The sequence below is a fragment of the Giraffa tippelskirchi genome, chromosome 4 (assembly GCF_054371585.1).
Source record: "Giraffa tippelskirchi isolate mGirTip1 chromosome 4, T2T-mGirTip1v1.2.pri, whole genome shotgun sequence".
NCBI classification, from domain to species: domain Eukaryota; kingdom Metazoa; phylum Chordata; class Mammalia; order Artiodactyla; family Giraffidae; genus Giraffa; species Giraffa tippelskirchi.
This window is the reverse complement of record NC_137278.1, coordinates 156758539-156895121: the sequence shown is the minus strand read 5'-3', so window position 1 is coordinate 156895121 and position 136583 is coordinate 156758539. Positions and strand designations below refer to the sequence as shown.

At 47.6% G+C, this 136583-nt stretch overlaps 11 protein-coding genes and 1 long non-coding RNA gene across 49 annotated transcripts in view; 7 read left to right on the top strand and 5 right to left on the bottom strand.

Moving 5' to 3' along the window:
- TMT1B (thiol methyltransferase 1B) overlaps positions 1-1504 on the top strand; it is a 7089-nt gene extending 5585 nt beyond the window's left edge. The window contains exon 2 of the mRNA XM_081595277.1: positions 1-1504. This exon is cut by the window's left edge and continues 3461 nt beyond it. The gene's annotated coding sequence lies outside the window, so the exon portion shown is untranslated.
- ITGA7 (integrin subunit alpha 7) overlaps positions 1-20201 on the bottom strand; it is a 22931-nt gene extending 2730 nt beyond the window's left edge. For 2 of the 14 annotated variants that reach the window (XM_081595263.1, XM_081595261.1), the window contains exons 1-25: positions 19660-20201; positions 15035-15162; positions 14855-14934; positions 13530-13785; positions 12896-13027; positions 12507-12626; positions 11467-11674; positions 11173-11366; positions 10713-10801; positions 10465-10592; positions 10237-10332; positions 10035-10096; positions 9739-9908; positions 9160-9309; positions 8387-8502; positions 7088-7280; positions 6388-6468; positions 6202-6281; positions 5988-6062; positions 5734-5836; positions 3350-3526; positions 2994-3125; positions 516-629; positions 207-305; positions 1-108 (exon numbers count right to left, since the gene is read on the bottom strand). The exon at positions 1-108 is cut by the window's left edge and continues 18 nt beyond it. In XM_081595263.1, the coding sequence (XP_081451389.1) occupies positions 1-108; positions 207-305; positions 516-629; positions 2994-3125; positions 3350-3526; positions 5734-5836; positions 5988-6062; positions 6202-6281; positions 6388-6468; positions 7088-7280; positions 8387-8502; positions 9160-9309; positions 9739-9908; positions 10035-10096; positions 10237-10332; positions 10465-10592; positions 10713-10801; positions 11173-11366; positions 11467-11674; positions 12507-12626; positions 12896-13027; positions 13530-13785; positions 14855-14934; positions 15035-15162; positions 19660-19865 (3297 nt within the window). In that variant the 5' untranslated portion in view covers positions 19866-20201. Of the gene's footprint in view, positions 109-206; positions 306-515; positions 630-2993; positions 3126-3349; positions 3527-5733; positions 5837-5987; positions 6063-6201; positions 6282-6387; positions 6469-7087; positions 7281-8386; positions 8503-9159; positions 9310-9738; positions 9909-10034; positions 10097-10236; positions 10333-10464; positions 10593-10712; positions 10802-11172; positions 11367-11466; positions 11675-12506; positions 12627-12895; positions 13028-13203; positions 13786-14854; positions 14935-15034; positions 15163-19659 lie in introns of all 14 variants that reach the window. The other 12 variants (XM_081595269.1, XM_081595266.1, XM_081595264.1 and 9 more) reach the window with 11 other exon arrangements.
- A 6371-nt stretch (positions 20202-26572) lies between these two features.
- BLOC1S1 (biogenesis of lysosomal organelles complex 1 subunit 1) lies at positions 26573-30204 on the top strand. Its single transcript, XM_081595260.1, has 4 exons — positions 26573-26711; positions 27431-27503; positions 29589-29721; positions 30003-30204. Exons 1-4 carry the CDS (start codon positions 26651-26653, stop codon positions 30111-30113), a joined length of 378 nt encoding a protein of 125 aa, XP_081451386.1. The 5' UTR covers positions 26573-26650; the 3' UTR covers positions 30114-30204.
- A 113-nt stretch (positions 30205-30317) lies between these two features.
- Positions 30318-34406, top strand: RDH5 (retinol dehydrogenase 5). 2 transcript variants are annotated; one of them, XM_081595259.1, is made up of 6 exons: positions 30318-30393; positions 30823-31031; positions 31572-31918; positions 32089-32347; positions 33625-33788; positions 34053-34406. In XM_081595259.1, exons 3-6 carry the CDS (start codon positions 31609-31611, stop codon positions 34274-34276), a joined length of 957 nt encoding a protein of 318 aa, XP_081451385.1. In that variant the 5' UTR covers positions 30318-30393; positions 30823-31031; positions 31572-31608; the 3' UTR covers positions 34277-34406. The 2 variants fall into 2 exon arrangements, with proteins under 2 accessions (XP_081451385.1, XP_081451384.1); XM_081595258.1 differs by lacking the exon at positions 30318-30393 and having other exon boundaries at positions 31591-31918.
- A 912-nt stretch (positions 34407-35318) lies between these two features.
- CD63 (CD63 molecule) lies at positions 35319-48324 on the bottom strand. Of its 3 annotated transcripts, none has more exons than XM_081595257.1 (9): positions 48143-48324; positions 45266-46121; positions 37830-37906; positions 36658-36846; positions 36419-36493; positions 36221-36316; positions 35971-36108; positions 35639-35722; positions 35319-35475 (listed from the first exon to the last, which is right to left on the bottom strand). In XM_081595257.1, the coding sequence occupies exons 3-9, from the start codon at positions 37893-37895 to the stop codon at positions 35410-35412; spliced, it is 714 nt and encodes a 237-aa protein (XP_081451383.1). In that variant the 5' UTR covers positions 37896-37906; positions 45266-46121; positions 48143-48324; the 3' UTR covers positions 35319-35409. The 3 variants fall into 3 exon arrangements, with proteins under 3 accessions (XP_081451383.1, XP_081451382.1, XP_081451381.1); XM_081595256.1 differs by having other exon boundaries at positions 48219-48324; XM_081595255.1 differs by lacking the exons at positions 45266-46121; positions 48143-48324 and adding an exon at positions 38501-38587.
- A 4263-nt stretch (positions 48325-52587) lies between these two features.
- On the top strand, positions 52588-74479 carry GDF11 (growth differentiation factor 11). 2 transcript variants are annotated; one of them, XM_081595232.1, is made up of 4 exons: positions 52588-53032; positions 58134-58531; positions 59059-59440; positions 73863-74479. In XM_081595232.1, the coding sequence occupies exons 1-3, from the start codon at positions 52588-52590 to the stop codon at positions 59437-59439; spliced, it is 1224 nt and encodes a 407-aa protein (XP_081451358.1). In that variant the 3' UTR covers position 59440; positions 73863-74479. The 2 variants fall into 2 exon arrangements, with proteins under 2 accessions (XP_081451358.1, XP_081451359.1); XM_081595233.1 differs by lacking the exon at positions 73863-74479 and adding an exon at positions 60834-60854.
- SARNP (SAP domain containing ribonucleoprotein) lies at positions 66757-114388 on the bottom strand. Of its 3 annotated transcripts, XM_081595251.1 has the most exons (12): positions 114338-114388; positions 112582-112634; positions 106063-106206; positions 104450-104496; positions 104156-104223; positions 98134-98185; positions 97224-97297; positions 96750-96778; positions 94170-94195; positions 92962-93030; positions 70411-70500; positions 66757-66944 (listed from the first exon to the last, which is right to left on the bottom strand). In XM_081595251.1, exons 2-12 carry the CDS (start codon positions 112586-112588, stop codon positions 66903-66905), a joined length of 648 nt encoding a protein of 215 aa, XP_081451377.1. In that variant the 5' UTR covers positions 112589-112634; positions 114338-114388; the 3' UTR covers positions 66757-66902. The 3 variants fall into 3 exon arrangements, 2 of the variants coding, with proteins under 2 accessions (XP_081451377.1, XP_081451378.1); XM_081595252.1 differs by lacking the exon at positions 112582-112634 and having other exon boundaries at positions 106063-106162; XR_014083395.1 differs by lacking the exons at positions 66757-66944; positions 112582-112634 and adding an exon at positions 92676-92780 and having other exon boundaries at positions 70475-70500; positions 106063-106162.
- On the top strand, positions 82001-86222 carry LOC145546923 (uncharacterized). Its single transcript, XR_014083396.1, has 2 exons — positions 82001-82137; positions 83151-86222. It is a non-coding gene; the product is annotated as an uncharacterized LOC145546923 (long non-coding RNA).
- A 360-nt stretch (positions 114389-114748) lies between the features above and the next one.
- On the top strand, positions 114749-117401 carry ORMDL2 (ORMDL sphingolipid biosynthesis regulator 2). The gene is made up of 4 exons (XM_081595253.1): positions 114749-114798; positions 115888-116062; positions 116210-116361; positions 116953-117401. Exons 2-4 carry the CDS (start codon positions 115889-115891, stop codon positions 117086-117088), a joined length of 462 nt encoding a protein of 153 aa, XP_081451379.1. The 5' UTR covers positions 114749-114798; position 115888; the 3' UTR covers positions 117089-117401.
- A 239-nt stretch (positions 117402-117640) lies between these two features.
- Positions 117641-124162, bottom strand: DNAJC14 (DnaJ heat shock protein family (Hsp40) member C14). Of its 2 annotated transcripts, none has more exons than XM_081595231.1 (7): positions 123878-124162; positions 122158-123623; positions 119860-119966; positions 119551-119658; positions 118986-119146; positions 118800-118902; positions 117641-118588 (listed from the first exon to the last, which is right to left on the bottom strand). In XM_081595231.1, the coding sequence occupies exons 2-7, from the start codon at positions 123565-123567 to the stop codon at positions 118378-118380; spliced, it is 2100 nt and encodes a 699-aa protein (XP_081451357.1). In that variant the 5' UTR covers positions 123568-123623; positions 123878-124162; the 3' UTR covers positions 117641-118377. The 2 variants fall into 2 exon arrangements, with proteins under 2 accessions (XP_081451357.1, XP_081451356.1); XM_081595230.1 differs by having other exon boundaries at positions 124070-124162.
- Positions 124163-124193: 31 nt separating this feature from the next.
- Positions 124194-129826, top strand: LOC145546920 (transmembrane protein 198-like). 15 transcript variants are annotated; one of them, XM_081595240.1, is made up of 5 exons: positions 124194-124613; positions 126583-126842; positions 127406-127987; positions 128428-128585; positions 128707-129826. In XM_081595240.1, exons 2-5 carry the CDS (start codon positions 126668-126670, stop codon positions 128863-128865), a joined length of 1074 nt encoding a protein of 357 aa, XP_081451366.1. In that variant the 5' UTR covers positions 124194-124613; positions 126583-126667; the 3' UTR covers positions 128866-129826. The 15 variants fall into 15 exon arrangements, with proteins under 15 accessions (XP_081451366.1, XP_081451367.1, XP_081451363.1 ...); XM_081595241.1 differs by having other exon boundaries at positions 124232-125248; positions 125677-126842; XM_081595237.1 differs by having other exon boundaries at positions 124232-125248; positions 125677-126842; positions 128425-128585.
- A 383-nt stretch (positions 129827-130209) lies between these two features.
- On the bottom strand, positions 130210-136073 carry MMP19 (matrix metallopeptidase 19). 4 transcript variants are annotated; one of them, XM_081595226.1, is made up of 9 exons: positions 135865-136073; positions 135484-135569; positions 134474-134604; positions 134017-134232; positions 133294-133539; positions 132594-132722; positions 131645-131809; positions 131358-131485; positions 130210-131165 (listed from the first exon to the last, which is right to left on the bottom strand). In XM_081595226.1, the coding sequence occupies exons 1-9, from the start codon at positions 135952-135954 to the stop codon at positions 130860-130862; spliced, it is 1497 nt and encodes a 498-aa protein (XP_081451352.1). In that variant the 5' UTR covers positions 135955-136073; the 3' UTR covers positions 130210-130859. The 4 variants fall into 4 exon arrangements, with proteins under 4 accessions (XP_081451352.1, XP_081451353.1, XP_081451354.1 ...); XM_081595227.1 differs by having other exon boundaries at positions 135868-136073; XM_081595228.1 differs by lacking the exon at positions 135484-135569.
- Positions 136074-136583: the final 510 nt, after the last annotated feature.

The following is a 136583-nucleotide window of genomic DNA, read 5'->3' as shown; positions in this document are numbered from 1 at the left end:
CAGCAGCGCCAATACCAGCAGCCCGGCTAGTACAGCCAAGAGGATGACCCACCAGGGGACTCCTTCTGCCACCACAGCCGCGGGGTCCAGGTATACCATCACCGGGATCTGGGGAGTGAGGGGCGAAGGGCACAAGGGCTGGAGCAACTGGAGAGACGAGCTACCCCGGCCGCACCTCCCCATGAGCCTTGAGCCAGGCAGCTCACCACCGTGGAAGCATCTCTGAGCAGCAAGTTCTTGATGGAGGACTTCACGGTGATGTTGGCTCGAACAATCACTTCCAGAGACTTCACCGCTGAGTACTCCTAAGGGAGCAGGGAAGGAGAACCTCCTAAATGCCCCATGCCTCCACCTCCCCCCAGCTCCTGAAGTTATAAATGGAATGGCACCCAACACAGAGGGTGTTTCTGCCTGTCTCGGGTTGAGAGCATGCTGCCTTTGGACCGGGAGGAAGGAGAAGGAAAAGTGGGTCCCAGAGGGGCTACTGGGGAAGAGAACCCCAGCTGTGCTCTCACCTCCAGGAAGGTGCTGTTCCAGAGGCGGCCCCAGACGTGCAGCACAGCTGCGCGGTCAAAGCTGTAGAGAGGGCAGCTGAACACCACACAGTTGGCCGTGCCCCGGGCGCAGTCCTGGGGACCAGGACAGGCAGGGCTCTGAGCTGCTTGGCCCCGCCCCGTCAAGCTGCCCAGGGCCCAGCAACCCTCACAAATGTGGTCACACAGACACACAGTCTGCTCAGAGCCTCCCCTCCATCCCTCTAGGAGCCCCCTTTTTCTCCAGCTCTTCAGTATCTCTCCTGTTTTCCTTTTCTGACTTTAAACTCTCCTCCTCCAAGAAATCTTCCCAAACTAACCCTGTGGTCTAGAATAGCAGCCTACCCCAAATCTGGGCTATTTGGCTTTGAAATGCATGGAGATCAGGGAAGAAATCTCTTGACAGCAGCAGGCAGGCAGAGTAGCTTCCTCAGTAGATGCATATGTCACCTAATAATGATCTCATTTATTGAGCACCTACTATCTGCAAGGTACTTATCTCATTTAAATTCACAACTGTCCTGCAAGGTGCAGATTATTATCATCCCTATTTTTCAAACTAGGAAATTAAAGTTTAAAGAATCCAGTGACCAGTCTCAGGTCACACAGCTAGCAAAGCTGGTGGATCAGATACTTGAACCCAGGTCCAGGGTGGGCAAAGTTGCACTCCTCTGCAAAGCCCAAACTCACTGAAGGAAGATGTGGCTGCCCCAGGAGCTGCTGGGGGGACAGGGGACTGAGACTCTGCTCCTTCCAGGTCTGACCTAAACCATTTGGTCCAATCTCACCTAATGGACCATCTGCCTAAAAACTAATGTTCTATTCATCACACTTCCCGTACAGAAGAATGGCTTTGAGAGTGTTTGAATTCTCTGTGTCATCCCTTATTTTGCCACTGTAGAGTAATTCAAGAATCCTTTGTCAATTTGTCTAAAAGTCATTTTAAGTAAACGAATCCATTTCAAAATGTTTTTAAGATTTTTTTTTTGATGTGGACCACTTTTGAAGTCTTCACTGAATTTGTTACAATATTGTTTCTGCTTTATATTTCGGTTTTTTGGCCAAGAGGCATGTGGGATCTTAGCTCCTCCACCAGTGATTGAACCTGCACCTCCTGCATTGGAAGGCAAAGAACCCCTGGACTGCCAGGGAAGTCCTCCATTTCAAAGTACTTATCAAGAAGGGTGGCCTTGGGACTTCCCTGGTGGTCCAGTGGTTAAGACTCCATGCTTCCAATGCAGGGGAAGTGGGTTCGATTCCTGGTTGGGAAACTAACATCTCACATGCCACAGGGCACAACCAGAAAAAAGATAAAAGGTGGCCTTTCAGTAGAAATCAGTCACCTGGAGAAAGCAGGACTATCCATGTAACAAGGAAATAGCAATTACACGAGCTCATACTACCCCTGGGGGCTTCCTTGGTGGCTCAGACAATAAAGAATCCGCTTGCACTGCAGGAGACTAGAGTTCGAGTTCGATCACTGAGTCTGGAAGATCCCTTGGAGAAGAGAATGGCAGCCCACTCCAGTATTCTTGCCTGGAGAATCCCTTGGACAGAGGAGTCTGGCGGGCTATCATCCATGTGATCGCAAAGAGTCAGACATGACTGAATGACTAAGCACACTCATACTACCCTTGTGAAGCTTCCTGCCGTGCTTTCAAGGGCTCCAGGGAAACTAAGGGCGCCCAGGAAGGATGGGCTGTGGCAGGGGAACTTTCTCCCAGACAGATACCACCAGAGTTGCCCAACTGCTCCCCTTCCCCTGCAAACGTCTCTTTGCCTGTTTTTGCCTCTATTGCCCATCCTTCCATATACAGGAGTCACCTTTTTGCCACCAAGCCAAGCACCGCCCTGATCTGTCCCCCGCCCCCCCGCAACTCTCACTGCCAGTGCCATCCTAGAACAGACAGCAGTGAGTCCATTTGGTAACATAACTATGTGAAACAAGTAGGAAAAGGGGAGGCCAATCTCCTCGAAAAGGAAAAACTTAATGAATCACATAAATATACTATCAAGTTAATTATTAGAACTTTTAAAAACCTGTTTGACATGGTGCTTTTAACATGGTGAAAACCATGTCAAATTTCCTTATGCAAACTGACTTTTTGTCCTAAAAGAATTCAAAAGAATAACAAAGAGACCTCAGAGGTGGCTAAAACCATCCCATCCCCTCTAAAATGTGACAGGAAGGCAGGGAGAATCGACTGCACAGGGAACTAGCTGTAGCTAAGTGCCCTGGTCTGGAGTGAACCCTGGCGGGCGTTGGGGAAGCTGGGGTGGCAGCAGCTGCCCCCCAGGTGTGACGTGTCCACTCAACTTGTCCCAGGCACCTGATCATCACACCTCACCACAGGCCACCTGCCCCCGGAAGCTCCACGCCCTCCGCCTTGCCCCCACCCTCTGTCATACCACCTCCCCTCGCCCACCATCCTAGGTGTACCACGTTTGCCCTGTCCTCACCAGGGTGATGTTTTTCTTCTTCTCAGCAGAGGACACTGGCCACCAGGACGTGCTGGGCTCCGGCTGCTCTCGAGGTTCCTGCGACTCTGGCGGCCCCAGCTCCCGCCTCCTCCTGTCCCTGCTGTCCACATCCTGAGGCAGGGGAGGGGGCCCAGTGAGGGTCCCTCCAAATGCAGCAAGGAGACATGGCACCTCTTCCCCAGCAGCTTCCTCCACAGGCCCCCAGCCCCACGGCAGCCTTTGCAAAGTCTGAACCCCACACCCCCTGCCTCCACATTCCCACCTTGCTTCAGCACCCTGCTTCAATACCCCCGCACCCTGCTTCAGTGGCCCCACCCACCTCGCCTGAGCCTCACCAGTTGGAGGATGTTGGGCCTGGGGGAACAGAGCCCCCTCTGCCCGGGCCCCTGCCCGCCCTCCAGCTCTACCCGCATGGGGTACAGCAACCACTTCCCGTTGGCAATCTCATGGGGCCACATGATGTTGAGGAAGGCCGAGCCCAGGGTGTTGAGCGACTGGCCTTGGTTGGAGACCTGTGGGCACAAGAGAGGGTGAAGTAGTAGTGTTAGTCACTCAGTCATGTCCGACTCTTTGTGACCCCACGGACTGCACCCTGCCAGGCTCCTCTGTCCATGGGATTCTCCAGACAAGAATCCTGGAGTGGATTGCCATTTCCTTCTCCAGAAGATCTTCCTGACCCAGGGATTGAATTCAGGTCTCCTGTATTGCAGGCAGATTCTTTACTCTCTGAGCCACAGGGAAGTCCCTTGATACTGTAGAAAATGCAATACATTTTATATCGTTTTGTGATGACATAGCCTTACAATTTTCATGCACCTCTAAGAATATCTAAGACTAAAATCCCATTATAAGCCAATTGGATTACCAAGTGAGGAAGAATATTGTTTGTTTACTGCTACACTGACTTCACTTGTGTGATTGTGAAGACTGAAAGTGATACAGATGTGACTATTCAACCTTTCCCTGAAGATTTCAGGTTGGTAATCTGGAGAGCAAGGGCATCCAGAGCATTGTGTAACTTTATTTGATCTGTGATTCTTACTGTGAACTGCAACCCACTAGCAGTTTATTATTTAGCAGAATCAATTTAATGGGTTGCAATCAGCATTTGAAAAAAAGTTAATAGAATAAAATAAAATAAAAAAACACCTGGTTGTATCACATGCAATAAGGAAGGAGTGTTCTATAAGATTTTTATTTATGTTAGATATATACATGTTTGGGCTTCCCTGATGGTTCAGATGGTAAAGAATCCACCTGCAATGCAGGAGACGTGGGTTCAATCCCTGGGTTGGGAAGATCCCCTGGAGGAGGGCATGGCAACCCACTCCTATATTCTTGCCTGGAGAATCCCCATGGACAGAGGAGCCTGGAGGGCTACAGTCCGTGGGGTCACAAAGAGTTGGACTGAGCAACTAAACATATATACATATTTACTAGAAAATGATATAAAATGTAGAATACTCTAAAAATGCTTGAAAATAGCTGCCTTATAAAACAATATATAGAAAAAATCGTGAATAAATCAATTAGGACACTCTCATATAATATGATTCTTTAATAACATGAGTTCACAGATCACTAGAGACTTGCAATGCTCTTGAAGTGCTTAAATGTGAAGTCTCCTAGAAAACCCTGTGAAAAAACTGTGAAAATCACAGTTTTTATGTGAAAGTGAAAGTTGCTCAGTCGTGTCTGACTCTTTGAGACTCCATGGACTATACAGTCCATGGAATTCTCTACGCCAGAATACTGGAGTGGGTAGCCTTTCCCTTCTCCAGGGGATCTTCCCAACCCAGGGATCGAACTCAGGTCTCCCTCATTGCAGGAGGATTCTTTACCAGCTGAGCCACTAAGGAAACCCAGTTTTTATATACTTTCCCCTAAAAATTTCCATACCCACAAACCCAAAATGTTTTATACATGATTTAGTGGATTCATAGACATGGTAAATTCAATCTAGAATTGTTTAGAACTCCTGCTTTAAATATTTTAAGCTCCTAAAATTTCCGTAGAAAGTAGTAGAATCTTCCTGAACTTACGGGGAAGCAAAACTCTAGATCTAAAGATTCTGAATGTACTATGTAAGTAAATGCAAATTTTTATTCTAATCTAATATTTTGCTAAATTCTAGACAGGTATACAGAACAGTTCGAAGGACAGAATGACATAATCCTAATACACAGAACTTTGAATTTTAATGGACAGGCAAGGAGAGAATCATGGAGGGCCCACTGGGAGCTGGTACTTTTTGACATCAAGAGAATCAAAGGGTGGGTTCTAAACCCATGAGATGGAGGGGACAAGGCTGCAGGGAAGGCTCAGGAAGCATAACTTCCACAAAGACTCAGGATCCTGGATAACGCATCATTCCCTGCCCACCCCAAATCTGGGAAAACCTGGAAATGTCCCTGGGAGGTGTGGAGAGGCCCCGGGCAAGCAGGGGAGGGTTCTTGGAAGAGGCACTAGCCCTCCCCCCATTCCCCAGCAGATGGCCCTGTGCTCTCACAATGAGATGAGACATTCAGTCAGGAATGAGCAGGAAATGGTCACCTGAGGCTGAAACACAAATACCTGCCCACAGCCAAGGCCCAGGAGCTAGGGGAGGCCTCAGGCTTGCTGGACCACCATGCGCCAGACGGGAGAAGAGCCACAGCCCCTGGAACACGTCTCAGCATCTCTTCTGTGAAGAAGGGAGAGACCTCACCGGGACACTCACCGTGACCTCGTACTTGACCTTGCTGCCCACATCCCGTTCAGACCGCATTGCGCTCTCACCCCGCACCACACCGGAGAAGAAGAGCTGCTGGGGAATGGCCACCCTGGCGAGGAGGGGTCAAAACAAGGGCTGAGGAGGGCTGGGGTTTGATGGAGGGTCAGGAAGGTCGGGCCAGTGAGGCAGAGCCCAGGCCTGGGTCTGGAAGTGGCAGTGCCCACCCCTCCAGTGGAGGTGCCCACCCAGGCAGGGCTTACCCCGTGATGGACAGTGGCAGCTCAATGAAGACACGGGCACGGGCCAAGACTGGATGCAGCTCCTGCTCACTGATGCTGTTGAGTGGTGGGGGCAGGTGTGGGCAGCGAGCCCAGGAACCACCCCAAGGGGTCACAGGCAGACAGCAGAGCCCCTTCTAGGTGGACTTCTAGCCAACAGCCCCCATCCTCACCCATCCTGGCCCCCTAGCCTTACGTGGCCAACAGCAGCTCCACCTCCAGCTCTGTGGTTTCAATGGTGATCCCCGAGGTGCTAAGGATAAGGTAGAAGGTGACCTAGACCAAGAGGGGAGCAAGATGAGAGTCTGGAAGGGTGAGGGACTTGAAGCGGGGGCAGGGGTTAGAGAGCCACTTGGACAGGGATAAGGGCAGCTGTGGCAACCTGGGCGCCTCTCTTCATGGGGTTCCCCAGCTCACACTCGACATGGGAAGCATTCTCATCAGACAGGCACAGTGGCTTCTCCTGGAGTGGAGAGAAAAGGAGAGGTCAGCTGGGGTTACCAAAGCCCCCAAGACCCCCCTTCTGAGAGAGTTAATTCTTAGGTAGGTTGATAAGGAGTGAGGGGCCCTAGAGGAAGAGAAAGAGACAAACATTTTTTTCTACGTTGCTTTGTCTTAGTCACATAAGACTTAAACTCTGAGTTGTTATGACAACAATCTTTAAGACTAACTTTCCTTAAGCCCAGAGCTAATGATTACACAACAAAACAATGCATCTTGTTCAAGGGTCTGTTTTTCCTTAAGCTCTGTACTAATGATTATATAACAACAATTTATAAGGACATTTTCTTCCTTTTTAACAAGAACCTTCTGACTAATCTTATTAATTTAAGATATATGTTGTGGGAATGGGTCCGGTAAAAGCCTTGATTAGACCAGGGAGGGGGCTAGTCTATCCCATCTTCCTCTGATGTCTATGTCAAAAGCTTTCTCTGTCCTTTCTCACTGTAATAAAACTTCTGCCACACAAAAGCTCTGAGTGATCAAGCCTGATCTCTGGTCTCAAAGCTAAATCTTCAGAGATCATGAATCTGACATCGTTCACTGTAAGCTATTATTGCCACCCTGCCCCAGGTCCTCACCACAGGGTCCAGGCCCCGGACTCCCGAGTAGTGCAGAGCGGCAGGGAGGGTGACCAGGAGCTGGGCTTCATGAGCATCATCCCCATCAGCCTGGGGCTGGGCTGGGTCCGAGGGTAGATTGGTGACCTTCAGCTCCAGGCCGATGACTGGCTGCCCACTCAGAGCAAACAAGGCTGTCATCCCATCTGCATCCCTGCAGGACCAGATCCCAGTTGCTCTAAGACCTGCTCTAACACCTGCCCAGCCTCTCCCTCCCGCTCCCTCCCCCAATGCATGGGATTTGCATCCACCCTCTGAAGCTCTCCCTCCACCTGGGCCTACCTAATCTACACACACACGGGTTCCAGCCTCAGACTCAAGAAGGAGTCGAGTCTGGAGTCAGGGTCTTCCCTCGTGGTCCAGTGGCTAAGACTCCAAGCTCCTAATGCAGGGGGCCTGAGTTTAATCCCTGGTCAGAGAACTAGATCCCACTTGCTGCAACTGAGATCCAGCACAGCCAAATAAATAAAAATTTAGGGAGCTTCCCTGGTGACTCAGTGGTAAAGAATCCACCCACCAATGCAGGAGACATGGGTTCAATCCCTGATCTGGGAAGATCCCACATGCTGCAAAGTACCTAAGCCAGTGGGCCACAACTATTGAGCCTGTGCTCTAGAGCCCAGAAGCCTCAACTACTGAAGCCTGCATGCCCTAGAGCCCATGACCTGCAACAAGAGAAGCCACCACGATGAGAAGCCTGCGCACCACAACTAGAGAGCTGCCCCCGGCTCACCCCAACTAGAAACAATCTATGTGCAGCAATGACAACCCAGCACAGCCAAAAATAAATAATAAGATTTAAAGAAAAAAAAGCACTGAGTGGTTAGCACTTCAGTATATAAAATAAAAATAAAAATTTTTAAATACACTTAAAAAAAGAAAGACTGGGAGTCAGGGAACCACCCTCCTGGTCCCTGGTCCACCACTTACTGACCTTGGGCAGGTAATTAAACCTCTCTAGGCTTCCAAGTGGAACTGATAGTAATTCCTACCTCATGGGGTTGTGAAGACTGAACAGTGAGGTGTATGTGAACTATATAATTTCAAAAATATGATGAAGGATTGTTCTTCCCTGCCAGGTGAGCTGCTATGGGCCCGTCACCACCCTCATCCTGCAAACTTCCGAGCTGTCTGCAGGCCCTCCCCACCTTCCACCATCCCCTCTGCAGGTTCAGGCCCCTCCAAGCCCTCCCCAGGGGACTTCCTTGCATAATTGAACTTTTGCCTTCCCACCCCACCTGCTCCCTTGCTCCCCCTCACATGGGCAGAGGCTGAAACTCCGTGTCACTGACGCGGGCACAGAACCGGGCGTGGACCAGCTGCAGATTGCTCTGGCAGATCTTGTCTTCACCACAGCCTTGCTTCAGGAAGTGGATCTGGGGAGATATTTGAAGAGGGGTCCTTCTCAGGGAATGAATGTTGTCGTCAAGGCACGTGGTGGGGTAGGGGACCAGAGGAGTAAACAACCTGGATTCAACTTGCAGATCTGCTGCTTGCTAGCTGTGTGATATTGAGCTGGTCTCTTAACCACTCTGAGCTGTGTCCTCATCAGTAAAATGATGGAAGTGATTACCAGGCCATGGGAGAGGCCAGCAGGCTAGTCCACAGCAAGGCCACATTTCCTCAGCCTTTCTTGTGTGTAACCAAGTCCCAGACTTAGAACATGAAGAGAAGGGAAGAGCATCACTTATGGACTGGCCATAAGAACCATGCACAGAGCTCCCCTGTCCTCCTCCAGCAGACCAGGATAGAGAATAGAGATGACCTAAGGACCTTAGAGGCCACATTTGAACACAGCAGACCCCCAGCACCCTGGGCATCTGAAAGACTGCCTGACCCCCCTGACTAGGAACACATGATCATCTAGACCATTTTACATCTGGGGTCCACCTGTTATAGCATCTTGAGGTATGAGGAATGACTAGGGTAACATGGGAAAGAATTCTGCAGGCTATGAATGAGTGTCACCGGCAAGGGACCATGATATCTATTCCTCCTATCTTTTCCTAGGCTCAACCAGAGCACATGCTCACCTCTGTCCGCTGGGTGCTGGGCTGGTGGGCATTGAGAATGGGGGCCACCGGAGGCAGCCCCTGACCAGGAGCTTGTCGTCGGAGCCGAGGGGTCTGGAGACCATAGGACAGGGTCACGACGATGGCCCGAAGCTTGTCTTTGACATTCTCCTGGGGAGGGAAAAGACAGACGTGGATGCAAGAACCATCCCCCAGGCCCCAGGACCCAGGCCCCAGGACCCAGCCCCGCCCAAAGACCCAGCCAGACTTAGGACAGATCCTGAAGCCTGGAAAGATGCTCTGGGAGATGAAGGAGAGAGGTGGAGAACTAAACTAGAGAAGGGAGAAGAGCCAGGACTCAGGGCTTTGAGGACCATGCAAGAAGATGGACTTGCCATCACCATCTCCAGGGAGAAGAGAACTTGACAGGAGACGCAAGAAGGCAGCAGGTAAGGGAGAGGTCAGCACAAAAGGGAACCATCCCAAAAGTTGAGATTTTAGACTGAGGTGTGAGTGTGTTAGGGAAGAAGCTGAGAGGAATCCAGAAAAAGAGATGATGCGATGACAATGACCCTCAGAGGCCAAGGGGTCAGCATCCACCTGAAGCTGGAGCATGGTGTCTCCGCAGACTCTGTCATGCTGGTGTTTCAGCCACACGGTGCCTGAGGACTGGTGCTTGGGGTCATCGGGGCCACGGCTCAGGAAGGTCACACGGGGCACCTGGCCCCGGAGCCTCCGGTCTGTGTCCCCATCTAACATGTAATCCAGGGCTGTGGCAGGTGGGAGAGGAGGAGCCAGTGAGCTGGGGTGGGAGCAGCTCCAATGGGCCCTTCTCTGCACCCCGGAGTGACCCACCCTGAAACCCAATGCAGTGGGCGTGGAGGGGCCTTACTCACCCACAGTAGGGCTATAGCTGCTGGGCGATGCGATATAGCTGAAACAGACCCTTAGGTCCATGCTGTGGGGACAAAGGTAAGGTTGATAGGCCAAGGCCTCTCCCCCACCCTGCCCACTCCTGCCCCAGCCCCAGATTGGGCAGACAGGGGAGAACTAGGCCCTGGAGGTTCCCCTCCGCCCTCCCCTCGGATCCCACCTCACCAGACCAAGTGGCCATTGGCACAGTTGGGCTGTTCTAGGTCGATGGCTCGTGGAAGAATAGAGACCTCATGGGAGACATGGAGGACAGGCCTGGCCCTGGAGAATGGGGAGTCCAGGGCACAGAAGACATGAGGACATCAGGCTGGGAAAGGAGGAAGGCCGAAGATCTGGCTCTACAGAGGGGCTCCGGCCCCGGGAGTGCGCAGGCAACGGGGAGGGAGGACTCACCTGAAGAGCACAGCAGTGTCGTCCAGGGAACCCACCAGCAGGTCTGGGTAGTGGTTCCCATCCACATCCAGGCCGCCCGACAGGGAGTAGCCAAAGCTCTTTATGCCCACGGCCTCACCTTCCAGCACCTGCGGGACCAGACCATCAGCCCCCCACCCATCATCCCCAGCCTCTGCCTCCCCACGCTCTGCTGCCGGGCCCCCTCAGTGCACCCACACCCATTCCCTCACCCCAACCCCTCCCCTCACCTGAGAAGGCTTGGTGACAACCCCCAGACTGCTCCCATGGTAGATAAAGACCTTCCCGTCCCCATCGAAGGGAGCCCCCACGGCAAGGTCTGCAGGCATGGGAGAAAAGCAATCAGACCTGAGGGTTGGGGTGGGGAGACACGAGGTCCAGGCCCCAACTGTCCTTCAGTCACTCAGCTCCAAACCCTGTTTTCTATTTTATTGAGAGGCTACTAAGTCCTGGACACCTTGCATGTGTCATCATTAATCTCTCAACTACTCTCGACAGGTATTACTAGCTCAGAAAGGGTACTTGCCAGGACCACAAAGCTGGTAAATAGGAAAGCTCAGACACGAGCCCAGGTTGCTCCTCTCCCTGAGTCCTCAGAGGACCTTGCCCTTGACCTCAGAGGCCTTTCCCCGCCTACCTCCCCACCCCCTCTCTTCTCGCCCCCCCAGCCTTTCCCATTCCCAGTCACACCTGGGAAGCCGTCTTGATTGAGGTCCCCCAGGACTGCCAGGCTGATCCCGAACATGGAGTCAGGGGAGCCGCAGAGCCGGAGAGGGGCAACCCCAGCCCAGTGACCCCCCTCGTTCATATACACATACACAGCACCCCCTAGTTCTTCTTGGCGCTCAAAGAAGTAGGGGGCACCCACTACCAGGTCTGTCCAGCTATGGAGACAGGGAGGCAGGAGGGGGAGTCAGAAGGAGAGGCCAGAGACCCCTCCCAGCCCCAGCCTCCCCCAGCTGCACTCGCCTCCTTCACTCTCACCCATCATTGTTGAGATCAGCCACAGCTAGCGAGTAGCCAAAGCCGGAGGTCAGGCGCTCCCCAGACAGCGTCACTTCAGGCACCAGGCGACTGGCACTGTCTTTGCGTAGAATGACCACAGCACCCTTGTGGTTGGCACGGGGGGCCCCTGCCACAAAGCTCAGCTCCTCAGCTCGCACCAGTCCCCTCCCCGAGTCAATGGAGAAACCTGGATGGGGGCGACTCACCGGTGAGTTCTCACCCGCCAGACTCCCAGCCAGAGTGGGTCTAAGTTCCCCCACCCTACCCCACCCTGCAGGTTAGAGCCTAAAGGTGGAGGTGCCCCTCGAGGTATCACCATCACAGCTGGACCACTCCTCTGCCCCTCCAGACACCTGGTGGTCCTCCCCATCCAGAGACTGGAGCTGGGCATGAGAAGTGGGATGGGGTAGCCTTGGGGACTGGGGAGGAAGGAGAAAGGCAATGGCTGGGAGGCCCAGGCGGCTGGGCAGCAGCAGGAGCTGGGCCAAGGTGCCCCCCATATGACTCCCCAAAACTGCTCTCCCCTTGGCATGCCCAGGAGCCCCCCATCCCTTCAATGCATGCCACTCCTGGCACGGAGAGGAAGTCTCCATGTGGACAGGAGCGGGGGAGACAAGGGGGAAATGGGGAAGAGCTGGAGTCACCAAACATCCCCCAGGCCTGGTTTCCTCCCCTTTGAAAGAACAATGCGGATGAGACAAGAGAGGAACTTACCAACACAGCTCGACCTTTCTCTGCACACGCCCGCCATCCACCCCCCAGAGGTCCAGCCTCCTTCCTTCCCACTACAGCCTCAGCCCACCTGGATCTTCCTCCATGGAGACCCCTGTTCATAGCCCTCTAGGCTATCACCCCTGAGGCCTCTTCACCATAGGCCTGGCCACCAGGCTCAGCTCTTCTCTGCAATTTGGGCCCAATGGGTGTTTCTCTGGGTAGGTGTTGGGGGGCAGGGCAGGAGAGGCGGGGAGGCCAGGCCAAGCCCCCAGGGCCCAGGGGGACGTGGAGGGGAGCTTACAAACCTAAGTAGCTATTCAGGGCCAAGTCGCCGGCCAGTCCTGGGAGCCGGTCAGCAGGGTCCAAAGTTTTATACACCAGCTGGTCAGGGTCTGAGCTATCAATGTTGGTCACAAAGAGCAACCCTGCGGGGGCGGGGCAGGGGAGACACCAGGGCAGGGACATCCAGAGGACAGGCCACAAAGTACGGAGACAGAGGCAGACAGAGCGGCAGGAAGGCAGAAGAGGGAGAGGTGGAGAAAGAGGATGAGAGAGACAAAGAGAGAGGAGAGACGGAGAGACAAAAGACAGAGTGAGGGACAGAGACAGAGACAGAAGGATGGGAGTGTGGAGGGGGGGACAAGAGAGAGGAGCAGAGGGTTAGAGTGGCTCCGGGCCGGGGAGGGGTCCCTACCAAAGTAGCTGTTGGCAGGGACCGGGATGAGGCGGGGGTCCTGCTCCTTCTCACCCCCCGCCTCGTAGGGCCCGTCGTCCAGGTGTGCCAGGTCCGCTGAGCCCTGCACACAGAGCTCCACCCTGGCCGTGCCTGCAAGGACAGACCCGTTAGTGCCCAGGGTGGGGAGTGAAGACCACCCACAGGCCTGGGTGCTCATTAGGCACCCAGGGAAGCCCCTCCTTTCCTCTCCAGCCCCATCTCCACCCCCTTCCCAGTCCAAGCTGCCTGGGGTCTCTCTCTACCCCTGGACTTGGCATCACACTCACCACGTGTCAGCCCGGCCAGCGGCAGCGTGCGGAGATGGGAATGGGAGTGATGAGGTGTGGGCTGGTGTGTTGGAGCATGCGGGCCCCGGCTGGGTATGTGGGGGCTCATGCCAGCATGTTGCAGAACTCTCGGCCATGCGGAGGACAGGAGACGGATGGCCCCAGTTGTGTGCGTGCCGGCTAGACGCGGTGGGAGGCGTTTCGGGGCCCCAGGGCTCGGTGGTGGTGAACACGCAGGCATGCTTGGCCACATGCTGCCCCCAAACCCCTCTCTGAGGTACTGGGACATTTTGGTTCCCTTCTCCCCTCTCCAGGGAGTGACTCACCCTTCCAGTTATAGGTTCCTGGGGCCCCAAAGAGGAGATAGTGGCTGTCGGGGGAGAAGGCAGCCGCCGTGCCCTGCTGGCAGAAGCCAAACTGTTCATGGCCCTGGGGGCGTCCCTCACAGAACTTCCACTCCCCACCATCCAGCTCGTCTCGGATGGCCAGGTCCTGGCTTAGCACAAAGCAGCGGCCGATCACATCCCTCGTCTCCAGGATCTGGTCTACACGCTGCCGTGCCTCGTATCGGTGTGCACAGGTCTGTGGGAGGAAAGCAGAAGGGATCACTCCACCATGAGGGCCAGGACCCTGCTTGAGCCACACTGCCCATGCACAGGAATTTGGCAGATGCTGCTTTGAGTGCATATGCACACACACATGCATGCACGTGCACACACACACATGCCTCTACCAGCATCACTTGAGCGCAACCTCCCAGCCTAGCATTAGGCAGGTATATAGAATACATAACCCCTATCCCTGTCTTCTCTGCACCCACTTCTTCACCCTGGCAACAAGAAGTCCTTGCTCCACATTCTCCCCTGGCACCCACAGCATGACTCGGCCTCAGAACTCATGCCTCCTTGATCCTGCCAGATGGGACTGTCCACAGTATGCCACACAGTATGCCCAGCTTGGTCCTGTTCCTGAACCTGAGAGCCACCACCTCATCTGCAAACAATTCCCTCTCTCTCTACTCTCCAAGTATTGCTTATTCTGGAAATCCAGACTCAAACCACCCCCACCTGCAGTAGTCTTCGCTCTCCACTCCTCCCTTGAACTGGTATAGACTGGGGACCACGCCACTCACCTAGCCTTAACCATATTCTGCCCCAAAGTGACTTGCATTATTGTGTTTGTGCGTGTCAGTGATGAGAATCTCCGTAACTATGCAGGAGGCTCTCTGAGGCATGGACCAGGCTTTTCCCTGTGTTTACATGTCCTCTCTCAGCTCAATGCCTGATACTTAAAATGTTCTTAGTAAGTTTAACATGTGGATGGGTGGATGAACTGTTAGATATTTTTAAATTTATAAGGATGGGACCATGCCTCACACCTATTTACATCTCTCAGAAGTCCTCAGAAGCAGACAATCATAGCATACTGCCAACCTGAGTTCTGTAAGCATGTCTGTGTATACGCACACACCATACATACACACAAACACACACTCAACACCCCTGCAAAGCGTCACAAGGAGTGGTGCCCATCATCATGATTACTGTTACAGAGTCGAACTGTTTTTCCCTCTTTTTAAAAACAAAATTTCATGCTCTTTTTCTATAAAAATGGTAAATATCAAAAGTCAAAAAAATGATATGGTACTCACAACAATCTTGCCCCCAGGGCCCTGGCTCCGAACACTGACTCCCAACCACTGGTTCTCCTTACTCTCCTTCTGCACATCAGCTGGTGGCAGGACACTGGGAATTAGGGGAGGAAAGAGGAGGCCAAGTCCTCCCCTCCCCTCCTCACATGTGCCCCCATCCCAGCCCCACAGAGCCCTCACCTCCCTGGTCGATGTCCACTCTGTAGCAGTCAGTCTCTTCCAGGCTCAGGGGGCAAGCGAAGAGACCTCCAGTGCGATTTGCCTGCTGCCCTGGCAGGGCCAGAGCCTGGGGAGCGCCCACCAGCAGCCTGCACGATGGAGGAGGGGCAGGAACTAGTGGCCAGCGCCCTCCACCTCCCAGAGCCACCCAGGCCCAGCTCCGCAGTACCAGGCAGAGTGTTGAAGGACTAAGGCAAAGGGCCAAAAGTCAGCTTTCCCACGTCCTGGTACGGGCAAATTCATACACTTGGCCACGCAATCATCACATTACGTATGCGCATACTGTCTGGATGAGGGACCGCATAATAGTAGATAAACACACACACACATTGGCAACCCAAGCAGCCAGGCCCATACTGCTGATTTGAAAGAACCGCCTGTTCCCAGCACCTGTTCCTGACCAAGCCTTCCTGCCCCCCCACCCCCACTCCCTGGCCCCATCTCTGAGCTCTGCCCTCCTCCCCAACCCCAGTTCAGTTGAAACCTTCCCAGAAATGCCAGGAATGCTGGGAGCAAAAGTAACAGCACCATGAGGTGGCCCAGAGACCAGCTTCCGGGGCCAAGCGAGAGACTAGATGTGGGTCCCACTCCCTCACTCCCAATAGGGGATCCATCAAAAACTCACCACCCAGCAACCCTGCCAGCCCAAGATTCTGTCAGTCACTTGAACTGGCATACAGGTGGAAGCCAGTTTCTCATTCTGTCTCCAATCCCAGTCCCGTTCACCCCCTACATCCTGAATCCCCTTTCATCCTTGCGGCTCCCCATGTCCATGATTTTCCCCATTCCTCCCCACCCCACTCCCGCCCAGCCTTCTCTCCCACCTCCCCCTCAGACTCTTTCCCAGCTACAACGTTCTTGGCAGGACAATTTTCCATGATCACAGCCAAGGCTTCTTCCCCAGGGAGGACTGTGCTGGGAATGGAGGCTGCCTGGGTCCCCTGGGGGGCAGACCCTCAGGCCAGGAGTGAAGGGGAGGGCAAGGCAAGGTGATGGGCACTCGGCTGGCTACAAGGATCCTCTCTTCACAGAAGGAGACTCAAAAGTGTCAGCAAGACGAACCTCAAGGCCTCTCTCCCCAACTCGTTTCCTCCATCTCCCCCACTGGGGCACGGGGAGATATGGCAGACAGGCATCTGTGGGGCATTGTGCCAGTTTGATGGGCACAGAGCCACTCTCCCTTCCCACAACTCCTCCTCATCTCCGAGCAGCTGTCATCCTGCATCAGAGCCAATGTCACGAGAGGGGGGTGGGGAGTAGAAGGGGAGACAGCATACACCAGGCATATGTTAACAACTATTGAGAATCTATCATCTGAAAGAGGAGGGCATGGCAACTCACTCCAGTATTCTTGCCTGGAGAATCCCATGGACAGAGGAGCCTGACGGGCTACAGTCCATGGGGTCGCAAGAGTCGGACACGAACGAAGTGACTTAGCACAGCACACACATCATCTGCCAAGCCCTGTGTCAGGCACTGGTGAGACAAGGAAGTAATATTTATTCATCACCTACTATGAATCAGATCCTAAGCTAAATGCCAGGGATGTGAGGAACTAAGATTTATGACTCTACTAGGTGCCAGGCACCAGGCTAGGCATGTTACCTGCATTATCTCATTTAAGCTTCATGACAGTCCGATGTAAGGATTCTTTGCTTGTCTTTCAGATGAGGAAACTCTCTCAGAGACATTGGTAGCACAGTGGAATTCAAACCCACATCTGCTTAATTCCAATATCCATGCCTTTCCCACCCAATGACTATGACTGGCAACCTTCAGAAAAGGAAGAGGGAGATGGGCAGGTACCCCGAGCAGGAAAAGAAACTAGGTGGCCTGGCTAACCTCCAGACAAGTCTTTGGTGCCCCCACCTGTTAAACACAGAGATGGTGAGCCCTTGGAGGACCCAGGCTGCTTCATTCATCTTTGCATTTGCCCCATAGGAGGCGTCAAGATGTGTTTGCTGGACCCACATGTCATGCAGACTCACAGAGACACACAGTGTCTCAGTTGATCGGTGCAGAACTAAGTACCAAGAGAGGCTAACAGTCCATGTTCAACGCTCACATCTCCCCTGGAGGTCACAAGTAGGGAGTTGAAAGAAGGGGAGGGATCCATACGGAGGAAAGAAGCTGAGTGCATAGCTATGCCCAGCCCCTCTCGATGGAGAACAGACCAGACCATCCCGCCTGGAACAAGATTTTCCACACACAGCCTCTCCATTCCCTCCACCTCCACCCCAGCCACACACTCTTTCTTGGCTTCATCCCACGATCCCCAGCCACCCCAGATGGACAAACAGTAGCCACAGATGCAGCCACTGTAGACAGAAAGGCAGCTAGGAGCAAGGGACTGTCTGGGAGGCTGGCTAAGTGGAAGCGAAGGAGTAGCCCACTACCTCTGCACCTCTTAATCTCCCATTCACTCCAGGCTCTGACCCAAGCCCAGCCCTCTCTGACTCTCTCAATCTGGGTGGCCCTCTGGGGAGGGTGCTTGGCCTGGAAGGTTGGCTAAGCCCTGGGGGTGCTCCGGCCAAGCCTTTGGATCTAGGCTCGCTGTAAGGCACTAAAGCTATGCTCCAGCTCTTTGGATCACCATATAAGAAAAAAGGTACCAACACTTTCATACCACCCACACTGGGCCTTGTGCTATGCTCAGAATTCTACATATGTTAACAAACCTTTCAATATCCACAATTACTCTATTTGGTGGCTTCCCAGATGGCGTTAGTGATAAAGAATCCATCTGCCAACGCAGGAGATGCAAGAGACACGGGTTCAATGCCTGGTTCGGGAAGATCCCCTGGAGGAGGAAATAGCAACCCACTCCAGTATCCTTGCCTGGGAAATCTCATGGACAGAGAAGCTGGTGAGCTACAGTCCACGGGGCCGCAAAGAGTCAGACATGACTGAGCGACTGAGCACACACACACATACTCTATTTGGTAGTACCATTGATGGTATTACAGTTAATGGAAACAAATGAAGCTGAAACCACAGAAGGTTGAACTTCAAAGTCTCATCCCTTGGCCAGACTGAAAGACATCCAAACCGGTGAGGTTTTTCGATCAGAGAATGGTGGGGACAACAACCTGCAACCCCAAAGCCAGGGACTTAGCCAGGGTATCCCACCCCTCACGTGCCACCAGACAGCAGAGTGCCCCTGCTGGAGCAAGAGCAGGGTGAGGGGGTGAGCAGGCCCCTCTGGGAATGCCCCCAGCTTGGCTCTGGGAGACAGAATCAGGGGCCACCTTCAGAGACAAGGGGGAAATGACAAGAGACCAAGCCATTAAAAATAACCTAGAATTTGCCTGGAAATAGCTCAGAGACTTCAGCATGTCCTAAAAAGGCCTCCAGTCCTGGAACTCTAGCAGATGGGGGGAGGGGGGGAGGAAGGGAGACAGAAATGAGGGAGGAAGAGGATAGTAGACTGAAGAATAGGTGAAGTCAGTAGCTTTCCATTGCTCCCAAAGTGTGGGGGATCTCTGACCCTGCTCCCTGATGACAGAGATAATGGAAAAAGAAAATCAGAGCTAGCCCCTAGTCCCTGAGCCGGGGAAGAGAAATGAGCTCTCGTCCCTTCCCTCTGCCCCTGGGCCAATAGCAAAGGGGAGGAGATGGTCCCAGTGGACAGCACTGATCCCAGTAATGGACACTGACTGTGGCTTAGGCACTAGCCGAGGAGAGAAAAGTCCCCTGGCAGGAAGGGGTAGGCCGCTTTCTTCCCTTTCCTGCCTGTCTTTTTAAAATCGTACACAGAGATGGGGCCAATAGTACTGGAATCGTGACAGTCACAGTCCCCACACATGAGTCTATCTTTCTCCCACGGGTCCTGAACTGATTAGGAAAAAAACAGAATTGTCCTCTGCCCCTCACCCCTCCCTGTCTCCCCCTACTGCTGAGATTCTTGGAGCTGGAAATTTCCTGAGGAGGAGGAAGGGGAACAGCCTGGCCAGCATCCCCTCTAGATCTCACACTACTGCTGCTGCTGTTACAACTCTGGGGGGCTCTGATTTCTGTCACCCTCTATCTTCAAACTACCTAATGCAGAGTGCCAAACCCTCCCAGATTCCCTCCCAGCCTCCCTGTAGTCTTGAGCCACAGAAGCTCAGGTCTCTCCTGGCCTCCCTGAGTCCTGCTGCTCTCATCCCCTCCCATGGCAATGCCCTGGCAGGATGTTATTTCTGGAGTCTACCCTCTATCCCTCACATGGTACCCTCGGTCACTCTGTCCTCTCCTTCTTCTCCTGTCCTAAGCAGAAGTGAATTGCTCCCTCCCTGAGGGAGTTCAGTCTCCTAAAGAAGGAGGAGAGCCACAGACCCTGGGACTGGAACAAGGATGCAAGTTAGGGTGAAAAGCGAAAGGGGATAGCTCCCAGCCAAGACAAGACCCTTGCTCTCCAACTCATCCCCAAAGCGAGATCGCCTGGGTCTCAGATCCAAGGCAGAGAAGGCTTCAGGCTGGGGCGTTGGGATATCTGGGGGCAGCGTGAGTCTTGATAAGGTTGGAAGACTGAGAGATGGGGCGGAAGAGCGGGGTGGGCATCTGTGGCTCGGGCGCTGGGATTCTGGGCGGGTGCGGTGACTCACCAGCTCTGGGGTCGGGGCTGCAACTGCCGGTGCAGAGCCACCGAGAAGCCAAAGAGGCTCCCCGGCTCGCCCTCCTTGCGGAGGGCGCCCATCACGTCCAGATTGAAGGCGGCAGCCCCTGGGAAGAGCAGTCCGGCGAGCAGGGAGCCAAAAAGGTAACAAATCCCAGGGGTCCCCCAAGGATCGCGGCCCGGAGTTCCCGCCATGGGGCAACCCCTTGCTCGCGCTCCCGGCGAGCGCAAGGAAATACGCTGGCGCCCCGAATCTCAGATCTCCCGAGGAGGGTCTCTGATCCCTGAGTCTCGCTGGTCCTTCAGGGGGTCCTCCCAGTCTTCCACCTCGCTGCCCCTCTCCCCTCTCTCGCCACCCCAGCACCGGCCAGGACGACTGCAGCGGCCACAGCCCCTAGTACCCCCCGAGTCCCGCCTCCGCTCCCACGGGAGCCGCCCCGGCCCCGCCCTAGGCCCGCCCCCTGGCCCGCGGCAGGTGGAGGCCGCCGGGAGTCGCGGAAGGATGCCCAGGAGGGCGGCTCCTGGTAGGAACAGGCCTTGCTCCCCACGTACCCCCAGCCCCACCCCAGCGCCGGCGGCGCCCCGGCCAGCGCTCTCCCCTTCCCCCCTAACCCCTGCCCTAGCCAACGAGTGATGGAGGCGGCGCCTGGGAATAGGGTAGGAGAATTACGGATAGAAAGGGGTCGAAAAGAGAAGGGGCGAGGGAGGTGAGCCAGAGATGAGAAGTGGATGAGGCTAAAAGACAGCCTGGAAAGAGAGAGACACAGAGAGAAAGAAATGCAGATGAGTCTGGTGTGGTCCCTTAATGCTCCCTTCTTTCCCCAAGGACACAGAACACCTTTCCTGCTGTCTGAATCAAACCAATTCCCACCACATCCCATCCCATCCCATCCCATCCCTCCGAGCCCGAGCCCGGCAGTGGCAAAGGCTCTGCTGCTAGACACATACATCGTCGGCGTTCGGGGAAATAGGGAACGACAGGCAAGAAGAAAGAAAAACTCAGCAGGCCGGGGCGGGGGGGTGCAAAGGAGGCAGGTAGAAAGAAAACAGAGCTGGAGAAAGAAGGGTAAGAGTTTGATCAACAAAGAAGGAATGGAGAAAACAGGGGGAAAACAGGGTGGCAGAAGAAGAAGAAAGTGAGCCGGGGGAAAGGATTGGCTGTCAGAGAAGGGCAAGATGAGAGAGATTGGACCCAAGAGGCAAAGGGATGGGAATGATGTCTCCATCTTCCAGATCCTTCCCAGAACCGTACATTTCCTACCCTCCAAAGAGGAAGGGAATGGAGGGGGCAGAGTCCTGGACTCGCCCTCACAGGATCTAGGTGGGCCTTCCCAGGGATGTCCACAAGGACTCACAAGCTGTGCCTCTGCCTCTCCCTTCCCCCCAGGCTGAGACAAAGGCAAAGGGGGAGGACATTTGCCAACTCTGCTATTTATAACTCCAATCCAGAAATGGGGCCAAGAAGAGAGATAGGAAATAATTCGGCACAACTGGAACGTCACTTGCTCCCACCTCCCCTTCCTAGGTCTCTCTTACTGGGTGTTGGTCTTGGGTATATCCATGTGTCCCTCTTTCCCTTCTCTCTCTCTCACTCTCTGGTTTTGTCTCATCCGAAACTCTATCTTTACCCTTCTTGTCTCCGTCCATTGGAATCCTACTAGATTATTTCTCAGTGTCTCTAATGTTTCCTTTGCCCCCTCAAACACTGTCATATTCTTAAGATTCTCTCTTCTCCCTCTTTGTCTTAAAAGCTCCAATACATGTTCTCCCTAATTCCTCTTCCCAAGTGTCCATTTTCTCTCTTACTTCTTTTTCCGGGATTATACTTTTAAAAAATTAATTTTTAATAGGCTCTCACTCTGCTGCCCAGTGGGACAATCCTTGCCCTGGGTGAGTTACTATACATTTGAAAGTTTGTGCCTCCATTTTGGCAACACTACACTTGTGTCCATCCCCTCCAGGGGAGTAGCATATATCTAAACAGGTGCTCTCCAGGTAACACAGCAGGCTGGCCCTGAGATCCTACTTTTATCATCCCCTAGACACGCCCTCTGCATCCCTTTTCTATCTCAGAGCCCTGACATTGGAGAAGAGCTGATACGAGAATGCAAAGGAGTAAAATCAGGATGGAACCCAGACTCCTGACTCAGCCCAAATATCATCCAACTGGGGTCAAAATGTCTTTAGAGGGGCGGGGGTGGTAGGAAGGAGAGGGTGGGATATATAAAGAGAGCAACATGGAAACTTACATTACCATATGCAAAATAGATAGCCAATGGGAGTTTGTTGTATGACTCAGGGAACTCAAAACCAGGGCTCTGTAACAACCTAGAGGGGTGGGATGGGGAGGGAGGTGGGAGGGAGGTTCAGAGGAAAGGGACATAGGTATACCTATGGCTGATTCATGTTGATGTTTGGCAGAAACCGACACAATTCTGTAAAGCATTTATCTCTCAATTAAAAAATAAATTGATTAGGAAGGAGAACACATGTACACCCATGGTGGATTCATGTCAAAGTATAGCAAAACAAATACAATATTGTAAAGTTAAAAAATAGATAAATAAACTAATTTAAAAAATAAAATTAAATTAAAATTAAAAAATAAATAAATTGATTAAAAATAAATAGAAGTTTTTTAAAAAAGACTTTAGAGCCCCAAATGCCTCCCTCTCTCCACCTGCAGCTCCTGCCTCCCTCCATCTCTACTCCACTGATTCCTGCTAAATCCGAGGTTGAGATCAGATGCCAAGAATCTGCTTCTGACCTCCTCTGCCCAAATATTTGAGAAGTCACCTCACCCGCCACAGGAGGAAGGAGAAGGAAAGAAAAGAGAGAGAGAGGCCACCCAAAATTAGCCTGGCTATAAATAGTGGGGCAAGGGAGGGCGGGGAACACACAAGAGTCCCAGACCAGCCTAGTAAATTTAGACGTGTAGATTTTCCCTAAAGGAGAAATGAGGCCAGATTTGGAGTGGAGAGCAGCACCGCAGATTGAGGAGGGAATGAAGAAGCCGGAGGAATCCAGAGAACAGAAGAAGCTTAATATTCAAATAAATAATCTGCCAGGGAACCTTTGTATTTGAATTCAGAGTTCAGGAACTCATTAAATTAAAATTAATGCTGATGCTGTATGATTCCACTCACATGACATTCTCAAAACGAAAGACTATAGAGATGAAGAAGAGACTAGTGATTGCCAGGAGACAGGGATGGGGAAGTGGAAGTGTGAATATAAAAGGGTAGTACAGAAAGTTCCTTCATGGTGATGGAGAGTTTTGTAACTTAATTTTGGTGGTGGCTGTTGAATCCATCTGTGGGATAAAATTACATAGAATTATAAATGAATGCATGTAGAAAAAAATACTGGGGAAAACTGAACAGGCTTATAGCCTAGTTAACTGTATAATATCTATGTCAGAGTCCTGGTTTGGATATTGTGCTACTGTTATGTAAGGTGTCACCTCTGATGGAAGCTGGGTGAAGGATACACAGGATTTCACGTACTATTTTTTGCAGTTTCCTCTGAGTCTACAACTTTTTCAAAATAATTTCAAAACATTTTTAAAAATTTATAAATGTCCAGACCCAGAAAAGACTCTTGCCCTTTTCTGCCAGCCCCTCCCCCCTCTAAGAGCCCTCTTCCCCTCCATCTGGGCTTCCCTATTTTTCAGCTCCCCTGGACCACACACTGCCCAGCTGCTGTCTCTAGATGAGCAGCAGAACACACGCTGCAGGGTTAACATCTTCCTCCACCTCATCTGGCAACAGAGCCTTGGAGCGTACGTCCCAGGGTCAGCCTCTTCCTCCACAGCATAGACAACATGAGGACTTTCTCACCCCACCCACCTCTCCAGCACTGGAATCCTTCTGCTGGCCTCTGAATTTCGCCTGTAGCCAAAGTTTGAACTATGGGAGTGGCTGGGAGGGAAAGGCTGTACATGTGATTGAGGGCAGTCAGTGGGGAAATGACCGCTCTGGTCTTTGAGGGTCCCAGGGAAACCCCTTGTGTCTTGGGGAGAAGGACTGGGAGATCACTTCCCACAGTGAGCCATTTAGACTGGGCCCCTTTTCTCTGAGCACTGGCCCCAGGCCAACATTTGGAACTCGGCCACACCACCAACGGCCCCCTCTTGAAGCCCAGCCAGATTTCCCAGTGTGAGAAGCCTTCTCCACTCACACCATGTCCTGCCTCAGTCCTCACCCAATCCCTAACAACTCAGCAGCTTCCGGCCCTAAGGCTTCGCCCAGCCAGTCAGCCTGAAGCTTGCTAATTAAAGCAAACTCTGAAAGAGAGGCCTCAGAAGAACAGAGAAATGAGTGGACAAAAGGAGTATGGGGGCACATTCACTGATTTTAAGAGGAAAAATAATCTGGGTGAGCAAGTGTAAGCAGAGGTGGTCAGAAAGAGATTTCAGATTTCAAGAGTCATTTTCCTACTATGCATGCAGCCTGTGTCCCTCTCTACCAAAGGCAGGTGGAGCTGAGTTTCACAACAGTAGACACTAAGGTTAGACAGTGAGCCACAGAGGCCCAGAAAAAGAGTAGGTGGAGGAAGACCCTGGAGAGATCAGCTGGAGTCCCCAGATACAGGTACCCATGTCCTCTGCTCAGCTGTAGGGCAAAGGAACAGCCAGTGTGTGGGAAAGGAGGGTGGGGCTGATGTCCGCAGAGCCCTGGCAGTCTCTATACCGATTGTGAAAATGTCAGGTGGTTGTGCCAAGGGGGTGAGGGTAACACAGAATGGCCCTGGCACTCACCATAAGTCATCCTAATCTTAAATTACAGACTCACTGCTGAAACCCCCAACGCCAACCCCCCTCATTAGCCCCTGCCCTCTGTTTCACGGGTGTGCTTGTCACCATTCTTTGCCATCCCTTCCAACCTCTGCTTTTCTCTCCCAGCTTTGAGAGTGAGGCACCGGGCATCTTCCATTCTGCCTCCAATCTGCTTGCTCACTGCAGTTGGAAACAAAGGCCAGAAGGGGGGAGGACTGGCAAGGCTGCCCTGCAGTGCTCTCATTCTTCCCGCTTCTATTGATCAGCTCCTCTCTGGAGCGGAGCCTCTTCCCAAACATTCCTCCCCTGCTGGTATTCCCTTCAACTGATGCTCCACAGGCATAGAGAGGCATAGTGAAAAGAGACAGGGAGCTGTCCCCCAAAGTGCTCTGGGCCTCCTCCTGCTGGGGTCTCTCCCATGGTTTCTGCAGTATAGTACAGTGGTTACACTCAAGCTCTCGCGTCAGATAATCCGGCTCTGTATCCTAGCTCGACCGCTTATGAGCTCTATCACTGCAGTGCTCTGTACGACAGATTGTTCATCTGCACATTATTATACTTCACATGACTCTTCTCAGAATTAAATGAAATAATACATGTAGAGTGATTCACACATGGTATTAAGTACTCAGGAGATGTTGTTAAAGAAGTACCCATATAATAAGCATAGACACACAAACACAATATCCAACACTTCTTTTTTAATACTTATTTATTTGGCTGCATCGGGTCTCAGTTGTGGCATGCGGGATCTAGTTCCCCAACCAGGGATTGAACCCGGGGCCCCCTGCATTGGGAGCGTGGAGTCTTAGCCACTGAACCACCAGGGAAGTCCCAGTACCCAACACTTTTTATTCAGTTTTTATTTTGGCACTTAATGTTCTGCTTTCTGCTGCCACTTAACCATTTCACTCACTAATCCTTTGACAGCTGGGCAGCTCCCTGGGATTTAAGATGCTGTTCTGCAAAGAGTTGAATGAACTGATCAGTAATCTTCAACTCTGACTCAGAAATTCAAGAATGTTCTATTCTAAATCAATCAGCATACGTTTCTCCTCCCCCTGCAAGTACATATAATGAAGTCAATTTTCAACCATGTAACTGAAGTGAGAGAACACTAAAGTTTTTAAAACAGCTTTAGGTATGGTTTAGTGCAGTGGTTCTCAACCTCGGGGGCACATTAGAATCACCTGAACAACTTTTTAAAAAATACTTGTACCAGGCCTCCACCCTCAGAGATTGGTCACGGACCAAGGCATATTTTTTAAAACTTCCCCAACTGAGTCTAATGTTTAGCTAAGGCTGAGAATCGCTGATTTAATCCAATCTTCTAATTTTACTAAGGAGAAAACCAACATCCAGAGTGGATACGCAACTTGCCCAAAGCCACCCGGCATGTCGGTGCACAGTGCACCAAGAGAGAATGTTGTAAGAGCAAGCACATGTTGGTGATGTTTATAATTTTTTCTTGTTGGGGTTAATCCCAGAAACACTTCTTTAGTTCAGAGAGGTGTTATATAATTTACCTTCTACTTTTGCGGCAGCACTTGTTCTGCTGGTAAGACTGAAATAAATGGGTTCGCATTCCCTGACCACAAAAGGACAGAGATGGAATGGCACAATTCACCACACATAGCCAGCCAAATTAGCAAAGCTCCCTAGGAGGCCGCTGGAAATGCCTAAAACGCTGAGGGACTCTGGCGGGGTGGGGAGAAGAGACAGGGCTTGAAGAGAGAGGACAGCATTCCCCCTCTAGAGGGAGGAGCAGAGGATTCAGAGAACCGGCCAGAGCTGCCAGGAGGAAAAGGCCAGGGAAGGAAAAGAATTTCAATGAGTCCTGGGAACCTCTGCTCCCGCAAAAACCGAACCATGATAGACAGCCTGGCAACAACAACCCTCCTAGCATCCTGGGATCCAGAGATTAAAAACTGTTCTGAAATCTGAGTACTAAAGAAAACGTCTTCCCACACTTACCAAAGTGAGTTCCCAATAAAGATAAGAGCTCACCTGCCCCTACGATCCCCTCCCTTCCCAGCCATGATCCTCACTACCTACCCACCCCAGGTCTCAAGAGGAGGGCGGTTCCGGGCCTCACGTGACATTGCGGCCACGTGACCCCGGCCCCGCGGGAGCCGAGCAGCAAGTTCCAGTTCCGCGAGGCGGAGGGGGGCCGGGCACGCCCTGCCCCCAGCCCGCCGCGACCATGCTGTCCCGGCTGCTGAAAGAACACCAGGCCAAGCAGAATGAACGCAAAGAGTTGCAGGGTAAGCCGAATATCCAGCCCGCCGTTTTCTCTCCCTCTGCGGCCTAGCCTCAGCCCGGAGCCTGGATCTCGAGTAACGGCCCAGATCCGGGAAAGGGAGCGGGCTTGGGGGAGAGGAAATTACAGGAGCTTTGGTCGGGGGGGAGTTCCGTTCCCCTGCCAATGGCCCTGGTCCCTTTAGCAGCATTAGTGTCCCCATAGGCAACGCCCCCAGCGCTGTGTCCGCGGTGTCCTAGCCCCGCCCCCTGCTGACGGAACGCTGTACCGATTGGTCCAGGGAGCCGCTCGTCCTGGAAGTGGGACGGAAACCTCCCGAAGAGAGGAGGGTGTTGAGGACCCCACAGGACTGGGATTCTTGGAGGCCTGAAACTGCCGAAATGGGGATGGGGCCCTTCTATCCTGAATCCAGGCTGGGAACCCCAGAGTTACCAATCTTTAGGCCAAACCAGTGGGGAAAATGTGCCTCAGAGTCTGGAGTCCTGGTCGCTGCCAAGGACTCGTTAGCGTCCCTGGGCGAATCGCTTCCTTTCTCAGGCTACCAGTTTCCTCAGCTCGAAAATGAAAGTTTTGCAAGGCCCTTTCAGCTCTGGCACTCTGGACTTGAGGTGACCTGAGGTGTTCCCATAGCTAGCAGAATAGTAATGAATGGGTGGGGAACTTTAAGTATCACTCCTCAAAAAACCAAGTCTCCTGTCTAATCCCTTTTCCCCCTCCACCCAGAGAAGAGAAGGCGAGAGGCCATCACTGCAGCGACCTGCCTGACAGAAGCTTTGGTGGATCACCTCAATGTGGGGTATGAACCTCTTCCCATCAACACGAACACCCCTCCACCCAAGTTTAGGCACTGGCCTAGCCCTCAGGCTGCTCCTGAGGGGATGAGCTGTTCCGGTCATTCCCCTACCCTCCCCCACCCAGCTTAACTTTTATGGAGGGAGTCCTGAGTCAGCTCTCACCGCTAACATTGGGCAGGGGGAGCAGCTGCGGCCGGTGGAAAAGCAGCCAGATTTCCCCTTCTCAACAATAACCTCTTTGGTGCTCACGACTTGATGCCATCTGGCCACGTCCCTTCACCCCTCCAAGTACAGCTGTCACTTCCAGCGGGAAGGAGAGCACCGTCCTTCCCCACAGCTTCCCACCCTCTCTTTCTGCACCTCCCACCCTCTGGCAAGTCTGGAGAGCAACTGGCAGGAAAGAGATGACACAGCTGGTGAGGGTGAGGGCAGAACCTATGCCAGGAGCCACCGCAGAGCCAGGCTGACACTCCCCTATCCTTCCGGGTCTCCAGAAACCACCCCTTGCTCCCGTCCTAAGTAAGGATTCCAGTAATGACTAGATACATGGGAAGGAGTAGAGAACATTGTCTCTTGACCCCAAGTGACTCAGAAAAGTGCAGAGATGATGATTTGATAGCCAGGCCATCTGTTGGGAGAAAGGAGGCAGTGTGATGCCTTCTACCCAGGGCAAGTGGAATAGCTTGGTTGTGAATTTAGAGACTGAGTCACCCAAGTGAGCCAGGCAGGGACTGTCATCTTCATTGCTCATCTCGGGAAGATTAGGGGAAGAGAAGGCTGTGGTTGGGACCTCTGAGCCCCACTCCAGTTCTCCCCCTTCACTCAGTGTGAATGAGAGAAAACAGGAGGTCAATGGGGAAAATGGGGATTTCAGGAGCTCCCAGGGAAAACTTGAAGCATTGGGAGCCCCCTGCGATTACTGTTTCAGCTCCTATAACACCCCGCACTGTGACCCAGCTATCTCCCAAAGAGAAGGGACAGGGTCGACGCCTTCCCTCCCTCACACGTCGGCACCTCCTGTGCTCTGCTGTGAGGTTGGCCCAGGCTTCTCCCGCTTCTCTTTCTTTGCTTGGGTTCACCCTATGTCCAGCTTAGAGGGCAGCTAAGCCAAAGCCAGATTAGAAAGCCTTTTGTGTTGCTGCCCACAGCTCCTCTCATTCCCAGGAAAGGAAAACAAAGGCTCAGTCTATCTCAGCCCCTGTCAGGTGTCCTTCCCACTCTCTGGAACCCCCCCCATAACCCCCTTCCTCCCCTCCAGCCCCCACAGATTCCAGTGGGTGGGGGCACCGGATGTGGAGTCTCCCAGCTGACCTAGAGCTTTGGAGTAGAGAATGAAAGATTCATCAACCAATTAGGGAGAACAATTGTTGCACAATTATTGTGGGGGTGGGGGTGAGTGGGCAGAGGACTGAGGATACCAACCTCGTGGCAGTAATGGAACTGCAGCGAACCGTGATTGAGGAGAAAAGAAAGACTATTGCCTAGAGCAGAAGGAAGAGAGAGAGAGAGTGCGTGTATGTGTTCCGTTCATCTGTGTGGGCGAAAGGAGGACTGGGAGAGAGAGCCAGGAAGCAGCCCTTGGGATGTCTTCTCTTGACCCTGAGTTCCTGGGGAGGGGGTTGCTCTCCCATCCCACCCCGGATTCAGGGAGGGGCCTGATCTCCCTTCCCAACTTCTTGCACCGATCCCTGGCCTCCCAATCATTGCCAGATGTGTCCCTGCTGCTGGATTTTCCCAGCCTCCCCACGGCCCCTTTTCCCTCCCAGCTTCTTCCCCAGTGGTACCCCCTCCACCCCCGCCGACCAAGTGCACCCTCCCTTCTCTCCCCCAGCTTTGGGAGCTCCTTTCAGGGCAGGAAATGGTCTGTATCTAGTTAGCTCTCCTGGGAATCCTGGGAGTGGAAGGAAGGGACCGGGCTCACTTGCATGCACTCTAGTCACTTGCCTTACATCCAGGAATGGCCGAAATCCCAAGGCTTCTCCAGCGTGACTCCTGAGCAGCCTCCTACTGCAGCCCTGGGGTGTTAGTTCTGGAGACCACTCCCCACCAGCTGGGTGAGATGGCCTCCCTCCTTCTCCAACCTCTAGTGTGGCCCAGGCCTACATGAACCAGAGGAAGCTTGACCATGAGGTGAAGACCCTGCAGGTCCAGGCAGCCCAGTTTGCCAAGCAGACAGGCCAGTGGATCGGGATGGTGGAGAACTTCAACCAGGCACTCAAGGTAAGCCACACTGCCTACCTCACCATCCTCATCCTATGACCCCATTGACTGCACCCTCAGGGGCTCCCCTCTGGCCTGGGGTTAAGAAGGAAGTGGGGATAGTCCCAGAAAGCCCAGAAATCTATGGCCCCAGTGCCACAGAAGTTAGAGGAAGAGGTAAAAGCAGCTGGTGGGTCCAAGCAAAGCCCTTTCTAGGGGATGGATGGAATGTGCCCCCATCCAGCCCCTGGAGCCACACCCCACCTACCCTGACGCCTGGGCTCCTGCCCCCTCCCTTCCAGGAAATTGGGGATGTGGAGAACTGGGCTCGGAGCATCGAGCTGGACATGCGCACCATTGCCACTGCGCTGGAGTACGTCTACAAAGGGCAGCTGCAGTCAGCCCCTTCCTAGTCCCACCTGCCCTCCCTTCCCCCACTCCTCCTACCTGCCCCAGGCGGGCAGGAGGGAGGCTGACAGCCCATGAATAAAACACAAGCTTCCATTTCTCTGTGTTTGTCTCAAGGAACTACTAGCTTAGTGTGGGGGGCAGGGATGGAAGATTCAAAGTCTCTTCCTCTTAAGAGATGCTACCTTTTGGGTGTCTCTTTTGGGTAGGGACTGGAACTAGCTTCCTCTTACAGTCTCAAGTCTCTTCTCCTCAGGCCTGGTACCTGTTGCAGGTATTTTCTGGGTAAGCAGAAGGTGGGAGTTCCCCACCCCTTTCCAGAGAAGGGCAGTGGGCCCCATCCCAAGCCTCCCAACCCAGGACTCCCATTTCCGGCAGAGGATAAACGAGACAGGGAGCAGGCCTGGTCCAGCTCTGGCTCTCTGCCTCTCCATGTGCTCACGGCCTCTCCCAGCCTGGTGCTAAGCAGTGTCATGAGTCTGGACCAGGTGGGAGATTAACTCTTGGGTGTGGGAGCACTTCAGGTCAGGGAGGGGGATGAATGACAGGTCCAAGGTTACCAATCGAGGGGGGCAGCTGCCATCCTGGACAGATACCCTCATGTTAAGAATCCGTGACAGAGGGAGCCAGGAAGTCCCACTAGAAAAGACCAAGCCAAGGGGGGAGCCGGGCGCTCCTGGCCAGTGCCAGCCAAGCCCTGGCTTCAACCCGCAGGCCCAGCTTCCCTGGCTCCTCCTCCCCCACCCTCCGCCGGCCCCACATGCACTTAATACTTCTGGCACCCAGTCCACCCGCCACGGACTTTGGCCTTAGCTGTAGCTAGTGTGGGAGCCTGGGAAGACCTGGACCACAAGTTTCTCAAGCAAAACAAAAGGAGCAGCTTCAGGTGCTATAGTACCTGCCAACAGCTTTCCCCTGAGGAGGTAAGCAGGGTACTGGGGGGAGGGGTGGGGCAGTGGCTATGAGAAGACTGGTGATATTGATAACTCAAAGGCTCAAGCTTTTCATGTGTCCCCTCACACTTTATCCCCTTTGATCCTCCACAGCTCCCAGGTGGGCATGCTGGGTGTTAGCCCTACTTGGTAGATGAGAAAACAAGTTCAGAGACACAGGGCAGTGCTCAGCCTCACACAGTAAGTTTGGAGCCACCAGGACTAGAATGCAGGGGTCCCTTATGTGTTTCCAAAAACAGGGCTCAGCTGGTTTAGTAGGAGCTAAGAGGTGACAACAAACAAGATCCCTCTGCTCCCATGCAGCCGGTCTCATCTCCTTTCAATTAAGTTACCCACGGATACAGGGTCTGCCCAGATCTTCACTTTACTTAGATGAACCAGTTTGTCTGCCAGTTATCTGCCAAGCAGGTAATTTGTCAATCCGCTCAAACCAGAGACTTCCAGCTAGGCAAGGATCTGAGGGGTGAGGGCTGGCGGGCCAGCGTCAACTAGACACGTCCCCCTGCCCAGCCTCGGCTGCCACTTGCAGGTCACCTGGGCTCCGGCCATGTGGCTGCCTCTGCTGCTGGGGGTCTTGCTCTGGGCAGCGCTGTGGTTGCTCAGGGACCGGCAGTGCCTGCCGGCCAGCGATGTTTTCATCTTCATCACCGGCTGTGACTCAGGCTTCGGGCGGCTCCTTGCCCTGAGGCTGGACCAGAGAGGCTTCCGAGTCCTGGCCAGCTGCCTGACACCCTCGGGGGCGGAGGACCTCCAGCGGGTCGCCTCCTCCCGCCTCCACACCACTCTGCTGGATGTCACAGATCCCCAGAGCGTCCGGCAGGCAGCCAAGTGGGTGGAAACGCACGTTGGGGAAGCAGGTGAGTGTGGCAGGGGCCAGAGGGCTAGGCATGTGAGGTGTGCACACACAAGGGCTGTGGGAAGCCAGAGAGACTGGGGTGGGGGGGGGGTAGCAGGGCTCAGATCCTCCCGGGAAGGAGAGGGGCCATGGGAATGCCTCCCCTACCCCACGCCTCTCATCCCCCCACAGGGCTTTTTGGTCTGGTGAATAATGCTGGTGTGGCTGGCATCATTGGGCCCACCCCATGGCAGACGCGGGAGGACTTCCAGCGGGTGCTAAATGTGAACACGCTGGGTCCCATCGGGGTCACCCTTGCCCTGCTGCCCCTGCTGCTGCAGGCCCGGGGCCGAGTGATCAACATCACCAGTGTCCTGGGCCGCCTGGCAGCCAATGGAGGGGGCTACTGTGTCTCCAAGTTTGGTCTGGAGGCCTTCTCTGACAGCCTGAGGTGAGAGGGGCGGGGACTCCGCTCCCAACCCAGGGGGAGCCTGCTCAACCAACAAATTAGCAGCTGCCCACCACATGGCATGGTAGAGTTTAGGGCTTATGAGACAGTTTAGGGCTCGACTTCCTGGGTTCAGATCCCAGCTTCCACTCATGTGAGCTTGGTAACCTTAGTCAGTTACTGCTTTTTTCCCAGTTTGTTCCTCCTGTTAAATCACAATGAGGCCTGCTTCATGGGTGAATAAAATGAGGGTACATGTGAGGCCCCAGCAGAGCCTGGTACATAGAAAATGCCCCCAAAATCCCACTCTCATTAGTGTTATTGTTACTAATGATAACCTTTACTTACCATGAGTACCTTTAACACTTTCTCATTCAATTCTCCCTAAAATCCTGTAAGGGTAGGTGTTAACACCCTTAGGGGATGGGCTTCCCTGGTGTCTCAGACAGTAAAGAATCTGCCTGCAATGCAGGAGACCCAGGTTCAATCCCTGGGTTGGGAAGATCCCCTGGAGAAGGGAATGGCTATCCACTCCAGTATTTTTGCCTGGAGAATTCCATGGACAGAGAAGCCTGGTGGGCCACAGTCTGTGGGGTCGCAGAGTCAGACACGACTGAGGGTCTAACACACACCACACAAACATACCCAACTCACCCAAGACCACACAATGGTGGGAGCACTGGCACGTATACCTATAAAGCCTGGTCCTCATGTCCTCCTGCCCCTTATCTTTAGACAATAACGTTCAAAGTCCCATGAGAGCACAAGGGAGACTTGACAACCATAGGAACAGGGCCTGAACTTGGAACAGACCTTTGATTCCCTCAAGCTGAGCCCGCCTTCTGAAGGAAGCCTTCCTCTGTCATCATCACTCAGCAAATAGCATCAATATCCACTTTTGTCCCTATGCCTCAGTTATTTAATCTTCCAATCAGCATCACAGAAATATACTTTCAACTTGGACTTGGGTAGTCTGTTCTGGGTACTCCCTGGTGGTCCAGTGGTTAAGACCCTACGCTTTGACTGCAGGGGGCCCAGGTTTGAGCCCTGGTTGGGGAACTAATATCCTGCATGACACAAAGTGGCCAAAAACAAATGAAATTCCGCCTTCCCTCTGGCCCGCTTGCCCCTCATCCCGTGGCAGTGGGGATGTCTCTTCCTGTCAGAAATCCTGACCCTTTTCCCATCTCAGCCTCCCTATGCCTGTCCCTGAAGGTCCTCTCCCTATAACAACAAGAACCCAGAAACCTCCCTCTGCCCTCCCTCTGCCCTCACTCCAGGCGAGACGTGGCTCCTTTTGGGGTACGGGTCTCTATCGTGGAACCTGGCTTCTTCCGAACTCCTGTGACAAACCTGGCAACTTTGGAGGACACCCTGCAGGCCTGCTGGGCACGGCTACCGCCAGCCACACAGGCCCTCTATGGGGAGGCCTTCCTCACCAAATGTGAGTAGCTGGGCCCACAAAGGGCCATATGAAGGGAAACAAGGGTGCCGGAAGGCCAGTCCTGCATCAGCCTGCTGGGAGGAGACATGCAGGGCAGTCAGGGAGGGGGTGAGGGAGAACAGGGTGCCATAGGAGAACACCCCAGCCATAGGCAACCTGCCCACACCCCACACTGGGGAGGGGACTGAGAACCCCAGGAGACACGGCCTGGGGTGGGCTGGAGCAGGACAGGGACACTGATTACAACCGTCCACTGGGCTGCAGACCTGAGAGTGCAGCAGCATATCATGAACATGATCTGTGACCCGGACCTGGCCAAGGTGAGCAGGTGCCTGGAGCATGCCCTAACTGCCCGTCACCCCAGAACCCGCTACAGCCCAGGCTGGGATGCCAAGCTGCTCTGGTTGCCAGCCTCCTACTTGCCAGCCAGCCTGGTGGATGCTGTGCTCACTTGGGTCCTTCCCAAGCCTGCCCAGACGGTCTACTAAATCCAGCCCTCCAGCAAGAGATGGTTGTTCAAGGCAAGGACTCTGATTTATTCTGTCCCCCACCCTGGTACTGCCTGGTGCCTGGCATAAAATAGTCACTCAATAAATGTGTATTATTCAAAACAAAAAACACTGTGGGTGGGCAGAAATGAAGGTGCACAGTGGGAGACTGACCCCATTTAACTCCTAACCTAGGCTGGGGCTTCCCTAGTGGCTCAGTGGTAAAGGATACACCTGCCAATGCAGGAGACACAGGAGATATGGGTTCAACCACCACCACCACCTAAGGTGACATCCTCCAGGGTCTCGGGCGTGTTTAGTACCTGCAAAACATCTAGTACCCACAAGGGGGCGCAAGGGGAGTCTTGCGTGTTTGAAGCTGCACCTAGAGACGTGGCCACCAGAGGGCACTGTTGGACGTCGCCTTTCTGCGTGAAATAAGATTGAAGTCGAGTGTTAAAAGAGTGGGAATAGGGGCGTGGGGAGGTGGTGAAGAGGAGTCAAGGCCAAGCTGGGTGGCTTCCATGGAAAAACGAGCACCCACCTCTTAAATTCTATTATATTTCTATTATCTAAAGTAAGTCAAGAAGGACATAAACTGGCCGCACAGGTATAAAAGTGACTTGTCACCACCCTGAAAGAAGCCAGGCCCCCTTGCGGATTAGTGGAGGAGGGAGTTGCTGGGACCTCAGAGGTGGGCAGAAGGCCAGGGGGAAGATGTCGAAGGTGGATGTAGGCTGGCCTCTCCCAGGTAGGACCTTTGTAGCGAATCCCATTGACTTGGGAGATGGTTTCATGAACCCTTCAGCACTGAGCCTGGCAACACAGGGAGGGCAGTGGGCCTCAACCTGCTCTGGATCCCCACATCCACTGCCAGACCAAAGAAAGCCTTGAGCAAAAGCCTCCTTTTGCCCCACCCCCGCCAAACAGGCCAGCCTTTCCCAGAGATGCAAATAGAACAGGGTCCCAGAGGATGGGAACATGGATAAAGAGGGAGAAGGGATAAAGTATCACTTTTTAAGACAAACTGAGACTCTTTCTCTTTGGGGTCTGAAAAAATAATCCGTTTAATTGAAAAACCTGGAGTATATTACCCCACTCTCCTGGATGAGGGGGCTGAAGAGACAGACCCCCTACATCACCTCATAGCCACTTCGGATGCTCTTCACAAGGCAGCATGCTAAGACAATACCCAGGATCTAGAAGGACAGAGAGAGATGGGGGTGAAGAGGAGTCAGGGAGGCAAGATAGAGACCCACCCAAGAGACCCAGAGACAACCAGGGCTCCCCTCCACAGACCAATCCCCTGCTCAGCACCCTCCCACTGCCCCTAGTTCCCAGATGCCCAAGGGTGCCTCTCACCTCCACAAAGGCAATGCCCAGGGCTGCTGCAGCCACCACCAGCACATTCTTCCTCAGCCAGACCGCAATCTTCTCCACACAGCCCTGGCGGGTGGCAGGCACACAAGATAAGACCCCATCAGAAATTTCCCATACCCCCCCTCCCTGCCCACCTGGCTCCCCCACACTCTGTCCCTTTCACCCCATCCCCAGCATTACCAGACTCCCTCCCGATCCCTGACGCCCAATTTCCCAGAGCCCCAACCTTCTTCACCTCCACCCCTGGTCCCTCTCACCTCCTGAAACATTTCCCAGCTTCCCCAAGTCCCCTACTATCTCAGCCCCCTTCCTACCTCAGTATGGATGTCCCTCACGATGAAATTAAACCCACAGTTATTAGTGACATTTATGCAGCAGGAGTCAGGGACTCGATTGATCATGGTCGGGATCTTCTCCCAGTCTGTGTAGTTAGCCGCCCCGCAGCACTTAAACTGGGGGAGAGCAGAGATATGGGGGGAAAGGCTGTTAAGTGACCCTCCATCTTCAACATGGTGGTAAGAATCTCCTTCTCCTACTACCCCTGCTCCCAGCAATCCCACTCACATCTTTCTGCATCTCGTCCAGAATCGATGCCGTCTGGTTGTCTTTTGGATAATTCTGCATCTGCTGCCGGAAGTCCTTATTAAATTCTGATCTCACCTGGGAGTAGGGAGAAGCACCGTGGAGATCAGAACTCAGGGCACCTGGGTCCCAGAGCAGCCAGGCCTCTGAGGCAAGGACTTCCCCTTCTTCTCTGCTTACCTTGTCTCTAAACAGATAGCCAGCAATGGCTGCAGCCACTTCCACTAGCATGATAAGGGACAAGAAGATGGCAAACTGCAGGTGCAAAGGACAGGAGTCAGGTTTGGAGTCTGGGTGGGAGGGCCCTGCCGGTCTCAGGAACATTCAAGGTTTCCCTCACCCACCCACCCCCCAAACCCTGCCCAGAGAAATGCCCTTTCGGCAGCCCCAGGCACCCGCGCTGGCCCACACCCACTCACCGTGAGCATAAGACAGTAGTTCTCCTTGCAGGCTCCACAGCAGCCCACAAAGGCCACCAGGAAGAGGAAGGCACCCACTGCGATAATGACCACGGGCAACAGGAAACCAGGGGTGGCCCCGTGGGTGATGGTCTGATTCAGGACAAGGTGGGTTCCTACGCCCACAGCAATCAGTCCCACTGCACAGGCCTGTGAGGAGGAGGGCAGGTCAGGGCTCAGAAGACCCTCCACCCACCAGCCCCCCATGGTGGAAGGCGGCGGGTGACCCAGGACACAGACGGAAGCCCACTCCAGAGAGACTGATTCTCACATTTCCAGGAAACTTTTGACATTGGGGGAGGAGGCTGACCTATCCTTGCCCCACGGTGAGGGCTAGGCAAACTGTTCAAGGCTCTCTGGGAGAAAGCCGTCAGGAGGAACTGCACCTTCCTTCAAGCAACTCCTCACCAAATGCAATAGAGAGAAGTTTCCAGTAAGCCTTGATCCCAGGACACACATGCCTCACACAGAGCAGTGCTTCCTTTGAGCCTCTTCCTATGGGCCTCCAGGGCTCCCAGAATTGCCCTCTCACTATCCTCATCAGTGACCACATCCTCATCAGCTGTGAGGACGGCACCTCAGGCCTACTGGGCTGGGAGAAGGGAGGGGGTTAAAGGGGTCAGAGTGGCAGGTCCCTCCCTGGACAAACAGTAGCGCCTCAAGCCAGGAGCCCAGGACTGGAGCAATAGAGATGGGCAGAGCCCTTACCCACCCCGAGCGGCCGGGAAGGGAGATGAGGGAATGAAGAGGGATAAAGGGGTGGAGGGAAAGAATAGAGAAGCGGGGAGCGGAGGCACACCCGAGGCGAGGCGTGGGGCGGCGATAGCAACAGAACAGGCGGTTGGCTGGTTGCCCCACTGTCCCATATCACAAGAGGCTGGGTCACCAGACAGGAAGGGCCCGGAGGGCTTGCGGAGAAGGAGACCGGCCATTGTCGGCCCAAGCCAGCCTCAGAGGTTCCCGAAAGCTAGAGGAGGGGACGGCCGCGCTGGCTTCGGCTGTTGCCCGGGCTTTTTCTTCCCACATCTGGTCTCCAGCTGCCTTCGTTGTTGGCCCCTCAGCCCTCAGCCCTCCGGAGCCAGGTCGCCCCGCACCCTGCCAGCGCGCCCCCGCCGGCCCCGCTCCCCACTCACGCAGAAGGCCAGCAGGAGAACGTAGAGCAGGAACTTGACACATTTCATTCCTCCTTCCACCGCCATGGCTGCCTGGCCTGGGGCAGAGGGAGGGGCAGGGGGATCAGAACCGGTCGAGGGGGGATCTCGTTTTCCGAGCTCCCCGCCGGCCCTCGAGACCTCCCCTGCGCGGCCCCCATTCCCGGTCCCTCCCTCCCGGAAGCCCGCGGTCAGATCCACGTCTTCCAGCCCCCTCTTCTACCCGCAGGAGAGGGTGGGGGCGCCCGCCACCCAGCCCGGACGCCACCCCGCCGCCTCCCGGGGCCCGGGACCCACCCGAGGGCGCCGGCAGCGGCCAGGACCTAACGCCCACCCTCGGCCCTCCAGCCCCCAGATGTTAAACACCCCTCTCCACTCAACCAGTCACGGATAACTCTCCTCAACCCCAGCCCGACCCCCGGGCCCTTTCCCCTGGGTTCTGATCACCGATGAACAGAAGTGCGGCCGGCGCCCCCGCACCCCAGCCCGTCCCGGGCCTCCGGAACTTCACCAAGTTGCAAAGTTGCGAAGGCCTCGGGAGCGGCGGGGAGCGCGGCGGATCTTCGGAGGCCTGGGGCGAGCCCCCGAGCTGGGGGCGACCGATGATCCCCTCCCCCCTCCCCGCCGCAGCTTCGCGGGTCTCACGGCCTCACCTGGGCTCCCGGAGGTCTTGTGCTGCTCTCCCGCCGCCGCTCAGGGGCTCTCTAGCTGCGCCCCCCGGCTCCGGCCCCGCCCGGAGCGCGGCCCCGCCCCGGCTCCAGCCACAGCCCCCTCCCCCGCCGAGTGGCCTCCAGCCTCCCTCATGTGACGCGGGAACAGCTGCGGCCTGAGTCACTGGGCTCACACGGGGAAGGCCAAGCCCCCCGCCCGGTCGAGGCCAAGTGGCCCCCGCCCGGAAAACAGTGCCCACCTCCACCAAGCGAGGGCACCCAGGGCAGGACCTCGGGGTGCCTGAGGCCCTTCTGGCGCCCCCAGAAAGGGGCCACCTCGGGGTAGGAGAGCGGGACTCGGCACCGCCTGGATCTCTCTGGCTCAGGGAAAGGGAGGAGACATGTGAAAGCCAAAGGAGGGAGGAGCCGCCCGGAGTTACTCTCTGAGCGCCGGGTCGGGCTACAAAGCTGAGGCGAGATGACTAGATGGTCTTCAGAAGGCCTCCTCATCCTCCACCCAGAACCCACCCTCTTCTCGTTCCAACTCCTTTCCAGCCCCCCACCCCTGCCCCAGAGTCAACAGAGCAAGCTGCTGACTCTCTGGGATCTGGTGGGGCCAGAATAAACTTGAAGAAAGGCCCCAGCCTCACAGCCTCCAGCGTTCTAGAGTGGGTGTTCCTGTACCCCTCTCTTAACCCCTCCTCTGTTTTCTGGGGCTCCAGAGTAGTGAGCCGAGAAGTGGAGGAAGCCCTTCTCAGCACCCTGTCACCCAGCCAATCAGGACACGTCAGAGTCAGGCTCCTCCCTCTGTGGGAGGGTAGCATAGGTGGGCTCCCACCCCTCCGGGATCTCCCTGTTGCGATGGAGGTTTGGGGGCGACCCTCACGCGGGCATGGCATATATCCCCTGGATTGCCCCATCCCATCCTGACAGCCCAGAGGGCAAGGCCAAGAGAGGACTGGAAGGTGAGGGGGTGGTCTCAAGCTCCCTCCCTCCCTGTAAGCCATGGTGGTCCCCAGGAGCTATGTGAACAATTCAAGGCCATAACCAGCCACTACAACCTGCCCGCCCCGCCTGGGCTCCGCCCCTTAGATTCTTCTCATCCAGCCTGAAGAACCATTTCCTGAGCCTCAGTATCCGTCAAGGAAGGAAAGAAACTAAGAGCAAAAGGAAAGCGATCTGGGCTGGGCTGAGAACCAGCTTCCAGAATCACAATCTTTCAGTAAGACACACCGAAGCCCTTCTGGACCGTGCGTGCTAAGTCGCTTCAGTCCTGTCCAACCCTGTGCAACCCCATGGACTGCAGTCCACCAGGCTCCTCTGTCCATGGCACTCTCCAAGCAAGAACACTGGAGTGGATCGCCATGTCCTTCTCCACTTCTGGACTTTGTTTCCCAGTTATCACCGCAGGTGGGCTGTGCAGGAGGAGCCAAGATGCTGAAGAAAGGAGTATTCATCTGTTTCTGCCAGCCATGTGCTGGGCACAGGGCCAGTGAGGCAAGAGAATTGGTGGCCCCGTCCTGTGCCAGCAGGCAGAAGCAAGCTCACACTGTGAACAGAGGAAGAAACCCCTGGTGGCAGCTGGATGAGTTCAGAGGGAGGAACAGGTGGTGCCTCTGCCCCAGAGAAAAAAAAGAGTGAATTTCACCAAGGAGGTTGGTGCTCTCTGAGGTGTGTGTGTTAGTCACTCAGTCGTATCCAACTCTTTGTGACCCTATAGACTGTAGCCCACCAGGCTGCTCTGTCCATGAGATTCTCCAGGCAAGAGTACTGGAGTGGACTGCCATACCTTCCTCCAGGGGATCTTCCTAACCCAGGGATCGAAACTGCGCCTCTTATGTCTCCTGCAATGGCAGTCGAGTTCTTTACCACTAGTGCCACTTGGGAAGCCCCACTCTCTGAGGTGACCTTAGACAATAAAAGTGCAGTCACTCAGTTCCAGGGACAAGGAAAGGGCCAAGTGTAAAAAGGATTAGTTTTAAAAGTCCATAGCAGGAACTTTCCTGGTGGTCCAGTGGTTAAGAATCTGCCTTGCAATGCAGGAGACACTGGTTCGATCTCTGGTCCAAGAAGATCCCACATGCCACGGGGCAGCTAAGCCTGTGCACCACAACTACTGAAGCCTGCACTCCCTAGAGCCTGTGTTCTGCAACAAGAGAAGCCACTTTGATGAGAAGCCCACACACCACAAGTGGAGAAAGCCCACATGCCCACATGCAATGAAGACCCAGCGCAGCCAAAAATAAATCAGTTAAAAAAAACAAAGCCCTTACAATGCAGGGGCATGGGAACTAAGATCCTGCATGGCATACTGGGGTTGGCTAGCTCACAGGGCTGGGGAAGGATGTGGTGACAGATGGTGGGCAGGGAGGTGGTCGGCAGTCAAGATTGAGAAACTTTAGCTACCAAAACACCAAGCATAATGCTTGGTCTTTGATTGAATCTTCGCCTGAACAAACCGACTGTGAAAGACATTTTAGGAAGAACTCGTCATTCAGTTGCTAAGTCATGTCTGACTCTTTGCGACCCCAAGGACTGCAGTCTGCCAGGCTTCCCTGTCCTTCTCCATCTCCCGGAGCTTGCTCAAACTCATGTCCACTGAGTCAATGATCCCATCCAACCATCTCATCCTTTGTCACCCCCTTCTCCTCCTGCCCTCAATCTTTCCCAGCATCAGGGTCTTTTCCAGTGAATCAGCTCTTCTCCATAGGTGGCCAAAGTATTGGAACAACTAGGCAAATCTGAATATAACTGAAGATTAGACATGAGAAAATAATGTTATTAATGCTAGTATGATTATATAGGAAATTTTCTCTATTTTTTAAAGATGGATACTAAAATATTTCAGGGTGAAATGTCACACCTGTAATTGACTTTGGAATACTTCAAAAAACAATAGATGAAGTGAAAAGAAGACAGTCTGATGTGTACACCCATGGCTGATTCATGTCAATGTATGGCAAAAACCACTACAATATTGTAAAGTAATTAGCCTCCAATTAAAATAAAAAAAAGACAGACTGGCTGACACGACTGTTAAGAACCTAGTGGCTGTGTAGGGTGTGTTCTCAAGGCAAAGGGGAGGGTGGGAAATTACCAAGAGGGTGAACGCCGACCTCCTGCTGAAAGGAGGAGGAATGAATGCTCTGAGGGTAGCTGGCACATCTTGGTCCAAGGGAGAGCTGATGAAAGCCAGAACCAGGGAAAGGAGGGGAAATCCTTGGAAAGGCCCTTCAGAGAGAAAATCAAAGAACGGGGTGACTGCCTACCTGTGGGAGCAGAAGAGGAAGTGGGAAGAGTCTGAGGTAACTCAGAGTTTCCAGACCCGGGAGCCCAAGGGAGAGGTGGTGGTCACCGAAGTCGGGAGGCACATAAGGTGCAGCCGCGTAGAGATGTCCCACCTACAATTAGGAATGTGAGACTCAGGAGAGAGGAGTAGTCAGACTAGAAAGAGAAAGTGATATCGAAATTCACAGACAGGGCGTCCCTGGTGACTCAGGGGTAAAGAATCTGCCTGCCAATGCAGGCGACATGGGTTCGATCCCTAGGTCAAGAAGATCCCCTGGAGAAGGGAATGGTTACCCACTTCAGTATTCTTGCCTGGAAAATTCCATGGACAGAGGAGCCTGGTGGGCTATAGTCCATGGGGTCGCAAAGAGTCAGACACGACTGAGCGACTAAACAACAACAAATGCACAGATGGGTGAAGGCCAGGGCAAGAGAACACTGAGACAGGATTTCATAAAACTCTTGCATTTAAGGAAAATGGGGGAGGGGTTAGTAGCAGTAAATGATCCCAAAGGGAAAGGAAGTTGCAGAGCTCGACTCCCTCACTCTGCCAGGCCCAGTGCTGGGCGCTTAGAGCCATGAGTTCTCTTAATCCTAATGACAACCCAGTGAGGGCTGTGTGATTTGTCCTGTTTTGAAAGTGAAAGTGTTAGTCACTCAGTCATGTCTGACTCTGAAACCTCATGGCTCAGAGACAGGGAGTGACATGCCCTGAGTCCAAGCTAGTAAAGGGCATTGTTAGGATTTGAACCCAGATCTCTGGGTTCAAATCCTCTGCTTTTTCCTCTGTCTCGCCCTCTCAGAGGCCAAGAGAAAAGAGAACTTCAGAGCAGGAGGAGAGGACAGTGGCCAGAAGCGCCGAATAGTAAAGAAAAGTGAGAAGCAAGAGAAGGCCATTGGGTGGGGTGGCATTTTCCAGAGCAGAGCCAAGGCAGGATCGTGAGCACCCCCTGGGTGAGTGTGGAGGCCTCCAGACAGGCAGGGGCGGAGCTGGGAGGAGGGTCAGGAGGATGGGACCCTCCTAGAGGAACACCAGGGGGAAGGCTGGAAACACACTGTGGCCAGGGTGGAGTGCTGGCAGCAGCTTGGAGAGAAAAAATGGGGCCAAGGAAGATAGGAAAGGATGGGGCCAAGGAGACCCAGGGGGACAGATCTGTGTGGAACTGGAAGGGGGACGGCAAGAAAAATCCATTCCTAGTCACATTCCTAGTCATGTTCATAGAGACAGTTATTGTTATTGTTCCACTGGGTATATAGCTTCTGATTCAGAAGATGAAAAAAATCCGGAGATGGACGGTGGTGACAGGTGCACAACATATGAATGTATTTAGAGCCACTGAACACTTTAAAAACAGTTAAAATGGTAAATTTTGTGTTATGTATATTTTAACACAAAATTTTGCATTGAAGTTTAGTTGACTTACAGTGTTAGGTTAACTGCTGCTGTCCAGCAAAGTGATTCGGTTATACATATATATATTCTTTCTTATATTCTTTTCCATTATGGTTTATCCCAGGACACTGAACATGGTTCCCTGTGCCATACAGTAGGACCTTGTTTATCCATTCTATATATAAAAGCTCGGGGAGTTCCCTGGCAGTCCAGTGGTTAGGACTTCGTTCTTCTACTCCAGAGGGCACAGGTTTAAGATGGCATCACCGATGCAATGCACATGAACTTGGGCAGACTTCGGGAGATGGTGAGGGACAGGGAGGCCTGGTGCGCTACAGTCCATGGGGTCACAAAGAGTCGGATACAACTGAGCGACTGAACAACAACTGGGAACTAAGATCCGACATGACTCAACACAGCCAAAAGAATAGATAAAAAGTGGGGGTAAAAAAGCTTACATCTGCTAACCCCAACCTCCCACTCCATCCCTCCCCTAACCCTCTCCCCGTTAGCAACCACCAGTCTGTTCTCTATGTCACTGACACTATTTTTTTTAAAAAGAATGGCCTACCCTGATAGCTGGGAAAGTTGGCATAGACCCCTGGGTACCTCTGAGTGGGGAGGCAGCTGACCTCAGACCTGGCTCTTCATATCACATCTTTCAAAGCCTCCAGCACCAACTCCAAGGGCTAGTGTCCAGAAATGTCACCTGATTAGCTGTACTTCCCAGGGTAAAGAACCCGCCTGCCAGTGCAGGAGACACAAGAGACACAGGTCAGGAAAATCCCCTGGAGGAGGAAATGGCAACCCACTCCAGGATTCTTGCCTGGAAAATTCCATGGGCAGAGGAGTCTGGCAGGCTACAGTCCAAGAGGCCACAAAGAGTAGGAGGTGACTAAGCAACTGAGCACATACATATATACATACACTTGATTAGCTCAGGCTTCTGTCCCTTGGGTGCCTGGCACCTGTCGGTGGTGGGTGAGCTGGGGTGGGCTTCTCCCCTCCCCCTCCCCACACAGCAGAACCAAGCTGCTCTCTAGCTCTCCAACCAGAGCCAGCAGCAGGGCATGGGGGCCACAGGTGTCCCAAGCAAGGGTGGTGCCATCTGAGAGCACATAGGCATCGCCAGACCCAGTACAACGCACAGCAGCTTGCAGCCAGTGCCCAGGGCCTCCCACAGCCCAGACCTGCAACAGACCTCTTCTCCCCTCCACTCAGCAGGCCCCTGGCCTGAGCCCCATGAGGAGGGGCTGTACTGGAGGTAAGGCTGCCAGGCTGGGTCCTTAGCTCTCTGCCCCCATTCTTACCCGCCCCTGTCCCAGGTGCTCTGGTGGGAAAGGGAGGCCCCAGTGAACTAGGAACTCCTGCCTGTGGAGGCCCTTGGGGCTAAGGGAGCATGGGAGAGGAGCCAGGAGGCATGAGGAAGGGGAGGAGGGAAGAGAAGGGAAGAATTGAGGAGGGTGGGAGAGGAGTGTGGAGATACAGGAGCAAATAGAGAAGGTGGAAGACAAGGGAGAAGTTGGGGGAGAGGGCAGGGGAAACAGAGGGGAAGGATGAGGTACAGGGTGGGGAGAAGGAAGCAGGAGGAGACAGGGATGGGAGAGAGAAAGAAAAAGGATGCCCTCTTCACTGGGAGGACAGGAGGGGTGATGTGGAAACTTAAGGTCCAGAGGTCGGGTCTGAACTGGGGACCTGAGATTTCAATCCAGAAGCCCTAGCTTTGGATAGGAGGGAGGCAGGGGTGCTTGAGAGCAGCTCTCAGATCTCAGGGTTAGATCAAAACAAGGGCAAGGCTGGAGATGTTGATTGCCCGAGTCTGGGGGCACAAAGAGGAGACTCCAGTCACTGTGGGGCCAACACCAACTCTGGTGCCATGCACCATGTTCGCCACCAGCAAGCAACACCCTGAGGTCAGAAGCCTTGGTGAGAGACAGCTCTGCCCCACATGAGGTGACTTTGGCTAAACTCTCGCCCTCCCTGAACCACAGCTTTCTCCCACTTAGGCAGGAGGAAGACCACTCCCTTCCTCACAGCACAGGACAGTTGTGAGCATCAGAGGAGAATGAAAGGGCTAGTTTTGTTACCTTAAGTATTGTTGCTGTTGTTCAGTCTCTAAATCGTGTCCGACTCTTTGTGACCCCATGCACGCCAGACTCCTCTGTCCTCCACTATCTCCCAGCGTTTGCTCAAATTCATGTCTAATGAGTCGGTGATCTAACCATCTCATCCTCTGCCCCCTCTTCTCCTTTTCCCATCAGTCTTTCCCAGCATCAGGGTCTTTTCCAATGAGTCAGGTCTTCACATCACGTGATCAAAGTATTGGAGCTTCAGCTTCAGCATCAGTCCTTCCAATGAATATTCAGGGTTGATTTCCTTTAAGACTGATTGGTTTAATCTCCTTGCAGTCCAAGGAACTCTCAAGAGTCTTCTTCAGCACCACAATTCAAAAGCATCAACTCTTTGGTGCTGTCTTCTTTATGGTCCAACTCTCAAATCCGTATATGACTACTGGAAAAACCCTAGCTTTGACTATATGGATCTTTGTCTACAAAGTGATGTTTCTGCTTTTTAATATGGTGTCCAAGTTTGTCATAGCTTTTCTTCCTAGGAGCAAGCGTCTTTTAATTTCATGGCAGCATTCACCATCTGCAGTGATTTTGGAGCCCAAGAAAAGAAAATGTATCACTGCTTCCACTTTTTCTCCTTCTGTGTGCCACAAAGTGACAGCACTGGATGCCATGATCTTCATTTTTTGAATGTTTAGTTTTAAGCCAGCTTTTTCACTCTCTTCTTTCACCCTCATCAAGAAGCTACTTAGTTCCTCTTCACTTTCTGCCATTAGAGTGGTATCATCTGCATATCTGAGACTGTTGATATTTCTCCTGGCAATCTTGATTCCAGTTTGTGATTCATTCAGCCTGGCATTTCACATGATGTACTCTGCATGTAAGTGAAATGAGCAGGATGACAATATAGCTTAAAAATGATGTCTTAAATGAAATTACAAAACAGAAACAGACTTCAAGAATGAGCTTACAGTTGCCGGGGGCGGGGGGGGAGGATGAGAGGAAGGGATAGTTAGGGAGTTTGGGATGAACATGTACACACTGCTATATTTAAAATGTATAGCCAACAAGGACCTACTGTATAGCACATGAAACTCTGCTCAATGTGTGGCAGCCTGAGTGGGAGGGGAGTTTAGGGGAGAATGGATACAAGTATATGTATGGTTGAGTCCCTTCGCTGTTCACCTAAAACTGTCATAACATTGTTAATTGGCTATACCTCAAAACAAAATAAAAACTTTTTAAAAAAAGAATGATAACTCTTAATCATACCCTGTTTTTAGACTCATGGGAGTTCAAATGATTTTGCTTTGAGTAATACCTGGATGCCACCTCACTTTAGATGGCTAAGGAAAGGGTTGGAAGGGACAAGCCAATCTCTTTGGACACCTCCTACACACCTTGGCCTTGGCCCAGGGTTCCAGTCTCAGCTCCACCTCACCCCAGCCCCGACTGCCAGGCTGGATCCTCAGCACTCTGCTCTCTTTTTACCTGTTCCTTTCCCTACTCCTGGGGCCCCCAGCGCCTGACCTCTGGCCCCTCATTCTCTCTTGCCGGACTCCTGTCCCAACCTCCTCCCAGCCCATGTCACTGTTACCAAAGGGGTCAATCAGATGCCTGCCAGTGACTGGGCAGGTTGGGCAGCTCCAGCCTAAGACCTCTTTATGCACCCCCTGGGGCAGGAGCTCCCTGATGTGTGGCTCCGGCTCCAGGACCTGCCCAGGGGGCAGAGGTCTCCACTTGAGAGTTGACAAAACTATGGTTTCTTCTGGGAGGGAGCAGATCAGAATCTGGGAGAAAGGAGAAAGAAGCAATGTGGGCCAACTGGTTAGCTCGAATTTCTGTTCCTTGGGGCTGGGTCAGCTCATCCACCAGGGCTTAGTCCCCAAAGAAGCAGACTCTGTGCTCACACCCCTCCTTTTCTCGGGCCTGCAACTGGAATAGTGGTGCCTCCTGCCAGCATGGTTGGGCCACAGGACCAGCCTGGGCCTACCGCCCCCAGCAGGACCCCACCACTTGGGCCTGGAAAAGCAGAAATAGGAAAGAAAGACAGGAAAAGTGGGCAGGCCCAGAGAGACCAAGAGTGAAAGTGGAAAGAGGGTGCACCCCAGGACAGGGAGGGCTCGGCCTGCCCTGAGAGGTAGTGGGGAGCGGAGAGAGGAAGGGGCACAGGAGGAACATGTGACTCCAAGTGATCTCAGGGTTCCCCACTTGTATCCCACCCTCCTCCACCCTCAACCCTCCAAAAGCGAATTTTGGGTCCCTCCTCCCAACCTCCTACTTCTCTCAGAGTGCCTTGGGGTCAAAGAGGTTAACACAGCTGATCCAGGGAGGATAATGATAGTTTAGAATGTGGTAAGGGAGAGGATGGTAATTACACAGTGAGCTTCTCCCTGAGGGCTTCAGGGTATGTGGGCAGGGACCTGGGAGGATCCATTCTACCAGCAGACTCTCCCCAGCCCAGAATAGCCTCCACACACTACATCCCCAGAGGCTCCTGCTGGGAAGACCAGGAGGGGAAGTCCCTCCCCACTAGGGAATCCCCCTCCCCAGCTGCTTCTCTATGGCCTAGCCCTCCCCCTCCTTGGAAAGACCTGCAGTGCCAGGGAATGAGTCCACCGACCCTAGAATTAGGGCCTTTAGGAGGAAGAAGCAAGAAGAAGGGGGGGGGTCAGGGGTCATGAGTTATTGCCCACTAAACCCAGCTCTGATGGACAAGGCAGTTTGGGTGTGGGGTGGCCTGCACGGTAGCTGTGCCCCTTTACCCTTAGAGTGGCTCCCCCCACGTCCCCCCACCCCGCTTCCACCTCCTCCCCCCCACCCCGCCCCCACCCCGTGCTGGAGTCTGCAACTCTGAGAGTGGGCCAGGTGCCTCTGGCCTAGAGCCCTGCTGACCTGGCTCCCAGGATTTACAGCTCCTTTTCCTGAGGATGCAACATAAGGGCGCCGCTACACAAGGCTACACAATCACCTCTTTCCTCCAGCACCTCCTGAAACCTCATCTCTGCTTCTCTCTCGGCAGTTCACAGCCTTCAAAGCTCAATGCCTCCCGCTGGGCTCCAACCCACGTTTGCTATGAACCAGTCAGGACCTTAAAGGGACTGAAGGTTGCCTGGGTAACACCCGGAGGGGGCACCCTTGGCGGGAAGACAGTTGCCTGGGAGACCAGGGCAGTGGGCGGGACCACAAACCCTGGTTAGCTAGTGTTGTGGTGAGGAAAGAGCTAAATGTCCACATCTCTCCTAACTCCTTTGCCGTAAAGCCAGTAGCGTTCCTTCCTCGGGACTGGGTCTAGAACAGCCGGAAATCTGAAGTTCCTGAAAGAGAACTCCCGGGGGTTACCTGCAACCCAAGGGAACCCAACCCAACATTCCCAAGCTTGAGGGAACTCAAGGAAAGAGGCAAGATATAGGAGAGGGTGGAGAGAGGAGCAAGCCTTAATACATTATGATATAGGACTTCTCAGACTAGAAATCTGAAGTGAAAAATACGCCAAGTATGGGGGAAGCAAAAAGGTCCGTTTTAGTCCCACTTCCAAGAAGCAGAAATTCCAGATTCCACCACCAGATGGCAGTCTTGCCCACTCATTGGATTAAATGAATCCGCGGGAGGAAGCCAGGAAGCAGAAATCCTTTCTGTGTCACAAATTCTCAACTCTTGCTCTCTAGTATTTGGCAGATACTCATAACTCCTTCTGACCATACACATACAGTTTTCTTTCCCTAACGAGACTCTGACCAGAGCCAGCGAGCAGAATTCATTCATTCTTTATTCAAAGTCACTAAAGAATTCTTTGAAAAAAGTTCTGGCTTTCTTGGATCTCACAGTGTGAGACTGATAAGTTGGGTAATAGTAATGACTAATTATCTCATTTAGAACTGAGTGTCAGGCAGTTAATCTTCATAACCTTATAAAATAGGTCCAGTATTGTCATCTCCACCTTACAGATAAGGAATCTGAGGCATCGAGTCAAGTTCACACAGCCAGAAAAGCGGGAGAGCTGCGTCTTAAACCCATGCAGCCTCAGTTTGAGTCTAGAAGCTATGTGAGTAAGCCCCACGACACACAAGACACAGATATAGCTAGGAGAAGCATCTACTGTACACTTGGGAGTCAGGAGCAGACTCCTGAAAGACATATCCAAAATCTCATCTATACTGAGACCTGAAGAAAGAGTAAATTGAGGGGAGGGAGGGAGGGAATGGAGGTAGGAGGGGGAAGTTGTTCCAAGAAGAGGAAACACTTGTGCCAAGATACTGTGGAGATGATCAAGAGATAGAGGGCAAAGGCTACATCCAGGTTTCTGACCTAGATGATTGTCATTCACTAAAATGAAATAGCAGAATGGGAGCACAATTCAGGGGAGAGATGTTCTTTGTTTACCATATTTCATCCATGATTGAGGGTGTTTCTAAATGGCAATATCAAGGAGGCATCTGGTCTGGAGTTTTGGCCAAGATTGTTTACCTAGTGTCCTATCTACTCTATATGCTCCCTGAAAAGGAAGGCTAAGTTTTTCTATTGTTGTTTGGTTGGGTTTTCTTTTTGTTGCTGTTCTTTTTTTTTTGGCTGTACTGGGTCTTTGTTGCTGCACCGTACCAGGCTTTCTCAAGTCACAGAGAGCAGGATGAAGCTACTCTCTAGCTGTGGTGCAAGAGCTGAGCTTCTCATTGCGGTTGCTTATCTTGTTGCCTAGCACAGGCTCAGTAGTTGTGGCGCAAGGGCTTAGTTGCTCAGCAGGGTGTGGGATCTTCCTGGCCCAGGGATGAACTCATGTCCCTTGCATTTGTAGGTGGATTATTAACCACTGGACCACCAGGGAAACCCTGGAGTAAGTCTTCTTTTTCTTTGCATCTCCTAGACCTGCCACTAGTTACATGTTCAGTAGGAAAGTAAAAACTGGGCCACTTCCTCTGAGGAAGAGAGGTGACACCACCTCTGCTCTCAAGAAGTTTTGAATTTTGCTGAGGAAATGACATCAGAAAAACGTTTTGGAGAACAGGATAGGCTAAAGTATGGGATGAAGGTAATCACCGCTCTGGAAAATCAGAAAGTAGAGCAAAGAACCGTGAAGAAGGAGCCTGCGAAAGCCCTTACTGATTGACTGCTGTGTAATCCTCACAACCAGTGAGGGTAGGCAAGGCGATCCTATTTTATAGAGGAAGAAACGATGAAAGGTTGAGATGCTCATGTCTTGGAAGGAACCAGCTGTCTAAGGTTTTTGTTTTGTTTGTTTGTTTTCCACTCTGCTGCAGTCTTAGTTCCTGTTCTCCACAGAAGAGATCATCTCTTCAAAGCTCCCTACCTTGGTCCTCCTCATCCCTACCCAACCTCCTCTCTTTATACCTGCGCCCTCAGTTTCCCCCTGCCTCATTCCACCCCAGTTCCCAAGCCCAACTCTGTCCTTACACCCAGGGCTCCATCTAGTCCAAAGAGGAAACCAGTGTCCCTCTGTTCTGCCTGAGAAGCCCAATAATATCCACCCACTTATTAAATAAATATTATGTGTGCCAGGAAACCAGAGCTGATTTGATCCCCTCAAATATTTTCAGTCTATTGGTTGTCTATTGACCTCTAGGGCTTCATTAATGTTTTTTTTGTACAAAGTTTATTATTGCAGACATACTACAAGTGGGAGAGCACACAGAGAAACAATTTGTTTAGTTAAGAGAGAAGCAAGGCAGAGAGAAAGGATGTGGGCATCCTCCCTAGTGAGGAGGACCCGACCTCTAGGGCTTTAGACTCAATAAATCATCCTGGAGAAACTGAGAGTCTGGGAAGAGGTATCCAAAACCGGAAAAAATTAAGCACTTTGGGAGCACTGTAGTAGCTTGGCGATCTTCTACTCTGCCCTCTGGCTGTATCCAGGGTTACACCTGAAGCCTAGGGCTGGTCCTACATCTGGATTTCTCCCCTGGGGACTTCACTTTCTCCAACTGAGGCCTCTGAAGCCAGATCTCTCTCTCATCCTCGCGCCTACAACTACAAGCCCCTTCTCAGACTTCTGAGCCCTGCCAGACCCAAAACTACACCGGGAATCCAGAGATCCAGATTGCTCTGCCAGCACAGTGGTCTCTGGCCCTGCTTCCTCTCACTCCTCCCCCAGTGGTCGCCAGTCCCTGCCTTTTTCAGCCTACTGACTCCTTTATCCCTGAATCAAGCCTCAATTTCACATTCACATTCTTCCTGGCTCCAAGTCTTCCTCTGGTCTCAGGACTTCCCACCACCTCTCCACCTTCTCAGGTTGGCCCTAGTCTCTTTTCCTCCTAGCCTCCCTTCCTAACCTCCATGTCCAGTTCTCCCATCTCTTGATCCCCCTGCGGAGACCAGCCTGAAGCCTCTCTTCAGGCTCCCTTCTGGTCTTGGGGTCCTTCTCATAGCTGGGGCTCCTCTGGACTCAAATTCTCCACCACCTCCCCCTGAACTCTGAGTGCTCCCACCAGCGCTGACTCTCTTTGCTGGGCTGTCTGTCTTCCCATCTCTGCTTTCCCCTGATCCTCTGTGTCTGCCTTCTCTGTGGGGCTCTCTTGGTATCTCCCAGTCTCTGCCCCTGCCTTCCTCCTCCAGATTTCATTCCCTCTCTCATTCCGGGGCTTCTGGTCCTGCTCCCATGTCTGTGCACCCCTGAATTCCTGTGGTCTGGATCTGCCCCCTGTCTAGCCATACCCCGTCTCCTCTCTGGTGTCTCTCTCCCCTGTCTTCTCTGACTCCCCTCACTCTAAGTCCTCCACTCGTTTTGCCTGTCACTTTCCTTCTCCATCTCTGTCTCTCTAGTTGCTAAAGGCTCCCTCCTAGTGTCTTCCCGCCCCCGCCACCCTCTTACCCCTACCTTTGTCTCTCTCATCTCTTCCTCCTGCTCTTTCTATCTCTGTGCCCCTGATCGGTGTCTACTCCCCCTTTATCTCTCGGGATCCCCTCGGTCTCTCTGACTCTTTCTCTCCCTTCCTCTCCCTCACCCTAGGATCTCTGTCTCTGCCTCTCCCTGAGTCCTCGCTCCCTCCCTCTCTTTTCCTCGGCTCTCTCCGGCTCCCTCTCTCGCCTCGGATGACAGCGCTGCCTCTTTTGTTGGCTCCGCAGCCAATCGCGGCCGCTGACGACACGGGGGCCGGGGCTATAAAGGGCCTGGCCCGGGCTCGGGCCCCCCCAGCCGCCCGCCCCGGCCGCCCGCCCGCCCCGCCCGCGCGCCCGCCGCCCCCGGCCCCTCGGCCCCCCCTCGGCCGGGCAGCCCCCAATCCCCGCGCCGCCCGGACCCCCTCCTCCTCCCTCCCTCCTCCCTCCGCCCCCTCCCCGCGGGACTCCGGCGTCCCCGCCCCCCAGTCCTCCCTCCCCTCCCCTCCAGCATGGTGCTCGCGGCCCCGCTGCTGCTGGGCTTCCTGCTCCTCGCCCTGGAGCTGCGGCCCCGGGGGGAGGCGGCCGAGGGCCCCGCGGCGGCGGCGGCGGCGGCGGCGGCGGCGGCGGCGGCGGGGGCCGGGGGGGAGCGCTCGAGCCGGCCAGCCCCGTCCGTGGCGCCCGAGCCCGACGGCTGCCCCGTGTGCGTGTGGCGGCAGCACAGCCGAGAGCTGCGCCTGGAGAGCATCAAGTCGCAGATCTTGAGCAAACTGCGGCTCAAGGAGGCGCCCAACATCAGCCGCGAGGTGGTGAAGCAGCTGCTGCCCAAGGCGCCGCCGCTGCAGCAGATCCTGGACCTGCACGACTTCCAGGGCGACGCGCTGCAGCCCGAGGACTTCCTGGAGGAGGACGAGTACCACGCCACCACCGAGACTGTCATTAGCATGGCCCAGGAGAGTAAGTGGGCGGCGGGGTAGGAGCGGTGGGGTGCTGGCTCCCGCTCCGGCTCCGAGAAAGTGAGCGCCTCCGGCTCCGAAGCGGGGCGCCCCTGGTTGCTCCGGCCGGAAAGCCTTTTCTGCGAAAACTTGATGGATTGGGGGGCGGGGGCTGCTCCACAAGTTTTCCGAGCTGTGGAGATGGGCTGCGGAATTGTGTGCCCGCCCCGCTCCCGGAGGTGAGGGGGGCAAACGGAAAGGGTTGTGAGATACCGTCTCCCACCCGTGTTGTGGGGATTCTGCAGCGGAGGGGAAGGGGCAGCAACTCATCCTGAAGGGTCCTGGTGGAGAGGCTGGAGAACAGAATCGGGAGGCTCCGGGACCCGCGCAGTCCCAGCCTGGCTGCCGTGCTCTCCTCCTCTCAATGGACCTGGCACCGACTCACCACCCCGTACACCTTGGGCTTTGCAACGCGCCCCTCGGGCTGCCGAAAACCTAGGGCTTCTTTCCGCCTCCCAGGAACGAGATCCCGAGCCCTGTATCTCAGCCAGGGCTCAGCAGGCACCCAGCCGGCACCCATTCTACCGGGAGCCCTTCTGACACCGGCTCTCCCGAGGGGCCGGGAAAGCCGTGCCTTCTTGGTACTAACAGAGCTCAGAGAACTCAACTCCATGGCGCTGGAGCTAAGAGCACCCATTTGGCAACTCAGACCTTAATGCTGTATCTCATACTCACCCTCCCCTAGCCGCAACCAGGCTTGAGGAGCGAGAGGAAGACTCAGGGAGGAAAAAAAATTGGTAGGAGGGAGGGGGAACCCAGGCATCCTAGTCCCTGGCCAAACGTAAGATGAACATGTTAATAGACTTGAGATGCTTTGAAATTTTATGGCCTGGAAAATCCAGGCCAACATTGCCCCCCCACCCCACCCCCACTCCCCGCAACCCCCCAGCTTTCCCTAAAGTCCAATGAGCCCTTTCCCCCTCCCCGCACTGAGGTGTTCCCCCCACCCACCCCACCCCCAGCAACTCCAGGGAACCAGATCCCCTCATTCCCTTGTGGTTTGGCAAAGTCGCCCCCCTCCCCACCAACTGTTTGGTTTTATGGCTCTGAACAGAAGAGGGGGAGACTGGTTTATTGGCAAATGGGTCATAAAAAGCTGAGGGCTAAGGGGAGTCCTAGCGGCCCACCCCCAAGGGAGAGGCACAGGAACCCAGGTGTGCCTCTGGGAGGCTGAGTGCCCGACACTGCCGCCAGTTTTTCTGTGACCCTAACTCCACAGTACTTGGTCAGGGCTGTAAAGAAAAACACACTCAAAGGACTAGGAAACTATCCTGGGGTCGGGGGTGGGAAGGTCTAGGATCTGGTCTTGCGTTCCTTAGTCTCCCTTCTGTTCCTAAGGTTCTGCTTTTATACAAGCGATGGTCAGACTGACTGAGAGCAGAGATGGGGGTTAGAAATCAAGTTAGAAACAGAGTGGTCGAGGAATTCTGAAGAAGAGTTTGCTGGAAGAGGATGAAGGGTACGGAGGAAAGAGATACTTTGGTATCTGTGGTGCGGGTGTGTGAGAGATGGAGCTGTGGACTTTCCCTTGCTCATTCTACCCCTAGCATCTCTTAACCTATAGGCCGGAGCCCAGAGATCGCTCTGGTCGTTGGGATGCAGGAAGTGAACAGATGCTGCACGCACAGTTTGGGAAATGCAGGTTAGACTCAGGGGGTGGGCAGAAGGGGGGAGGACACCAGCAGGTGGGGTTCCACCTCGGCTTCTACCCTCCTGCAACCCCAGGACTTGGCTAACTAGGGAACTGGGTCTCCAGCCAGGTATTGTACGTCCCCTTTAAGAGACAAGCTGAGCTCTTAAGAGAGGGAGGGGGAGCCAAGGGGCGGGGAGGGAGAGAGGGGAAAAGGAAAAAGAGACTTTTATAGTCTAATCCCCAGGGACCCGCTTTAATAAGAGACTTGTGCTCTGCTAATCGGGGGAGGTGTTTGTCAGCAGAGATGGCCTCCGTTCCCCTCCCCCTCCCTCCCCTCCCCCAGCCCTCTACCCTGGACCCCAGCCCCCACCTCTCCTAGGCTGCACTGCCTGCCCTAGTTCCCTCCACCCTCTCAGGCTCTCCCACCCCAGCTTCCATCCTGGGAACCCAGCCCCCTTGCCCTTCACGGAGCCAAGCCCAGCCCCTCAGTTTCTCTCTCTCCTCTCTACACCCAGAGGCCCCTGGCCTCTCTGTCCAACCTCCTGCCCCTAGGCTTTCCAGCGAGGGTAAGGAAAGTGTGTTTGGTGTTTGGGAGTGGGGGGTGTGGGAAGAGGAGGAGGTGGTGAGCAGGGAGGGGGTTGGGCTTTTGCTGAAAATAGTGCAGTGACCTCTCTCCAGACCAGAGCCGCCTACTAAACCTGACCTGCTGCCTGCCACCAACCCGATCAATCCAACACAGATGTGGCTCCTTCCCCTCCCCTTGAGAGCTGGTCTGTGTGTGCATTGGGGACTCTCTCAAGCCCCTGGTTTCCTCTGTGACTCTACCTGTTTCTTTGTTCCTCCCCTTGTATTCTTCTATCCTTTCTCCTTACCCCACTAGTCTTAGCTGCCTACCTCCTTTCAGCTTCCTAACCCCCATTCAACTCCTTTAGCATCCCTCCTCCTCTCCCAGTGTTCTCCAGCTCCCAAACATATTTCTCCCCCACCGTGATCTTCCGCTCTGCTTCTCTCCTCCACTTCTATCTCTTCTAGATGTCTGTCTTCATCTCTAAGTGTCTCTTCTCTATTCTTATCTCCCTCACCCTCTCCAGACTCTCCCTTCTCCTTTCCCTTTCTCCGAATGTCTCCATCCTGTCCCCTTGTGGTACCAACTGTCCTCATATCGACTGGGGGAGAAGTGTATGATGATTCCCAGGGGTGAGGATGGGGGACTCTGCCTGAAGGAACCAAAGCCTTAGAAGGATGGGGCCCTGGAACCTAGTCCCCCATCACTAAGCCTCGGGTCATGTTTAGGTAGGGATACATGTTTAGAGTTTACAAAACTAATAATAAACCAACTGAGAAACTACTACTATTTTCACATTCTTTATTTAATGCTTAGCACTCCTATGAAGCAAGGATTATTATCTGTAACAATGAGAAGCTTGGTGAATAAGGTCACATATTGGTTAATGAGTCAGGCAGTGATTAAACCCACTTTAATTGTAGCCAAAGAACAAGGTTTATGCCAGGAAGAACTTTTGAGCACTTGCCTGTGTAACTTAAGATGGGGAGCTTAGGGAGTTCATTCAGCATGTTACTGAGCATGGCCTAGTACTGTGGGAGGCAATGAAGCTACACTGGTGAGCAATACAGAAGCACTATCAACACAGTGTCTGCCCTCGTGGAGATTAGTCCTTAATGGTGAAGACAGGCAGGAAAATAAAACCATCTCTATACTGAAATTAGGCATAGTATGCTATTTGGATTGTTGCTTGTCACTGTCCATCTCACCAGCAGCTACCCTGCCCCAGGGACTCTCCTCATTCCTGAAACTCCACTTCCCAAACTCTACCCCACCGCCCCATCACTGAAACTCCAGCCCCATCACTGAAAATCCAGCAGGAGGATAACTGAACCACCAGTGCTCTGGAAGCTTGAAGAACTTAGGGAAAGAAAGCTGCAAAGGAACTTTGTGTCTTGGTTCCTGAACATCTGAAGATCAGTGAGCACTTTCCTCCCCATTTCACTTGGAGTATCCTCCTGGTATCTCCTAGGATGGGGAATGGGGGAATGATTATGAAGCAACAAATGATAAATTCTCCATGATTATGCAGACCTGGGCATGATACATAATGGGCTTGGACTTTCTGATCATCCTTTCGTGGCTCTGGAAGTTCATTCCTAGTTCTTCCTCAGGCTATTAAGAGTGATAATAGATATTCAAAACCAATAGAAACATGATTTAGGGCATTCCCAACTGAGATTAGAAAGGGGAACTGAGAGGAACTGAAATGGAAACAGAAGCAGATATTGAGAATCATCCTTTAAACTCAAGAATGGTCAGATTATGATCCAAAACAAGGGGAAATTGGCCAAAATGTAAAGCTGGGGTGTTACTGACTTCTTGCAGACGTATAGGCACTGTACTGAGAAACCAAAGGAAGCTCAGAGGAGAGATGACATTACAGTTGATCTGATTTGTTGAACTTTATTTCTGATGCCTTGGGAAAGTAGGAGAAAAAATACACAAAGGTAGTTCTTCCCTTTCTTGAAAGTGGAGGCATTAATGGTGAGGAGAAGGAAGCAGCTGAAGGAACTTTTCTCAGGGTCAAGGGATTGAGCAGTCAGATGCATGTGCGCGCACACACGTCCAACTCTGCAACCCCATGGACAGGCTTGCCAGGCTCCTCTGTCCATAGATTTCCTAGGCAAGAATACTGGAGTGGGTTGCCACTTCCTTCTCCAGGCTATCTTCCCAGCCCAGCAATCAAACCCTGGTCTCTTGTCTCCTGCATTGGCAGGTGGAGCACCACCTGGGAAGCCCAGATACATTGGGAGTGCTTAAGTAGTTCCATTCTTCTGGGTGTGTTATTTCTAGTGGGAATGATGCAGGAAGCCTAGATTTGAATTCTGGTTTACTTCATGGAATAAATTTAGTCCTTGCTCCCTATCTGGACCCTGGGTTATCCATTCCCTGAGGCCATCTGTTTTGGGGGGGCCTGTGCCAGGCTACATCTGGCCACCAGAAAAAACAGAGCAGAAATGGGGCAAGGTGACCTGAGGACGACAGGTGTGGTATGAATTCTGGCTTTTATGGGGAGCATCAAAGGTTCAGAAAAAGTTGGAGCCCTATATTCTGGGGAAAGTTGGAGGAAGGGAAGACTGCAGGTGAAGAATTCCCCAATAACTACTTTTGCAGCTTACCTGGTAGAGAGGAACCTATGCATTAAGACAAACATTTAAGGAAGGGGTGCAGATTAGTAAGGCCTGATGAGCCATTATCTTACCAGGAGAGTGGGGTTGCTGTTCAAGGTACCAGTGACAGGACAGTGAGGGTAAAGAACTGGAAAACACAGACTGAGGAGTCTGAGTTGTCAATGCCCCCAGGGCTGCTGACCTCCTCCACAAACACTCTTTGCTGATACTGTGCCCCCTTCTCTCTTATCAGCCGACCCTGCGGTGCAGACAGATGGCAGCCCTCTTTGCTGCCATTTCCACTTCAGCCCCAAGGTGATGTTCACAAAGGTACTGAAGGCCCAGCTGTGGGTGTATCTCCGGCCTGTGCCCCGCCCAGCCACAGTCTACTTGCAGATCTTGCGACTGAAACCACTAACTGGGGAAGGGACTGCAGGGGTAGGGGGCGGAGGCCGGCGTCACATCCGTATCCGCTCACTCAAAATTGACCTGCACTCACGCTCCGGCCACTGGCAAAGCATCGACTTCAAGCAAGTACTACACAGCTGGTTCCGCCAGCCACAGAGCAACTGGGGAATCGAGATCAACGCCTTCGATCCTAGTGGCACAGACCTGGCTGTCACCTCCCTGGGGCCGGGAGCTGAGGGGCTGGTGAGCAGGGAGCCTGAGATATTGGCAGATATGTATAACCTGGCCCTGAGGAGGTGGGGTGTTGGAAATGGTAGACCAGGAATGTAAAGGGGGTTAGGGACCAGCATGATTTTTCTAGGCCCGGAGCTGACTCTAGAGGTGTTAGGTGGTGGTGGTGATGGTGGTAATGGGGTGCTACCAGTTTTCAGAGATCCAAGGCAGGCCAACAGTTAAAAACTGTATTTGGGGTGAAGGTGTGAGTTAATAGATTCACGGGACAACAAAGATGGGCTATTGTTGAGACCTTGGGCCAAGGGGCTGATGAGGGTCAGGTTGCCAGGAGAGAATCAGAGGTGAGTTTAGGGAGACATGGCTAGCTGGCAAGAAAAGTGGGTAGAAAACAGGGGCTGGGGAGGGGAGCACTGGAGAAGCTGAGAAATCACTGGTCTCTGTTCTCCTGCCCCTGTTGAGGGGCAGGTGAGAAGAAACAGGGAGTAAGAGCTCCTCAAGGCTCTATTACATCTCTTTCTCCTCTCCCTCACCCCCAGCATCCTTTTATGGAGCTTCGAGTCCTAGAGAACACAAAACGGTCCCGGCGGAACCTGGGCCTGGACTGCGATGAACATTCGAGTGAGTCCCGCTGTTGCCGCTACCCCCTCACTGTGGACTTTGAGGCTTTTGGCTGGGACTGGATCATCGCTCCTAAACGCTACAAGGCCAACTACTGCTCCGGCCAGTGCGAGTACATGTTTATGCAAAAGTATCCGCACACCCACTTGGTGCAACAGGCTAACCCAAGAGGCTCTGCCGGGCCCTGCTGCACACCCACCAAGATGTCCCCAATCAACATGCTCTACTTCAATGACAAGCAGCAGATTATCTACGGCAAGATCCCTGGCATGGTGGTGGATCGCTGTGGCTGCTCCTAAGGTGGGGGACAGCGGATGCCTCCCCAACAGACCCTGCCCCTAGACCCCCCCAGCCCTGACCCCCTGCTCCCCAGGCCCTAGAGCTCCCTCCACCTCTTCAGATGTAACATCACACCTTGTTCCTTGCCCACACGGTGTGCAATACAACTGAGGGAGGCAGGTGGGGGATTGAGGGGTGAGGGGTTTGGGGGAAAGGGGGGAGAGGAGGGGCATGGTCAGGTGGGGAATGTTTGAGGTGAGAAGGTTTGGCAAGAAGAAAGAGAGACGTAGAGACAGAGGTAGAGCAGAGGGATAGAGACAGAGGAACAAAAAGAGCAGCAGTGAGAAGGCAAAGAGATAGAGATGCAGGAGAGACAGAGACTAGGCAGAGATAACCATGAGAAAGAGACAGAAGTGGAGTACTAAGAGAAAGCCCCACACCAAGCCTCCTTTCTTCCACTGGCAAGGTGAGGGGCTTGGTATGGCTGGGGAGGTCCCCTGACTACCATTCTCAGTAAGAGAGGAAATCAAAATCCATTCTTAGCTTCTTCTCTTTCTCCCTCCAGCAGTGGCTGGGGGAAGGGAAGTGAGGGCAGGGGCAAAAGTGAGGATCTGGAGATTTTATTTATTTATTTATTATGACTTTTCATTTTTTTGGTATCTCATTTTTTGGTATTTGGCTTTACTTAAATAGATGGGCCCCTGCCCACTGTGCCCCATTTGTCCCTTATTCCCCAAACCCTGTTCTCCCTCAATACTCACCTACTTAAGCACTTGTTTAAAGCTTCCAGGGTTGAGAATGGGAGTAGAGGGCAAGAGGGCTGACATGGAAGTTTCCAACCCCAAATCACCCTACTTAAACTTCCTGAGCCAAACGGGTTGAACTGAATTCCAGCAGTCACAGAAATGGTAAGAGGTTAGGGTTTAGGAGCTGGGGTGGGGGGGTGGGGGGGTGGGGGGAGGGTGGGAGGGAGAGGCTCAACATCCAGATCTGTATGAGAGCCACAGAACTAACCCTCAGGTCTACCCTCAAGGTACTGACTTCCTTAGGCAGAGGTGTGGCCTGCTTTTGCCCAAATTCCCCCCAGCCAAGAGAGAGACCAAAGAGCCTGCGGAATGCCTCTGCTCCCTGCCTCTATCTTCAGGACCGTAAAAAAGAAGAGGAGAGACAGCCCAGAGTCCCCAGGTCTGTGAAGGGTCAGGAGTCAAGAAAGGAGTAGGGAGGCTGAAGGATACAGGGCATTTGAATCCAAATCACTGCTCTGGGCTAGAGAATAGAGCCAGCAGACCGAGGTGGAAGGGATTCTGGAAGGGGGACCTTTCAGTCCCCCAACCCCAAAGCTCAGGGTGGAAGGGGGTAGAACAAGGGAGCAGAGTGTCTATAATTATTTTTATCTTTTATTTTTGGAATCTAGCAGTACCTGGCAGCAGGGAGGGGATGATACAGTGGGGAAAAGCATCTGACAAGGCCAGTTAGAGCAGAGGTTGGGAAGGATGGAGACTCCTTGCTTTGGAAAGCTGGAAAGCAGGCAGGGACTGGTTGCCACTCCAGGTCACTAGCTGGGCCTATTCATTCCTTTCCCAATCCTGACCCATCCTCCTCTGGACTCACTGTGCCTCAGTTTCTTCCCCTCGATGGAATGAGAAAATAGCAGCACCCGCCACAGCCAAGAGATGAATTCTGAGCACTTACCACGGGCACTTTATGGACATAAAATACCTCTCGCTGTGGGACAGATAACCAGGGCACCAGAGTAGTGGTGAAGAGATGTGAGGCTTAGAGGAGTCACAGGCTTCAGAGTACAAGTTCCCCTCTGCCTCCCAGCTGGACAGTGCCTGACACCAAGGAGCTGAGAACCTTCTGATCCATACCCTATCCATACCTCACCTCCAGACCTCTTGGCTCCATGTAGGAGCCTGGAGGATATCAGGAGTGGAGGGGGAAAGAACCTTCAGCAAAACACACTCTGAGTAGAGCCAGCAGTCATGGGTCTGATGCAAACAATACAGAACACAAGTAAAACCTGAGCTGGAGAGCTGACCTGGAAGGCTTGTTCTTCCCGAGAGCATGACTTTCCTGCCTGGCCCAGCTGGTGGAAGGGGCAAAGGTATGTAACCACCCTTGGAAAGGTGATGGTGGTGAATTTTGGCATCTTATTCCCATTCCCGTAGTGAAAAAGTGAGATGAGGTGTTTTGGTACAGGAATGGGCAAGAGCTCATTTCAACTTGCCTCCTCCCACGCAGCAGCAGTACTGACCCCCAGTCTCTCCTCTCTGGCCCTGTTCTTCATCACTCCTTCTGCTCCAATCTTGGAGAACAAGATGCCCCTGACCACCAAAACCATTCACATTTCCTTGGTGGAAAGAAAGGAACAGAGAAGTGAAGAACAGAAGATGCCTCCTCCAAGGTCAAATGCCCATGTCTCTTGATCTTGGCACAGGGTGGGGACTGGGCAATAGGCATCAGGTGACTTCCCTCTACAAATTCTAGAGAGCTGGGGCAGTAGACTTGGGGACACTTAGAATACGCCCCTTTAATGCCACCAAATAAAGACCTTTGGGGGAAGGTCATTCTCTTATGAACATAAATCTATGAGTTGAAGTCTCATTCCCCTGGTCTTCCTCACCCCCAAAGAGGCATGGGGTAAAGAGGCTTGGGGGCATAGCCCAGCAAACTAGTGGGAACTAGTACCCCCTCTCACCTTATGATGTGTGTGGACCTGGCCAGTGCCCCTCTGATCATAATTAGTGTAATTATTATTTACTTTGTGTATTTGTTACACCGTGTGTGTGATTGCCTTTGTTTGTTAAGGGTGTCTGAGGAGTATGGGGCTGACAGGGGCATTGGAATGCCGGGAAAGGACCTCTTCACTGAGATCAAGTCTTCCTGGAGGGAACCATTGCAAAAAGGCCATCAGGCAGTTTTCAAGTTATGTGACAGAGGGCAAAGATGGCCATAGGGTGCTCTGAGTTTTGGGATGGTCACATGACACAATCCAGCACTTGAACCTGAAAAAAGAAAAATAAAAGCAGTCAAAGAGTTTAGAATTCAGCGTTAAGCTCTTCTCCCTAATCAAGCGCCACATTTACACCTCGGAGACCAGGAAGCAGAGGATCTGAGAGAGGATGAAACTTTGTGCTTAAGGAGTAAGAAGATGGGAGTCTTTGGGATGAGAGCTGGGGCTTGCAGCCAAGGAAGGTTGGGCAGAAGATGGGAAAGAAAGGGAACCTAGACCAACTCTTCACTGGAGGCTTGATCCTGAACAGTCCCAGAGATTACAAAACCCTCTCCCAGCCTCCACAGAGCAGAAGATCTAAGTCCTCTTGAGATGATTCAGATAATATCTATCCTATTTTCCTGCAGTTCCCTGACCCTAGGTTTCCTCAACAAAATTTCAGCAAAATCCACAAACCAACCCAACTTTGAACTTCCGGTGTTCCAAGAATGGTTAAGCATCTTAAATACTTTCATTCTACTATAAAAATGTCTCCCATGTCCCTGGAGCACACTTCCCAGAGCATACAAATTGGTGGGGGTGGGGGTGGGGGAGTGGCAAAAGAATCTTGCCTGTAACTGAAAGCAGGAAAGGTCCTGTGACATCAATCTGATCCAGAATGGAGGACAATATGGGTTCAATGTGCCACTGTGCTTACCCTATCCTGTCAGTTCGGTTAGCAGACTGACCCCAGCTCAGACCAACTACCAAGCTGAGAGAGGGCTGAAGTGCTACACATTGTATCCTCCCCACAAGGAACTGCTTTACCCACACCTACCCCTACATTTTGCCCCAGGTAAAAATAGATTCCCCCACCCCACCCAAGGTTCAAGGTTTCCTACCTTGAGAGAACACCAAGAAGTTACAAGATGATGTTTACCCTCAAACATCTGCAACCTAATGGATGAGTAGCTACCCTATACTTTGTCTCTGCCCACACCAGGGGCCCCAAGCTAAAAACCAGCAGGCAGGGGCATTTACAGCTTCTGGTGTATGGTGGGGCAGAAGCTGGGAAGTCAATGCTCCAGCCACAAAGCCAGCTTTCCTGTCAGTGAGCTGGGTGTCTAAGGTAACAATTGGGACAACTCCTACCTATTCTCACTCTCAGAATCCCCCAAAGCATTTGCGTATGTGGTATGCATACACATACATTCTCTCAAACTAGTACACTCAGCCCCCTACCCTCTCTAGCTGTAACTTATTCAGGAAAAAAGAAAGTACTTCTACTATAAATCACCGAGTAAAATTAAGAGCTAATAATTACTGAATGATTACAATATATGATAAGCAAACTGTGCTCCTTACATAAATATGACAGTATCAGTTCTCACAGCAACCTTCACAATAAGGTTGCTATTGGCACAGAATCAAAGAGTCAAGAATGATTAAGTAATTTCCCCGGGTTTTGGAGCCAGTTGAGCTAGTGTGGCAGAACAAGGAATTATACCGAAGTAGTTGCTATACAATACTTCATTCTATTAATAGTGATATGAGAGATAGAAAAATTAAATGCAGGGATAACTGAGAAAGGAAAAGAAATAAAGAGAAAGCTGGGAGTACTTTAGGCTCAATGGCAGTCCAAAATCTTAAAACTTGGTATTTTTCAGTCTCTTTGGAAGGAAATACAAGAAGAGTGTGTTGACATGCTGCACGAGAGGGGGACATTAGATTTTGGTGGAGTCCAATAATCAGAGATGAGTGACACTGTCAGGGGGTCCTCATGAAAGAGAACAGGGAAAAACATTTATTATAGAATATATTCTTATATTCTTATTTATATTAGGTCTTTCCTTCCACCGGATCTGTTTCTCATGTCAGACATGGCAACAGGACTCAACACCAAGAAGTGCTGTTATTCGCATCTTCCTTCTTTATAGCCCTCGCCCCCACAGAAGCTTCTAGCCTTGTATCTTCAGAAGTAAATTCCCAGGATTTGGGGTTGGGGGGAAGGGCGGTTTATAGTGATGGTGGAGAAAAACAGAATGATCCTAGAGAACCATAAAAAGGTGCAGATTTACAGCGGAGGAAGCTGGCTCTCTCCACATCTTTTATAGACTCCCTCATTAAGAGCTTCCAGGTATGCAGAGAATGTCACAGCTTCAAAACAGGGAAAAGAAGACTGGAGTTAGCTAACTACATCTGGATCCTGGATTAGCTACACTAAAGAGACTGGAGGATAGGAAGGAAGGGTACTTGGATCCCAGATAAAGAACTGCAAGGCTGGATGCCTGTTCTGCCTCTCAAAGAACTTACTATTTTAGGACTGAATTAGTAAAAAACGTAGGAATCCTGAAGTAGTCATGCTCAAAAAGTATATATGGAATGATTACAGTGAGACAGGAAGAGGAGGATTTGGTGATCAGGCTTGGAGGTGAGAGACTTTTGACCAACCTAAGAACAGCTGCTAGAATAGGATGAAATGGGCTAATAAAAAACCCACACAAGCCTGATGAGCAATTCTAGGCTTCCCTGGTAGCTCAGCTGGTAAAGAATCCACCTGCAATGTGGGAAACCTGAGTTTTATCCCTGGGTTGGGAAGATTCCCTGGAAAAGGGAACGGCTACCCACTCCAGTATTTTGGCCTGGAAAATTCCATGGACTGTATAGTCCATGGAGTTGCAAAGAGCTGGACACAACTGAGTGACTCACACAGAGCTGGGTCAAAAATATGGGGAAAGTGAGTTAAGTATGGAGAAGAATGATTAGGCTCCAGGAAGAGAATCCTGGGGACAGGGGTTGGGGGTGCAGAGTCTGAATACCTTTCTGGAACATTACAGAGGATAAGGAGACAAAGTGAAGAAAACTTCTGAAGGACTTAGTGCTCCACTCCTCTCTATGAGCATCTGCTCTATTTTACCTCTTATTTTGGGTAGAAAACCCCTATTGAATCTATAATCTCTGTAAAGATACAAAACTGAACTAATTCTCTCTCTGGTTCCATTTTCAGAGAGTAAAAGAGGAAAAGCTAGCTTTAGGATCAGGGCCTAAAGAAAAGAGAAGCAGAGAGTAGAGCCCAAGAGAGAAGAGGAGGAAGAAGTTTAATCAACCTTCCCTTTTGTGCATTTCTCCAAAGTCTCAGAATGGGGCAAAATTCACAACAAATGGGCAGTCTTTGCATCTGCTCCCCAAGACACCGTTTTTTCCTAAAGCATCTAAACTTAGGTCCCTGTCCTCCAAGAACCAAAGAGACTTTGTGGAAAGAGGTTCTTGTTAGGAAGGTAATCAAACATTATTCTTCTGTTAATTACAAAACCAGACAGAGGTGTTAGTAGAAACGGGAAAAATGAATTAATTACACCACAGCAACATGAGATCTGGTCATGAAACCAAAGTCTTCAGGTAAGGTGCCAGGTTCTTAAGTTTTACTACCAAACCCCAAAGCCCAACCTTATATAGATGTATAGTACAAAAGATTAAGAGGAGAAATCCTATACCAACATGTCCAAAAAGATTAAATAGCAGGTCTCAGATCTACATGAAATTCAAATGCAAATAAGCAGCCCTGCTTAGGGAGAGCCAAATTCTAAGTAGAAGGCTTGGCAAGGAAAATGGATTTTAGTAATATCCAAGAAAAACTGCTACCAAAACTGCAAAAGCATATTTCTGCAACAGAAGACAAACTGAACTAGTGTAGGGTTTGATTAGAAAATAGAAGGCTCTAGTCTACAGCTTATGTTCCCAACAATCTAGGCAATAATTTTTAACACCTCTGACATCCTGTCATACTCTGAATCCCTACATACTTTCTTCTAGTTCTGAGGGGTACCCGGCCAAACTGCTTTCCTGAACTGCATAACCAACAGGATTCCACATGTTGGCTTCAAATGCAACCAGTTAAGTCACTCTTGAAATTAGGGCCGTTCCAGACTCCAGAATAGGCACTCTGCACTCCATTCCGTAACAGACTACCAATCTCTAGCCCTAGTGTTTATATACTTTGCACCTCCTAAAACCTACAGTATTGTATTTTATTCTAATGGGTCATTTCAACCTGTTGAAGCAAAGATTCAGGGTGAAACTTGGCCTCTTCATGGAGAATAAAGAAGTAAAAGGATGCCTGTGAGTATGAGAGAAGGAAATAAATAGGCTTAAAGGCACATACTCAATCCTTTTCCTCCTCCTCTTTTCTAAAGGATAAACGCATTGTTGCTAATTCTCTATAATATTTGATGAATATCTCCTTATCTGGTCTAATCTGGCTCTAAGAACTCAAAGGAGCACCTGAGAAAACACATTGTTCTTTTTTCTATTTTTTTTTTATTAACAAGCAAAATAATAATTAAAAAACAACAACACAACAACAAAAACCTTAAAGTTGGAACTGCAATAAGTCAAACTGCTGCTGGAGTTCACAGATGTACCTGGGGTACATGCTCCCTCATTGCAAGGCAGGACCTAGGCACATAACTGTGCATTTAGGTATATATGTGACCAGGAAGTCAAAGAGGTGGAAACCACTGGAGAACAGAAAGCATCAAAAGCTTTTCATCAGGCAATTCCAAAACGCTCTGCTCTTTTCCTCTTCTTTGCCTATAAAGAAGCAAGAAGAAAAAAATTAGATTGCAAGACAACAGTGGCTCAGGTTCCTGGCTGCTTTAATCCAAACTCACATGGACTATCACAAGGTCCAAGGAGGAGGGAAGGCCATGCTTAAGCTGGCAGCCAGAGATTTAATGTCTAAATCTCTCCAGTTATCTACTTAGGGCAGTTTGGTAGGAAGTGGGGTGGGGGGAGGAAGAGAATAGTGCTAGAAAAGCCAAGATTCCAAAAGGAGAGAGGGCCACTCAGCTGTACAGCAAGTTAGTCTGGAAACAATGGATCCTTCAACAGGCCGGGGAAAGTCTTCCAGTAAGTGGAGAAATGGGAAATTTCAAAGGACAAAAGGCTGACCAACACTGTATTATGGAGAATGTGAAGGGGATGCCCTTCTGGGCAGTTAGGCCCAATCGGCAACTATTTCTTAGGCCTCCAAATCCACAGAAAAACATATAAATCTTCAATGATAACAGAATAAATGTGGGGTGGGGGCCGCCCCAACATGGATCTCTTAAAGGAAGCAGTGTTGGAGAGAGGGCACAAAATGGGTAGAGGAAGAGAAAGAAAGATATTTTTCTTCTGTAAGTGATTCACAAAATAGTACGAGTTCTCACTCTAACCACTGTCCCCAGCAAAGAAGGGGTTTTCCCCAAAATTCCATTCACAGAGAAGGTTTAATTTAGGTTAAAAAGAAAAGCTGATCATGATGAGCGTCTTCTGGGGCTTTGTTGGCTTCCTGGTGTTCTGGTTCATCCCTAAAGGTCCCAACTGAGGAGTTACCATCACTATGTTGGTGATCTGTCCAGTATGCGGCTATCTCTTTTGGCTGATTGCAATTCTGGCCCAACTCAACCCTCTTTAAACCACAGTTGAAAAATGAAACCATCTGGTACCTCAAGTTTCACTGGCCTCAAGAAAGAAGACCTGTTTGCCAGTGCTCAGTCACTGATGTCAGGAAGAGAACTCCTCTAGATGTAAAATCACCTTCGTATCCAAGCTACCTTCCTTAACACACCCACTTTGGCCATCAGCTGCCTTAAACGTTCACACAACATTTGAATATCTTATTTTACAACGCGGTATTTTTTTCCTGTCATCTTTTTTACACTTTGATGAATGATGTGCCTATTTAATCTAAACCATACTGCTTCTATAAAATGTTTATGCCCTCTTCCAAGATTGAAAGTTCTGTTCTTCTGAGAAATAACGTTATTCTCTCCTTGGAATCTGTGGATTTGAAGATGGCTCCTGTCTGCTCACAACATAAGAATCAGCAGTGGTTAAAAACTGTTGTATGACAGTAAGACTCTGGTGGGGCAGTCAGTAGGAGAACATGTTCAGAGGGAAAATCTGTCCAACCAGTATTACGCCAATGTATTTAACATATTATACTATTTTCAGGATGAATTTCTTATTTCTGCTATATTTTGGAATACATTATTTTTCTGCTTTCCATGGAGAGAAAAGAAAAGGAAAGTTGAGTGGGCCTTCCCTTGTGGTCCAGTGGTTAAGGTTCCACGCTTCCAATGCAGTGGGCATAGGTTCAATCTCTAGTCAGGGAACTAAGATTCAACATCCTGTATGGTACATGGCCAAAAAAAAAAAAAAAAAAAAAGCTGATACAATCTTGGATTACTGATACAATTCTTTGGAATCAAATTAAAGTCATCTGGTTCATATAAACTCCATCAGCCTCAAACGTTACTACTCCCTTACAAACACTAACTCTCCCAACAAAAGCCATTATTCTTTTCTACTCAATAAAATCCTCATCTGCCTTATCGTGGAGGTCAAATGTACCAACTTAGTGAGCATGCCTGGTTTAACAATAGTTTCCTCGGTAAAGAGGGAGTAATTTTTTTTTTAATTAATTTATTTAAGGCAGCACTGAGTCTGTTGCTGCATGCATGGGTTTTCTATAGTTGTAGTGAGTGGGGGCTACTCTCTAGTTCCAGTGCGCAGGCTTTTCTCTGCAGAGGCTTCTCTTGTAGTGGATCTTGGGCTCTAAGCATGTGGGCTTCAGTTGTTGAGGTGCATCAGCTTAGTTGCCCTGTGGCATGTTAGGATCTTCCCAGACCAGGGATCAAATGCATGTACCCTGAACTGGCAGGCGGATTCTAAACCAATGGACCACAAGGAAAGTCCCAAAGAGGGGGTAATTTTAACCAGAATTAAAACAAGTCTAAGTTTACTTCTAGCTCATCCTGGCAAGTCAGCAAGCAGGCAGACATTTACTTACAATAGGTAATGCTTTATTTTGAATTAGCAGCACAAAGAATGCAAACTCTTAGTTTTTTCTTAATGAAGACTGTAAACTGATCTGATTCTGAAGTTTTCAGGGTTTATTACAAAATTGACCCTGATATTTATTCATAGGGACCGTAAGATTTTGAGTATATGAGGGAACAGATTTAAAGAGGTCATCTCTAGAGACAGATGGAAAGAAATAAATTTGGATTAAATGGAAGAACCATTTCAAATTCCTCTCCAACTAAGAAGTTTCTATCATTATTTTAACTGTTCATGTACACCTTTGCAGACACTTGGTTTCTATTATGGATACTCTCAAACCAGCGAATCATTATTGTCTGTCAATGCCCTGAGCAGTCTGCCAATGCTCTGAGCAGTCTGCCAATGCTCAGTCTCAATGAATGTTACTCCAAAGAATGCTGGTATATGGATGCATTCGTCCTGACAAATAAAGCCATTCTTTCATTTTCAGAAACCATATGTAAAGAAAATGATAATTACAAGAAGTCTCATATGAGGACTTCCCTGGTGGTCCAGTGGTTACATACTGTGCTTCTAATGCAGGGGGCGTGGGTTCAACCTCTGGTGAAGGAACTAAGATCCCACATGTGGTGCAATGCAGCCAAAAACAAAACAAAACAAGTCTCATTTGAGCCCAACTGTCCTATTTCAGAGGCAAGTTAGGCACAATTATATTTGTTTCTGGGTTGGATATGGCAGCATTAAATGATGAAAGAAATCGGCTTGGAAATAATCAGAGACATTGCTATTTACTAAATAATGAACAATATGACAATATGACAAACACTGTCAAACATTTTACGCAGAGTCACTTCATGATTAACATACTGCTTCGAGGTAGGTTTTATTATCTCCACTTTCCAGATGATGAACCTGAGATTCAAAAAATTACTATAACTTATAAGTAGTATATTGTAATACTAAGTAGCACAGTCACTTAACCAAGTTTACCTGATTCAAAATCTTGTGCTCTTTCAGACTAGGTTAACTGGCTCTAACAGTATATTACTAAAGTATACTGATGGAATTCAGTAGGGTCACTTTATCCAGAAAACAGATATCAAGCAAAGGACCAAAAATCTTGTCATTTAGGCACCTAAGAAGTAGCAGGGAAATAAAACATTTCTCCATTCTGTTTGTCTTCATTTTCCATTCAAAGGCCCTGTGAAGCATTCCAGGCATATTTTACCTCTGTATCCTCTGTAGTTCCTGCTCCAGCTGAACTTGTGACAATCCCAAACCGCTCCTTCCTCTTTTTCAGCTTTTCGTCATCCTCTGACTGTTCAGGGAAAAAGAAAAGGGTTGAAACAAGCTAGCCTCCATTCACAAGATAAATACCAGTGAAATTATAATTTATTGATTATATGCTGGCCAACCTTGTGTTAAGAACTAAGGATCACACAAACAGAAAAAACAGATAGGAAACTGAACAAGCTAGCATATAGCATACTGTCCCTAGAATGACTAAACATGGCAACCCACTCCAGTATTCTTGCCTGGGAAATCCCATGGACAGAAGAGTCAGGTGAGCTACAGTCCAGGGGGTCGCAAAAGAGACACGACTTAGCAACTAAAACAATTCTCCTACAGCATTTTAAAGCTACTATTCACACCCAGCACTGTTCAATGTTAGAATCTCATATATGTTATATTTCCATCAGGACCTAAACCCTGCCACTTTATCCAACTTTAACAGTTATTTTCTCTTTTTCCACCTTCTTCCCATAACCTCTCACCTGTAATCAAAAGCCCAGTCCTAAGATTAGAAACATCTAAAAGTAGGTGGCCTTCCTGGGTATTTCTTCACCCCTAAAAGCATATTCTAGAACTTGACATATCTAGACAAAGATTCTATCCTCTCAGATATCCCAGGAAACCCTCTTACTCCATAGACACATAACATTCTCATCATGGGCCAGGACAGTTTCTTTGACCTTATTTATAAAAGGTAACCAATAGAAGGTCAGGTTGAAAGTGTTGAAACAAACTTTGACCTTATGTGTGGTGCTTCAGAGCTGGGTTTAAAAAAAAAAAAGCAAGCCTCCAAAAGTTCATATTCCTGCAGTATGTAGGCAGTGTGTGTCTCTGGGTGTCCCAAAAACCAGAGTCAAGAGGAAAGGCAACCAAGAGAGCTACAGAAACACAAGAACTTTTAAAAGACCTTTACTCTCAACCCCAACAATAGAGTTGTCTTTGTTCCTCTGAGAAACCTGCTCCTGGTCAAAAGCAAGGCAGCTATACAGCTTTCTGTGTTCAATCTAACTAGCCCAGTTCTCTGAAAAAGTAGTCAGGAGTACTTTCTCAGTCTTACTTTGGTTCTTTCAGCTTGAGAAACGTTCATTTTCTCCCTTGTGCTGCACCTGCCTTCTAGCAAGGAAGAAAGAAGCTAAGAAAAGTTGGTGGCTATTGAAGAACTAAAGAATCCTACACATGCGTTATCATCACTTAATCACAGTGTATTAGTAGAACATAATACTGCCTACATAATTTGTCTGCCTTTTTCATTATAACCATCAGCAAATCCACAGTGGGCATATAATTAATGTAATCTAAACTACTGTAAAACATTGAGCCAGGTTCAAAGAAAAAAAGTAGTATTCTTGTCTTTAATAATCATAAATTAAAACAATCATGATTATACTATAGCCACTATTATTTAGGTGTGGGTGCTTACTATGTGCCAGGTACTATATGAAGTTCTTTACATGCAATATCTCATTTAGCTGTTTTTAACAACCTTAAAGATAACAGGTACTATGACATACATAGTAGATCATTTTATATGTAAGAAAACTGAGGTTTGGAGAGATTTAACTTGCCCAAGTCTCACAAACAGTTAAGCAGCAGAGCCAGAAATGGAACCCAAGCCATTTTACTCGAGAACCTACTTCTTAACTTTACCAAAACCTCAGGTATCTCACGTAAGCATTTCTTCCAAAGACTAGTAGCAGAATGGAAGTAGTGCTTAATTAATTTCCAAGGGAAGAAGGATCACTAGGACCCTTAGCTCAATCCTAGGATCCCAACCCCTTTCTACCAACCATATGCCTCCATAACCAGGAACCTAGGGAAAGGACTCCCAATTAGTAGTCTCATACTTAACATTTTCTCAAAGGAACTTGTTTCTAATTTCAGCTAATTGGCTATTCCATATGTTGAACCGTATGAAAAGAATTAAGGGTTCCAATGAGCACAGGCCTCACTATATTTTTCTTTACCAGAGCCACTAGGAAGTTTTTCTGAATTTTATCTACCACCACTAAAAGTGAATAAGAGATATAAATGGAAATTTCAAAATGAAAATCTCTATAGAACATTGTAGATGAGCAAACCATTTTATTAAGCCTCCAGGCCAAGCAGGAAACAGCTTTAGGGGAAATAAAAGGAGTGTACATAGCCTTTTTGGGGATAGGCAGGACTAGACCATATCCTGTTGAACTACCACCACGGGCTTTTTTCCAATCAATGCAGTGCTAGGGATACTTCAGGCTTCCCTGGTGGGTCAGCTGGTAAAGAATCCACCTGCAATGTGGGAGACCTGGGTTTAATCCCTGGGGTTGGGAAGAACCCCCAGAGAAGGGAACGGCTACCCACTCCAGTATTCCTGCCTGGAGAATTCCACGGACTGTATAGTCCATGGGGTGGCAAAGAGTCAGACATGACTGAGCGACTTTCACAATTCATAGGGATACTTCAGCAAGTTCAAATCACAGAGGGAGATATTACTGCTGAAACCTAGCTATTCTCTCAGCACAAACCATAGGCCCATTCTCTTCACAAATCCTATGTCCATTTGGAATGTGTGGGACATTTTTTTCCCTCTGGTTCTCTACTTTGGTATATCCCAAAATGGGAGTTTGACTTCTAAATTAAATTTCCTGTGTTTCTTTTTGAGCTCAAAGGTGAGGAAAGAATGAGGGAAGAAAAAAGAAGGGTGGGCGAGGTCGAGTGGATATATTTCTCTAGCCACTAAGGCTAGTTAGGATTTCCCCTTGAGATCCCTTTTTTAATCCTTTGGTGCCTCTCCTGGAGACCCAGGCAGAGCATCTGCTCCAAATCTACCAGGGGCTTTAAGAGGAGGGGGCGGGGGAAACAATACAGATGCCCCCACCTCCCATCCCCTATGAACAGTCTGCACACCCCTCATCCGCAGAGACCAGTGAGGGTTTTATTTATTTTGTGCATGCCTGCTCTTCCCTCCCTACCCAGTGCCCCTCAGCTCCCTTCCTAAAGCCTCTTTCCTCCTTGCCCTGCAGGGAAAGTGCACAACAGGCCCAGTAAATCAACACAGTTCTAATGATCTCTCTCACTTGACCCTTCTAGCGTGACGGTGTCGATGGAAACCAATGTACAATAAACTTCACTCCATCTTTAGCTCCTTGCTGACAGGTTTTGATTCGTGGGATGGTGAGACCCATCTGAGGGAAATTACCTCCATCAAAACGCATCTCTCTCCGCATTCATCAGGCCAATGCTCCCCCAGGCCATGCTCAAGTGCATAAATGGGGTGCATCTGCAGGCAGGCAGCACTGATCCCTCTAGCTCAGTGTCATATGCACTTGCAAATCTTTCCCTTCTTCATCCCTCCCCTACTTCCCTCCCACAAACCCTCAACAACTAACAAATTCTTTTTCTTCCCAGGCATGCTTTTGAATAGTACTGGAATCTGAAGCACCCTTATTTACTATCAAGGGAAAACTCCTCAAAACACAACTTGCATCCGAAGTCAGAAGACAAACGTGTCCTCACTGACTAAACACAGGCATTGGATTGATTGATCCACATCACTTCCCCATTTTCTCATTCAAGACTTAAAGAAGAAGCCTGACGTCAATAACTTTAACATACACGATCCTCACTCATATCTCCCAATAACTGCCTTGTTTTTCTTTTCAAAAGCTTGGAGATAAAAACAAGAGAATTGTGTGAAAGAGGAGACAGCCCATATAAGAAGCAAAAGGCACAAAGTATGAAATATATTCAATAAAGCCAAATGCTTTCATGAATCACTATCATTGCATTTTCCATCATGGAATAAGATAGTTCCAAACTGAACTCTTTAGAAGACATCTTCAACTTTTCAAAATTCACTTTTCTTCCTGTTTCTCTTTCATATTTGGCAAATCTTTGGACAACCCTTGGACAATGGATATGAAAGACTGAGACATCCCAGATCACCCCGAGGTACAAATTATATCTGTGACAATGTTTAGTACACAGGAACTATCATATAGATATTCAATAAATGCTAGGCATTATTTCAACTGCTTCTTTCTGGTCCTTGAAACAAAGTTCGAGACCATCAGCAGAATTCTGAAGCTAACGTCCTTCTTCCACACTAGAAGTGAAGTCATCAGAAGCTATCAAAAGATGGTCCAGTGGTTAAGAGTCCCCCTGACAATGCAGGGGACACAGGTTCCAGCCCTGGTCCAAGAAGATCCCACATGCCACAGGGCAACTAAGCTCATGTGCCACAACTACTGAGCCCAAGCTCTAGGCCCTGTGTGCTGCAGCTACTGAGCTCATGTGCTGCAACTACTATAGCTGGTACACCTAGAGCCTGTGCTCCACAGCAAGAGAAACCCACACACTGCAACAAAAGTAGCCTCCACTTATCACAACTAGAGAAAGCTGGCACATGGCAACAAAGTCCCAGTGCAGACAATAAATAAAAATAAGAAGAAAAAAAAGTTGTTAAGAATCAGACTCACTACCAACATGAAAAAAAAAATTTCCTTTAGTTGCAAGGCAAATGATATTTGGATAGAGGATCAGATTTAGGGTTAAGTGTAGTAGAACAGAACTCAGCAAAACCAGTCTTCTCTATTAGGTACTATTAACCATCTTCTCTTCCTGGGACCCTAAAAAAAGAAAATTTATGCTACCAGGCTTTACTGATTTCATCATCCCTAACAATTAATGACTACCAAAACAGGTATCTATATAAGGTAAGGTCCAAGGGAACTGAGCAAGAATTTGACCTCTAACGCTATAGACCCAATTCCAGGTACTCTCAGGTACTCTCCTTGAGGAAATGCTTTCCTAAATTACACATCAGTTTCTATCAACATTGTCAATAACACTGAAACTATAAAACTAAACCATTTATCCACTAGTCATTCAAATATCCACTGAGAGTCTACTTTGGTTCAGACAATGTTCTGGCATTGGGAATAAAAGATGAGTAAGAAAAAGATCCTTAACCTCACAGGATTTATAAATACACAACTGAGTGACTATAAAGATGTGTGCTGTTGTTCATTATATTACTGCACTGTGAGGATCCATGGGGAATTTTTCTGAATCCCGGGCCCAAAATAATTACGCTTTTGGTGAGCAACTTGTTAGTTTTTATTTTGAACCCTGTTGTTGTCATTTAGTTGCTAAATCACATCTGACTCTTCGCGATCCCATGGGCTGTAGCCCGCCAGGCTCCTGTGTCCATGGGATTTCCCAGGCAATACTGGAGTGGGTTGCCATTTCCTTCTCCAGGGGAGCTTCCCAACACAGGGATCAAGCCCTCGTCCCCTGCATTGGCAGGTGAATTCTTTACCACTGAGCCACAAGGGAAGCCCTGATAATCACTGTAAATAGCATAATTTTGTTTTCCTTTGTATTGACCACTATAGTTTGGAGTAAAATGTATGGCCTGTCCCTGGCAAGTGGTTTTGAAAATATCTCTATTTAAGAAAAGAGGGGGCAGAAGTATTGAGGTGAGAGAGAAATATGAGATCAAGAGATGGTGATCAGGGGGACTTCCCTGGTGGTCCAGTGGCTAAGACTCTGTGCTCTTAAAGCAGGGGACCTTGGTTTGATCCCTGGTCAGGGCTCCCACATGCTGCAACTAAAGATCCTGCATCACACAACCTGGTGCAGCCAAATAAACAAATTTAAAAAAATAGAAATGGTGATCAGGGAATTTCCTGGCTGTTCAGTGATTAGGACAGAGTGCTTTCACTGCCGAGGCCTGGGGTTCAATCCCTGATCTGAACTAAGATCCCACAAGCTGCACGGCAGAAAAAAAAAGAGAGAGAGATGGAGATCAAACATCCAGATCCAGAGTTGAAACTTAATAGACAAGATGAAGTACAGTTAGTCACAGGGTTGCTACTGGTCCTTTAAGAACTCATTCCTCTCTAAATACAATGGGATTAATCTTTTTTTAAAAAAACAAAAAACCTCAATGTCCCAAGAAGGAAAAAGAAAGGGGAAGGAAGTACAAGGTTATAGCTAGAAATTTATTATTATTTTTATTTATTTATTTATTTATGACTGCAGTAGGTCTTTGTTACTGCGTGCAGGCTTTCTCTAGTTGTGGAGAGCAGGTGCTACTCTCTAGTTCCAGTATGCGGGCTTCTCACTGCGCTGGCTTCTCTTGTTGAGGAGCACTGGCTCTAGGCTTCAGCAGTTGCAGTTCCCAGGCTCCAGAGCTCAGGCTCAGTAGCTGTGGCCCACAGGCTTAGTTGCCCCCCAGCGTGCAGAATCTTTCCATATCAGGGATTGAACTTGTGTCCTTTACATTGGCAAGTGGATTCTTAACCACTGGACCACCAGGGAAGTCCTAGAATTTTTAAATTAAGAGTTCCTGTCAATGTTTTCATGGTGTATACACTGTAGCCAGAAATTAAGTCCCAAGTGGAGAACCAGCTGCAACAACTGGCAGCCTGAAGATCACAGATGCTTTCTAAAGTGATTGCCTCTTTTTATGACAAAAAGTACCAAAGATAAAACCTCCACCCAAATGGAGTTCCAGCTCTATCTTCCAAACAAAACCTGTGTCTTCAAAATTCAAGTGAACATTTTTCAAAATTTACTAATTTTATCCTGAATCCAATAAAGAATACTGTTTCAAGTTTACTGTGTTAGGGTTATTTGCTCTACCAAAAAGTGTCCATTCTGACTTAATTTAGCACCCCATGGGCTCTGTGTTAAAAGCATTCACCTTTTTCAATCTTATTACCAATGTCACTCTGGATCATAGAGAGAAACTAGGAGAAACAAAACAACAGTGACCCAAATATAACCCAGGCTTATGTAGGGAATCTAAACTCAGTAAATCCTAAAACACAAACAAAGAGGACTTACTGAATTCAAGTAAGAGATATCCTTACTATTCTGATAGGCAACCAAAATAATTAACCAAGCCAGGTATTTTTTCTGGTCAGCTCGCTCACATCATCCCTTCTTATACTGTGTGTGAGAAGCCGAAATTCCAATCTAAATTCAGTCAGATATATCCTTACAAGTAGAAAGGGGCATTTCTGGGAAGCTGAGGTACTGCTGAGTTGGAACTGGCCCTTCTCCTATAGCTGTTTTAAAGACTGAGTTATTGTTCACATCCAACGCCATTCAATGTAAGGTCTCATGTATATTCCCATCAGGATCTAAACCATGCCACACTTTTTTAAATCCTTCTTTAACAGTTATGTTCTCAGAAGTCTTTTCCCTGGAGTGATGGAAAGGAAGCTGATAGTGAGCAAAGATGATCACAGTTTGCAAAAAACCCAAGTAACTGCCTCTTTTTGTAAATGAATTACCACACTAAGATGTTAACAGTTCTCAGGCCAATCTGATTTTCCAAGGGAATGTAAGGTAAGAGTAAGGCAAAAAGGAAAGCAGGAGCCTTTTGGTGCCTTCCCTGACTTTCACTGCCATGTGACTGATGGCAGGATGAAAAGCAGAGCCTGGGGGCTTTCAGGCGATGGTAGATTAATAATGACATGGCCTTGACTTCCCAGAGGTAAAGGTTATGAAACACTCCAGGGTGAGTGGGCTTCCAATTTCATACTCTCAGAGTGAATGACAGCAACTGATGGTTTTTCTCTCAGAAACACTTCAATGCTTAAACACACAGCTGTCACCTCCCTGCCCCAGTTTCTGATTTTCATTTGAACATGTTTATTCCTGAGCCTTTACACCAGGCAGTCCACAGAACTTGAAGTGGTCCTAAAGACCAATGCACAGAGCCTAAGCAGGACTAAAAGTGAAGGATTGGACTAGCAGAGGGTACGCCATGATCTTAGCACACACAGGGTAATGAGATACTCCAATACTGCCACACACATACACACAACACATCTCCCAATACTACAATCTTACTCTCAACAATCTTTTAGCTGTTAAGATCAGAATCAACTTTCTAGGGCCAGAAGGGTGCCAAGAACTGTAAAGCTGTACCAGAATTAGAGACAACCAGGAACTTTTATCTCCTCATACCTTTACAGTATCTAAAGCCCCAGTACAGCTCAGAACCAAATACTCTCCTGAGTCACCAGCTCCCATCACTTTTTCTCTTGTCCAAATCAAGCTCCTCTCCCAGCCCCCACTCTTCTCTAACCCCCCGAGGAGGTCGTCTCGGTCTTGCTCTAGCTGATTGTAGAACAAAGCAAGGAAGGTGGAGGAAATGAAGGCTTCACACTTGAGACCCCTGGAAGCCAAATTTCTATTAAAATCCCAACCTCCGTCCCTTAAAAGCCAGGAAGCTGCTGCTCTTAAGGATAAGTGATGCAGAGCTTGGCAGAAATGTCAAGAAGTCAGTAGAAGGAAGCTGAGCATTCATAAATTTACAATGAATACTAGGAAAACAGATTCTTTTCACCTGAGATATTTTAAAAGACAGATTTCTGGCTTCACCCCAACCTAATAAATCTGAATCTCAAAAGGAAGAACCTAGGGAACTGTAAGAGACCCCTGGTAACTTTTACGTGCAGCAACAGTTGGGAGTAATTGCAAATAGCTTTGAGGCAGTACAGACCAACAAAACAAACAAAAACTCCCCAATCCCCCAGCCCCAACAACAAAACCTCACAAAACCAAATAAGGCTACTAGTCCACTCCAAATTTTCCCCCAAAGAACTAGGGGCCTTCCAAAAAAGCTTTTTCTTCCTACAAACAGGTTATCTCAGCTGCAGGAATGTGAAGGAAAAATGAAAGGAATCACAGCTGACGCTAAGGGACAGGAGTCATGCTGCCCTCTTAGAACTGAAATAGAGGAGCAGACACTCTTACCAGTGCAGTTCAATACAGGAAGAACATGCCAAAACAAGATCAGGGAACACCTCAGGCATGTGGGGAGGAGAGAGAGGCAAACAGGTTCAAGCACACAAAGGTTTTTTTTTTTTTTTTTTCCTATAGAACTGATACAGAGGAAGTTTCAATGAAGTGGAGAACAGACAGAACAGATGCTCTTGTCTTAAGGCTTGTATGTTTTGCTTGTTCATTTAGAGCACTAAAGAGATCCATCATATAAAACCTCTCATCTTGTAGATCTGTTCATTTCCAGCTGCTCTTCCTTCTGAAACATTTCATACCCAAGCATGAACAGGATAGTAAAAATTCTAAAATTGCCTCCTCTACTCTATACCTCAATAAACTTCTCACCCAGTAAATACTTTCTAATACCCAGACACCAAGCATTTCAAATGTGATCTCCTTCTCAATAAGGTATCTTTACTGCTAGGGATTTTTTAAAAAATATATTTTATTTGGCTGCACTGGGTCTTAGCTGCACAATGTGGAATCTCGTTCCCTGACCAGGGATCAAACCTGGGCCCCATGGACTGCAAACGCCGAGTCTTAGCCACCGGCCCACCAGGGAAGTCCCATTGCTAGGGATTTAAAGATTCAATGTATATATAAAATCCCAATGTGGGACACTCTGAAAATACATTTCTATATCTGTCCCAACAATCTGCTCTAGGGATGAGAAGGTAATGGGTTAAAATATTATAAAAATATGAGAAAAGAGTAGTAAAGGAAAGGGAAGGGAGGAAAGAAGTTAACATCTTCTAAATCTTAACAAGGGACTTTAGATTTCATTAAAAACAGGATCTTTGCTAGTTTGCAAACATCACTACCAAGGATCCTCCTATAAAACATCTCATGATCTGATGATGCTCTATCTCATTCCCATCCCCAGCTCCAAAATCTATAGGATTTTCTTTGACCCGCTTCAGCTTTCAGGCATAAAAAGCAACTTGACTATTTTGGTGAGTACATAAGAAAATGAGCTATCATGTAATTATCAAACCTTACTTGAATCAAACCCATTTGTATTCTTTAAAATGTTACCACTCCTTCCTTAGCAATGTCAACCGAACAAACAGTATTACTCAAGTATTAAAACGCATCATGCTGCTGCTGTTGCTGCTGCTAAGTCGCTTCAGTTGTGTCCAACTCTGTGTGACCCCATATACCTCCCAGGCTCCCCCGTCCCTGGGATTCTCCAGGCAAGAACACTGGAGTGGGTTGCCATTCATTCCTATAATGCTACTGCTCTCACATCATGAAGAACTTTTGAACACTAAAATTACGTATCCTCCCAAGAATTAATAACACAAACACATACCAAACCCACCCCCCCCCAACAAACAAACAAACATCACCTCACATATTTTTCTTTCATACAGATTTTGAAAGACTGACAGACTTGGATTCAGACAGTTAGTTCACATTTCCCCAGAGCTAGGGAGAGTATCTATGGCTTCCCAGGTGGCGCAATGATAAAGAATCTACTTGCCAATGCAGGAGACGGGTTCAATCCCAGGGTTAGGAAGATCCCCTGGAGAAGAAAATGGCAACCCACTCCAGTATTCTTGCCCGGGAAATCCCACTGAGAGAAGCCTGGTGGGCTACAGTCCATGGGGTCGCAAAGAATCAGAGAGGACTGAATGAATGAGCAGGCATAGGGAGATTGGATAGCCATTACTCTGCTTAAGACAGCCAGGCTAGCTTACTGGTCATCCCAAAATCAAGACATACAACTAGACATACAATCAGGTATGATTAACAGATGGGTTTTAAAAATCTTATGTTACTAAGAGTGGTACCTTTGAAAAAACTGGCACTCAGGGACTTCCCATGTGGTCCAGTGGTTAAAACTCTGTGCTTTCACTGCAGGGGGCATAGGTTTGATCCCTGGTTGGGGAACTAAGATGACACGTGCTGTGAGGCACAGCCAAAAAAATTTTTTTAATAAATAAAAATTAAAAACTGGCAGTCAGAGAATGATCTCACCTGAAGAACGTGGTTGGCACAAACAGTTAAAGGTATTTTAAAAGTAAAGCAGACTCAAAAGTATGTAGTATTTCCCTCCTTTTCCAGAGTATGTTTACTCCTGGGGCAAGACTAAGGGGGACCACAGAGAGGCATAAAACTTGTTTTTTATCAAAGTCATCAGTTCTGACATGTTAGAAGAAGGAATGTGAAGACATTAGTGGGGGTGGGGTATCAAGCAGAGGAAATAAAAAAGACAGTGAGTTTTTCCTTACTACAAACTTTCATACCTCTAGTTCTTTGGGTTCAAATGAAATGAATGAAATAAGAGAAAAATAAAGTGAAATGGTACAAGATTCCCACGTACCTTAGGGAAGTATAACCTTCTATTAGAAACTTCTCAAAAATCCAATTTACAGTGAACAGAGCAAAACACCAACCATAAATGTTGTCATAGCACCAAAAATTTCATCTTGCTTCCCCCAATTTTTAAAGTTTTTCCTCTAAAATACTCAATTTATACTCCTAACATTTCTCCACAATTTTCTTCTCATCCACAGCCAGGCAAAAAGTGTCTGTCTGAGGTTTAGGGCACAGAGGGAGGGTAGAAGTTGAGCAAAGAAAAACTTGACTCCTATTTCTCTAGTTAAAATTAGAATACATTTTCAACAGTCCTGGGTAGGAGAAAAATTCCATTCTGCCTCTTTGCTCTTCCAAATTCCTATAGGCAAGTGGTTCAACAGCAGTTGAATGGCACACATAATGACATCATTGATTGGAACCATAATAGAAGGGAGTGAGAAGAGCGGGTTGGGGGGAAGTGGGAAGGAGGGCGGTAAAGATGTATTTGTGTTACAGACAAAAGACAAGTTCTGTTCCTCAGCAGGGACAAATGAAGAACCAGATGAGGGGATAAACTGAGGTCAGAGAGTTTTCCCTATTGTTTCCTCTTTAAACAGCTCCTTTACCACTCCCTCAAAGTTCGTTCCAATGGAGGGGTATAAAAACGGGTATAGAAGTAGCATGTGTTTTTATCTTAAAGGAGGAGGCAGAAGAAAAACAAAAGACAAATATTTATTTTTAAATTATTATGAATTAGAAGGGGATTTAAAGGACTGGTTAGATTTTGGCTGGGCCCTAAAAGCTCCCAGAAATGCTGAGGACTATGTGGGGTTGGTCTCAGCTTTTCTGAAATTCATCTTCTCTTGACAGCCACTCTCAACTGCCATCTCTTTCTAATATATAACCTGTTCTTATCTTTTCATGATTAATGTAAGTTAAAATAATATAATCTTTCAAGTGGAAGAAGCACTTTTTGGGAAACTGACAATCTAGGATGGAAGATGAGGGGAGGGAAATTTCCCCCCAAAGCCCTTTATCAATGAAACACAATGACTGAGAGGATCTATACTGACGTTTTTTCTCTCTACAATTCTACTACCTGCATTTTTCTTGATCTCATGGGGCACCCTGAGAAAAGGAAATAGAGGATTAAGTTTGCACTTGGCCCAATTACTGTTGCTTAAGTATATGTGGATAGAAAGAATCCAAGCCTATTCAGCATGCTACTTTCCCAACTTATCCTGGGATCTAATCTTTGACTCCTTTAAAAAAATATATCCTACTAAACTCCTCACCATAGCTTATGGTTTCTCAGGGCTCTTATAGTTTCAGTGTCATATGCATGGTCCCACAGTTCTTCCTTTGTAGTTTTTTGGGGGGGGTTGCTGTGTGGCACATGGAATCTTACTTAGCTCCTCAAACAGAGATTGAACCGTGCCCCCTGCTCTGGAAGCATGGAGCCTTAAACCACTGAACCCCCAGGGAAGTCCTTCCTTTGTAAAAGGTTTGTATACACATGCCTAAACTCTAACAAATCCCAATTACAAACTCTGAGAAGGCTGGTGACCAAATTCTTCTTTTTGTTCTTTGCAGCCATGTCATGCAGCTTGTAGGGTTTTAGTTCCCTGACCAAGGATTGAACCTAGGCCCCCGACAGTGGAAGCACGGACTCCTAACTACTGGACTACCAGGGAATTCCCTAAAATTCTAAATCTATAGTATGGACTTCCTTCTCTCCATATCTAACCGACTAACCTCTGTACCAAAACCCACTGCTGAAAGGGAGAAACAGACATTCATTTATTTCAGATGGTGGAAGGGACTGGTGATAGAATCAAACAGGCCTTCCAGAAGAGCATGAATGAAGACAAGCCATAATGAAATCTGTATGCTACAAGACACTGGTGTCCTCTTGTACTTGGAACTGACTCTTTGTCCCAACTTTCTCTTTGATATCTCAACACATTTCAGTGACAAGTTCCTCAAAAACAAGGCAGGTTCAATATCTCTCTCATTCTGAAGTGGCTCATCCCCACCAACAGTGAGCAAAAATAAAGAATTATACGAAGATTCATGAAACTTATCACTGCAGCCACCCAAGACTCTTCCAGCTACCAGCTTCAGCAACAAGAAGATAGTCAGTAGAGGAATATTTGTTTTCAAGCTTTTTATATCCTAAAACTGTATAACACAGAATATTCACGGTAAAGAACCTTTAGATAACTCATTAGGACAGTTACCTATATGAAGAACTACAAGGAGTGAAAACTCAGTAATATCTTAGCAGAAAAGGAAGGAAGATGTACTAATGTCAATATTTACTACTACGAGTCAAGAATCAAGAAGCCATAACACATGCCCCTCACATTGTCAGGAAGGGAGAAAAATATAAACCACACTCCAGTTTTCTACTTAGTGCCTGGGCCAGATATTTTCGTTTCTTTGTAGTATTTACCTAGTTGGATTTTCTGCAACTTCCTAAAGCATCAATTTTCACTTTTCCAAATGTGTTGATGTTTGAAAACAAGCAAAAAATATCATCCATTCAAATCAGCTACATTAGTTAATAACACATTTCTAAGTCCAGACCTCGTTTTGACAAAAACTAATGTCCTACGACCATCATATATTAACTGAGCTGGCTTCCCATCTATTTCCCTTATCCATTCCTTTTAGAGATGAATTTCTTATATACCAGTCCAAGTCCTTCACCAAGAGGATTGATCTAAACACTACTTCTCTTAGGAGGCTTGGAAAAGTAACTGAAAGGAAAAAAAAACACAGCCAGTCAAGCACAAGACTGAAAACTTAGCTGGTGATCAATCAGAACCAACCAGGCAGAGGTTATTTATCTGGGTTTTGTTTTGCTTGAGGGGGTAGGAGGTTTCTCAGCCCAGAGTCACTATGAGGCTTATAAGAGAAAAGGCATGCCATTCTATCCTCAAATAGTCCAAAGAGTTGGAAGGGACAATTTACAGCCTCTTGTGTAAAAAATGTCTATAAATGCCAGTGCCATTCTTTGCCCTGTCACTTCCCATTATCCTAAACCAATAGGATTCTATTCACTGAGACCTGAGCTAGAAACATGAACGGACAGGCCTTTCTTGAGCAGGGGGAAAGAGGGAAGATGACTGGAGGGGGGACCCAGACTTCTTTAAGTTTCTGTGTATTGACTAATGTGTATACTGTTGTTGTTTAGTCACTAAGTCATGTCCACTCTTTGCAACCTCATGGACTGTAGGCTGCCAGGCTCCTCTATCCATGGGATTTCCCAGGCAAGAATACTGGAGTAGGTTGTCATTTCCTTCTCCAAGGTATTTTCCTGACCCAGGGATCGAACTCACGTTTCCTGCATCTCAGATTCTTTACCACTGAACCACCTGGAAAGCATACAGTATACTTGTGGACCTAAAAGCTGAAATATGTGAGCTGTCAAGCAGAAATCAGCCTAGGAAGGATAGCAGATATTCAACATTCTCAGATTTATAACATGCTGGAGATGGTCAGATTGTGACAGTTAAAAAAACAAATCTGTGACAAACACTATGCTCACTCCTCTCACAGATTCTATCATATCCACTGGTCTGCAGCGGAATCTATTGGAGAGAAAACAGGATGCAACAAGAACCTCAAGGTGGATCAAGGAAACACAAACTCTATGCAATGAGAGAATAAGAGGTGGGTCTCTCATTGCCCCTTTTAGGAAACTAGGTTGAAGAGGAGGTTATTTCCACACCACCTACTAACCTCCACTATTTTTACCGTATCTGTGCCTAGAGAACTATAAAACTTAAAAGACAGATGACCAAATTACAAACGAGGAGGCTATACTGGAATCCAGGACCCCAGGATGAAGTGGACATAACTGTGCTAATCTGGTTGTTTCGTAAATACAAACTTAATCATATCACTAACCTCTGGCCAACCAAATACTAGGCTGCAAATCATTTCTGGTGATATAGAACTGTTAAACACAACACTTTGACCCTAACAACCATTACAGAAAATGTAGCTGGTTGTAATTTCAGGATCTGGGTCCAGGACAATTAAGCTCTAGAAAAAAAAGTTACTTGAAAAAAACAACACTTCCTCTTCTTGGACTTCCCTGGTGGTCCAGTGGTTAAGAATCTACCTGCCAATGCAGGGGACACAGGTTCAATCCTTCGTCCTGGAAAATTCCACATGCCATGGGGCAATAAAGTCTATGCACCACAACTACTATCTCTGCTGGTTCACCACAACTACTACAGGCTCTTATCTGTGCTCGAGAGCCTGACAGCCACAACTAGTGAAGAATCCAAGATGAGAAGTCTGTGCACCACAACTAGAGAGGAGCCCCTGCTTGCCGCAACCAGAGAAAGGTCAAGCAGCAATGAAGACCCAGTGCAGCCACAAATAAATTAACTTAACCCTTCTCATCTCATCCCATCTCCTCTAATTTCTCTCCTCCTACAAATTCACTCTGAAACTGCTTATATTCTACAAGTACTAAAAAATTATAGGCAATGGAAACAGTGGTCCAATTAAGTGGTCTGATAAAGGATTTCTATGCTATTTCCAAGTATGAAAGCTGTGTGGGAGATATAAGCTAGACTTGAGTCGCCCAATACACATGTGGCTATTTAGATTAAAAACAATTAAAAATTCAGTTCCTAGTCACATTAACTACATTTCAGGTGATAAATAACTACACGCGACTACTGACTAGTATAGAGGCATACCTTGATTTATTATGTTTTGATTTATTGTGCTTCACAGATAGCGTCCTTTTCACAAACTGAAGGTCTGCAGCAACGCTGTGTTAAGCAAGTCTAATGGAGCCATCTTTCCAAAAGCATTCACTCACTTCATGTCTGTGTCACATTCTGGTAATTCCTACATTTCAACCCTTTCTGTCACTGTTGTTATATTTGTTATGGCAATCTGTGATCAGAGATCTTTGATATTACTACTGTAACTATTTTGGGGCACCACACACCATGCCTATATAAGACACTCACCTTAATAAATACGTGTGCGCTGACTGCTCCACCCACAGGCCATGGCCATTCCCATCTACCTCCCTCTTCCTGGGCCTCCCTATATCCTGAGACACAGCAATATGGAAATTAGGCCAATTAATAACCCTACAATGGTACCTAAGTGTTCAAGTGAAAGGAAGAATTGTACATCTCTCACTTTTAAATCAAAAGTTAGAAAGGCATGTCAAAAGCTGAGACAGACCAAAAGCTAGGCCACTTGTACCAAACAGTTAGCCAAAATGTGACTGCAAAGGAAAAGTTCTTGAAGGAAATTAAAAGTGCTAATGTTCAAAATTCTCCAAGCCAGGCTTCAGCAATACGTGAACCGTGAAATTCTAGATGTTCAAGCTGGTTTTAGAAAAGGCAGAGGAACCAGAGATCAAATTGCCAACATCTGCTGGATCATTGAAAAAGCAAGAGAGTTCCAGAAAAACATCTATTTCTGCTTTATTGACTATGCCAAAGCCTTTGACTGTGTGGATCACAATAAACTGGAAAATTCTGAAAGAGATGGGAATACCAGACCATCTGACCTGTCTCTTGAGAAAGCTGTATGCAGGTCAGGAAGCAACAGTTAGAACTGGACATGGAACAACAGCTGGTTCCAAACAGGAAAAGGATTACGTCAAGGCTGTATATTGTCACCCTGCTTATTTAACTTATATGCAGAGTACATCATGAGAAACGCTGGGCTGGAAGAAACACAAGCTGAAATCAAGATTGCCAGGAGAAATATCAATAACCTCAGATATGCAGATGACACCACCCTTACGGCAGAAAGAGAAGAACAGAAGAGCCTCTTGATGAAAGTGAAAGAGGAGAGTGAAAAAGTGGGCTTAAAGTTCAACATTCAGAAAACTAAGATCATGGCATCTGGTCCCATCACTTCTTGGGAAATAGATGGAGAAACAGTGGAAACAGTGTCAAACTTTATTTTTTGGGGCTCCAAAATCACTGCAGATGGTGATTGGAACCATGAAATTAAAAGACGCTTACTCCTTGGAAGGAAAGTTATGACCAACCTAGATAGCATGTTTAAAAGCAGAGACATTACTTTGCCAACAAAGGTCCGTCTAGTCAAGGCTATGGTTTTTCCAGTAGTCATGTATGGATGTGAGAGTTGGACTGTGAAGAAAGCTGAGAGCCGAATAATCTATGCTTTTGAACTGTGGTGTTGGAGAACACTCTTGAGAGTCCCTTGGACTGCAAGGAGATCCAATCAGTCCATCCTAAAGCAGATCAGTCCTGGGTGTTCATTGGAAGGACCGATGTTGAAGCTGAAACTCCAATACTTTGGCCACCTCATGCGAAGAGATGACTCATTGGAAAAGACCCTAATGCTGGGAAGGATTGGGGGCAGGAGGAGAAGGGGACGACAGAGGATGAGATGGCTGGATGGCATCACTGACTCGATGGACATGGGTTTGGGTAGACTCCAGGAGTTGGTGATGGACAGGGAGGCCTGGCGTGCTGTGATTCATGGGGTTGCAAAGAGTCTGACAAGACTGAGTGACTGAACTGAACTGAACTCCAATGAACATTAGAATAAAAACGCAAAACAGTGTTATTGCTAATGTGAAAAAAAAAATTTAAGTGGTCTGGCTAGAAGATCAAAAAGCCATAACATCCCTTAAATCAAAGCCTAATCCAAAGCAAAGTGCTAACGCTCTTCAATTCTATAAAGGCTGCTGAGACAGGTAAGAAAGATGAAGAATTCTGAAGCTATAGAGTTTGGTTCCTGAGCTTTAAGGAAAGAACCACATCCATAACATACAAGTGCAAGGAGCAGCAAATGCTGATGTAGAAGCTGCAGCAAACTGTCCATATAGATATATATATAAAAACAATTAATGAAGATAACTACATCAAACAGATTTTCCATGTAGATGAAACAGCCTTATATTGGAAGAAGATGCCATCCAGGACTTTCACAGCTGGAGAGAAGAGGTTAACGGCTTCAAAGTTTCAAAGGACAGGATGACACTCTTGTTAGGAGGCTAATGCAGCTGGTGAATTTATGTTAAAGCTGATGCTCATTTACCATTCTGAAAATCCTGGGGCTCTGCCTGTGTTCTGTGTATCGACCAACAAAGCCTGGATGACAGCACATCTGCTTACAACATAGTTTACTGAATATTTTAAGCCAACTGTTGAGACCTACTGTTCAGAAAAAAAAGATTACTTTCAAAGTATTACTACTCCTTGACAATGCACCTGGTCACCCAAGAGCTCTGACAGAGATGTAAAGTGAGATTAATGTTGTTTCCACTCCCTCTCATACAGCATCCCTTCTGCAGTCTATGGATCAAGGAATATTTTCAACTTTCAAGTCTTATTATTTAAGAAATTCTTTTCATAAGGCCACGTGTAGTTATTCCTTTGATGAATCTGAGCAAAGCAAACTGAAAATCTTCTAGAAAGGATTCACCACTCTAGATGACATCAAGAACATTTTGATTCATGGAAAGAGGCAAAAAAAATCAACGTAACAGGAAGTTTGGAAAAAGTTGATTCCAACACTCATAGGTGACTTTGAGAAGTTCAAGACTTCAGTAGAGGAAGTTAACTGCAGATGTGGTGGAAACAGCTAAAGAACCAGAATTAGAAGTGGAGCCTGAAGATGGGACTGAATTGCAGAAAATTGGTAAAACTTGAATGGATGAGGAGTTGCTTACGGATGAGCAAAGAAGGCAGTTTCTTGGGATTTCCCTGGTGGTTTAGTGGTTAAGAATCCGCCTGCCAATGCAGGGAACACAGCTTCAATTCCCCCTTCAAGAACTAAGATCCTACATACTTTGGGGCAACTAAGGTGTGCCACAACTATTGAGGTCACACTCTAGAACCTATGCTCTGCAACAAAAGAAGCCACCACAATGAGAAGGCTGCACACCACAACTATAAAAAGCTCTCAAGCAGCAACAAAGAGCCCAGGCGCCACAATGAAGACCCAGGATAGCCAAAATAAATAAATTTTTTTAAAAAAGAAAGCAATTTCTTGAGATGAAATATACTCCTGGTGAAAATGCTATGAATACTGCTGAAATGACAACAAAAGATTTAAAATGTTACATAAACTTAGCTGATAAAGCAGCAGTTGCGTTTGAAAGCACCGACTCCAATTCTGAAAGAACTTATTCTGTAGGAAAGATGATATTAAACAGCATTGCACAGTACAGAGAAATAACCTGCGAAAGCAAGAGTCAGCCAATCAATGTGGCAAACCTCACTGTTGTTTTAAGAAACTGCCTAGCAAATACATTTGTCTACAACTCCACACACAATCACAGAAAACTAACGAATCTAATCACATGGACCACAGCTTTGTCTAACTCAATGGAACTATGAGCCATGCTGTGTAGGACCATCCATGACAGACGGGTCATGGTGGAGAGTTCTGACAAAATGTGGTCCACTGGAGAAGGGAATGGCAAACCACTTCAGTATTCCTGCCTTGAGAACCCCACGAACAGTATGAAAAGGCAAAAAGATAGGACACTAAAAGATCAACTCCCCAGGTCGGTAGGTACCCAATAAAGACTGAAGGTGAGAGGAGAAGGGGACACAGAGGATGAGATGGTTGGATGGCATCACCGACTCAATGCACATGAGTTTGAGTAAACTCCGGGAGTTGGTGATGGACAGGGAGGCCTGGCGTGCTGTGGTCCATGGGGTCACAAAGAGTTGGACATGACTGCGTGACTGAACTGAACTGACAACTCCACACAGCCTATGATTTATATTTTACTACATAAACGTTAAACCACATAAAATATTTCCTTCATGATAGCACTTTTTTTAAGCAATAAAGCACTTTCCAATTTAGGTATGTACACTACTTATTTGTGACTCACTTTATTGCAATATTCACTGTACTGTGGTGGTCTGGAACTGAATTCACAATATTTCTGAGGTATGCCTGTATTAGATAACAGATTATTCAATAGAACAACACTGTGTAGAATATTTCCATCATCACAGAAAGTTCTATGGAACAGTGGTGCTCAGCAAAAAACAGCAAGGACATTTTCTCGGGCATTTTACTGGTTTACGAGGCAAATTAGAGCAAACCACTGCTAATAGGATAATCCTGAAAATCGGCATTTATGATCAATGCAAACGGAATCTATACTCAAACAGAACATTTCAGAAAGTCACAAGCTTCCAAGAACAGTGGTCCTCAGAAGAAACCATATATACTCCAGTACAGTGCTATTCAAAATGTAGTCTGCCTCCTAATGCTTGACCCCCAAACTGTTACTAGCCTGCAATAAGTTCAGAAACCATTTAAAAACTTCCAAAGTAATTTAACATGTCTTTGACATTTTTACTTCACAAAAGTACCTCTCTACAATGGATTGGAAAATTTTAAAAACTAGACTTTCACCACAGAATTTGGGAAGCACTACTCTAGAACAAGTGTGACAATGAATGTTAGAACAGAGGTCATACAGAGTTCTCCCAACTACCATTATCTCATTTTAACTCCTCAGAATTTAAAATGGGAACTAAAATCTTATCAGTGATCAACTGAAACACAGAAGTTAATTGACTCAAAGTGATAAAACCTGAACTGAAAACTAAGGAAGAAAACTAAAGTTTATATTGAGGGTCAAAGTGTCACTATGTTAGGGAACTCCAATTATTTATTACAATTATTTATTCTCCACAACATGGTGTTAGGTATTACTCCTAGTTTTATAGATGAGGACCAAAGAAGTTCAGTAATTTGCTCAAAATTAATAAATGTATCTTTTCATGTTTTACTCAGCATCCTGTGGAGGCTAAAAACAGGTCAAATATAGAGAAAGATTCCAGAGAAGGGAAAAGACTTATATACTTGTATAAGTTAGGTGGACAGCACAGAGCAACACACAAATTCCTCTCAGGAATGGGTCTATATGAGCTAAGTAGTAGGAGATATGATGTCCAATTTTGTTAATTTTGATTGAACATATAATGTACGGCTGTTAGCATAACTGATGCCACCATGGATCCATCCAGCTCCTCCTGTCCGTTCAGTGACCCTACCTAGAGCTGTACTGTTTAGTAAATCTCTTCTCTTGCCATCAAGGACTTTGTAGTTAATATTCCTGATCTTACCCTGTAAGTAAGTTACCCTATAATAAACTAATCCACCTATTATATGGAGCTGCTTCGTTTTTCAGTATCATGATACCATCTCAGTTCACTGGGTACCTTTTGTACCTCTGCCTTCCAACACCAAACTAATACAATTCCCTAGAGGAGTGGAGTTATTGCTGAGATTCTCAGATACCCAGGCCTCATATACAAAAGAAGGAGGCAAGATGAAAATCAGGGCCACAGATACAAGGCCCCCTTCCCTCTGACCATCTAACAAAACACAAATGACTTTTGGTTTATAATAACTCTTTCCAATTAAGCTGTATGTGGTTTAAGAATTATATATTCTGCCTCCCTCTCAACTCCCTTATTTCAGTCCACATAAACCACCAAATACTCCTACTGAATACCTATGGTCTCAGCATCAAGTTGGGCAAAAAGACATCATGTTATATTTCTGGTAAACATAAAAAATGTAACCCAAAGGGAAGGAAGATGAAGCACAGTTGTGTTCAAGGTTATGAGTCCCACAGGGACACAATTTTTATATGCTCAGCTTTTTTTCTGAGCAAAAGTATAACTACCGTCAGATCAGTTTTTTCCAATGGATTTCTAGAGAGCTAAATGCTTCCATACTTGAGCGGGAAATTTTTTTTTTTCTTATGATGGTTTTTCTGATTTAAAATAATCTTCCCTTAATCCAACTATCACCTCAACAACCAAGAAACATGCGTCTCATCCTCACAGAACAAAGATTAAGAGACTACTCACTCTAGCATTTTCTCTAATGTGCCTAGCAAAACTCCAAACACAATGTCCTGTAGAACTGATCACTCCACAGGGCATGGTGTCAACAAAGTCATCTTGCTTAAACTAAACAGTGTCAGTTAGCAAAAGGGTAGAAAGAATAAAGTAACTTTCTCAGTGTTTTCTATAGAACCTCCAAATTTTATTTTCGAGTATCTTTGCCTAATGACAAGACTGTCTTCCTCTGATTATTTAATTTCCAATATACCTGTATCAGAAGTTAAAGCAGATGTAACATCACTGAATCCAACATCTTAACTCAGAAAAATATAGACCTTGTTCTAACAGCCAGTGTGGAAGTTATGCAAACAACCTGTAGAAAAGAACAATTAACTCTGTGAAACAATTCCCATAATGTAATCAATAGTGAGAGGAGGTGATAGTCAAAGGACTGCATTAAATGAAGTGCTGAGTAGCCAGTTCTATTCTTAGGACAGTCATTTCCAAACTATGCAGCCCCAAGCTGCTCTAATGTTGCAAAAATAGTACCTTACCTTTCTGGAGATTGAAGAGACATTCAAACCAAACCTTTGAGCTCTTTCTTTTAGCTTATCCAGGTTAACCTACAAAAATATAGGGGAAAAAACATATTAAAAAAAAATCAAAACAGAAAACACAGAGGTACAAACTATGATCCAAAGCTAAGATTTCAAATAAGCCTATACAACATCAAAGATACCCTATATGCCAAATTAGGAAACTAAGCAGCACTCCTTCATGCCACTAATTATTAAAAGACCTCTTCTGGAATGCAGTGAGAGATTTAGCCCTGCCTCCTTCATTCATCAAAGGTGGCAAAAGCCTAAGGAGGCTTTAAGATCAAAGTAGGCCAAACACTGCTTGAAAAAGCAAACAAATGTCTAAATCATCACCTCTAAACAAGTCTATTATTCACAGTTCAAAATTGTTAATTTATATACCAAGCCTTTGCAGGTAATTCTTAACTCGATCTCCTAGCAAACAGAAACTATCACTGAAGCTCTCCATTCTTCAGAAGACAAACGCACTACCAGTGCCCAACTCAATTTTCTTACTTCCTTTTTCTTGGAAGCCTTGATATATAAGATGATATAAGCATATCTGGGACATTTCTATTACTACTACCACTGCTAATAACTACTACTACTACTAAAACATTTCACCTTCACTTTAATTATTGAACTATAACTCCAAGAGCAAAATTTCATAAAGTGAAACATATTTTACAGCATCTGTTTGCACTTTCTAAGCATGCTGACAAGTCATAATAGTCCAGAAGACATACTTTCCTAGTCTTTACTCTCTGATATTTAACAGGTAGTGTTGAAAATGACCAGTATCTACAGACAGACCTCATAAGTTGCTTCCACAGATTATCCTGTGGTAATTAAGAGTTAGACATTATCCAAAAGGTACTGGATGAGGTGTAAAACTCCAGTACCATAAAAGTTATATGGATTATCCTCTAGCTAACAAAATCTATTCATTTTTTCCTAAGAGGGGTGGTAGGAAGGAAGATGTTTATGACTCTGAAGATGCAAGAATTTTCCTGACCTCTCAGTACCTCAAACAATTCATTCTATTCAGGACATAAAACACTGTACTGAAAACAGTCACCAAATTCATATCATCTGTTTCCTCTATCTGGAGAGAAGGAGGAAATTCCTAACTTAAAACTAACTGTATAGACTTAAGATTAAAAGAAAAAAAAAAAATTTCTTACCATAGGCTTGGTGTCAGATGACAGGCCTAAAGAAATAAAAGTTTTATTTTATATTCTTAGAAGTCATAAAGAAAGCTGACAGTCTTGAAATGAAGTTAGATAGGATAAAAATCATATATAGGAAAAATGTCCTTTATCTAATAAAGTTAAAGAAAAGGCAGAGATGACATCTAGAGACCATATCTGCATTCACTGCTGCTGGGAACATGAAATAGTACAGCCAATTTGGAGAAGTCTGGTGGTTCTTCGAAGAGTTAAACATAGAACTTACCATATGACCTAGCAATTTTACTTATACGTATATATCTCTAGAGAAATGAAAATACATAACCACATAAAAACTTGTATATGAATGTTCACAGCAGCATTAGCCATAATAGCCAAAAAGTGAAAACAACCCAACCGTACAGTCAACTGACGGGTAGATAAAACTTAGTACACATCAATACAATGTAATATTACCCAACAATAAAAAGAAATCCTAAAATAGGGATAAACCTGGAATACATTATGTGAAGTGAAAGAAGCCTGTCACAAAGACCATGAATTGTATGATACTATTTATATGAAGGCAAACTAACACATAGAAAAAACTTACTGGTTGCTTGTGAGGGCAGAGAAAGCAGATGAGAAAAGCTAATGGGTATGGGGTTTCTTTTGGGGGTGATGAGTACGTCCTAAAATCAGACTATGATGATAGCTGCACAACCATCTGAATATATTTAAAAAACACTGGATTATATACTTTAAGAGGATGAGTTGGATGATATATGAGTTATATCTCAATAAAGCTGTTCAAAGAGAAAGACATCATATCTACAAAGGTGCAGAGCTACTATTATAGACAGTTAAAATTATGGCTACTTAAAGCCAATGTTCTGTCCTGAAATTATCACTTAGAACCAAGCAGCATATTAGCCTCTAGGCTCAACCCTGTTCTGGTCAATAATTATTTACGTAAAACTTTTCAGAATTTTAGTTTAAGCAATCTCAATACTGCAACTGGCTCCTTAACTTTCCACTGTAAATTTTCAGGTATAAACTCAACTGGGTTTTTTTTGAAATTTTTAATTAATTCATTCATTTTGGCTGCACTGGGTCTCTGTTGCTGCACATGGGCTTTCTCTTAGCTGCAGTGAGTGAGCAGGTCTACCCCTCATTGAGGTACTCCTCATTGGGCTTCTCCTTGCGGTGACTTTTCTTGTTGCGGAGCACAGGTTCTAGGGTGCACATGCTCGGTAGTTGTGGCAGATGTGCTTTAGTTGCATGCGGAATATTTCTGGACCAGGGATGGAACCTGTGTCCCCTGTGCTGGCAGGGGGATTCTTAACCACTGGACCACCAGGGAAGTCCTGGACTCGATTTTTACCATAACCTATGTACTAGGAACTATTTACATATTTTTATGTTCACTCATAAAACAATATTTCCTTTTACTTTATTGGTCAACTTTCCTTTTCAGGCTAAGCATTAATTTTAACTTTAGTCTTTCTTCAAATAACACCATTAAATAATATTAACTTCTGCTCTTCCATTACCAACCCTATGATCCCTCTTCTGATATAATAAAATGTCAGAAAATATTTTGTTTTTAAAGCATGTAGCCACAGTGACCAGAATTTTGCTGGTCTTTTAAAAGCCATAGTGAAACTCTACAAGATCTTTGGAGGACATTTTCCTAACAGACCTGAAACTTTTAACAGCCCACTAAGAAGTCTGTATTGTATCTGGCAAGCACATTTAAAGTCTCTCAGAACAAGTATTATGTTCTTTTTAAAAAGAATAACTTTTTCCCCTTAATTTATTACAGATACATGTTCACTGTGGAAAGCTAAAAACTTAAGACAAGCAAAAAGAAGTCATTCGAAATTCCACCAACCAGAGGCAATGAATGTTATCAACTTAGTATATATCCCTCTAATCTTTTTTCCTATCCATACATGTACTTGTATTGGGAAATGGGAACATACTACAAATATTTTATAACTTGCTTTTCCCAATTTCCTGACAAATGGGACAGATACAACTTTAAACAGTATTATTTTAAACATCTTCATGGTCTTCTAACTGTACTATGGTACACATTTACTTAACCAGGTCTCTATTGTATATTACATTGTTTCCAGTTATTGATCACTATAAATAATACAGTGATATAATCCTTGTGGCTAAGTCTTTAAGCATAACCAAGATTATTTCCTTATAAATTCTTAAAAGGTAAAAGATACTCTTTTTCCTCTTGCCACTCACACTAGGTAATATAACACTGGACAGGTACATAATAATTATATGCTGATTTGAGACACCAGAATAATGCTGGTACTAGAACCTTCTCTGAAGATGTCCAAGAAAAGGAAAACAAATGTTGGCACTGCTTCCTATTCTCTCAAACTTTAGTACCTTCTCTAAATTGCCCGGAAAGGCTTGAAATGGCTTTACCTAAACCAAAAAGGTGAATATAATAACCTCTTAAAGGCTGCCAGAACTAACAAGCTTACCCTAATTTGGAGAAATAAAATCTGTTGTGCCAAAAAAGTAAAAATATAAAGATAACTTTTTTAGAAGTCTCTATATTCTTACCTTTTGATGGAACTGGAGAAATTCCAAATCTGTAGAAAGAAAAACAAGCTAAATTTTAGGAAGCTGTTCACATTCCTGGTTGTCTGTATCCGTGTCAAGTGTACATATGGCACTTCTTGCTTGTGATCTCAAGCCTTGCAATCATTAGCTAATTCTAACAACTCCATGAAAGAGGTTCAGTTGACTCTTTTTCTCACCAAGAGTCCAGAGAATAAACTAAAATGTAGCCTTATCAGAATTGGGAGTAACACTCAGTTCCTGTCTTTTTCCTATTACAAAAACTCTGCTTGTTAATAAAACCCAATCTTACAGCTACTACATCCATCCAGCAGACATGTTCTGAACAGAGCCAAGATAGCCTTTCTTTTCAGCAAGGCCTCTATTCTACTTAAAATAAACTGTATTGAAAACCTACCGTACCCCTTCACCTTAATATTATCACTATCTCAGATCTAAATAGCTGGGAACACTCACCTAGCTGCCCGGGCAGCTTTCTTACTCTCCAAACTCACAGGTACATTGAATCGCTCAGCTCTCTTCTGCATCCTCTAAGTAATAACAGACAAAAGAAAGGGCAGAGAAAAATTCAATTCCTGGTTTCCTTATTTTAAGAGAAAAGTCATTTAGAGATCAGGAGTAATTTCTAAAGGTCTAAACTGAGTTATACTGATATCAGGTTGTATCCATCCCAGGGCTTAACTCAACAGCCCTTTCCAGAAAGCAAACACAAAAAGACTATTATTACATTCATGTCCTCAAAAACAAAAGGGAAGGAATAAAATAAAACCCACATTCTACATCAAGCCAAGAAGACAAAAGCTGTGTTTGGTTGACCTTTGAAAATGGATCAAAGGAACAGCTTGGTTCCAACACTAGTTGTGTACTCTTTCAGTTAGAAATGAGATACCAAAAAAAAAAAAAAAAAGAAATGAGTCAGCGTTGTCCTATGCCATCTCTACTTTAAAAGTACAAAAAAAGCCCACAGATCTTGACTGGAACGTAATTTCAGAGATTTTGAGACAGAATCCAAAGAAATTTCTATCTCATCAGCTAGCTAGTAGTAATTGGTGAGTGACATCTTCCCTTTTAACTTTTCATCTCTTTCAAGGTACAATCCTCTCAAACTCCAATCCCAGTTTATAAACATCTTAAAAAGAGTTACCACTAAGACCAGAATACTATATAAAAGATTAGGGCTTCAAGGCAACTATGCCAGCCCAAATATATTTCCAAGTGTAGCTGGTGTAAAAATGTATCACTACCTAAATCTGTCAATACTGATTTTCTGCCTATGAGTAAATATTTTAAAGTGATGACACAGATAGAATAAAGGGTAAAAAACAGAAAGATATATATAGACTGCTCTTCCGAAACAATGACCTACCTCAGTCTGTGGTATTTCAGATGTAATTTTTACCACTTTTTTCTCTGCTGCCCTGGAAAAGAGATTTTTAAAATCAGAAAAATGATATTCTAAACTGAAACCTTAGAATTGTATAAGAATTCACCTGAATCATGTTCTCTGTCCCATATTTCTCTGCCACCCTTCAGACCAAAAAAGCATGAAGCCCATCAGATTTTTCAGTCCCTTAAACTGTCATCTATTCATAAAAAAGTTCAAATAACAGACTAAGTTACTTTACTATAAGAAAGCAACCAGAAAAGAAGTGTGATTAAATACACTGAGCTGAGGGAAATGTTCAAAGGACAATGGAAATCATTTCATTTACTTTTAGGAACTTTAAATGTACTTCTGGACTAATGACTATTCCTCCAACCCTTATTTAAATACCAGCTCTCAATTTTCATCACAATTAATGAGTGTTCTACAAGGTCTGGTTTCCTTCTTTTACAAATCCCTTATATCTCCCATGGGACCATAGCTACAGCTGGAAGAGTCAAAGTGGGACAAATAAAAATGCCAAAGGGAGTGAGAAGAAAAAAAGGCTAAGGGAAGTCTGAATTAGGAAAACATGCTAAGTTACTAGTCAAAAGGTTTAAGAGAAAACAAAAGCAGAGGGACCAGAGGGGCGGGAGACAAAGTTCGGAAGTACCCAGGATAAATGGAAGGGTATTAACCCTCCACCAAACAACTCCCATAAAACTGTGGGTCATAACCAGTCTCATTAAGGTCCCTCATTTAGAGACATGGGCGGCTTTTGTTCCAATATCCCGGACACTTTTCCCATTTGATGCCCTGAAAGGTAGTAATGGTTTAATGGCATTTTCAGAGGAAGCAATTCTGGAACAGGAACACTCTCTGCTCCATCCTTTTGTTGGAGGTCCCTGGACTGACAGATAAGCAATGGGAGCCCCCTGCTGACCATAACTAAGTCCTGCAATATTTAATTGCCCTGGTTTCAGCAAAGGTGGGGGGAGGTGAAAAAAAAGTCAAACTAGAAACTGAGGTTATCTTTTTGGAGAATATCAAGGAAAGACAAAGTGAGGAGATCTCCTTTTGAATGTTTAAAGAATTTTTTAAAAGAAATTTCTGACTTTTTTCCAGTTCCTAATCATCTTTCCTTCCCCAACCCTCTCATTTTCTTCAGGCAGAAAGGGACATGGAAGTTTAATGTTTTACTTGAAGTCCAATGCCATTTAAATAGCAGTCCTCTTCACCAAATCCCAAGCTAATGACTTCCTCCACATTCCCATCAGTACTGCTAAGTCGCTTCAGTCGTGTCCGACTCTGTGCGACCCCATAGACGGCAGCCCACCAGGCTCCGCCGTCCCTGGGATTCTCCAGGCAAGAATACTGGAGTGGGTTGCCATTTCCTTCTCCAGTGATTGAAAGGGAAAAGTGAAAGTGAAGTCGCTCAGTCGTGTCCGACTCTTAGCGACCCCATGGACTGCAGCCTACCAGGCTCCTCTGTCCATGGGATTTTCCAGGCAAGAGTACTGGAGTGGGGTGCCATTGCCTTCTCCGTCCCATCAGTACACCTCATGGCAAAAAGGGGACCTGAGAGGAAGCTTCCTTCAGATCTGTTCCAACTCCCTAAGGCACAATTAAGCTCAAGCAATAAATACACATCGTACTCTGAGGCTCATGTGAAATCTCTTGTCTTCACTGAGAAGTTTCTCTCTTATTCATAGTCATACACAAAACATTCTCCAAACTACAGGGACCCCGAATCTTTCTGTACATAGTCTAACCACTACTATCCCTCTAACAAGCAAAAACACAACCTCTCCCACATAGTCAATTTCCTTGTTTAGAAATTCACTGATAAAATTAAAGCCCTCTAAACAAGAGAATTATATTTTACATATTATAAATGTAACTATGAATTCTCAAACTTCACTGTTTTTAACCCACACAGGCTAATTATTTCACCGTATTTACTTCACCCTCCTTCTTGCCCTCAGTTCAGTTACTCAGTTGTGTCCAACTCTTTACGACCCCATGAACTGCAGCACGCCAGGCTTCCCTGTCCATCATCAACTCCCAGAGCTTGCTCAAACTCATATCCATTGAGTCGGTGATGCCATTCAACCATCTCATCCTTTGTCATCCCCTTCTCCTCCTGCCGTAAATCTTTCCCAGCACTAGGGTCTTTTCCGATGAATCAGTTCTTCACATCAGGTGGCCAAAGTATTGGAGCTTCAGCTTCAGCATCGGTCCTTCCAATTCAGGACTGATTTTCTTTAGGACTGACTGGTTTGATCTCCCTGCAGTCCAAGGGACTCTCAAGAGTCTTCTCCAACACCACAGTTCAAAAGCATCAATTCTTCGGTGCTCAGCTTTCTTTATAGTCCAACTCTCACATCTACACGACTACTGGAAAAACCATAGCTTTGGCTAGACAGACCTGTGTCGGCAATGTCTCTTCTTTTTAATATGCTGCAAAGTCTGTCACTGTTTCCATTATTTCCCCATCTACTTGCCATGAAATGATGGGACCAGATGCCGTATCTTAGTTTTTTGAATGTTGAGTTTTAAGTCAGCTTTTTCACCCTCCTCTTTCACTTTCATCAAGAAGCTTTTTAGTTCCTCTTCACTCTTTGCCATAAGGGCGGTGTCATCTGCATATCTGAGGTTATTGATATTTCTCCTGGCAATCTTGATTCCAACTTGTGCTTCATCCAACCCAGCATTTCGCATGATGTACTCTGCATATAAGTTAAATAAATAAGCAGGGTGACAAAATACAGCCTTGATGTACTCTTTTCCCAATATGGAACCAGTCTGTTGTTCCATGTCCAGTTCTAACTGTTGCTTCTTGACCTGCATACAGATTTCTCAGGAGGCAGGGAAGGTGGTCTGGTATTCCCATCTCTTAAAGAATTTTCCAGTTTGTTGTGATCCACACAAAGACTTTGACATAGTCAATAAAGCAGAAATAGATGTTTTTCTGGAATTCTCTTGCTTTTTCAATGATTCAACAGATGCTGGCAATTTGATCTCTGGTTCCTCTGCCTTTTCTAAACCCAGCTTGAACATGTGGAAGTTCTCAGCTCACGTACTGTTGAAGCCTTGCTTGGATAATTTTTCATTATTCTGCTAGCGTGTGAGATGAATGCAATTGGGCGGTAGTTTGAACATTCTTTAGCATTGCCTTTCTTTGGGATTGGAATGAAAACTGACCTTTTCCAATCCTGTGGTCACTGCTGAGTTTTCCAGATTTGCTGGCATATTGAGTGCAACATTTTCACAGCATCATCTTTTAGGATTTGAAATAGCTCAACTGGAATTCCATCACCTCCACTAGTTTTGTACATAGTGATGTTTCCTAAGGCCCACTTGACTTTGCATTCTAGGATGTCTGGCTCTAGGTGGGTGATCACATCATCATGGTTATCTGGGTCATTGAGATCTTTTCTGTATAGTTGTGTATTCTTGCCACCTCTTCTTAGTATCTTCTGCTTCTGTTAGGTCCATACCATTTCTGTCCTTTATTGTGCCCATCTTTGCATGAAATGTTCCCTTGGTATCTCTAATTTTCTTGACGACATCTCCAGTCTTTCCCATTCTATTGTTTCCATTTCTTTGCACTGATCATTGATACTTCTTGCCATGTAAGTTCCTAAAACCTCTCTATTTTAAAGCTATCCCAGGACTTTCCTGGTGGTCCAGTGGCCAATGCAGGGAACCTGGGTCAGAGAAGTAGATCCCACAAGACACAACCAAGAGTCTGTATGCTGCAACTAAGTTCCGGTGCAGCCAAATAATTTTTTTAAAAAGCCTGGAGAATCCCATGGACAGAGGTGCCTGGTGGGCTATAGTCCACAAGGTCGCAAAGAGTTGGACACAACTGAGTGACTAACACTTTCACATTCATGATGGAATTTCTGGCTCCAAGTCACCCTTTGAGGAACTGCCTCATTTTGCACTGCTTTGTGTAAAAATAAAGACATAAAGACCAAAAAAACCCAAAAGCTATCCCATTGGCCATCTTCTCAAGGCATGTTATCTAAACAAAAACCTCCTGTTATGGGGAACAACTAAATGGCTTTAGAAAGCAGTAGTATTTGACAAAATCTAATAGAATATTAAAGGAATATCCTCTCTAATGCAGCAAATTCCCTGCTAGAAATGTATCCTTTGGACATACTTGCATAAATTTAAAATTAATTGTATAAGGAGGTGCAGCACTGCATGTTCTGCGATTATGAATAATCTAAATATCCATCAACAGGAGGAGACTGGTGAAATTACTATTTACTTTTAGAATGAAGTACTATTAGCTGCCAGAAAGAATAAAATTCTAAGTTGTTAACAACTAAATCTATGTGACGGGTTCACAGGGGTCTATACAGTATTCTCCTAACTTTTTTATAAGCTTGTAATATTGTATAACAACATGTTAAAAAAAGAGAGACCTACCACTTACTAGGATAATTATCCTCATTTCATACAGTTGATGTGAGGATTAGATGAGAATATATGTAAAACACTTAGAACCTTACCTACTATATAACTAATTTTTTTTTTTGGCCTTGCCACACAGCATGCAGGAACTTAAGCTTCCCAACCAGAGATCAAACCCATGCTCCCTGCAGTGGAAGCATGGAGTCTTAACCACTGGAATGCCATGGAAGTCTTTACAACTAATATTTAAATAAGGACATTATATGATGACATAGAAAGATTTCCATACGTGGGAAAAAACATCAGGAAACCAACAATATGCATCGTGTATGTACATATACATATACACACACCATATAAAATATTCCAAAAGAATATACTGAAAACCTCTGGGAAGTCAGGTGGAGGTACAGACAAAGGCATTTAATTTTCTTTCTTTTTTCTTTTTGGTGGGGGACAGAGGGGCTGCACCACATGACATGTGGAATCTTAGTTCCCCAACCAGGGACTGACCCTTTGCCCCCTACACTGAAAGATGAGAGTCTTAACCACTGGACCACCAGGGAAGTCTCCTTAATTTTCAATTTATATACTCCTCTATGTACTGTTTATGACTTTTTACAAGTAGACATATTGCCCTTTATAATTGAACAGATTAATACAGCTATGAGGAGCAAAAATGTTAAAAAGGAGTCAACTGCTCTTAATGTGCCAGTGCATAAGATGGCCAGACATTTGTGGGGAAATCCCAAATAAAAGATGTTTATGAATAACCTTGTGTAATAATTTAAATAAATCAAGATCTACTTTTCATTAATACTTTGTCCTCCCTTCCTCCACTATAAACCAGAAAAGAGAGAATACAGAGCTACTTGAGACATAACCTCTGCCCCGCATACTCCTCCCTTACAAAAGTCCATATATGCAGAAAATCTGCATGATTCTCTACACAGAAAGAGAATCATCTATCACGGTGATACAACAAGGTTAAGAGAAATAAACTTTTTATGGACTGAAGTCTCCTGGTCCTAATTATCTATTACATAACCCAAAGACAAACTCACTTTCCTTCAGTGGGACAATGTAGTTGAAATGAACTAGACTTTTCTAAAAATGTATGATCTAATAAGAAAAGCCAACAGGAATGTTTAAGAGATAAACAGAGTGAAACACTAAAAAATCCAGAACCATCTGCACTGTATTCATTATTAAAAAGGGATAGTTGGGACCTCCCTGGTGACACAGTGGGTAAAAATCTGTCTGCCAATGCAGGAGACAAGGGTTCGATCCCTGGTCTAGGACAATTTCACATGCAGTGAAGTAACTGAGCCCTGTGCCACAACTACAAAAGACCAGACACCCTAGAGCTGCAGAGCGCAACTACTGAGCCCTCGTGCTGCAACTACTAAAGCCCATGCTCCTAGAGCCTATGCTCCACAACAAGAGAAGCCACTGCAATGAGAAGACCAAGCACTGCAAAAGAGTAGCACTCCCACTCGCCACATCTAGGGAAAGTCTGTGCAAAGCAATGAAGACCCAGCATAGTCATAAATAAATTAACTAAATTAATATAAATAAATAAAAAAAGGATAGTTACACATCAACAGCTTTTTCAGGAGGTTCTTCCTCTTTGACAGGCAGTTCTAAGGGCTTTGGTTCTTCTTCCTAAAAACAAATGAAACAAGATGGTTAAAATAAATCAAGAGTAAATACCTGTCAACAGAAAAATATGAGAACTCCAAAATGAACCAGGCTTTTGGAACCTTCATTCCCCCTTTATTTGCCCCTAAAGAGTCAGCATTTAAGCCCTCTAATGATTAATGTGCAGCAATGTGACCAAGGTAGTGGCACACTGCCAGGCCAGTGACTAACCTTACTCTCTCCAACTCACCTCTGTTTCATCTCCCAGTACATCTTCTTCATTTGCCTCCTCTTCAGCTAAAGAATATTAAAATATTCAGGTCAAGCCCCGCTACAAAACCATCTTGATCACTGTACTTAGGCTAAAATTATAATCTTTTTGCTTTTCCAAAACAAAATTCAATATGTTCATAAAATTTGCTCCACATGGAGAAAATAAAACTATATACTCTACCTAACATCAATATGAGGTTGAACTCTCAGTTGGACTGAAGAACTAAACAAGATGAGGTCAAACTACAACATTAACAAAAAGCAATGTGGAAGAATTTAGTGAAGAATTTCTTAAAAAAAAAACAAAAAACCCAGAAGCAAAAGCACTATGCAAAAAACTGACTTTTCAAATCTAGGAAAGGACACCACAGAAAAAAAAATCATGAAGATGTTTGTGTATAAAATCAACGTGGGAATAGTCACTAGAATACAGAAGAAATGCCTGCAAACTAACAAGCAACCAATGAGAATCCCAACAGAAAAATGGGCAAAGGAGAAACCCAAAGAACCACAAGCAAAAGAAATGGTTAAACTTTTTAATAATTGGAAGAATGCAAATTGAAACCACCAACAGATTAGGAAAAATGAGGCCAGAGTGAACCCTCATGTGCTGATGATGAGATTTATAGAGCAATTCAGAGAAAGTTTGGTAGTATTTAGTCATATTAAGTAAACATTTATGAATAGCTATTTATTAGCAACCCCATCCCTGAGTATATACCCCCAAAAGACTCTCACACAAGGATATAAGGAAATGTGAAAAAAGTAGTTCAGGAGGCAATACAGGAGTCAGTCACTGAATGAACTAAAGAGAATGTGGTGAATTCTATAAATTATAGAATACAATGCAGGAATTAGAATCAACAGACTAGATGACTACACAGTCACAGTTCACACAAATACATCTTTAAAAAAAAGTGAGCATTTAAGAGAAAAAAGTGTGCAATAAAGGTTATGGCCTCATTGCCAACTACATAAAATTACTATAGATCAAACAACACTACATGGTTTACAACCGTAAAGACAAAAAATATGTATCAGACACATTAGAACTGCTGACTAAGCAAACGTGGGTAAAAGAAAAGGGAATAAAAAAATTAAAATTAGAGAGGGATGATAGTATGCCTAATGAAGTTTTTTTTTTTTATTTGTTTTTAAGTGAAACTGCAGAAAGCTAGAAAGGACCAGAGATTACCTAAGTTTATGGATTTCGAGGGTGGAAGACACTGGTCTCACTTCACAGACCAGAACAAACACTCAGCCATGAAAACGGTGGCTGTCCAAAGTTACCTAGTAAATTTCTGGTACAGGAGGAATTTGACTTCGAATCCTACAATTCTCAGTCTAATGATACTTGCTTTACCATATTTCCTTTAAAATAACTAGCTGAAATAAAATTACAATGTCTTTTAAGGAGGAAAGGGGTATTTCATTATAACTACCGTTTTAGATAACAAGAGTTTTCTTGATAGAGTTAATTAAAATCTTACATCATCGACAACCTAAGGAAAAAAAGAAATCTGCTGTATGACAGAGCCTAAAAATTAATCTCCTCACTCGCATCACTCTTTGGCTCCACAGAGAACTCACCATGCTCTTCAAGATATGCCTGGAGCCTGTTGATGAGATCTTGTTTTATTCCCTTGGTCTCCAAACCACGAGCAAGACACTCCTGCTTTAGTTCAGCAAGCTGAGAAAAAAGAATAAAGCTTTTCCTTAATTTACAGAATGAACCTGGTGGAGGGAAAAAAAAAAAAGCAGCTCTTACAAGAAAGAAAAGAAAGTTCACCCCATAACTACAGCTCTTAATCCCACCAAGCTTTTAGGACCACAAGATGATTCACTTTCCCTCAACAATACTCAATATGCAAGAGGACTTTTCTAACAGATGGTGAAGAATAACCCTGCTTTAATAAAATTCTTACCTAGTCATATATCTATTTATTATATAAATCTTTAGCTGTTTCTGAGCAGAGGGTGTCTTTTTTCCCCAATTACTATACCAGTTCATACAAAGAAAGAATGAATCTTTAAGTAGAATATATAATTATCTAAAAGCAGATTCTCCTTACTATTATCCCAGATCATTTACTGCAATCTACCATATACATGCATACAAGTCTGATCACCACAGGATTAAGTAGATATGTTAGCTACCTTAATGTCAACAATGAATCACTTAAAGGATCTTTGCCAAAATGGAAAAAAATATGTAATGGCAAGCCACAGAGTTCTGCTGAAGATTTTTAAATAAGTAATTTGACTAAAGATCTAATAGACATGCTTACAACTTTGCAGACACCAGGAGGAGGAAGAATTGGTAAATTACTGACAGAACTAAAGGTGGGGAGGTGTCAGGGGGTGTTGCTCGCTCTTCAGAGAAAACGATCCAAAATGAAGACTCAATTTAGAAGAAATAAGGTATACCTATAAAGTACTACACTTATATTCAAAACTTTATTAAATTTATTATATTCAAAACATCATTTAAAAAAAAAAAACAAACAGATGAACAAGATCTGGCCCAACAGTAACTCTGAGGATAAGACCTCAGTCAGGGTTTTAGAAAGATTACAAGTGCAAAAAGGGTTAACGGTAGAGTTTGCTACCAAAGTAATTCTAGGTTAAGGGTAATTAAAAAAATAGAATCTATATTAAATAATGTAATAGCCTTACTGGGTTCTTTATTCTCATTTTAAGGCACATAATGACACGCTGATCCAAGGAGAACAACTAAGAAAATGGAAGGTTTTAAAAATTCTATATGCAGATCAATGCACAAACAGATATTTGTCCTGGAAAAAGACTTTACTAGTTTTGAAGTACAGATCTAAGACCAACCAGTAAAAGTTAGAAAGCAGATTCCTATAGAAGAAAGAATGCTATAACTAAGGAAATATGCTGGTCATCTCTAAAAGGCTTTCAACCAAGAAAGCATTTGGAAATGGAGAGGGGAGCTTTTTTTCTGATTGGGTATTCAGTGAGTAGGACAGGTAGGCAGAAAGGGATACAACATGGAAAACTGTTCTACTCAAGCCAACAGCCCCCTTTACTGAGAAACACAGTAGGTAATCACCCATTAAAAGCATCATTAAAAGCATGGAGCATAACAAAGCATAACAAGGCCTCTGAAGTCAGACTACATTGAGTTCAAATTCCAGCTTTACCACTTACATCTGTGTAGCCTAGGTGAGTAATGTAACCACTCTGTGCCTCAGTTTCCTATGAAATGGGGATAATGTAACAGTATCTGCAGCATAGGGTTGTTACAAAGATTAAACCAGTAAATATTTGTAAAGCATTTACAATAGTGCTTAGCAGCTAGTAAGTGTTAGAAACTGGGTGAAGGGTTAGACAAGGTTAGACAGAATCACTGTTTCTCTGATTTCTGAATTTCACAGATCAATATATTTTTAAATAGGTAGAGAGATAGGGCTGCCAACTTTTTATAGCATTCCAGGTTGTGGACCAATACTTTTGTAAACAAACAAATCAATTACGAGAAAATCAGTCATACACTTGGGGAGTAGCAGTGATGTCAGACTGCTATAAACGTTTCTAAAAGCTTACTTTCTTTTTTTAAACTTATCTCATCATTAACCAGTAAGAGTTCATGGATGAACAATGACCTACAAATAATACAGTGAATAGGATTAATCTAGAATCTAGATTCTAAGTGACCTCTAAGGTCCATTTCTTAAGAATCTAGATCTTTCCCATGGTGGTACTTTACTTTTTTTTCAGTTACTGTGTATGTATTTAGAGGGTATTGATTGTTTGTTTATAACACAATACAATTTCTTTACTTCCTGTAACTCCTGATCTTCCTTTTTTCTTCTCCTCCTTTAAGTAACATTAAGACCATCTAGAGAAAAGGAATGTAAATACTCAGGCAATTCAAAATTCAACTTTCTAACAGAGCTGTTCCTCCCTTCTTCTTCCCTCCCCAAACTGTATGTAGATACAGACAGAAGTTTACAAATCTTTCAGGTAACAGGGAAAGATAAGTCAGTGATGGATTCTGCACAGGATGCTGATCTGGCAGACCTGAAGCTGACAGACTGGTACAACTGGTTGTTTAGCATGGACAACATCCACCACTGCTAACCACTGACCCTGCTATTGCTGTTGAAATCTCAGCCTCCCACTGGCCCTCATTCCCTAACCTCAAGTCTCTGGCTCATTCAGCAGTCTTCTCAGCACCTCCATGTCCCCTTCTTTAGTCAAATGAGAATATTACATACATTTTTACACACTGTTGTATCACTTTATTATTTTATTATATTTATTATTATATTGTGGGTTCCCATCCAAAAGGGAAATTGATGAGTGAAACCAGAACAGCTGAAAATAAAGTCATTTCACACATTTCATTTTGGCACAATTACATTAGTAGTAGAACAAAACCCTTTTAAAACCTCAAATATGGACCTATAATGTCAAATCTTACCCATTTTTATATGCATCTGACTTTCAAATGTTTTAAAAGAATGTATTTAAAAAGCAAGATATATTGAGTGAATTGTACAGTATGTGAATTGTGCCTCAATAAGACTACTAAAAAAAACAAGTTATAGAATACTGTATGTAAGATACTAATATTAATGTAAAAAATAACATGCACACACATAACAGTCATATAATGTTTATAACACAAGATGCCTGGGCAAGAAACAAATACGTTAACACCAGTTGAATCTCAGAGGAAACCTGAAGACAGGTGCAGGAGGGAAACCTTTTACCATATACTCTTTTTACATCTTTAAAATTGTGAAGTTGAGTATGAATTACCTATTCAAATACTAAATTTTCAGTCTCGATCCTAAAATCTTATTTTTCAGTATTAATAAGGCATTTTTCATGCTACCTATCCAACCAGCAGAGAAAGGACTGATCAACTGACTACATAATACATTTAACATTAATCCCCATTCACTGCCCTGTGATTTCTACTAATTTACTAATCTTGAATTTTGATTCAAATACTTTTCACCTGTTATCTCTCAACTTGGCTTATAAACCTTCAAGGACAGAAACATTTTATAAAATTTATAACACTTCATATGATAAGAATTAAATTTCAAGTATTAATAGATGCCAAGCAAAAGGCTAAGTCTTTTGAACATCATTTCCTCATTTAATCCTCACAACATCTATGTGGTTAATTTTTTTATTACATTTCATAAATTAAGAAAATAAAGCTTAAAGAAACTCAATAATTTGCTTAAAAAAAAAAAAAATCACCGAGCTAGAAAATAGTGACGCCAATAGCCAGCTCAGATCTCTCTGATTTAAGCCCAATTTTAAGTATCAATATGAAGAATTGCTTTCATGGGCACCCTCTATCTCTCTTACTATTTTCCTCTTACCTTTCCTCCTCACTCTTTGCTAGCTCTTCTTCCACCCAATCTTGTAAATACAGATATTCACTAAGATGACTTTGGCCTCCTTATGCTTCCACTTGTATCAAAGGCTTTTTCACTTCCCAGAATCCAATTATTGGCAAATCCTGTCAGCACTTCCTTCAAAACAGACACAGAATCTAATCCCTTGTCTTTCTTTCATACAAACTATTGTAAACTCTTCAGCCCTTGAACCTCATTATAGTTTATTCTCAACAAGGCAGTCCGAGCGATCTTTTTGATAATTTAATTCAAGAACATGTCACTCCTCCATTCAAAAATCCTCCACTGGTTTCCTATCTCATTAAGGGTAAAAGCCAGAGTCCTAATGATCACCTCAAATACTGTGCACAAGGCTCACACTTTCATTTACTTCAAGACTTTGCTTAAACATCACCTTCTCAATGAGGCCTTCCCCTCAGTCACCCTATTTAAAATTATAATACCCTTCTCTTTTCACAGTTCCTATTTCTATTTTTCCCTGCAAATCTTATCGCTATCTGACATACTATAAATTTCACTTATTTACTGCACCTCCCTCTAGTAAAATATAAGCTCAAAAAATGTATATATATATATATAAATATTTTAATAAGTCCCACACCTTTATCTTCAGCTCTTAGCTCCTGAGCAAAGATCCACATTTCCAAATGATTACGAGATATCTCCAAATGAATATCTCAAAGACATTTATCATTTATGCCCCAAACTGAACTTCATCTTCTCTCCTGCACAAAACTGGCTTCTTCTCCTCCTCCCAACTTAGACTAAAGGCGTCACTACTTGGAGTCACCTTTCATTCCTCTCACATTTAACTGATCTAAAAATACTTAAAATTCTCTATCCAAAATTTCTTTCAAATTCATTCCTACTTTTGGAGTCACTACCTATTTCAAGTCTTAGTAAGTTTATTCACTTGACAAATAGTTATAAGTACCCACTGTGTGTCAAGCATTACCTTAGATACAGAAAAATAATCATAAGCAAAACAGAGTTCTTGCCCACATGGAGCTTACAATCTAGCAGGGAAACAAGGCAAGCAATGATCATATATGTAATGTTTAACTGATTCTAAAAAAAGTACAGGGTCCTATAAAAGCATTTAAAAAGTGGTCTGACTGTGTGTGTAGATGGATGGAACCCAGCCTACCTAAGGGTTCACTGGATAAATGATGTTTGACTGATAAATGAAGGAAAGGAAATTAACAGTTAATTAAACCAAGGTATGGGGGTAGCAAGAGCACTGCAGCCAAAAGCATGTATAAAGGTTCTGAGTACTAAGGTATGAAGAGGCAGTCAAGCACAGCAATTCAGAACAGGAATTCTGGAGACAGACTGCCTGGATTTGAGCCACCACTTACTAGGTACATGACCTAGGGCAAGTTATCCAATTTCTTTGAGCTTCCATTTTTTCTCATTTTTTGTTTCCTTCAGGCCAAGCCACAAGGCATGTGGGATCTTAGTTCCCCAACCAGAGATCGAACCTCAGCCCCCTGAAACGGAAGCATGGAATTTTAACCACTGGACCACCAGGGAAGTCTCCATTTTTTCTCATTTTCAATGGGGACAACACAGGCATTTACCTTATTGCCTTAGGGTTATCGTGAGAAATCAACTGATGTGTACAAACTGATTTGACCAGTGTCTGCCACATAGTAAATGTTAGCAATTAATGAACAGCCATTCTGCTAAGTGAAATAAAGTCACTAGGTGGAATTTGAAAAACTAAACTAGATGCTGGCAGGGATATAATTAAAAGGTTTTAAGCAGGGGAGTGACTACTATAATAAAAATCTAACTGGTGAAATTTCTTCCTCTCCAGACCCCATCCTTCTTACTGCCAAAAGAACACAAACTGGGAAATTCCTAGCAGTCCAGTGTAGGACTCTGCGCTTTCACTGCAGTGCCTGGGGTTCTATCCCAAGCCTGGGAACTAGGATCCCACAAGCCACGTGGCAAAGAAAAAAACAAAAAACAAAAAAACCTTATCACATCAGCTCCTCCTTTCAAATTTTCAAAGGTTCCCCACTTTCTGCCTGTATGACAAAAACCAAACACCTTACACAACTTAGAAGTCCTTTTCAGTATCACTCCAATACACCTCCAGTCACACAGTTCACCTACTTTCCTTTTCCAAACTATCTTCAACCACCAACACAAATGTACTTTATGCTTCACTATTACAAATGTCTCACTATTTTCTTTATCTACCCTTCTAGTTCTCTTCTCTGTGTCCCTTTTCTCACAACTGACTGGAAATCTGGTACTATTACAATTCAAGGCATTCTTCACCCACAATTCAGTCTCTTTCCAACTGTGTTGGAATGACTCCATTTCCACAAAATCTTCACAAATTTGCAGTTGATGTGGCTTTACATTATCAACTCAGATAGATATTTTTCATTCCTACTTCAAAGCTTTCTCCTTTCCTCTGAGACCCCACACTATAGCCCCAAATTCCTTTTATAAAAATGGAAAGGTTTTTTTTTTTAAAAAGAGATAAACCCTAGGTCAACCCAAAAGTTAAGGATCACTCCATGATCAACAATGGAACCAAACATTAACTGTCCTGGAAGTCAGAATTAAAGGCATGAGTTCTTAACCAGAGGTCCATGGACTCCTCAGGGCTCCAAGGTAATTTTATGAAGCCCCTCAAATCGCATGCAAAGTTATGTGTACATGCCTTTTTCTGGGGAGAGGTCCATACCTTTCATCAGAGTTTCAAAGATATCTGTGACCTCCAAAAGGTTAAGAAGTGCTCTAGAGAAAAAGCAAAGACAAGCAAATATGATTAAAAGAGTGAATCCTTTTTAGGCTATTAGGACTGCCTCATGCTTTCTAAGACTATAATAACCTGAAATCATATCAGAGGACATTATCCAATCAAAACCGGATTTAATCTGGAACTGACAAACAGATTTTTATGGAAGGTGGAACTCCATAAACCAAAACAAAACCTATAAAGGCAAGTCACAAGGCTAGTGACTTACTCGAGGGGTTTCAAAAATGGAACTAATAGGAAGAAAACATTAGATCTTATATTCATATTTCCTTTTTATTCCATTCATTCAAAAATTCCTTTTGTGTTTCTTTCATAACATACAAACAGTAGTACATAACATATAGTGATACTAATTTACAAGTTAATATACATATAATGGAAGTAGATGCTCAATTTTTTACTTGTTATTCTCTTAGCAGATGACTGACACAATCTGCTCATTTCGGTACCACCAAGTTAACAGTAACTCCAGGTTAACACAAAATCCCCCAGTACAGCTTAGATTCCAAGAGTAAGAAACCTATCAACTTTCACTGAAAGTCTAACTGGTGTCAAATAATGTGACTAAGAGGACCTCTCTCTCTTTACCCTTACTCTCCTTGCACTTTTTTTTAAAGCTCATCAAACTTGAAAGAATCAGTTTTCAGCGTGGGCCAAATCAACCTGGTTTGTCAAAGGCTCCCAGGACGTGAACAGAACATGACTGAAAAGTGATGGGAAAACTACTTGTGAAACCACAAATGGACAACTTGAGATACTCTCTTAATTTATCCCCCCCCCCAAAAAAACATTCTTTTCTTCCAAGAAAATAATCTAAATACGAAACGGCTCTCACGATTCCCAAGACACAACTTAAAACGTCTTCTGTGATTGAGTGTCACCCAGTGGTGAGACCAAGAGGTGCAGGGTCCACCCGCGAAATGAAATGGGACAGAGGTAACCCTAACCTTGGAAACGTTTTCCCAAAATATTACAGTTCTGAGTGACTTGTCTCTTGGGTGGTGGGGCGCAGGGTGAAGGCTGGTAGGCGGAGAACCGCGTTGAGAGAACTCGAAAACTTTCAATCTGGGGTATCTGTGACTTCACTACCTCTTAGTCTCCTAAAGCCCAGGCCTCTAAGGGGAGGCCTATCTTCGGAGGCTTCTCCTCAGGTTTCCAAATTTGCCCCGGGGGCGTCACTCCGTCTAAAAGAGGGGAACGGAAGCATTTTCTGGATCAAGTCTGAGACCTAGATAGACAGAAATACACGAAGCTGCCATCCTTTGCTACCGGGAATCTCCACTTTGGACAACAGACAGGAAAGCACAAACCCAGGGAAGAAAAAGGGGTCCCGGGCTCCGCACGGGGCCAAGAGGAAGGGACCACTGACGTAATGCAGTTTGACGAGAAACAAGGAGAGAGTAGAACAGGTTGAAGGCACTTCCACAACCCGGTAGAGAGGCGACGGACGACACCACAGTGGAGAAAGGTGCCGAATAACAAGTAAGGATATAGTAAAACCGTGAGGAGAAATGGGAAATGAGAAAAGGCGTAGTGCGGGAAGAAGGGAGGCACAAAAGAACAGAACTACGGCGGGAGCCAGAAAATGGAGTAGAAGAACCTTCAAGGAAAAGGCGCCAACCCGCCAGCAAAATTTAGTCTCCGGAAAAGTCCGACCCGGCCCTTCCCCGCCTCCCGATACCTTCAGCTTATGAAGCTCCACCGTCTCAGTCGCCATCTTGTTACCCCCTCCACACCGCCGGGCCCCCACCCGCTGCCTCCACCTCCGGGAGCTCCCGCCTCGGCGCCTACAGCCACGGCCGGCCAATCATTGGAGCTCTTACTCCCGCCTCTTACTATCAACTCTTTCCATTAGTCAATAGCTGGCGTCGCCCTCACTCCTCCAAGCTGCTTTCCCCACCTCTCTCAAAAGGTGGGACCTGGAGAAGGGCGGGTTCGGCACTTTCCGAACGACGGAAATGGTGACCAATGGTGACCAAGGGTGCGTCCCCGCGGCGGATCGCCAGCCAATGAGTGGTGGTGGCGCTGACCTTGCTCCACCAATAGGGAGAGCGCAGATGGGCGGGGAGGCTGCTTCCTGGAGACCGCAGGTGTAGAAGCAAGCGCCGCGCCCCGACCCGGACGGGCTTCCGAAGCTGGCAGGTAAGTTTACCGAGAGACTGGGAAGGGGTGCTAAGGAAAAATGGTGGGAGGCAAACGAGCGGGGTGGGTGAAGCGGCGGCGAGCAACAGACCGAAAGAGGAGCGCTGAACACAACCCTAAGGGAAGCCGATGAAGGAGAGGGGGCCTGGGAGGAGCAAGGGGGCGAGTTCAAATCATTACTGGGGTTTAGGGAATTTTAGGTAGAGGGCGGGCCAGATTCGCTTCTTAACCCGGCGTCATCAACTTCAGGGCAAGCACGATTTTAAACGGGCCAAATTCAGACGATCAGAGCCGCCCTGAAGTCGGGACTAGGGCTCCACCTCTCGAGACGCTCGGCTCACGTCCCTTCCTAGTTCAGTGCAAAAGCCCTGGGCACATTCTAGCAGCACCCCACGCTTGAGAGAAGGAATTAGGATGCTGCTGCTTACATGCCACAGAGATGAGAGGACGGGGGAGCCCCAGAGGAAGAGGTGGGGACCAGGATAGGTTGAAAGCAGGAGAAGGGGACGACAGAGGATGAGATGGCTGGATGGCATCGCCGACTCGATGGACATGAGTTTGAGCAGGATGCCAGGCTTCCCTGGTGATGGACAGGGAAGCCTGGCATCCTGCACTTCATGGGGTCTCAAAGAGTCGGACACAACTGAGTGAACTGACTATTAGGAAAGGTAGCTTTACCCCCTCATCCCTCCTTAGTGGTTCCTTGTTTCCCATGACCCTCTTCTGTAATTTTGGGTGTACCTAATGTCTTCATGGTTCCTTATTAACTTAAGGATAGTAAGATACTTCTGTTACCCTTGCTCCATGAGGTGCGCCAAGCCTATGCTTACTCCTTCAAGTTACAGTTGAAGTGTAAGGATCAGAAGAAAGATTATCATGTCTCTAACATGTAGAGTGTGCTCGTCTTGCCTTCTAAATTTTTTCCCCCAAGTCTTCAGTTTTTCCTTTGCGCGTAATGGGGTAAGTTCTTTCATTCCCAATAGAGTCCGGGGGATTTGGGCTACTCAGGAGACAACTTGGAGAAACAAACTCCAAGAAGGGTGGAGAGGAAATTAAGTTGGACTTCTGCCTGATCCCCCACTGTGGTAGGATGAATGTAGGGGTGGCACACAGCGAAGTAAACCCCAACACTCGAGTGATGAATAGCCGGGGCATCTGGCTGGCCTACATCATCTTGGTAGGACTGCTGCATGTGGTTCTACTCAGCATTCCCTTCTTCAGCATTCCTGTTGTCTGGACACTGACCAACGTCATCCATAACTTGGTGAGCACTAAACCATGCCCCTTTACCCACCCCAGGCTTTTCCCAACCAAAAACAATTACTGGGAATTTCTGTCTTCCTTTTGGGATCTCAGCTGAGGGACTACTTTATGCCCCAGTACCTCACACTGTCCCCTTCCCTGCTCCCAGGTTATGTATGTCTTCCTACATACGGTGAAAGGGACACCCTTTGAGACCCCTGACCAAGGAAAGGCTCGGCTACTGACACACTGGGAACAGATGGACTACGGGCTCCAATTTACCTCTTCCCGAAAATTCCTCAGCATCTCTCCCATTGTACTGTGAGTCCAGGGGGAAATAGGGGAGATGCTTCAAGAGCCAGGTACAAAGGTCCACAGGGAACCTTTAAAAACAGCGGACTTCTACTCACCTAGACCCTGTGAAGATACATTAGCTCTAAATCTAGTGAGAACAGTAAAAAGTAGAAGACAGTAAGCAAGCATTACTTGCTGCCTCCTTGGTGGTAGGAGAATGGAGAAGGGACTAAGAAAAGATAAACAAGTAAAACAAATTATTTTACACTTCCAAAGAAGTGAATAAAGGCAGAACTGATGTAAATCTATGAGAAGTGGTAGCAAAAAGGATTCTAACAGTCACACAGGCTTAAACTGCTTCAGCTGTCATTTGCCACCTGTCATTAACAATTTTTTTTTTAAAGCACAAACTAATTTATAAATCTCCAGTTAAAGGTGCTATCTGATTATCTCCCCAACCCCAAAGTAAATATTGTTAATATAGCTGAAATATTTTTAGATATCCTAGGACTGCATGCAGTAAAACAGGTTATTTAAAATAGAAAAGAAAGTTGCTGGAAAGGCCTGAATATGGATAGGGAAGGCCAACTTCATTTAACCTATTTCTTCTCTCCCCAGATACCTCCTGGCGAGCTTCTACACCAAATATGATGCTGCTCACTTCCTCATCAACACAGCCTCACTGCTTAGCGTACTGCTGCCCAAGTTGCCCCAGTTTCATGGGGTTCGTCTCTTTGGCATCAACAAATACTGAGAGATGGGGCTGGGGATGTTGGAACAAAGGGCTGTAACATCACTCCTTTCTCTGTACAGCCTGAGAACTATGCAACCTTTCCCAAACGCCCCCACTGGAAATTCAAATTTTCACAAATTTTCATTGGAAAGGAGCAGGTTTCTTTGAATCAGGAAAGACAGGTGAGGTAAGGGGCAAATCACTCTGCTCCACAGCAGGAAGCCATGCTTGGGCAGCTTTTTGGTTGATTAAGGTTTTCCCTATCATCCACTCCCACCACCTTCCAGCTCTGTTTTACTGTGTGTTTTCCTTATAATAAAGATAATTTTTTTCATATATGGCTACAGTTTGGTCAGCAAGAAGGGTAGGGAGATGTCTTCATAAAGCTAGAGAAGAAAGATGCAACAATGCCTGACTTACAGAACTACAAAATTTCTTAAAGGTATTTTTTTTTATCCCCCTCCCTTGGTCCAGCAGGAGGTGCCCTTCACTCTAACACTTAGGAAGGAAAAGATTCTCAAATGAGAAAAATGGCTCCAGCTATATGGGCAAAGAAGAGAGGGAAGATACAGGTTGCCAGTTACGTATTTATAGAAAGATAATCCCCTGGCTTTAAATAGATATGTACATACAAATATGAACAAACTTAAAAAAATACAAACCCTTGGATCATAAGGGGGCTGCCGGGAGCCCCTTTACCCTTCCCCCTCACCCAAGGGCTGAGGGCATGAATCTTGTTTTTTAAAAATTATTAGTTGTGGCCATCCCTGCAGCAACAAGCATGAAGTTGGGTGATTACCCACAAGGTGAGAGTTCCCACTCTCTGAACTCTTACGTATCTCCTATAATTAGGGTTACATGCTTTCTTGTTCTTTTAACTAGTATACTGGGGCAAAGGAGGGGGCTCCCTCCTGAAATGAGTCAAGAAATAAGACAGACTCGTTTAAAGGGGGAGGAAGGGGAGTGTCATCTGCTATAAGAAGCAAAAGACAAGATAAAGGCATACAGACCCCAGGGAAATACCCAGTTCCCACACTATGGGAGATAGCGTCCAGCCCAGGTCCAGGCCCCAGGTTCTTTGTTCTAGACATCCCCTATTTCTTTGGTATTGTCAGAAGACAAGATTCAGTTCCTGGGTGCTGGTGGAGGAGGGAGAGTGGTTCCAGGGCTTCCTAAAAGTACTGAGTGAACAATTTGAGCTTAAAATTTTCCCTTTTTTAAATATTTAAAAATAAACAAATCAACTCCATCTGGTGCTGTACACAGCCCTTTTGACTCCCTGACATTGACTGGAGGAAAGAGAAGGGGTGTCAACGTTGGAAGGGCCTCCTCACTTTCTTCCGCCGCTTCGGTTTGGCTTCTCCCTTGGGTACTGTGCTGTTGGGCTTGGAGGCTGCAGTGGCCCCAGGGCCGGGCTGAGAAGCTGCAAAGAAGTTCCCATTGGACATCGGGCCTGGGGGTACTTGAAAGATCCGGCTCAAGAATTCCTGAAGATCAGCAGGAGGGGCATCTGGAGAGGCTCTGAGAGGAAAACAGAAGGCATGATGAGGCAACAGATACTGAAGTCAAATGGTTATCTATTTCATCTATTTTTACATATGTTAAAGACATACTGAGTCAGGTCCCAAACTTCTTAAATGGTGAGACACCTACATGTCCTAAACAGCTTGTGACTGGAAACCATATTCAGAACTAGAACAGTGGATAGATCGTTGAGAGAAACACCACCTACCTCTGCCGCCCACTGGTGCCTGGCATCCGCGAACCAAATGAGATGTGATAAGGGACTCTGTGGGTATCTGGGGAGATTCCCACACGCTGGCATCCAGCCCACTCTGCAAGCATGAGAGACAATTAGCCAAAATGTCACAGTTCTGAGCATATATGAGCCCATACTTCCCAGGGGACAGAAATATACCTGTGATATCATACACCTTTCCATCCATCAGCGCAAAGTAGGTGATTTTGAGGCCCAACATGCTTGACTCTGCCCAAAAGTCACCTTCCTCAGCAGGATGCAGCCTATTACACTCAGCACAGTATCTGGCACTTTTAGGTTCCCGGTCCATTTCAAACCTCCTGAAATTCAACAAAAAGACAGTTCCTTAATAATATGTTAAGACTACCTAGAGCATTGCTACAGTCTCATCATTACTGATGTCTCACTGTTACCGACAAGTATGGTTACTGACAAACATCTAAAATTACCGCCACTCAGTTGTTATGTATGCCTGTGTACGCCCTGCCCCCAACCTATCTTAAAGCCAGAAATACTATCTTGTCTTCTTGCTAATTCAGATCCTCAATCTCTTGACAACATGGCAAAAGTAGAATCTGAGGGTCTTTTTACTTACCATCTGGATCCCACAACTACCAGTGATACAAGGAACGTTTTTTTTGTTTTTTTTTTTTTTCAAGGAACGTTTTTGATCACCCGGTCCCTAAACTGTGGCTGTCCCAGTCCTGTCCTATTTAAATCATACCTATGCTTTCCCTGGCATCGGCTGCACATCATAGTATTCATTGCTTCTTGTAGCTTGGACAGAAACTCGTTCACTGACCGGCTCAGCTCATTTTCTGCCATTCGTTTCCTGAGAGAAAAAAGGCTATGTAAGTCAGGATATTGAATGAGGGACAAAGGGAGACAGATATATTGGCCTCTTGAGGCCCTTGGTCAGCTAGACAAGCCACCTCAGTTCTGCCTCAGAGAGCCTTCATCCACAAGTCCAGGGATCTCTGCTATTGAAGGTTATTCATTTAACCTACCTGATAATTTCCTAGCTCCAACTTACATCTCATATTCCTTCCGTCTTTCAGGGCTGCTGACAATGTCCCAAGCTGCCCGCAAAACCTTGAAGGCCTCCTCAGCCCGAGGATGATGATTTTTGTCAGGATGAACCTACCAAAACAGATTTCATTACATATCCATTCCAACCCTCTCCCCATCTTGAGTCAAAATAACCTCATATCAACAGGTTATTGTTGATAACCTCATATTCAACACCCTTTTGAAGAATCAATATAGCTTAATGGTTAATTGCTCTGGCTCTGCAGATAGATCTGGGTTTAAGTCCTGACTCTATTGCTCATTAGCTTCATGACCTAGAGTATTTTATCTATCACAGACTGTTAGGAGTATTAAATGAGAATACACATGAAGCAGAATACAGAGAATCTGGCACTATGGTGATCTACCACTCTAGTGTGCCTGGAACTGTCCCAATTTTAGCATTTAAATTTCATGTTTCAGGAAACCTTTCAATTTCAGGCAAACAAGGATGGTTGATCACCCTGCCACACATACTAAGCTCTTATATTTTAACTTTGTTGTCAGTCATAGAGTTCCAACAATCCTCAAACTGTTTCTATCAAGGAAATTCTCATATCTACTCAAAACTTCCTACAATGGTTTGCCTTTCTGTTCCAGGAGTGAAATAACATACCATGACCCTCAGTTTTTTTATCCACTTTTCAGCCTTTTCTCCAAGACAAATAATATTCTCACTTCCTATAGTTCCTTGATTTTTCCCATCCTCATTCACCAAAAACAGAGATAAAGCTAGTCTCTTGCAGAATGCTGTCATCTCTCTCATATCCCCAAGCTTACAGAATGTGAGTAATGGTCATGTTAGGGCCTGATAAGGGCAGTGAGAGGCTGTATAAAAGATTACAGGAACTTGCCTGGTCGTCCAGTGGTTAAGACTGTGCTTCCAATGCAAGGGGTGCAGGTTCAATCCCTGCTTCAATCTTAAGGAACGAAGATTCCACATGCCACATGGCTCAGCCAAAAAGAGCCCAGATACTCTAGCCCAGAAAAAGGGGGTAACCTCAGGTTGTGGGACAGTTCTACTGAGGTTCAGGGAACTTTACTTTAAGAAAGTAAGTTGAAAATGAGAATTTTTGAATGACATTCCCCAAGAGATGAAATCTGCTAAAAGACATGAAGGTGAGCAAAGACCTCTACTGTTAATAACGATTTCAGTGTGAACACTGATCCTCACTCTCAGAATAACCCAGGCCATCCAATAAGGGGCATATATTTCCCACCAAACTAATTTAGTTATCTGGTAAGTTTCAGGTCTGGTATTTTATTGTACCTAGAATGGTTAATGGAAACTCTGGTTGCCCATTCCTCTTTCATGTCATGCAACCACTGAGGTAATTTACACACATTACTTATAATCATGGACTTCCCAGGTGGCACTAGTCATAAAGAATCCGCCTGTCAGTGCAGATTTAGAAATGCAAGTTCGATCCCCTGGAGAAGGACATGCAACCCACTCCAATACTCTTGTCCATGGGAGAATCCCATGGACAGAGGAGCTTGGCAGGCTACAGTCCCTAGGGTTGCAAAGAGTCAGACATGACTGAAGCGACTTAGCACGCAGATCACACTTATATTCATAACAGTTTTACTTGTACAGAAATAGCGGTAACAATCACATCTAAAAATAGCAACCAAATATCTACTTCTAAAAACAATTTGATTGCATGCTTGTATTAAACCATTTCCCTCAAGCATTTAAGTCACAACCACCTATATCCTACCTAATCACCAACATTTTCATGTATGACATACATACGTACATGCTTCTCCAAGATTTATGTTCCATTCGCCTTCCCTTTCCCAACCTGAGTTGTTGGTCTTGAAATAGCTTTTCTTTCACCTGGTCCTGGAATAATCACTCACATGTACTCTCTGAATCTTCCCACACTTGCCTCACTAGGAAGACAGTTGGATTTCTCTGTGTTCAGAAACCCCTCATTTGTTCAGGAGGGAGGAACTGATAAGTGTTCTGACTAGGCCTCTTCTCCAGCCTACTTGGAGGGATTTCACCTGGCTATTCCAGGGTGAGTGAGTCCAGCACTGTCTACTCTACCAGGTTCATTTATTTTCATTGAGAAAAAGAAGTTCATGATACAAAACTTTCAGGGAAAGTCAGATCCCCTTTAAAACTCTTTCCTGAGAATTAAAGATAATTTCATCTTCAAGTTGATTTTCTACTCTCCTTTCTTCTACTCACCTAAAAATTGTAATGGAAAATAAAATATGGGAACAAAGAACTGGAAACAGAGGGAAGGGTACTCACCATCACTGCCAGCTGCCTATAGGCCTTCTTCAGTTCAACATCTGATGCTGTGGCTTCAACCCCCAACACGTGAAAAGGGTTTAGCTCATCCTCAGGAACCCCAGCCATGGTCAAGAGTCGAGCCACTTCCTCTTCAGGCTGGCAGTAACGACCACCAGCTACAGGTGCATTCCCCTGCCTATTGGTCCTCTGTTTGACCCAAGGTAACTCCAGCCAACCCCACTGAACTATCCTTACCAGCTGCTGCCAGGGCCTGCTCTCTCTCAGCAGAATCAGGCAACGCTGCCAGGTGGGAGAAGCCAGCCAAGAGAAGAGCCAGGTGGCTTTACCCCTCCAGCCTAACCGGTCACTCAATCCTACCAAAAACCGCCAGCCCAACTGTAAACAGCCCAACAAAAGGGCCAGAGCCAGGAGCAGCAAAGCACCCACAAGCCTAAGAAAACGGGTGAACAGCCCTGCCCCATAGCAAAACCCCTGGCTCAGAAACTGGAACATCACCTGGGCCCAGCCCCCCAGCCGCCCAACCCACACTCCCACCCAGACACGAAAAAGGTCCAGATCACTGCCTTTCAGCTGCCTGCATGCATAGATGAGATGGCCACAAGTCTCCACGTACTCCCCAACTAATGCTAGCAGTTCGATCAACCACCAGAAGCCTGCCTGTCCAAGCTGACACAGTTCCTCTGCTCCCCACAATCCCAGTCCTCTGCGTTTATCTGCCTGACTCCGTTTCCGGCCCAGCCGATGTCGACCAGGGGATCTGGGATCTCTTCGTCCACCCTCCCGAGTGTCCTCCTTGGCTGGAACACGGTGCCGTTGTCTCCGGGGTGCAGGTTTCTTTTCACTGGGCACACGTGAAAGATCAGTGGGGAACTTAAGAGGTTCCTCTTCATCATATTCCCCTTCCAACTCTTCATCTTCCCCCAAAGCTGGAGAGGTACAATGGTGGCAAAAGTTGCTAGAAGAGCTATCTCCTCCCTCAGAGTAAGGCCCTTCAGGGATTCCAGGGGTTCCCTGGCAGTTACAAGTAGATGGAATGGAAAGAAAAGAAGAGTTCCCATCATCCTGGTACCCAGCCTCATTCTCTCTTGAGAGTTCCTGGTCCACTCCTGACTCTTCTGAAGATGCCTCACTCTGATCAGGGTCCTCTCCAGCCAGAGGGGGCCCTGGACCCCTTGGGGGTCCATGGCTTGGATCCGACCAGTGGGCTGGATTTGGGGGTTGTGTGTACTTAGGACTAGAGTGCTCTGTGAGGCAGCGGGTACCATTAGGAGCAGGCCCCGCTGAGTCCCTGAGTCCTGAGAATGAAAGTATGTCAGGGTCCACAGAGGGTCCTAAAGTCCTGAGGGAGGCACCACCACTGTGGTGGGCTCCACACAACCCTCCTTCTCCGGGGTGCTTCTGGGCCATGACCCCGGGGCTTCCTGAGGATTTTAGGTCACAGCCATCATAGTAACTTCTGATGCCTGTAACAGAGGTATCAAGTGGGGATGATCAAGGATAGGACCAACAAAAAGGTTAAATAATGTTAAATTGGGTATATATTGAATGCACCCAGCTCCCTTGTTTTAAAATTTCCGGGGGCATTCATCACCCCAGCAATAAAGCCAATACTACATTAACGGCAACCCTGCTCCCTCCCCCCACTCCTCCAAACTCCCTTATTATTTTTTCTTTCCCCAGAAAGCTATAACCCTGAAACAGGGGAAAAGGAAGGTACCGCAAAGGGTGTGGTCCTGGGGTCACTCTTGGGAAAAAGGGAAAGACGACCGGAAAGGGGGCCGCAGGCTGCCAGAAAAGGGTGGGGACCGTGCGGCCCTTCAGGAACATCTAGGGGCGGAGCTTGAGACTGCCCCTGACAGAGTCAATCCGTTAACCCTCGGGCTGGGTAGAGGGGATCGAGGTAACATACCGAAGAGCGGCGGTAACTCCTCCCCCTCGAGCAGCTGGGCCGAGGGCCAGGGGGAGCTACGGCTCCCCCGGCTCCGCCTCCCGCTCACGCTCTGCTTCCGCCTTCCGTCCCCGCCGCGGCCGCCGATTCGCGTCTACTTCCACTTCCGAGGTCACCAGGGAAGACACGGGAAGGAAAAGTAAAAGCGGTAGACCGAGGTGCAAGCCAGTCCTGCAGGCTAAGTCGAACCAGAGGAGGTGGTCCTGGGGAAGCGCTGGCCCCGCCCTTTAAAGGGCCCTCTACTGCCGCCCTCCGCGTGCTGAAGTGGAGTCCCCGAAGGTTGCTCCACCGGAAGCGAAGCAAGCGGGCGCTACAGCAGTGCCTGCGGACTGGGAGCTGATTCTCAGGGTTCCTCTGGTTGTGTTCTTGGGCTTTGCTGAGACCAGGAGATAGAGGAAAGCCACCGAGTCCAGTCTGTTTCCCTTGCAGACAAAACCAGGGAACGTAGAGGAACCACCGCACTGATCCCTTCCCTGCTGCCTGTAACGAGGACAGAGGCCCTTTGGTATCATGCGGGGATGGAGCGGAGGGGAGGACGCCCCGGGCCTGCCCCCGCCCTGGACCTCCTTCGCTCCCCCTTCTTTCCCAGCAACCCTCGGCCCCCCCAGCGCCTGACACAGCTGACGAACTGCCTTGTATAACTGTAGCATCCACGGCCCGGATCTGCCCTTCTGGGTGCAGCTCTCAGGCCCCGTCACGAAGCGGGGCCGGAGGACTGGGAGCGTGGCTCCGCTGGGCTTAGGACCCGAGCGGAGTGCCAAAAAACACTGCCCTTATCTGCGTGCTTCTTTGTATCTCGTTTGCATACCAAGATGTTTGTTCGACGCTGACAAGCGCCCCCGCCCCCACGCAGACCCGGCTTGGGTACCCTCTCTGTCGGTCCCCTGCTCTGCAAACGCCTCTCTGTTAGTTCCCCTTCCAGACCCCCGTCTTGCTCCGCAAGTTTTTCTACCCATGAACCCCTCGTCGGCGCCCCAGACCAGTAAGAGCCCCTTCCCGGGGTCCCCGATCCGGACCACCAAGTTCTCCAGTAGACAATACTCCAATTCTCTGGGAAGTGGAAGAAACCAAGCCGGAGTAGGGGGCGCTGGGACACCAGTAGGGTGTTTGAAAGCTTCGAGTTGCTGAGTCAGCGCATAGGTATTCAGAGACCATTCCCCAAACCTCTTGCGGTTCCCCCAAAGCCCCTCCCGGCTATGGATGGGGGTCTCTGATCCCAGCCTAGAGCAGTAGGCAAACTGGGTCCCCCCACACACACAGGGAAAAGATTTGGAGGGTCCCGCCCCGTGATGTCACCCCCCCACACACACCCTGTCCCCTTCCTCCACCCTCAAAGCTGGTTGCGTTTAGCTCACTGGGGCTTGGGCTGCGATACGACTTGCAAGAGTTTAGGGGGCAAAGAACAGAGTGGCCTTAAGGGTGCCCACGCCCGACAGCCGCCCGGACGCCTAAGACTCTGGGCAGGGATGCAGCAGGGGGTCTAGGGAAGCACGTCTACCCCCTCCGTTCCTCAGCCCTGACAGGGTGGTGAGTAGTTAACACCCCCTCCCCAATCTCTCCTTGATTAGGGTCCCCAGACTTCCAAGGATCGAGGAGAGGAGCCCCAGGGACTCCCCAAGCCAAGTCCCCTCCCTGCCTGTTAAGACCTTGATATCCAAAAGAAGACAGCTGAAAGGAAGTGCCTGCACCCACTCTACCCCATTCCTTTAGTGCCCCCAATGCCAGCCCCTCCTTGGTGTTTTCCTTTCAGGAACTGAGTTCAAATCGCACTGGCAGCCCTGGAAAGGGAGAGGTAGAAAGAGTCCCACCAGTGTCCTGAGGGGAGGATGTGAGATGCCTGTGAGCAAGGCGCCTGCTCAGTCCATGAGGGATTGGTGGGCATTGGACTGTGGCTGGATGGACACCTTCCCCCAATAACCCCATCTCCACCTGAGGCCAAAGCTTCCCAACCCTGACAAAGTGTCGGTTACTGTCTCTACTTGATTCCTCTTATGGTGTCTGATTTTTTTCCCTCTTCCCTCTCTGGGGTTGGAGCAGTTGTTAGGAGACCCCCACCATGACTCATTCTCTCCTCTTCCTTCTCCTCCCCTTTCTACTAACTCCACCCTTCCCCATCCAGTGGGATGATTTTGAGTCCCAGCTGTAGATGGGACAAGCTTTCTTTTCAACTGGAACAGGCTACTGAGCCTTTAGCCCGCAGTACCCCCTTCCACAGACAGAGGACTTCCTACTCCTCCCACCCCACCCTGAAAAGCCAGGGGGCCAAGACTCATTACCTTTTAAGATTTGAAGTTCCACTTAATGTCCTTGTTTTAGAGGGTGATAGACAGCTGGCCTCTCTGATTCCTGCCCTGTAGGTTTCTTCAGTTTCCCCAGCAGAGCTAAGCTCCATCCTGAAATTGGCCTTTCTTTAAAAGAAAGGCGTCCTTGAGGTTCATGGGCACCTGAGTTCCTGCCCCCTTACCCCCTTGCAGGTTTCCCAGCCCCCTCAAGACATTCATGGATGGATGAGAGGAGCTGACACTGACCTTCCCCTCTGTGACCACCTTCTCTTCGGCCATGGAGGAAGCCTTGCTGCCCCTGGCCATGACCTCTGACCCCAGGCCCTTTAATCAACAACTCCCAGAGCCTCCAGACCTGAGATGTGTCTTGCAACCCCAAGACAGTCCTGACCTGGCACCCGCCCTGGTGTGTGCCCTTTGCTGCTGCTTTGGAATCATCTACTGCTGCTTCGGTGAGGGCGGGGCCAGGGTTCTGGGGGGCAGCTGCCCAAGACTGTCACCCTCAGAGATGATGCCAGCTTTCTCCTTTGCTCATGAGCCACCTCTACTTCTCTGTCAGGGGATGCCTACCTTCATTGTGTCCAATGCCACTCTCGCCAGCTCTTCTTCCATCCCCCACGCGCCCACTCCTTCAGCTCTGACCCCTGGCAACTATCATTTTCCCTCCCCTTGCCTCCTACTTCATTCCCCAATAACCTGAATTAGCCTGTGCTGATTTCTTCCTGTCTACCATCCCTGAAAGGACGAAACCTTTTCTCTATACTTATTCCCCTCAATGCATCCATCTTACCTCCTGATTTGCCCTCCCATCACCCCACAGTTCCTGAAATGTCCCTGCCCTCCCTAAGATGATCCCTTTCTGCCCTTGGCCTTGAGGTCCCTGGGGGTGCTGCTCCTGACTTCTGCTCCTCTGGTTAGCCATTCCTATCCCTTCTGAGTCATCAGAGCCCAGCCCTGTTGACCCTCCCCCACCCACCCCTTTCTGCCTCTCATTGCCTCCTGCCTCCCTTCCTAGGCTACCGCTGCTTCAAAGCAGTGATGTTTCTCTCAGGCCTGCTGTCAGGAGCCCTGGTGATCTTCCTGCTGTGCCATAAGGAGCGAGTGCTAGAGACACAGCTGAGCCTGGAGGTGAGCGCGGGCATTGCGCTCGGCATCGGACTCCTCTGCGGTCTGGTCACCATGCTGGTTCGCAGTGTTGGGCTCTTCCTGACTGGTCTCCTACTAGGCCTAACCCTGGGCACCGGGGTCCTGCTGGGCACCGAGCCCATCTACCAACCACCTTCAGCCTGGGTGCCAGCTGGGGGGATGGTGGGGCTGGCACTGCTGGGAGCCCTGTTCACGCTTCGGTGGCCACGTCCATTCACAGTTCTGGGCACAGCCCTGCTGGGTGCTGCAGTGCTGGTGGCCTGTGCTGACTACTTCCTGGAGGGGCTGGCGCTGGGCAGTCGGCTGGGCCAACGCTTGCAGGCACTTCCAGCCTTGCCTCCTCTCTGCTGGTATAGCTGGGTCTTGCTGGGGACCTGGCCAGCCCTGGGGGCCCTTGGGGCCCTGGCCCAGTGGAAGCTCATGGATGAGGAACACGGAGGCCATGCCAATGGTGAGTTACTGCCATGGTATAGACAGCAGACAACCTGTGTCCCTGGTTCCCAGATTTAAAGAGGTGAAGGGGGAAAATACACTTGAGGGCAAAAGACAGAGGTGTCTAAGGTGTGTGAGGCAGGCCACTGAAAAAAAGTTAGAGTTGGAGGAGTCAAAAGTCTGGGTAAGAATGAGAAGAGAAATTGTCGGGAGGTTGGGGAGCAGGGAAGAGTTACTGGGGACTGATGTGGAAGGAAAGAAAGATCTCAGGGAAGTCAGGAGGGAAGAGTAGGAGGATTCCAAAGAAAAGTTTCTTTAGAATAACTGGGAGGGGGATGAGGTTTGAGAGAGACATAACAGGGAAAGCAAATGGGTTTCTCTAGAGTATGAGTGAATCTGGGGGTGGGTTTCAGAGTCTGAAGAAGCCTCCCTGAGTCTGTATTGTCCCCTCCCAAGCAGTGGTCTTGAGCCACCAGCGAAGGCATCTCCAGCTCCTCCGGATCCGTCATCAGGAGGCCAAGTGGCACCGGACCTCCCCTGGGGCGGGGCTCTGTGAGGGCAGCTACCGGCGCCAGCTCCCTGCCAGCGCACGGAACCCTGCCGACAGTCTGGCTCCAGTGAGTGGAGGCGTGGGGGCTGCTCTGGGACTAGGGCAGAAGGCACAGAGGGATGGTCAGGGTGGGAGGGTGGGTACTGATCCAGGCCCTTTCTTCTGCCCTGTCTGCCCTGCCCCTCCAGAGTTATTTCCAGAGCCTTCGAGAGCGCCAGCTAGGACCAGGCACCCAGGCCACCGCTCCCCACACTGTCCTGGACCTGGATTCTGACTGTGGTTCCACTGTCCCCCTCACTGCACCTTCTGGTTCCACCCACCCAGACCTGAGCCTAAACCTCCACTGATGCCCTCACCATGGGAACAAAGGCCTGGGAACACTAAGTGGGCAGGGCCTGGGCCAGCAGAATCCACACACAGACTTCCCCACCTCTTGGACTTGGGGATGGAATCTGTGCTCCAACCCAGACCAGCCCTGTAGAGATATGTTTCAGGGACAGATAGAGAGGACTCTTGTGGGGAAAAGAGAGGAATGGAAGTATGAGTACCTACCTCTGTCCAGTAATAGAGGTGCCCTGGTCCCTAAAGTAACTGACTCCCTAATTCCCTTCAAATCAAACAAAGGAGGACCATTATCCAAATAGCCTTCTGTATACCTGCCTCAGTGTGCCTCTCAATGATCAAATAAGGGGTATTGTTTTCATAGGACCTACCTATAGAAAATCAGGAAGGCTCCTAAAGCACTTGATAGCTTTTTGGTGGGGAGAAGGGCACCAGAGGAGCTCCAGGATCCCTGATTCCCAGGCCCCTCATCAGGAAGCAGTTGAGTTCCTGGTTAGCCTTTCTCTCTGGACCCCCAGACTCAAGCCCCCTTCTCCTACCTCAGTTGGGGGTATCTGTCCTCCATGGTGCTTCCCTTTCCCTTCTTAATGTGGGGAAGACCACAGGGCACTGCCTGGCTCAGCACCCACTGTCCCTAAAAGCTGGCTTCTTGCTTCAAGCAGAGAGCATTGGCCCATATGCCAGAATCTTGCCCTTTTGCCCAAAGGAGCTTGGTCTTCAGGGCTGTGTGGGAGACAAGTGCCTTCTCTGCCTCTCATTATAGGGGACACTAATCTCCTTAACCAGAACATTGTCCCAGCCACTAACCCATTCTAACTCTCCGCTCCCAATTCACCTGCCCAAAGTCTGTTCCCTGGTTCATCAGACAGCATGAAGGAAGATATGTCTCTCCCCTGGGCAGCAAGGTTATGATGGGAGGGAAGAAGAACATGGGAACATGTGAATAAAATGACATTGAACACTGAACCTGGGAGTCTAGCCTCTTCTGTTGCTCTTTTCTTTCTTTGCACCCCAAAACCACAAGTTGGCCATACTGACAAGTCCCCTGTCCCTTAAAGATCTGATGAAGGTACTTTTATCAGGCCAGACCACTGTAAGAGTGGCACACACACAGCCAGAGGAAGAACCATTCAGTCCTCTCTTATGAACATGGTGCACGCTTGCACAGTCGCTCAGTCGTGTCCAACTCTTTGTGACCCCAAGGACTGTAGTCCACCAGGCTCCTCTGTCCATGGGATTTCTCAGACAAAAATACTGGAGTGGGTTGCCATTTCCTCCTCCAGGGAATTGAAACTATCTCCTGCATTGGCAGGTAAATTCTTTACCACTGAGTCACCTGGGAAGCCCTGTGAACATGGAGTTAACCTTTATTAAGCACAAATGTGCCAAGCACTTCACACACAGTATTTCATTTAATGCAACAACTCTGCAGGATTGGTGTTAACCTTATTTTTCAGATGGGAAACCTGAGGCTTAGTGAGGTTAATTAACTTGCCCAAAGTCATAAGCAAGTTGATGTGATTCTCAAGGATTCCAAAGCCATTGCTCATTTTACTGGCCATGCTGTTTCCTTGTTCTTTACCTAGGAAGAACAGGACCCAGGCATTCCCAGCTGTGGCCTGCTGTCAGGTAAACGCCTGATGGATGCCTTTCTTCTACCAATGTCCTCCAGACAATAAATGACACAGTTGGAAGTGCTATCTAGGATGGGGGAGAAATGGACGGAGCTGAAGGCTGAGTTCGAGTCACCGACCAGGAGGGAAAGAGTACAGGGAGGTGGTGACTGGAGCTGGGTCATTTGGAGGCTTGAGGTCCGTGGTTCATGCTTGTGCTGCAGCAGACATTTGATTGAGGTCTCAGGCCTCTGAGAGAGTGTCATTACCAGGGAATGAAAAGGTGCTGAAGTCTGTGACTAAGGGGATAACGTCCAAAATTGTATCTCTGGGTGAGCCGCCAGAGTTCAAGGTGTATCTACGGCCCAAGGAAATGGTATCCAGTGTTATCCTGTGGCTGAATAGTCTATGCCTGTGACCGAGGAATCAGTGTCCCCATCTGATGCGGTGGTGTTTGGGGGACTACAGTGCATCCAGTTGTGGGCGATATCTCTGGGAAAGCCTTTCTCTGCTTGAAGCTGCTGATTGAGGCGCCAGTACTGTTTGCCCTTGAAGAAGTAGACACGGCCGTCCCGCCAGCTCATGGCGGCCGAGGGCTGGTCTGGCACTCCTGTAAACAATCCCTTGGTTGGTTTGGGGTAGCGGCTGAAGTCAGTAGCGGCCAGCTCATCCCACTGCCAATATCCAGAGCCCTAGGTGTGGGGTAGGCAGCGAGAAGAGAAGGATGATGAGAGAGCTTAGGGACGCCCCCTTGCCACCCCCACTGAGGTCTACTCTCAGCCCATGGCAGCTGCAGAACTTCCTTCCAGAGCAAGTCTTGGCTTTTCCATAGGAGGTAGCCCGCCCCTCCTACGAAAGATTTGCCCTTCCTTTGAGCTTTATACCTTAAAGAGGAACACCTTTTTGTTGATAGGCCAATAGAGAGCAGCATCCAGGTTGGGTCCTACCCTATTCAGCTTCTTGGGAAAGCCAGGAGACATCTTGAAATTAATGTAGCGCCACACCTTGTCTCCTGAGAGCATATAAGGAAAGAACAAGTCACCTCTGTCCCCAGGTGATAACTTTCAGTTCCTCCGTTCCACCCTCTAGAAACTTCCCATCCCTCCCTCCTTTTATGGCATCTCTAATCACAGGCCCTCCTCAGGTAGCACAGTGTAAACTAGTGCCTTACCCTTAAAGAAGTGAATCCATTGGGTCCGAGGAGAGTAGACAGCTGCATCCAGGTTTCCTGGGAGCCCCTCCCAGAGGGCAGACACTTGGAACAACGGACCCAATCCTGAATCTGTCACAGTCCACACATAGTTTCCCTTGAAGGCGTAGGTCTTTCCTCGGGGCCCTAAGAGCAAGAGGTGTGTCAACAAGTCAAAAAGACAGGTATTGGGACTTCCCTACTGGTCCAGCGGCTAAGAATAAGCCTGCCAATGCAGGGGACACGGGTTTGATCCCTGGTCCAGAGTGATTTCATGTGCCTCAGGGCAGCTAAGCCCATGTGCTACAACCTGAGCCCATGGATTCTGGAACCCTTGAGCCACAACTAGAGAGACCATGTGCCTCAACGAATGATCCCACATGATGAAACAAAGACCTGATGCCACCAAATAATTTTTTTTTTTTTAAGACAGTGGTCAAATAAAGACTTCTGGGTATCTCAGGCAGGCTGATTCCCCAAATATTCATTCAACTTTCATCCAAGGAGAGGATTATTAAGGGCAGAGAAGTGTTCAGCCTCTCTTTTGTCATTCACAGCAAATCAGCCCTGTGGATAGCTGCTCCCACTTAGGGACCTCACCTTCTACTCCAGGTGGCTTCCAAGTTGTACTTCCATGTGGGTATAATACCCTCTCTAATAGATATTCCAGTCAAGACTGTTTTCTCCATCTTGCTGTATTTCCAGATGTGTTTAGTGGCTCTCACAGGGCAACAACGGAGGTAAATTCCTGCCTGGCCCATCTTGAATTTAGCTCTGAATCCTCCCTCCCCAGGCCACATGCATCCATCCATGGCCACTAACCCCTGCCTAGAGTCTAATCTCCACTGATCACCCTGAGGTCCCATGTCAGTCCCATTTGTCCAGGTCTCAAGGTCAGCAGCCTGCCCCACTGCCTGCCTACAAGCCTTACCCAGCATCACGGCATCCAGGTCACCACTGCAGGGGTCTGGCATGGGACTGGGTTCTGTGGGCACTAGGGGTATAGTGGGGAGTGCCGTGTCTTCCTCCTCCTCCTCCTCTATCTCTGGGCTCTTCTTGCCTGCAAGGTAACATAATACTGCTCAGGGAAAGAACTCAGAGCACTGGCCTCCCCACTCTCCTACTGTAAGTTAAGCTCAGAGGTCGCATAGAGAGGAAAATGAAAACCTGGAGAGCTTTTGTTGGTGGGAGGAAAGATCACATTGATACCAGCAGGAGACACGTTTTAGTTTTGAGAGGCACTAGAAAGGGAGAGAGGGAATTGCTGGAATGTTCATTCTTCATCCACTAGAGCAGGTGTAGGAGGAGAGAGGTCTGGAAGGAAGATTAGACCTGGAAGTGTCAGAAACAGAGCTGCTGGGAGTTCCCTGGGGGCCAAGTGGTTAGGATTCCAGGCTTTCACTGCACCAGCCAGGGTTCAATCCCTGATTGGGGAACTGAGATACCACTAGCCACGCAGTAAGGCCAAAAAAAGAAAAACAACTCCTGAAAATGAAGAAGCCTGAATAACGGGGCAGGAGGAAGAGAAAGAAGCCAAGCCATTTCCCTCCATGAAGATTAGACCTGTGTCTTCGTGCTTGAAGAGACACTGGTCAGACTGACCCTTGTGAGGACTAGGGGAAAGGACTGACCATACAGAGCCTGGATCCCAGCCACATCATCAGGGTGCAGCTTGAAGTAGGGCCGGTAGCCAGCATAGACAGGAGCCATGAGGGCCTGGGTGTATCGGGAGTGCCCCAGCCCCAGGGCATGGCCCAGTTCATGGGCTGCGATGATGCGCAGGTTCACCCCTCGGTAGGTCCCCTCAGTCCAGAGCTCATCTTCATCAAAGTGTACACTGCCCAGCTCTGGGATGTCAGCATGGGCCAGGACCCGCCCTGGACAAAGGCAAAAGTAGACAGGCAGGAAATCAGAGTCTCCTAGGGTGGAGCATTCCCTGCCTGTTATAAACTCTAATTACTCTATTCCCTTAAAATCCCCCCAAGTAGATTGACTATCTCTTGGACACCTCTCACTCCTTTCAGATTTCCCTGTCACCACCCCGATCTCTCACGGATGCCCATCGCTCTGTCCTGTTACCTCCCAGTCACTCTGTTGTCTTTGGCCCAGTCCTCCCTGGAGTATGCCTTGAGCAAAGGAATTTAAGCTAAGGAAGAAGGCATAAGCTTCAAAGAAACAGGCTTGGTAAGGCCCCAGGGAGATGACATGTTGCTCCCCAAGGGAATATTAGAAGGTGGTTGGAGAGTGTAGGGTGCAGTTGAGCATAGGCGGGTACCCTGACATTAAGTTTCCAGAGTCACTGACTCAAGGAGACAGAGGTCCGTGAGGTAGGAGAGCTGAGAGCTGGTGCCTACCGGGTCCGTCAAAGGAATTGGAGCAGAACGGGCTATGGCGGCCATGGAAGGAAAGGCGGATATCAGCCCAGCCAGCCTTCACCTCGCGGAAGGTCAAGGGAGCCACATTGCTCCAATACTGGAAGGCTTGAAGCAGGGCTGCCCGGGCTGCGTAGGATGGTAGGGTGGATGGTAGGTTCAAGATGCGGAAGGTCAAATGCTTCTTTCTCCAGCGGCCTGGTTATTGAACCAAAAAGTAGATTAGAAGCACAGATACCTTTGCCAGCTCTGGACAGTTCCCCTGAGTGTGGGCACTCACTCAGCAAAGCCATGAAACAACACTTCCGGGCAAGTGGTGATCAGTCAATTACCAGATTACCATCCATTCAATGATGAGCCGGTCCAGACTGTCCCAATGTCACCTGTGCTCCAGAGTCATGACCCCCCCCCCCCGACCCTTCCCAGGCTCAGTTCTCACCCAGCAGCAGGTATTTAAGGGTCTTCTGATTGAAGGGGTCCTCCAGGCCACAGCGGGGCTGCTTCATACGGGCACTTGTGGCATTATCCAGCCGACCTGAGACTGGCAGCTCAGATGCTTCCTGAAAAGCTCTGGAAAGAGGGAGAGGGATGGTCCAGCAGGACAGGGGCATCTGGAATGACTAAGAAATGGGAATAGCTCTTTGGTCCCCTTTTGCCCGACGTAATGACTGAGAATGGCACAAAAGCTCTGGAGGTGATGGGATCGCTCCAGGATCCAGTCCAGGCCAAACAGAATTGGGCCTTCCTCTTCTGTTCTGCATAGAAGGCAATACTCCAACTTCACCTCCCTGTGTTCATGCTCTTATTTGGGTAAAGTGCTCTCTGGCGTTGCCTTCTTCCTCAACTGAAATTTCTAACCTCCTCCTGCCTTGGTAAGTGTCCTACTCCTGTTCTGAGAGTCTCTCACCACTGCTACCACCTGAGGGCCTGTCCTCCCTCTGCTTTCTCCACTCCTGGCTGGACACCCTGTTCCCAGTCCAGCCTGCTCGCACTAGGGCAATTTCATCCATCAGGCACCGCAAGTATTGCGGCTTTTCAATGGACTGGGAACAAATCTGAGAAACAACCCATTAGACCCAAAATATGAAAAGAAAACTTCAAAACAGAAAGAAAGAAATGCTGGATTAAATGTTTTTGAAAGGTGACATCATGTCAACAACTCAGCTGCAATTCATATAAATTACACCACCTGCAGGATGTGACCAAATAATAGTATTTTGGATATAATGTGGGATGGAGCCTCCAAAGAAGTGCTTAGGGCCTAGGAAGATCCAATAACTGTGCCCTCATCCTTGACTCCCCTTCTCACCCCAGGTCCCACCACGTATTCCTTGGATCCCCGAAATGGATGTGAGGCAGGCAGAGGTGGGCCTGGGGAATAGGAGAGGTGAGAAGAGAAAAAGATCTTGTGAACTTGACCCTGGAGGCATGCACCTTACAACCTCTCACCTCAGCGCCTCTATGACATCTTCTGGCCTGAAGTTGTCAGATCCTTCTAGAGGCTTCTGTAGGTAACCATATCGCAACAAGTAATCCTATGATGAGGGTAGGATTGTGGGTAAAATCAAAAGGGGATTAGTCTCTGGGTGAAGCTTCTACATGACCTAACAGCCCATTAGGATAGGAGGGGACAGATGTGGAAGGACTGAAGGAGAGGCATCTTAGGGGAGTATGAGGGAAGGGAGTAGAGATGAGTAGGGGTAGATCATGGACTAGAGGAGTGAAGGGCAGGGCAGGCAGTTGTAGGTCAAAAGGGCAGCTTGGATGGGACTAAGGAGCAGTTCCTCCATTCCTCCCCCAGCCTGGATCTGGCTTTCCCAGGAGACTCACCACAGCTGCCTCCTTCTCTCCAGGCCCCACAACCCGGCATGAGACGGTCAGCGGGAGTAGGAAGCCCAGCCACAGCCGCTGCCGGTTCATGGTCCCACCAGGCAAGAGCTTCAGAGTTTGTGCCCTCCGCTCTGAGAATCCTGGGAGCCTGAGGGAGCAGGGCTAGATGGGGGGCTCTTCCCTCCAGTTCTTTTCACTCTCCAGTCTCTGGTCCTCTTTATAAAACTTCACGGGAGAGAAATTGGGGGGAGTGTCAGTAGGAGGTGACTCAGCCCAGAGATGTGTTGCAATTCACCATTAACCCCTGACCTGCCAGAGAACAGGAGTCAAGAAGAGCCTCCAACCCAGCCCCCAGGGTCCTCTGCTGGACTCAGAAAGACTTCCCATGTTGTCCTGGAGGATCAGAAGCAGAATATCTGCTGAGACTAGGAATAGGGACCAGAGCCATCCTCTGAAGTTGGGCATTCCTGTGACAAAGGGACCCCTCAGCAATAAACCCCTTATCTGTCACTTTCAAGTCTCCCTGTCTGCTCTAGGACAGGAAAAATAAAACTGAGACTTAGGTGCTTGGGCTGCAGATGAAAGAATGAAGGGTGAGATCTCAGTTTCTTTGCGTCCAAGACCAAGCTGAGAATTCAAATGCTCTTGAAGCCTACTTGTGTCTGCCTTAATAAAAAGTCATTATTTCAAGCCCTTGATGAGTCTGGAATGTCTGGGTG

Excerpts from the sequence above, each read along its gene's own strand:
- BLOC1S1 (XM_081595260.1), top strand. The coding sequence starts at position 26,651 with ATGCTGTCCCGGCTGCTGAAAGAACACCAGGCCAAGCAGAATGAACGC. Across the intron at positions 26,712-27,430 it reads TGAACGCAAAGAGTTGCAGG|AGAAGAGAAGGCGAGAGGCC; the intron begins GTAAGCCGAATA and ends CCCTCCACCCAG. Across the intron at positions 27,504-29,588 it reads GTGGATCACCTCAATGTGGG|TGTGGCCCAGGCCTACATGA; the intron begins GTATGAACCTCT and ends TCCAACCTCTAG.
- RDH5 (XM_081595259.1), top strand. The coding sequence starts at position 31,609 with ATGTGGCTGCCTCTGCTGCTGGGGGTCTTGCTCTGGGCAGCGCTGTGG. Across the intron at positions 31,919-32,088 it reads AACGCACGTTGGGGAAGCAG|GGCTTTTTGGTCTGGTGAAT; the intron begins GTGAGTGTGGCA and ends ATCCCCCCACAG. Across the intron at positions 33,789-34,052 it reads GGAGGCCTTCCTCACCAAAT|ACCTGAGAGTGCAGCAGCAT; the intron begins GTGAGTAGCTGG and ends ACTGGGCTGCAG.
- CD63 (XM_081595257.1), bottom strand. The coding sequence starts at position 37,895 with ATGGCGGTGGAAGGAGGAATGAAATGTGTCAAGTTCCTGCTCTACGTT. Across the intron at positions 36,847-37,829 it reads TTCTCCTGCTGGCCTTCTGC|GCCTGTGCAGTGGGACTGAT; the intron begins GTGAGTGGGGAG and ends TCCTCCTCACAG. Across the intron at positions 36,109-36,220 it reads TGGACGAGATGCAGAAAGAT|TTTAAGTGCTGCGGGGCGGC; the intron begins GTGAGTGGGATT and ends GCTCTCCCCCAG.
- GDF11 (XM_081595232.1), top strand. The coding sequence starts at position 52,588 with ATGGTGCTCGCGGCCCCGCTGCTGCTGGGCTTCCTGCTCCTCGCCCTG. Across the intron at positions 53,033-58,133 it reads CATTAGCATGGCCCAGGAGA|CCGACCCTGCGGTGCAGACA; the intron begins GTAAGTGGGCGG and ends CTCTCTTATCAG. Across the intron at positions 58,532-59,058 it reads GGCCGGGAGCTGAGGGGCTG|CATCCTTTTATGGAGCTTCG; the intron begins GTGAGCAGGGAG and ends CCTCACCCCCAG.
- SARNP (XM_081595251.1), bottom strand. Across the intron at positions 104,224-104,449 it reads TACTGGGAGATGAAACAGAG|GAAGAAGAACCAAAGCCCTT; the intron begins GTGAGTTGGAGA and ends ATTTGTTTTTAG. Across the intron at positions 93,031-94,169 it reads CATCTGACACCAAGCCTATG|GTTAACCTGGATAAGCTAAA; the intron begins GTAAGAAATTTT and ends ATATTTTTGTAG.
- ORMDL2 (XM_081595253.1), top strand. The coding sequence starts at position 115,889 with ATGAATGTAGGGGTGGCACACAGCGAAGTAAACCCCAACACTCGAGTG. Across the intron at positions 116,063-116,209 it reads CCAACGTCATCCATAACTTG|GTTATGTATGTCTTCCTACA; the intron begins GTGAGCACTAAA and ends CCCTGCTCCCAG. Across the intron at positions 116,362-116,952 it reads AGCATCTCTCCCATTGTACT|ATACCTCCTGGCGAGCTTCT; the intron begins GTGAGTCCAGGG and ends TTCTCTCCCCAG.
- DNAJC14 (XM_081595231.1), bottom strand. The coding sequence starts at position 123,567 with ATGGCCCAGAAGCACCCCGGAGAAGGAGGGTTGTGTGGAGCCCACCAC. Across the intron at positions 119,659-119,859 it reads AGACGGAAGGAATATGAGAT|GAAACGAATGGCAGAAAATG; the intron begins GTAAGTTGGAGC and ends TTTTTCTCTCAG. Across the intron at positions 118,589-118,799 it reads GGCACCAGTGGGCGGCAGAG|AGCCTCTCCAGATGCCCCTC; the intron begins GTAGGTGGTGTT and ends TTTTCCTCTCAG.
- LOC145546920 (XM_081595237.1), top strand. The coding sequence starts at position 126,668 with ATGGAGGAAGCCTTGCTGCCCCTGGCCATGACCTCTGACCCCAGGCCC. Across the intron at positions 126,843-127,405 it reads AATCATCTACTGCTGCTTCG|GCTACCGCTGCTTCAAAGCA; the intron begins GTGAGGGCGGGG and ends CTCCCTTCCTAG. Across the intron at positions 127,988-128,424 it reads ACACGGAGGCCATGCCAATG|CAGTGGTCTTGAGCCACCAG; the intron begins GTGAGTTACTGC and ends TCCCCTCCCAAG.
- MMP19 (XM_081595226.1), bottom strand. The coding sequence starts at position 135,954 with ATGAACCGGCAGCGGCTGTGGCTGGGCTTCCTACTCCCGCTGACCGTC. Across the intron at positions 134,605-135,483 it reads GATGTCATAGAGGCGCTGAG|AGCTTTTCAGGAAGCATCTG; the intron begins GTGAGAGGTTGT and ends CCCTCTTTCCAG. Across the intron at positions 131,166-131,357 it reads AAAAGGTGTTCCTCTTTAAG|GGCTCTGGATATTGGCAGTG; the intron begins GTATAAAGCTCA and ends CCCCACACCTAG.